The sequence below is a fragment of the Symphalangus syndactylus genome, chromosome X, assembly GCF_028878055.3.
Source record: "Symphalangus syndactylus isolate Jambi chromosome X, NHGRI_mSymSyn1-v2.1_pri, whole genome shotgun sequence".
Lineage (NCBI taxonomy): Eukaryota > Metazoa > Chordata > Mammalia > Primates > Hylobatidae > Symphalangus > Symphalangus syndactylus.
Window position 1 is genome coordinate 57,472,919 of NC_072447.2, and position 144,179 is coordinate 57,617,097.

Here is a 144,179-nt window from a genome sequence, read left to right on the forward strand (position 1 = left end):
GTCACCCAGGCTGGAGTGTGATCTTGGTTCACTGCAACCCCCGCCTCCCAGGTTCAATCAATTTCCTGCCTCAGCCTCCCCAGTAGCTGGGACTACAGGCATGCACCACCATGCCCGGCTAATTTTTGCATTTTTTATAGAGATGGGATTTCACCATGTTGCCTAGCCTGGTCTCCTGATCTCAAGCGATCTGCCTGCCTCAACCTCACAAAGTGCTGGGATTATAGGTGTGAGCCACTGTGGCCAGCCCTTGACTCTTTCTTAGCAGATGCATTAGAGTTAGCAATGAGATCAACTTTTAGGGAGACTTTTTTGGAGAAGATGCTCAAGAAGACACCCCATGCGATGTACATTTTTAGAGAGAATAAAAAAAATGGTTACAAAGAAAATCTTGGTGGATTTCCCATTTAGTCTCTGCTATGGATTGAATGTATCCCCCAAAGTTCATGTGTTGGAACTTTGATCCCCAGTGCAGTGGTGTTGGAAGGTGAGACCTAATGATGAAAGATGTTTGGGTCATGAAGGCACTGCTTTCATAAGTGGGTTAATACTATTATCATGGCAGTGGATTTGTTATCACAGGAGTGGATTCCTTATAAAAGGATGAGTTTAGCCGGCTCTTGCACTCTCTCACCCATGTGATGCCTTCTGCCACACAGCAAAAAGGCCCTCACAAGATGCCAGTTCCTTGATCTTGGACTTCCCAGCCTCCACAATCATGAGTCAATAAATTTCTGTTCACTATAAATTACTCTGTCTGTGATATTTTGTTATAACAACACAAGACAGAGTAACACAGTCCTTAAATTTTCCATAAACTCATACATATTCATGCCACTGTAAAATCAGAAACTCTATACTATTATTAATTAATCTTGGGAGATTTCTTCAATTTCACTTATGCTAAGAATAAGCTTCGTTTTTTAAACAACAGTATAAGAATGGCCATTTATGGATTTAAAAGACATCCTGATGAAAACTGACGGTGGGAGTCGAGAGGTATGAGTCCTTTGAAATGATGATGCTGTTTAAAAAATAGTCCAAATAGAATTTAATGGACTGTGAAACTGCAGTTTCAAATTAATGAGCGTACCTAGTAAAAAGCTTTGCACCAAGAAGGAATATGAAATGTCAACTGAAATATTATAATTAGCTTAATAGTTTAAGCATCTTGCTTATTAATATGTCATTTATTTTGACAGGTATTTTTTGGGGTAGTGAAGGCAAGGAACTGTATCTTTTAGTATTCTTACCATATCATTATAAATCATTTTCAACATGCTCACACATATGCCACCCATGATGGATCATGCAATCAAATGCATGCATCATCCAGGCTTCAAGGAAATTTTGACTAAATGCTTTCAAGTCACAATTATATACCTAATACTGGATCTTGATTTGATGTGTCCAAAACTTGAAAGTCGTTACCAAAAAAGAAAGGACAGCAGATATGGTCAATCGACTTTTATTTTTAATTACCCAAGTGTGTACTGTCCTTTGTATGAAGATACAATGGAGGATACAAAAGGAAGAAGAGATAAAATTTCTACCATCAAAAAAGTTAAAATCAGCTGGAGACACACCGCACAAAACAGTAAGACTTAAGGCTATATACTGAGTAGCATTTGAGAAGTGTAAGACAACTTAGCACAGAGTAAACCCACACAAAGGGACACCATCAGTGACTACGACAGGGAGTGAAGGAGGATAATTGGGGAATACATCCAAGGAGGTGGGAAAAGCATTGGATTTGTGTTCTAGTCCCCCAGGTACCAGTGGCTTATTGTGGCTCTTAGGTAATTAAGTTCCACCCCTGTGGGCTTCAGTTTGCTCAATTCTAAAACAGAAGGTGAGGACTAAATGGTCTTTAATGTCTTTCAGCTGTAACAATACAGTATTCTAAGGACGAATGCAAAGAACTTGGGAAGGTGAGGCTATTACAGGTAAGAGGAAGAACAAGCACAAAGCCACAGTGGTAGGAAAAAATTCATTGCTTGTGCATGGGCAAGGTGTGTTGTGGGGTAGCAAGAACCTTAAACAAGCCAATTTAACTATTCTAAAGATTCTGAGGGCAATAAACTTGGAAACTGGTGAAACAGAACGCTAAGCCAGGTAAGGGACACTAAACAGGGGGCACAATGGAGAAAGAGATACCATGCATTTTACAGTCAGAGTTGGATTTATCTTCACGCTCCCCGCCTCACTCCACATTATTTGTCTTCATGGAACTTTACTGCAACTCTTTCCCCAAACCCATACCCCAAATACAGTAAGAAGAGAGTGTGATTACAGACACCCTCTCTCTTTACACTCGCACAAGTAGCCCTCTTTTGTGGGCCAGGAAGCCAAGAGCCATTGCTGAAAAGATGGTGGTCAATCCAATCAGCCTGAGCAGGCCTGGCACGGAGGGCAAATGTCTCTCCAAGAAGGTCATGGTGATGGGCTGTGCAGGGACATCCTGGGTTCAGAAAACATTGGGTATTAGTACAGGGCTTGTGCACTTTATTCCTGAAAGTCTGTACTTTCTCCAGCTCTCTGAACATGACCCATTCTTGCCAACCTCTAGACCCGTAAACACGATGTTCCCTCTGCTTATACTGTTTACCCTGTCTTCCTCACTGGACCCTTCACTTCCTCAGGGAGGCTTTCTTTCCTGAGCCCCCAGCCTAGGATGACATTCTCCTTTTGCATTTTTTCTCAGCATGTCTTCTTCACCGTTCTGTACTTTTTGGTTATCATCTGCATTCTCCACCAGATGTTGAGCTCCACAAAAATGCTGCTGTGCCTTTGCCACAATGGCTGATGCAGAACACATGTGCCATAAATACTAGCTGGTAAATGAATCAATGTTCTCCACAGCCCACAATCCCATCCCTGGCAGAAGCACTAAGAGAATGACTGTGGAGTGGCAGGCCTATTCTCTTTGACTTCACACTTAAAAGGATAGAGCAATAATTCTGACCTTTGTGACTTTGTCCTCTAAAGTGTGTTTTCACTCTAACCTCTATGCATCCCTCCTTCCAGCCAGGAAAACTTCCTAGGATTTTATTACAAAAATGATCAGTATATTAAAAATAAAATTTTAATCTAAATATTCTCCATTTCATTCCATCTGTTTGACCCTGGACAGGAGATGCTAACACACTTTCCTTTCTTTTCCTACCTCTTGTGGAGAATCACCAGGCTAGATATTTATTTGACAGGCATTTATTGAGTTATTATTTTTAGAAGTCTCTGAGAAATGACTCCCTCCTCATCAAAAAATATTTTTTCCTAATAATCTGTAATGAATGTGGCAACTACAAATTTATCAAAGTTCGTCTAAATCTCTCACCTCTACCCTAACCCATGATACTTATTTAAACATTCATGTTTAAATCACTTAGGTGAATCACTTAGTTGAATCACTTAGGAAAAGGTGTGTGAATATATACAAGTGTGCTCTTCTTGCAAATAATGGGTTTAGAGAAAAGATATCTAATTTCATGAAATAAAACATAGCCTACCACAGACTCTGGTTCTGACTGCCAGATTTCATCCTCTGGAATCTTCCCCATGGCATGCAGGATCTGAAATGAAAGAACACGTTGGCAAATAGCAAAAGTGACACCATCTTTCTTCTCATCTGCTCCCTAAAGGACTAAGTAACTGTCTCTTGAGATATCCATCAAAAACACCAAGGTAAAGGCCAGAACACTCCATTCAACCTTTAAGAGGTGCCAAAAGGTATTTCTCCTGTGGTATAAGAGGTTCCAATCATTAGGCTTACCATAAATTTTAATAGTTATGAACACACCTCAAATAGGGATGACATCAGAGGAACTGTCAGAAAATCTTTCCTGTGAAATGAATTGAATTTTGAGTCCTAATAGAAGCATGTTTGGCTCTTTTTACTTTGGGTGACATGTTAGGTATTTTCATTATTACTTTGGGCTAAGGTGTTCACTTCACCTGAGACAGTAGTTAAAATAGTATTTTATGGGTCTTAAGATGGGGGTTACTGGAGAGTTGGTCTCCAGGCTCTCAGATATCCTTGACCTACATGTCAGGACCATGAGTTGCCTCCTTCCCCATAATCTATGACCCCAGACCCTACCTCTCGGGCTGCTCTCTCCCCGGCCTCTACAGCCCCCTCCATGTAGCCGCTCCAGTGTGTGGCAGTCTCGGTGCCTGCAAAGTAAATCCTGTCCACTGGCTGGCGTAGAACCCTTGGAACAAAAGCAAAGAGGCAAAAGTGGTCAGTCTCAGAGAGTCAGAGAAAAGTTTTCCCATAAAGACCAATGCTGGTCAGCTTCCTCAGATTCTAAACAATCAAGAAGGACATTGGCAATTTTGGAATAATGTTTATGTGGTTCCTCCAGCTCTCGCATGATCCTTGTCACAAACAAAATAGAATAAAAGCCAAAGTTCACTGTTGCACCAAGAGTGGCAGGTGAAGGAGCTGACATTAATGGATGTAAATTATGTATCTGCTTCATCAACATGAAGTGAGGGACTGTATAAGCCCAGTCACATGGCTCCCTTTATGGCTCACTGGCTCTGTGGCAAGGTGATACATGCCCCCAATTCCCCACTGGTTATTCCACTAGTGAACTTGGCAAATCACTTACTCTCACTGTGCTCTGGCTTCTTTGCCTCTTAAAGGGAATGGTCCACTGATTTCTAAGACCCTTTCCACCAGTAACATTTAACAAATCTGAGAGTCTGACTACAGCTCCATAACTCCTATTCCTTGAACACTTGCCTGTACTGGTGAGGTCGGTACTATTATTATCACCATTTTGCAGATGAGAATATGGAGGTAGACTGTGGCGGACATTGTGATGAACCACGCAGGCGCCATTCAAGAATGAAAGACTTATCCCCAGCTGCTGGGAGTGCTGCCAGAGGAGGGCCTACTGATGTCAGCCCTCTTTGGAGATTGCCTCTGCTAAAAAAAACCATGTCACCTACTAGGTCATGCCTCCTTCCAATAGCAGTTGCATCCAGTGACTGATCACCACGGGCTGTAAATACCTAATTCCCAAGCTCCAACTTGAGACCCCCCACTCTAAAGGGCCATTCTAGTTCTGGAACTTCCTCTGGGGTCAGCTGAGGCCTTCACTGGAACTGCACTGCAGGCCACGTTCTCCCTATGCCCACTCCTGCTTCCTTCTTCCTTCCACAGGTGCCAATCCAAAGGGCATGCCTTAATATATATCCTGTCTGCTAATCGTTGTTTCAGGGTCTGCTTCCTGGAACCTAACCAGCAACAAAGACAAAGTAATTTTCTCTCGGTCACAGCTAGTAAGTGGCAGAGTTGGTATTTGAACACAGGCAATCTGACTCTGGAACCTACAGTTTAACCACTTAGTTATACTTCCTCTCTCTACTGCATTATTTCTTCAATCTTTTAAAGAACTCTGTGGCATAGCTACTATTATCATTATCTCATTTTACAGATGAGGAGACTGAGGCTTGGAGAAATGTTCAGTGATATGCCAAGAGCCACACTCCTAGAAAATGGCAAAGCCAGGATTTGAACCATGTCTAACAGATGTCAAAGTCTCTATTTTTACCTTCTATTCTTTGCCTGGTGTATCATCACCCTATAATATTTAATAGTTAGTAGACTGCCCACATGCTATACAAGGGACTGAAATGTCTCAGCACTTGGCCTGTAAGAGAGGCAGTTCATTGTTGCTCTGACAAAAATATCATAAGGAAAGCACCGTCAACATGCCATTATTCATCCTGTCTCAGGGTTCTCTTATATCTGATAAGCGATGTCAAGAACTAACATCCATGCTCCATCTTAGTCAACACTGTACACCACTGGGCCTTTTATTAGAAAACCAAATGAGCTGGCTTGTATTGGTGGGTTTTCTTTCACCTGCTCTGATTGCAGTCATCAAAGAAAGGAGAAGAAAATACAAGGAGAGATATTATATAGAATACAGATGGTCTCCAACGTTTAACTGTTAACTTTATGATGGTGTTAAAGCAATACACATTCAGTAGAAACCATACTTCAAGTACCCATACAACCATTCTGTCTTTCACTTTCAATACCGTATTTAAAACTTGACATGAAATATTCAACCCTCTATTATAAAATACGCTTTCTGTTAGATGATTATGCCCAACCGTAGGCTAATATAAGTGTTCTGAGTACGTTTAAGGTAGCTAAGCTAAACTATGATATTCGGTACGTTAGGTGTATTAAGCGCATTTTCCACTTATAATATTTTCAATTTATGGTGGGTTTATTGGGATATAACCCCATCATATTTTGAGGAACATCTGTATTAGTATATTGATGACAACACATGAAATATATAGAGAGCCTAAGGGTACTCAGGAAGGAACCCTTCCTACAAGAGAAGGTGGATTGACTTTCCCCATGTTGATTAAACAATGCCGTTTTTCACTGCATGTTTACTTTTTTTTTCAATGGAGAAAACTAATCCCAGTTGGAGACCTCTAGGAGGCCTGGCTAGACCCCAAGAATGAAATATTAGAAGAAAGAACAAAGGCTTAGAGAACTAATCATACTATCAATCAGAATATGTGAAAGCCAAGAATTAATTTTAAACAAAGAGATAGTTTCCCTCCACTTGTCATTTGGAAATTATGTTCCTTTAGGGGAAAACAAGAGTCCAACAACCAGGTAAGAAAAATACCTGCCCCTTCTTTTGCAGGTGGGTGAATAGACACTATATATTTACAAAAGATATAGGACATCATAAAGGAGAACTCCACATATATTTCTTGTGGCTTATGAGTTTTTCTGCATAATCATGACAATCATTTTTTTCACCCTATCTAGAAGAAACATTTCTTAAGAAATGTATATTTAGTTCTTTACCAAGTTGTACTGGTAATTCTGTCTTCTCTCTTCCTTCAGAACATGTACTGTGAACTTCCAGGGCTCTGGATATAAAACTTATTGCAATATCTTAAATGCCATGGCCCTGAAGGGTCAAGGGAAGTCGTCTGGGCAGGTAGTCCCTGTTCAAGCTGGGAATTATGTTAAGCTATGCTGTGCCTTAGTTTCTACCTTACAAATTGAAGGTAGTTATAGGAAGCCTGACATATATCCCTGGGAAGGAATAAAGATAAAAGTAGGCATTACTGTATCACCATCAATGCCAGATACGATGGGATTTATCTTGCTTCTCTCACGTGCTCAGGATCAGGCCAGTTCAGGTAAGTGTCTTCTTTGTTCCCCAAACCAAAAGGTATTTTCCTGACACTCTTTATGAAATTGAGCATAACACCCACCACTCTGTGGTCAGAAATCAATCATATTACACTTCTGATTTAAAACAAAGCCAAAAACAAAAGTAATGCAGTGATAGCTGTTTTCTGTTGAAATATCAAGTTTTGTATTCCTGAATGTGTCATACAGGGCAAAGTGTTCTTCCTCTCCCTTTGGTCTGATTCTCCATTCTGTCCTTAATATCACCCATAGCCCATCTGATATAATATTTTGATATTTGTCCCTGCCCAAATCTCATGTAGAATTGTAATTCCCAATGCTTGAGGTGGGGCCTGGTGGGAGGTGTTTGGATCATGGGGGCGGATCCCTCGTGGCTTGGTGCCTTCTTCATGATAGTGAGCTCTCACAAGATCTGTTCACGTAAGAGTGTATGGCACCTCTCCCCACCACACTTGCTTGTTCCTGCTTTCGCCATGTGACTTGCCTGTTCTCACTTTGCCTTCTGCCATGATTGTGAGCTCCCTGAGGCTTCACCAGAAACTGAGCAGATGCCAGCACCATGCTTATATAGCCTGCAGAACTGTGAGCCAATTAAACCTTTTTTCTTTATAAGTTCCCCAGACTCAGGTATTTATTTTAAGCAATGCAAGAATGGCCTAATCCACCATCCATGCAAAGTTCTTCCCCAGACCTTCCAAAAAACCTGTGGGATCCTAGCGTTTTCCTCATACCATTCCGTCTGCATAGACTGCATCCCCAATAGCCTTTCTCTGCCTCCTACAACCCTCAGCTGGTATGTGCATTATGAAGCCTTCCCAGATTTCTCTAAGTAAGGCTAGCCTGTGCCTCTATATGTCCCAGTGGTATCTCTATGCCCCTGTATTAGAGCATTCACCTCAGTGGTAACATTCTGAGTGGTGATGCAGTAGTGCCCTTGTTTATCCTTATTCCCTCCCAGGGATATATGTCAGTACTTTAGAGTCAATTTTTGATGTCATGTCCTCTCCCCATCCCCACCCTAGCCCTCAACACGGTCAGCTCCTTCTCAGCAGGGAGGCTGTCCTTGGTATTGAAGTTTTCAGCACAGTGCTTGGCAAATGGTTGGCATTTAGCCAGTAAACACAGAATGAAACAAATACCATTGACATATTCTACACTGAGTGATACGGTTTGGCTCTGTGTCCCCACTCAAATCTCATATTGTAGCTCCCATAATTCTCACATGTTGCGGGAGGGACCCGGTGGGAGATGAGTGAATCATGAGCGGGGGGTCTTTCCTGTGCTGCTCTCGTGATAATGAATGGATCTCACAAGATCTGATGGTTTCAAAAATAGGAGTTTCTTTGCACAAGCTCTCTCTTTGCCTGCTGCCATCGATGTAAGATGTGACTTGCTCCTCCTTGCCTTTTGCCATGATTGTGAAGCCTCCACAGCCATGTGGAACTGTAAGTCCAATAAACCTCTTTCTTTTGTAAGTTGCCCAGTCGCAGGTATGTCTTTATCAGCAGTGTGAAAACAGACTAATACAGTCAGCATATCTAGAAATTAACTTAATGACCCTAGCTTATCAGGTGCTGCCCCTTGGCCCCAGAGTGTTCTCTTGGATAATATTTTGCCATCTCTAAGCAGGTAAAGAAAGTGCTAACCAAAGTTATTACATATCTTCTGATAAGCAGGTTTTACTCCTTATTTGACCAGTTTTCATGGACAGATTGATTAGCCATTTCCACTTACCCCCTCTATTTGCTGTATACTTTCAACAGTCTTTGACTCACTAATCTACATTTCTCATTCTGTTTAGATTAAGCTTTTGGCATTAAATTATTGCTTGGTTTAGTAATACTATAATAGTCATAAAAATCACTGCTATATTATTAGTTCATTTATTGTCATCAAATAAATTAACTAAACAACAACATACTTGGATGTATAATGCTGTGAATGCTAAAAGCCATTGAACTGTGTACCCTTTTGAATAGGTGAATTGTATGGTATGTGAATTATGTCTCAATAAGGATGTTAAAAAATAACTCATACTTCCAAGCATCTAAGGATTAGGATCAAAAAATTTAAAAAAAACTCATACTTTCTTGAACATACTGATTATTGCTCACTTTGCATCATTTCATGCTTTCCCATCCACTTGCTAAGAAAGTGAGGTTCAGAAAGGAGAAGTGACCTGTTTGGCATGACAAAGTTTGTTATTGGTAGAATCAGAGCTGGGACCCAAGTGTCTTCATGCCCAGTCTAGAACTCATTTTGTTTTTATAATTTTATCCCCGTGTTGGCAGTTGTACAGTGGCATCTGAGGAAGTTTTACTGAGTCCTAACTCAGTACAAGGACACTTCTTCTGACACTGTGGGTGAACCCTTGGACTACCTAAAATGCTACTCTTTTTTGATTTTTAATTTTTATGGGTACAGAGTAGGTGTATATATCTATGGGTACATGATGTGTTTTGATACAGGCATGCAATGCGTAATAATCACATCATGAAGAATGGGGTAAAATGCTATTTTTATGCTGAAACCTTCTATGGTTATATTGATTGGAATTGCTCTTCCAGAGAAAAGCAGCACCATTGTGTATGTTTAATTATAATGATTTCATTCATAAGATACACGATTTCATTCATAAGATACACGAATTCATTCATAAGATACAAAGGAAATTGGGGGATTTTTTTTTTTTTTTTGTATTTATAAGAAACAAGGGAGAAGAGCTACCTGAACCTATTTAGGGTTTGGATTCAGGTGCAGGGGATTTTGGTCACAGCTTAGCAGGCTTTTACTCTACCTTCCATATTGAGTCAGGATCCCAGGGGGGAAGTAAGTTGTGTAGCAGCCCCCGGAGTACTGCTCCTCACACCAGTTCTTTTCTTCGTAATGCACTGGCTGCAAGACAGAGCGACAAAAACTTGAAGGAGACTCAGAGAAAGCTATTTAGCCTAGAATAAATCGAACAGTTTAGTAGGCTTTGTATTGTCAAACCAATGTGTTTCGGAAATAGAGTTGCATTATCCTGATGTTTTTAAAGATATGTCTTTGGGCAGGTAAATGTCCTTGGTAATAAGCTTCTAAGAAATTCAGATCTTAGAATTTTTTTTCATTTGGTTTCTTTGTATCTTAAGTACTGTTCATAAATTGCGATAGTCTAATTCCATTTTTACCTTGGTTTTACCTATTAAAAAGTTTTAGTGCCTGATGGTTTCAAGAAAAGTTTTTAAAAGGATTTATGTTTACTGGAGTGACTGGATAGGAAAAAAGGCAGAAAAATATGTCTGTTGAAGAAAAAAGATTATCAGGTTCATGTTTTGGTGGAGGTGAGCTTTCTTGAGGGAAGCTGAACAGACAAACTTATGTTTTTGTGGCAGGCAAGCACTTCTGTTGATGGTGGTATTTGTAAACAACTATTGGTCTGAAAAATATGTTTTTTGCCACAAACAGGAAAAACTGGCAGAGATTTTGTAAAGCTCAAATGCTTTTTTAAAGTAACCAAACAGAAGCTTTATCATTACTTCGAAAAGATAAAATCAACGTAGCAAGTTTTAAGAAAACAATGTTTGTTTTAAAGAGAGATTTTGAAAAACGTTTTGTTTAAAAGAATTGCAATCACACAGCTGACTTTGGACAGTCATTTGTAAGGCATCCTATTTACAAAGTATGATTATAAGGTTCTGCCTGATGGGTTAAGTGGCTCCAGGTCTTCTGTGGTATCACCACACTACACGCCCCAGAACCTGACAGCTACATCCACCTCCTAAGCAAGCTTCGCTGGCTGTCTCCAGCCGATCAGAAGAAAGGTTGGACTTTTTCTTTCAACGTGTCTTGTTCCCAGGAATTTCTTCCTTCCACAAAATAGACACCAAAGCAAAAATAAAACAAGTGGCCCTCTCTATGCCAAGAGCAAACAAGGACAGGACCAACTTATTTTTATCATCAGGAATTAATCATGCACACCCTTCTTAGGAAAAGAGACTTTCTCAAATGAAAAATGATCAGTCTTTTTCAAAATATGAGGACAAATGCTTTCCTCTTCAACTGAAGTTCCCCAAACAACCATCTCACGAGTTGTTGCAGGAACTTCAATTAACAAACTGCTTTAGCCTGGGAGTGCCTCAGAATGTAACTTCACAAAGCTTGAATATCTACCAGGGTGAAACATCTTGAATGGCTTTTTTTTTTTTTAATCAACTCCACACTCTTTATTCTCCAGACCTCTAGCATTGAATGGCATTTTTTTATTATACTTTAAGTTTTAGGGTACATGTGCACAACACGCAGGTTAGTTACATATGTATACATGTGCCATGTTGGTGTGCTGCACCCAGTAACTCGTCATTTAACATTAGGTATATCTCCTAATGCTATCCCTGCCCCCTCCCCCCATCCCACAACAGTCCCCGGTGTGTGATGTTCCCCTTCCTGTGTCCATGTGTTCTCATTGTTCGATTCCCACCTATGAGTGAGAACATGCAGTGTTTGTTTTTTCGTCCTTGTGATAGTTTGCTCAGAATGATGGTTTCCAGCTTCATCCATGTCCCTACAAAGCACATGAACTCATCATTTTTTATGACTGCATAGTATTCCATGGTGTATGTGTGCCACATTTTCTTAATCCAGTCTATCATTGTTGGACATTTGGGTTGGTTCCAAGTCTTTGCTATTGTGAATAGTGCCGCAATAAACATACGTGTGCATGTGTCTTTTACACTGTTGGTGGGACTGTAAACTAGTTCAACCACTGTGGAAGTCAGTGTGGCGATTCCTCAGGGATCTAGAACTAGAAATACCATTTGACCCAGCAATCCCATTACTGGGTATATACCCAAAGGATTATAAATCATGCTGAATGGCATTTTTAAACAGAAAAACTAATAATTTTTAACAGATGTTAACTGCTGTTTTTAGTGAGTATATACTGTATTTTTTGTTTTGATACTTTACTCAATATCCTTGAGCCTGGAGGCTATGCCTATATTTAAACTTGCTAAGTGGTATATGAAAGCAAAAAAAAAAATTAAAGCATATTCCTCATTAATATTGTTTCTCTAATTGTTCTAGTTTATTTGCTGAGAAAGAATTCCAAGAAACATCAAGAGCATGTATTTCACCTGTATCAAGTACAGAAGATCTGCAATGGCGGGGTGAGGAGGGAGGGAGAGAATTTTGCTTTAAAATAGTGAACAAAAATGACAAATGTGAAAGACACAACAACTTAACCAGGAGGAAGCAAGTCACTCCAAAGCTGAGCAAAGTAAGTGTTAGAGTAATAGGACTAAGTCATGTAGCTGCTCAACTAGATTATGGTATATACTACAGAGACTTGGATTTAAGAGGCTTAACAAGTTAAACATTCTCAGCCTCCTCATTAGACTTTTCTCACGCATTAACTGCTCATTTGTACATTGGTCTCCATTGTCTTCAAATGCTTCACAGATAATTGGATTTAATAATCACTTTCAAAAGGTGACATAGTCTATGTCAAAACATTAAAAACTTAGCAGTCTGATGAATGTCATGAGAACACCAATTCATCATTTTAAATATTGATGAGGGAGGTGATTATGGGTACTTGTTATGAGTACTTTGGGCCCTCTGATTGTCACCAAATGCCCCCTACCCTGCCCCTATCCCACCTTTAACCACCTTAGAGTTCTACTTGATTCATTTGAGGATCACTGTTTTCTCAGGCTACTTCCAAAGGTGTCTAGAAAACTCAACCGGCATACAGACAGACAGCCTGTCTTCTTTACATCTCTCATGTTCAAGGGTAAAACAAGACAGAAAAGAGGCCATGCAGGAGTGGGGGCAGGTAATCTTATTTTTTAACTGCGAGACAGTGGGGGATGGGGTAGTTATAGGTTTATGTACATGAGTCAGACTCTGCCCTTTTTCCAAGATCACCAGAGAGGGGAAAAAGTCCTTTTCATCCCCATCCTGGCTGCCAGGATCTAGGATCTTCCTATGGGTAGTAGAAGCTCCCCTCTGTTACCCCCCTGACAGAACTGGAAGCAGAGTGACCCAATGCCCTCTTCCAGGAAGAAACTCTGAATTCAGGGACAATGTAGCACCACCTAAACCACAGCATATTGCAAGGTCCCTGACCTGCCACCAGCACAGCCAAGGCCCACACTCTCTGGAACCACTTGTAAATTGACCAGTCCTGTGTAGATGCCTCTGCAAATATACTGGGAAAAACATGAACTTCAGGACCCAACTTGCATCAACCTATCCCTGCTAGCCACTTGGGGACAAAGAAAGGTCTCACCCTCAGTATAGGGTTGGGAAGCAGCCTTACCTCCAGAGCTTCTGGGGAACCCAGAACCTTGGCATAGAGTTCACAAAGTTTCTTCAACCTGTGAATGAAAAGAGACAAAAGTGAAAATAAAGGAAAGAAGGGAAGGAAAGAAAAAGTGGAAAAGAGGCATTTATCCCCTCATAAAAAAGATTCCATGAGCCATTGATTCCACTCCAACATTGCATTTTAATTTTTTAAAACAAGGCATTTTGTTCCATTTCAGATGTCTTAAATCTTTGAGGTCACAAATATTAATCACACAGGATTGCTGGTAAGTCTTTAAGAAAGTAAAGTGATGCGTTGCCTGAATTATGGTATTATTTTATTATTTTAAATCCAGGAGCCCTTTTGTTTATGAACAAAATGTTTATGAAACAAATGTTTATGAAAATGCGTAAGTTCTTCTCTCTCCCTCTCTTCCTTCTCTCTATTTCTGTCTTTTTCTTTGTTTTTATACAAATGAAGTAACTTGCCACAAGCAGAGGAATGGCTAGAAAGAGCAAAGAAGAGTACAGAAGTAGAACCAAATATATAAGGAAATTTAGAATTCATAAAGGTGGACATTTTAAACCCACAGGGAAAAGACAGTTTTCAATAAAATGGCACTGGGACAAATAGCTGCTCATGAAAGAAATAAAGTTGGATGCTTACATTATTTTCTTACACCAAAATATGTTTCAGAAGAATCAAAGATTTACATATAATAGGTCAGACCATAAAATGAATGGAAGAATGGGTGATTTCTAAAAAATTATTTTGGAATGAGAAAGTCTTTTCTATGTATGACAGATATTCAGAAACCATGGTTTTAAAATGGATACAATTGATTATATAAAAAGATAAAATTTTATTATAGTATAAAATGAATAAGCCATAAACAGGATCAAAAGGCAAAGTGGGAAAAGATTTGTTCCAGACATTGGAAACCCAGCAGTGAGCCAATCAGACAAAACATCCTACCTTCATGATCTTATATTCTAGTGGGGACATTTTTAGGGAAGAGGCCCAGGCAGACCGCTACAGCCCTGGCCATGTGCAGAGGTAACATTGGTCACTGAGGAGAACCCTGATGGAATCGGAAAGCATGCATCATAATATAATTCAGGAGCTCTTTCCTGGTAAATAGGTTATTAGCAGTGGTGTGGGAATAAATAATTGGCAGTGGTGAACACTAATTGCAAAAAGAAATTGCCACCTCCAGAGGAATTAGTCCCTCTGTACCTATAATCTGTAATTGTTATGCATCATTCATGTAGTATGTGTACAGCAGACTTCCCCACAACACAGTAATTTTTCTCCCTGGTTTATCTCCTTCACAAGCAAATTTTCAGCCCCTGGGTTATATCCATTTTCATATTCTCCATAGCCCCTAGCATGGTGTCTTATGTACAATAAACTCAATAAATATTAATTTGAATACTTTGTTTCTTAAGTTATCAGCACTATGTTTTTTACAACAAGACCCTTATAATTAACATAGCAAACACGTAGCATTGGCAATACACATATAATTAGGCAGTCTGTAAGTTAAAAAGTTAAGTAAAAATGAAAGGCAGGCAAGTAGGTAGAAAAGAAGGAAAGAAGGAGAAAAGGGAGGGAGGGACAGAGTGGGGGGAAAGGAAGAAAGAAACGAAAGAAGCAGCATTTCTTTTGTTACCTTTCCTCTTTGGTAAGACGTGCCAGTTTTCTGGCTTTGTGGGCCAGGATAAATCTAAAGCATATAAACAAGAAAAAGGGGAGAAATTAATGGTTGCTTTCATCCTAGCCTCATTTTTGTAGCTACACATGTGCCCAGTTTACACAGTTAAGACAACCAAAAGAAACAAACTATACACTAGCTTTTCTTACGTTCAAAGTTTTATGATTTACCTATCAAATTTCTGACACTGAAGAGCACTTTCTAACTTCAAGGAGTCAAGCGACTAAAAGTAGATGACTGGCCATAATTTTTGCCTTGGATAACACTATGGCTGACTCACTTCCCCTCACCCAGGTGGTGGTCAATAAGAATAACCCTTGGGCCTCAAATGCCCACTTAAGGCTATGTCTGAGCCTTTCCAATTTCATCCAGTCCTTGCTCTTTGGTTTTGTCTCCACCATGGTGTCTCCCTAGCACCCAACCTTCTAGATTCCATCTCCATTTCTAGCCCCATGATTGCTTTCAACTTACAATCAGCTTTGATCTCCCTGTTCTGACTGTTGGCTCTCTCTGAGATAAACTCATACATGTCCTAAGGCCCATCTTAATTTTGGATACTCCAGGTCACCACCTCTCTGGGCCAGGACATCCTGGTCTTCCCTTTCCATGTGCTGGTCGTCCCTGGAAAGCTGAAGACTGGGCTGGTCTTGGCTCTTCTCTACTGGGACTCAGAAATCTCAGCATCTCATTTAAGTAACATGGATGCCCACACAGCCTCCACAAGAAGTCTCTTAGTAAAACACCCCAAGTCAGGAAAAGATGGGTCACCAAAATATTTCTACCCCTAACACTAAATACTAATAGAAAATTAACATAAAAATTTTAAAATGTTATTGGTATTCTGCTTCCTACCTAGATATTTATTCATTGGAAGACGTTATTTAGAAAAGAACCAGTAATAATTTTTATACTGCCGAATTTGAAAAATAGTGCCACTGGGTAAAAAAAAAATCACTTAACAAAGTTTGGGGCACATTTGTTAATAGTATGTGATTACCTTGTCAACACTGAATAGCAGCCACAACACCATAATTGTGCCTTACCCCATTATGGCAGCATAGTTGCCTTCAGGTTTGGTATCATCCAATGTGTAGGCAACTGGAGCTTCCTCTCCATCAATAATCATGGTTCCACAGTAATCTTAGAGAACAGCAAAATGGAAGAGCATATTCATCACTCTATCAAACTGTCCAGTGCAGATATAATGAAGTGCATGTTTTTAAACTTGAGAAGCCCAAAGGCCAAATATAGCATGTTATACTCCAAACATATGAAGGCAAACCAAACTGATGTCAAAGGAGGGATAAGTAGCCAACATTTTTTGAGAAAATCAAACCATAAGCCCTTCTCTGCAAAGAATAAAGCATATGATATCAGGAATTCATCCAGGTCACTGTTTAATGAAATCTGGTTCTCCTTGCAGTTAATACTTGGGCTCCCTGTTTTCTCTTTCATAAGAAATCAGAATAAATCCAAAGATGTGTAAAGGAAATACCAGTTCATTACTGTAAAAAAGAAGAGACTGAACACTGACATTTTACGAGAAGTCACTTATTCTAAGTAGTTCTTTATTATCTGGAGGCAGTGTTTAGAGGGAAATTTATAGCACTAAATGCCCACAAGAGAAAGCAGGGAAGATCTAAAATCAACACCCTAACATCACAATTAAATGAACTAGAGAAGCAAGAGCAAACAAATTCAAAAGCTAGCAGAAGACAAGAAATAACTAAGATCAGAGCAGAACTGAAGGAGATAGAGACACAAAAAGCCCTTCAAAAAATCAATGAATCCAGGAGCTGGTTTTTTGAAAAGATAAACAAAATAGACTGCTAGCCACACTAATAAAGAAGAAAAGAGAGAAGAATCAAATAGATGCAATAAAAAATGATAAAGGGGATATTACCATCAATCCCACAGAAATACAAACTACCAACAGAGAGTATCATAATATAAACACCTCTATGCAAATAAACTAGAAAATCTAGAAGAAATGGATAAATTCCTGGACACATACACCCTCCCAAGACTAAACTAGGAAGAAATCGAATCCCTGAACAGAACAATAACAAGTTCTGAAATTGAGGCAGTAATTAATAGCCTACCAACCAAAAAAAGCCCAAGATCAGATGGATTCACAGCCAAATTCTACCAGAGGTACAAAGAGGAGCTGGTACCATTCCTTCTGAAACTCTTCCAAACAATAGAAAAAGAGGGACTCCTCCCTAACTCATTTTATGAGGCCAGCATAATCCTGATACCAAAGCCTGGCAGAGACACAACAAAAAAAGGCAATTTTAGACCAATATCCCTGATGAACATCGATGCAAAAATCCTCAATAAAATACTAGCAAACTGAATCCAGCAGCACCTCAAAAAGCTTATCCACTACGATCAAGTCAGCTTCCTCCCTGGGATGGAAGGCTGGTTCAACATATGCAAATCAATAAACGGAATCCATCACGTAAACAGAACCAATGACAAAAACCACATGATTACCTCAATAGATGCAGAAAAGGCCTTCGATAAAGTTCAACAGCCCTTCGTACTAAAAACTCTCAATAAACTAGGTATTAATGGAACGTATCTCAAAATAATAAGAGCTGTTTATGACAAACCCACAGCCAATATCATACTGAATGAGCAAAACCTGGAAGCATTCCATTTGAAAATCGGCACAAGACAAGGATGCCCTCTCTCACCACTCCTATTCAACATAGTGTTGGAAGTTCTGGCCAGGGCAATCAGGCAAGAGAAAGAAATAAAGGATATTCAAATAGGAAGAGAGGAAGTCAAATTGTCTCTGTTTGCAGATGACATGATCGTATATTTATTATCTGGAGGCAGAGCAGAGAGGACATGCATAATTGAAATTCATAGAGTCCCAAACCCTCATTTCAAACATGACCTCCAAAGACTCTTTCCCCCTCAAGAACAACTTGAGAAACAATTTCAGCTCATCCTGGATAACAGTCTCTTCCTCAGTTCCCTCCTGAACAAAATACAGGCACACCTCAAGGATAATGTGGGTTTCATTTCAGATAATGGAAATAAAGTGAATATTGTAATAAAGAAAATTGTGTCACACAAATTGCTTGGTTTCCCAGTGCATATAAAAGTTATATCTACACTACACTGTAGTCTATTAAGTGTGCAATAGAATTATATCTAAAATATGTACATAATTTAAACATACTTCATTACTAAGAATCTTGTTGCTGGTGGAGGGGCTTTCTTCAACGTTGATGGCTGCTGACTGATCAGGGTGGTGGCTGCTGCAGGCTGGTGTGGCTGTGGCAATTTTAAAAAAGGAGACAACCATGAAGTTTGCCACATCAATTGACTCCTTTTTTCATGAAAAATTTCTCTGAAGCCTGCGATGCTGTTTGATAGCATTTTACCCACGGTAGAACTTCTTTCAAAATTGGAGTCAATCCTCTCCAACCCTGTCACTGCTTTATCAACTAAGTTTATGTAATATTCGAAATCCCTTCTTGTCATTTCAACAACGTTCACAGCATCTTCACCAGGAGGAGTTTCCATCTCAAGAAACCACGTTCTTTGCACATCCATAAGAAGCAACTCCCCATCTATTTAAGTTTTATCATGAGATGGCAGCAATTCACTCACATCTTCAGGTTCCACTTATGATTCTAATTCTCTTGCTATTTCCACCATATCTGCAGTTACTTCCTCCACTGAAGTCTTGAACCCCTCAAAGTCGCTCATGAGGATTGGAATCAACTTCTTCCAAACTCCTGTTAATGTCGATATATTGACTTCCTTCCATGAATCGCGAATGTTTTTCATGGCATTGACAATAGTGAACTCTTTCCAGAAGGTTTTCAATTTACTTTGCCCAGATCCATCAGACAAGCAGGAGGACTGTAAGGCAGGTATAGCCTTACAAAATGTATTTCTTAAATAATAAGACTTGAAAGTTGAAATTACTCCTTGATCTATGGGCTGCAGAATGGACATTGTGTTAGCAGGCATGAAAACAACAATAATCTCCTTGCACATCTCCATCAGAGCCCTTGGGTGACCAGGTGCATTGTCCATGAACAGTAACATTTTGAGGAATCTTTTTTCTTCTGAGCAGTAGGTCTCAAGAGTGGGCTTAAAATATTCAGTAAACCATGCTATAAATAGATAGGCTGTCATTCAGACTTTGTTGCTGTTTGATAGCATTTATAGAGTACAGGCAGAGTAGACTTAGCATAATTCCTAAGGGTCTTAGGATTTCCTGAATGGTAAATGGACATTGACTTCAACTTAAAGTCACCAGCTGCATTAACTCCTAACAATAGAGACAGCCTGTCCTTTGAAGCTTTGAAGCCAGGTGCTGACTTCCTTTCTCCAGCTATGAAAGTCCTAGATGGCATTTTCTTCCAATACAATGCTGTTTGGTCTACATTAAAAACCTGTTGTTTCTGGTTGGGTGTGGTGGCTCTTGCCTGTAATCCTAGCACTTTGGGAGGCCAAGGTGGGTGGATCACTTGAGGTCAGGAGTTAAAGACCAGCCTGGCCAACATGGTGAAACCCTGTCTCTACTAAAAATACAAATATTAGATGGGCATGGTGGCGTGCAACTGTAACCCCAGCTACATGGGAGGCTGAGGCAGGAGAATCACTTGAACCCGGGAGGCGGAGGTTGCAGTGAACCGAGATCGCGCCACCGCACTCCAGCCTCGGTGAAAGAGCGAGACTCCATCTCAAAACAAAACAAAACAAGACAATCTGTTGTTTAATGTAGCCACCTTTGTCAATGTTCTTAGGTAGAACTTCTGGATAACTTGCTGCAGCTTCTTCATCAGCCCTTGCTGCTTCACCTTGCACTTTTATGTTATGGGGAGAAGGCTTCTTTCCTTAAACTTCATGAACCAACCTCTGCTAGCTTCACACTTTTCTTCTGCAGCTTCAACTTCAGTTGAAGAGACTTGGGGGCCTTGCTCTGGATCTAGGCTTTGGCTTAAAGGAATATTGTGGCTGGTTTGATCTTCTATTCAGACCATTCAGTTCTCTGTATCAGCAATAAGGCTGTTTTACTTTCTTATCATTCATATGTTCACTGGAGTGTACTTTTAATTTCCTTCAAGAATTTTTATTTTGCATTTACAACTTGGGTATTTGGCACAAGAGGCCTAGCTTTCAGCCTGTCTCAGCTTTCAATATGCCTTCCTCACTAAGCTTAATCATTTCTAGTTTTTGATTTAAAGCAAGAGATGTGCAGCACTTTCTTTCACTTGAACACTGGAGAGACCACTGTAGGGTCATTCATTGGCCTTATTTCATTACTGTTGTGTCCCAGGGAATAGAGATACCCAAGAAGATGGGGAGATCTGGGGGAACAGTTGGTTGATTGAGCAGTCAGAATACATACAGCATTTATTGATTAAGTTTGCCATCTTATATGGGTGCTGCTTATGGAACTCCTAAACAATTACAATAGTAACATCAAGGGCCACTGATCACAGATCACCATGACAAACATAATAATAATAATGAAAGTTTGAAATATTGTGAGAATTACCAAAACGTGACACAGAGACACGAAGTGAGTCCACGCTGTTGGAAAAATGATGCCAATAAACCTGCTCAGTGCAGGGTTGCCATAAACCTTCAGTTTGTAAAAAGTGCAATTATCTGTAAAGTGCAATAAAGTGAAGTTCAATAAAAAGAGGTGTGCCTGTGTATGCAATTTCAAAAGACTGTGACAGGGCACTGGTGAAAATGTCAGGGCAGAGTCTGAAATGTTATAACAATATACTACTGCAGTGTCCAACTCCTCCTGCTCCATCATTTACTTGCAAAATTGAGGTTGTTTGAACAAAATTATTGTGGAAGACTCAGCGGCAAATGTTGTATAGAAAACCCAACAAGAATATTTCAAAATAAGGAAGAAAGAACAGAGAAAGGACCTCCCCAACATGTGTGCATACATGTGTGTAAGCAGACAAACCAGGAAGCCTTTTAATGGGAACTTGCCTCTTTCTTGTCTCCTGCACCCCTCCCCACTGTGCACCTGTTAGAATCAATGTCCCAATCTGCCACTGGCTTGAGGGGTGTTTGAATGCCCTTCGGGCGTGCTGGGGCAGGAAAAGATGTTGAGAAAGACTGAAGTATGTGAAGAAGAAATGTTTAAAGTCTAAGAGCTCAAGATTTAAAAATACAAGAGAACCATCTTAGGAATCCCCTATTATAAGAAGGCAAGAGAGAGGAGACAAATAGGACAAGATCTGATCAAAGAACATGTGCATACTGATCATGTGGGGATCGGCTGGACAGGACCAGCATAGGACACCAGGCTGGCCAAGGTGGAAGTACTGCTTTCTCAACGTAGGGGCTCCTTGGACACTTCCTTCTCAGAGTGAATCTGGCCTCTGAGTCAAGTGGGTGCACTTAGTGGAGGTGAAGGAAAAAGGGGCAGCGAGAAAAGTCATATTCATTCCAGGACAAGCTATGCAGCATGGAAGGGACTTCTATCACTTGCAGATAGAAAGCTCAAGAGCCCCACCCATGCACACAAAACATCTCATCAGCTTTGTAGGGCCTTACTCTTAGAAAAAGAGAGATGACATTCAAGGACATCCAAACACTTAAAGAAGTTCTTAAAGAATAAATGCAAAGACAAAAGAAGAAACAAATTCACAACTAACAAATGAACCAGAAAAACTATGGGGGGGTGGGTAGGGGAAGGGACCCAATAATTCAGGTAGTAGAAGAAATTTCCCCCAAAGTGCTAACTTTCTCAGAGACAAAAGAAGCCATTGTAGCTCTGGGAGGTAACAAAGAGGCATGTTCAGAATAAAATAATTCAATAGAAGCTTTTGTAATGTAGGGGTATGGAGGCAGGAGCTTTGATGGGATGATAATAACATTCATCTGGATGAATAACTGAAGAAGTTTACCAAGGACAAAATTAAAGGAAAAATAACAATAAGGGAATGTCCTACCTGATGTAGTATATAACATATTATAAACATATTATAAAGCTACAGATATTAAAACAGTACAATGCTGTCATAGGATTAGATAATATAAACTTGTGCTTTCCAAAGTGGGGGTGTACACCTAGATTGCACATCTAGATAGTGGAAGAAAATACTAGAGATTCTGGCTTTTTGATTTAAGCTTTTTAAAAAGTCTACTTTTCAAATGTTTTATAGTTACAATGATACAATTTTTCAGAGGTACTTGTGTATAATTTAGGAATACCTATAATGATAGTTTATGTCTACATTTTTTAATAAATAGAGCTGCAAAAATGTTTAGAATGCAGTGACAAAAATCAGTGGAACAGAAAGAATCAATGTGTATCTGAGAATTTAGTAGGGGGAAACCATCATACGACAAATAGTTAAAAACTGATTCACTGGGAGAAAATATTTGCAATATAAACAGAAGAAAACTTTAATGAGCAAAGGTAATTTACAAAATGATACCTTCTTAATGATAAAAATTGCAAATTATAGATAAATGAGGTAATTTCTCCTACCTGATTGACAAAAAAATTTTAAATTTTAAATATTATTGGCTGGTGTCTTAGACTGCTGGTGTTGCTATAAAGGGATACCTGAGGCTGGGTAATATATGAAGGAAAGACGATATTTATTTGGCTCATGGTTCTACAGGCTGTACAAGAAACATGGCGCCAGCATCTGCTTCTCATGAGGGCCTCAGGAAGCTTCCACTCATGGCTGAAGGTGAAGAGGAGCTGGCGTGTGCCAATCACTTGGTGAGACGGGAGGCAAGAGAGAGGGGAGGGAAGTGCCAGGCTCTTTTTAACAACCAGCTCTCATGGGAACTGACAGAGCAAAAACTCATTTATTACCTCAGGGAGGAGGATGGCACCAAGATGTTCAGGAGGGATCTGCCCACATGACCCAAACATTTGCTTTTAGGCCCCACCTCCAACACTGGGGATCAAATTTCAACATGAGATTTGGAGAAGACAAATATGGAACTTATATCAACTGGCAAGGATGTGAGAGGACAGATCCTAACAAAAATTTCACAAGTCTACCCAAATCAATTGACTTGATAATTCCATCCTACAGCATTTATCAAAAAGAAATGCTCCTATACAAACATGTAGAGCTATATGGAGGATGCTGTTTATTGCAGCATGGTGTATAATAGCAAAAACATGGAAACAAGAAAAATGACTATCAACAGCTGATGTCTTAGGTAAATTCTGATAAGGCACACAATGAGATACTGTTTATTCAGCTGTCAAAAGGGGGTAGATTTAAATGTACTGCTATGGAGAGATATCCATGGCATATTGTTAACAGGAAAAAGCAAATTTCGGTATGATATGTATGATGTATGATTTTTTGAAAAAACATGTTTTTGGAAAAATATATTAACATATTTATTTAAAATTAAAGTTATATTTGTATAAAATATTTATTATATTATTTAACATGTATTTCCAGTATATATAGTTCTCTCTACATATATATAGGGATGCTCACACACATATATTTAAAGTGCAGGTTGAGTATCCCTATCCCTTATATGAAATGTTTGAGACAAGAAGTGTTTCAAATTTTGGCTCTTTTCAGATTTTGGAATTCTTGCATATACATAATGAGATTTGAGGGTGAGACCCAAGCCCAAATACCAGATTCATTTATGTTTCAAATACATCTTATACACATAGTCTGGAGGTAATTTTATACATATTTTAATAATTTTGTACATGAAACAAAGTTTTGACTGTGACCTATTACATGAGGTCAGCTATGGAATTTTCTACTTGAGGCATCATGTCGATGCTTCAAAAGTTTCAGAATTTGGAGGACTTTGAATTTTGAGTTTTCAGATTAGGGATGTTCAACTTGTATTCCCTATGTGTACAGTAAATCTTTAAGGATAAACAATCTAAATTTTTAACAGTGGCCCTCTGGGGGAGGAACAATAGAAGAGAAACATTTTTCACACACTTTTAGTTTTTGAAAGTTTTATGGTCATTATATTTATTTCTGTAATTTAGAAAAACAGGTACAGCTTCTGCCATTGAAAACATAAATTGAGATAAATTAGATGTAAATATTCAAGGGAAAGTAGAAATGGTTCACAGATGAACAAAAGCAAGGAGACCACAAGAATTCAATGCATTGCTAACAGCCTACCCTTTCCACAGAAGTGGGCTAGAATGAAGGGCTGATGCATCCCGTGTAGGGTGGGGTGCTGAAGGTGAGGGCGGCTAGACTTAGAATGCCTCAGTGGAAGGCCAGCAAAAAATAGGAAGCCTGTCCTTGCAAATTCACAAACATGTTACACACTAAGAGACTGGGAAGCATTTCCTGGGATAATCAATCTAGAAGCAATCAGGTGCTCTTACCACACACAGGAGATGACCATGTGAGGAAATGGGTATGTTAATTTGCTTGACCACAAATCATTTCACTACGTATATGTGTATCAAAACATTATGAGGTACACCTTAAATATCTACAATTAAAAATAAAATAAAAGCAGTGTTTAGCATGATGCTGGGATTGGGTGGGGGGTGTGGAGGGGAGAAGCACTCAAGAGTTGGCTACCTCTGTCTGTATCAAAATACAAAATGTTACCTTCTCTTTAATAACCCAAGCCACACTGAACTTGTGAAACAAAACAAAGCAACATAAAACCAAAACTCTGGTGATTACTGACTGTGTGCCTGATATGTGCTAATCACTGTGCTGGATTGTTGGGGCTGCATAATTCATACCCTTCTATCTTGTTACTTCATATTGACTGAGCTTGTATGTTACTAGTAATTACAGTGTCTTTGGCAGTGATGTTGATAGTCTGGTGCAAAGCAAAGATCTTGTTATAAGAGTGAACTTCTCCAGATTTCATTACAGAAACTTTCAAATAAGTGTCATTGAATACACTTATCAATGTAACAGGAATCATATTGGATGTGAGTCTGGAGCCTTACTTGATGTTTCTATAATAGCCTAGAACTCAATACATTGTTGTGCAATTACCAGTTTGCATGACTGTCTTCCTCCTGAGTCTGGATTTTCTGGGCAAGGAAAAGTGCCTTTGAATTCTCAGTGCCTAGCACTATGTCTGGCATACAACAGGTGCCCAGTTGAAGAAATACATTAAAGTTGTAACTCAAAAGAAATCTCAAATGCTTTGGTGAGGCTATCTCATGTCAACAAACTTTTTTTTTTTTTGAGATAGAGATGGAGTCTCACTCTGTTGCCCAGGCTGAAGTTCAATTATAGCTCATTCACTGTATCTTCCACCTCCTGGGCTCAAGCAATCCTCCAGTCTCAGCCTCCCAAGAGGCTGGTACTACAGGTGTGCACCACTATGCCTTGCCCACAATCATTTTTTAAAAGACTTACGCAAGGCTCATTACCAACAAGGACCAAGTCAGATTCTGAGGGGTGGAGGTCTTGGGTTTTCTTTCTGATACTAGTGCCTAACAACTTGCCTGGCACATAGCAGGCCTAAGACAAAGATTTGCAGGCATGAATGGAAAGTTAGTTTCTCTCCATAAATAACGGCACTCATGCTCATTCAGAGAAGACTGTATTCCTGGTCCTAAACCTTATCTACTTGCCACCAGCCAGTCATTTAAAATGGGTGACCTAGGTCATAAGAGGAAGAAATTCAGCACCAGTGTGTTACAGCCATTAGATTCAAAGACTAAAATGACAGGGATCTTTGTGGTGGGTCACTGCACTGACTTTGCAAACAGTAGATTACTTGCTCAACTGATGCACCAATCCAATAGCAGTCCTAAACGTGATTATCTGCAACGTGGAGAGTGAGGAGCCTGTGATGCAGCGGAAAAAGAGTAGTTATACAGGAAGAAGCACCCTGAGGCAAAATTGTGGCACTTTCCCCATTTGCCTCCAACCTTCTTTCCGCAGTCTTGCTCCTCCTTGGAGTACATCCCGCCCTTCACCCTCAGTTCTAGATGCTGACTCTTCTTAAATGGCCTCCACTTGGAAGAAAAGTGGGTTCTATAAGAGCAAATATGACAAGATTCTAGCATTGTGCTATCTGCATGTGGCTACTTGAATTTATATTTAAAGCAATTAAAATTAAATAGACCGCTAGCAAGACTAATAAAGAAGAAAAGAGAGAAGAATCAAATAGATGCAATAAAAAATGATAAAGGGGATATCACCACCGATCCCACATAAATACAATCTACCATCAGAGAATAGTACAAACACCTCTAAGCAAATAAACTAGAAAATCAAGAAGAAATGGATAAATTCCTCGACAAATACACCCTCCAAAGACTAAACCAGGAAGAAGTTGAATCTCTGAATAGACCAATAACAGCCTCTGAAATTGTGGCAATAATCAATAGCTTACCAACCAAAAAGAGTCCAGGACCTGATGGATTCACAGCTGAATTCTACCAGAGGTACAAGGAGGAACTGGTACCATTCCTTCTGAAACTATTCCAATCAATAGAAAAAGAGGGAATCCTCCCTAACACATTTTATGAGGCCAGCATCATCCTGATACCAAAGCCCGGCAGAGACACAACAAAAAAAGAGAATTTCAGACCAATATCCTTGATGAACATCGATGCAAAAATCCTCAATAAAATACTGGCAAACTGAATCCAGCAGCACATTAAAAAGCTTATACACCATGATCAAGTGGGCTTCATTCCTGGGATGCAAGGCTGGTTCAACATACGCAAATCAATAAATGTAATCCAGCATATAAACAGAACCAAAGACAAAAACCACATGATTATCTCAATAGATGCAGAAAAGGCCTTTGACAAAATTCAACAGCCCTTCATGCTAAAAACTCTCAATAAATTAGGTATTGATGGGACATATCTCAAAATAATAAGAGCTATCTATGACAAACCCACAGCCAATATCATACTGAATGGGCAAAAACTGGAAGCATTCCCTTTGAAAACTGGCACAAGACAGGGATGCCCTCTCTCACCACTCCTATTCAACATAGTGCTGGAAGTTCTGGCCAGGAAAATCAGGCAGGAGAAGGAAATAAAGGGTATTCAATTAGGAAAAGAGGAAGTCAAATTGTCCCTGTTTGCAGATGACATGATTGTATATCTAGAAAATCCCATTGTCTCAGCCCAAAATCTCCTTAAGCTGATAAGCAACTTCAGCAAAGTCTCAGGATACAAAATCAATGTACAAAAATCACAAGCATTCTTGTACACCAATCACAGACAAACAGACAGCCAAATCATGAGTGAACTCCCATTCACAATTGCTTCAAAGAGAATAAAATACCTAGGAATCCAACTTACAAGGGATGTGAAGGACCTCTTCAAGGAGAACTACAAACCACTGCTCAATGAAATAAAAGAGGATACAAACAAATGGAAGAACATTCCATGCTCACGGGTTGGAAGAATCAATATCATGAAAATGGCCATACTGCCCAAGGTAATTTATAGATTCAATGCCATCCCCATCAAGCTACCAATGACTTTCTTCACAGAATTGGAAAAAAACTACTTTAAAGTTCATATGGAACCAAAAAAGAGCCCGCATCGCCAAGTCAATCCTAAGACAAAAGAACAAAGCTGGAGGCATCACGCTACCTGACTTCAAACTATACTACAAGGGTACAGTAACCAAAACAGCATGGTACTGGTACCACAACAGAGACATAGATGAATGGATCAGAGCAGAGCCCTCAGAAATAATGCCACATATCTACAACTATCTGATCTTTGACAAACCTGACAAAAACAAGCAATGAGAAAAGGATTCCCTATTTAATAAATGGTGCTGGGAAAACTGGCTAGCCATATGAAGAAAGCTGAAACTGGATCCCTTCCTTACACCTTCTACAAAAATTAATTCAAGATGGATTAAAGACTTATATGTTAGACCTAAAACCATAAAAACCCTAGAAGAAAACCTAGGCAATACCATTCAGGACATAGGCGTGGGCAAGGACTTCATGTCTGAAACACCAAAAGCAATGGCAACAAAAGACAAAATTGACAAATGAGATCTAATTAAACTAAAGAGCTTCTGCACAGCAAAAGAAACTACCATCAGAGTGAACAGGCAACCTACACAATGGGAGAAAATTTTTGCAACCTACTCATCTGACAAAGGGCTAATATCCAGAATCTACAATGAACTCAAACAAATTTACAAGAAAAAAACAAACAACCCCATCAAAAAGTGGGCAAAGGACATGAACAGACACTTCTCAAAAGAAGACATTTATGCAGCCAAAAAACACATGAAAAAATGCTCATCATCACTGGCCATCAGAGAAATGCAAATCAAAACCACAATGAGATACCATCTCACACCAGTTAGAATGGCCATCATTAAAAATTGGGGAAACAACAGGTGCTGGAGAGGATGTGGAGAAATAGGAACACTTTTACACTGTTGGTGGGACTGTAAACTAGTTCAACCATTGTGGAAGTCAGTGCAGCGATTCCTCAGGGATCTAGAACTAGAAATACCATTTGACCCAGCCATCCCATTACTGGGTATATAACCAAAGGACTATAAATCATGCTGCTATAAAGACACATGCACTCGTATGTTTATTGAGGCACTATTCACAATAGCAAAGACCTGGAACCAGTCCAAATGTCCATCAACGATAGACTGGATTAAGAAAATGTGGCACATATACACCATAGAATACTATGCAGCCATAAAAAATGATGAGTTCATGTCCTTTGTAGGGACATGGATGAAACTGGAATAATTAATACATCATTCTCAGTAAACTATCGCAAGGACAAAAAACCAAACACTGCATGTTCTCACTCATAGGTGGGAATTGAACAATGAGAACACATGGACACAAGAAGGGGAACACCACACTCCGGGGACTGTTGTGGGGTGGGGGGAGGGGGGAGGGACAGCATTAGGAGATATACCTAATGCTAAATGACGAGTTAATGGGTGCAACACACCAACATGGCACATGGATACATATGTAACAAACCTGCACATTGTGCACATGTACCCTAAAACTTAAAGTATAATAATAATAATAAAAATAAAAATAAAAGAAAAAAATAAATAGAATTCTTATGCCTGTAATCCCAGCACTTTGGGAGGCCGAGGCAGGTGGATCACGAGGTCAGGAGATCAAGACCATCCTGGATAACACGGTGAAACCCCATCTCTACTAAAAATGCAAAAAATTAGCCAGGCATCATGGCACGCACCTGTAATCCCAGCTACTTGGGAGGCTGAGGCAAGAGAATCGCTTGAACCCGGGAGGCAGGGGTTGCAGTGAGCCGAGATCGCACCACTGCACTCTAGCCTGGGCGACAGAGCGAGACTCCATCTCAAAAAAAAAAAAAAAATTAAATTAAATAGAATTTTAAAATCTGATTCCCAAGTCTCACTAGCTATATTTCAAGTGTTCAGTACCCACATGTGGCTAGTGACTAGTGTATTAAAGCAGCTCTAGAACATTCCCATCATTGTAGAATCCAGCACTTTAGTGAGCATCCCTGTAATGTTCTACCCAATTGAGGAGTACACTTGTTGAATATGTGCAAACGAATAAATGAATTTAATTTAATATGGTAGAATCGACACTAGTGAGAGAGAGCCAAGACATTTTCTGAATCTCAACCTTGGTGATTGGCTTTATAAATCCATACTTTAAAACACTGAATTGGAAAAGATTACTCATCTCTTTTCACAAGATTTTGGGGGAGGAGTAAATAAACTTTTTATTGATTTACAAAGAGTTGGTTATATTCTAAGGAAAGTTAATACCATGAGTTTGTGCCAATATATTTTATTTGAATGAACTGTGCTTAGAACCTGGATTAACATTTTATGTCCAGCATTCTAACAAAACAGTTACGTGCAAACACACATCTTTAAGTTTTCAAAAGCAATTGAAACAAAAACAAAAATTGCCAAGTGGGACCTAATTAAACTAAAGAGCTTCTACACAGCAAAAGGAACTATCAAGAAGGTAAACACAGCCTACAAAATGGGAGAAAATATTTGCAAACTATGCCTCTGACAAAGGTCTAATATCCACAATCTACAAGGAACTTAATTCAACAAGCAAAAACCAAATAACCCCATTAAAAAGTAGGCAAAATGCATGAACAGACACTTCTCAAAAGAAGACATACAAGCGGCCAAAAACCATATGAAAAAGAGCTCTACGTCACTAATCATCAGATAAATGCCAATCAAAACCACAATGAGATACCATCTCACACCAGTCAGAATGGCTATTATTAAAAAGTCAAAAAATAAGAGATGTTGGAGAAAAAGGAGCACTTATGCACTGTTGGTGGGAATGTAAATTAGTTCAGCCACTGTGAAAGAAATCTGGAGTTTTCTCAAAGAAGTAAAAATGGAACTATCATGTGACCCAGCAATCTCATTATTAGGTATATACCCAAAGGAATCTAAATTGTTCTACCAAAAAGGCACATGCACTCATATGTTCATCGCAGCGCCACTCACAATAGCAAACATGTGGAGTCAACATAGGTGCCCATCAAAGGTGGATTAGATAAAGAAAATGTGGTATGTATATACCATGGAATACTATGCAGCCATAAAAAAGAAAGAAATCATGTTCTTTGCAGCAATATGCTGGAGACTATTATCCTAAGTGAATCAATGCAGAAACAGAAAACCAAATACCACATGTTCCCATTTATAAGTGAGAGCTAAGCATGGGGTACATATGGATATAAAGATGAAAATAATAGACACTGAGGACTACTAAAGGGGGAGGTAAGGAGTACAGCAAGAGTTGAAAACCTACCTATTGGGTACTATGTTCACTACCTGGGTGACAGGATCATTCATACCCCAAACCTCAGCATCATGCAACATATCCATGTAACAAATCTGCACATGTGCCCCTGAATCTAAAATAAAACTTGACATTTTTAAAAAATGCATGCCTTAGCAACAAGTTTCCTGGACCTTCTTCTAAAGGTTTTTATATAAGGAAAGTACTCACCCTTTTTCCTCCAGAAAGGCTCTTTATAATAAACTATACACTTGATGACTGAACCCAAAGGCACACGAGTAATCATCTGGTTTCTCATCATTGGCAGAGGGGGATTGAAGTGAATCTTCATGCCCAGAGTAGGAGGAATAGCACTAATCACATATTTAGCCTGAAAGAAAAGCAACATGGTTAAACATTGTTGCCCTGTTGCTTTTGTTTTTTTCCCAATGATTCTCTCTCATTCTACCGTTATATTCTTTTCAGTCTCTTAAAGAAGTGACAAGGATTTTGTTGAAACCTAAAGTAGCCTTTATTGTTCCTTAGTTCAAAACCTCCAATGACTTCCCATTGCACTTAAAGCCAAATTTGTCACCATCATCGCCAAGGCCACACATGAAATGGGCCCGTTACATCACTGATCTCACCTCCTGTTACTTTTGCCCTCACTAATCTTACTTCTGCTATTTTTGTTTTCTTTTTGAGACCCAGTCTCACTCTGTTGCCAGGCTGGAGTGCAATGGTGCGATCTTGGCTCACTGCAACCTCTGCGTCCCGGGTTCAAGCGATTCTCCTGCCTCAGCCTCTGGAGTAGCTGGGACTACAGGTGCGCACCACCACACCCAGCTAATTTTTGTATTTTTAGTAAAGACAAGGTTTCACCATGTTGGCCAGGGTTGTCTCGATCTTTTGACCTTGTGATCTGCCCACCTCAGCCTCCCAAAGTGCTGGGATTACAGGCGTTAGCCACCACACCCAGCCCTGCCATTTTGATCACCTTGCTGTTCCTTGGTCACACCAGGCTTGCTCCCACCTCAGCGCCTTGGCACTGGCTGTTCCATCTTCTTCTCTCAGGGAACCACATGGCTCACTCCCTCGTCTCCTCCAATTCTCTATCAGATATCACCTTCTCAGTGAGGCCTTCCCTGATGACCTTATTTAAACTTGCATAACCAATTCTCCCATCCCACTTTCTGGTATGCCCTCTCCCCACCTTCCTGCTTGATTTTTTCCACACTAATTATCACTATCTGACATACTTTATATTTTAACTATATGTTTCATTATGGTCTTTCTCCTTCACTAGAAGGAGAATTGTATGTGGGCAGAGAATTGTATCTGTTTTGTTCATGACTCTGTTCTTAACTCGTAGAATAATGTCAGGCACATAGGAGGTGCTTGATATTTATCAAATAAATATTTTATGTGTTTTTCTAATTACATAAAAGCAAAATACAGAGGGTTGATAATACCTTTATATGTTTTTATAAATCCTCCCCCACCCCAAATATTCTGGTTCTCTTTTCCTTTTTTTCAGTTAGAGATAGCTTTTTCACTGTTGGCAAAAAGACTGTCTATAAAGTGTGTGATATTGTTGACTTCAACTTTGATTATCTATGAGACTGTGGCCTCTTCCCACTTGTTTAAGTGTCTTGGTAACTCTGAGTGGAAAAATTTCAAAGCAAAGTTGAGTTCAAAGCAAATGTTGAGTGAGAGAATGGAAAAAAGCACTTTTTTCCATTCTCTCACTCAAAAACCATCACCACAGAAGACTTCTGTGACCAAATGTGGAGTGGGTTTTCCCCACATATGAAGCAAGCAAGCAATTCTATAGCAGACATCAACCATGTGTCCTCTGAATTCAACTCAATTCTGACAGTATCTACCTGGAGATAGCTTCTGATCCTACAGGTTGAGGGCTCAGTCTCCAAGACTGTCCCCCACCTTCAGATGTCAGTCACAAGTCCAGCTTCCAGAACTTCTGACCAATCTGCTTCCAGTTGACATTCCTACAACCCCTTCAAGTTTGATTGATTTGCTACAGTGGCTCACAGAACTCAGGGAAACATGTTTACTGTTTTATTATAAAGGATATTACAAAGGGTACAGAGGAAGAGGTGCATAGGGCAAGAGATGTGAGAAGGGGCCTGAAGCTTTCATGCCCTCCCCAGGCATGCCATTCTCAAGGAACCTCCAGTTGTGCAGATATCCAGAAGCTCCCAGAACTCGGTCGTTTTGGGTTTTTATGGAGGCTTCATTATGTAGGCACAATTGATTAAATCATTGGCCTCTGGTGATCAATTCAACCTTCAGCCCCTTGCCTCATTTCCTCCCTGGAGGCTGGGGGTGGGGCTGAAAGTCCCAACCCTCTAGTCCCTCCATGGTCTTTCCTGTGACCAGCCCCATCCTGAAGCTACCTAGGGGCTGCCAGCCATCAATCATTGGCATCAAAGGACATCACTCTGGAGATTCTAAGAATTTTTAAAGTTGTATGCCAGGAAACTGGGATGAAGATCAAATATATAGTTCACAATATCACAGTTACCTCATACAACTCATGGTTTAGGGTCTCCACAAGGACATTTTCTCTTGTCTGGTCAATGTAGATCACAGGCCTCTCCAGCTTCACTCGGTCTCCAAGGAGGGCCATTATCCGCTCGCTCACTTGACCAGATCCGCCCACAAATTTCCTCTCCTGGAAAGAGAAAAGGAGGTGAAAGAGAAATGCAGGAATGGGCATAAATTGCTAAATTCCTAGTTGTCCTCACATATGTCTACTCTGAGATGTCTAGCATTTCATTTTGCTGCAGTGAATAGTGGCTTTCACCATGGTTTTCTAACTAGGAATTGCTGTCTTTGGACAAAGTTACAGGATTTCTAACTGACTTTACAAGCTATGCTCTTGTAGATTCCCAGGCTCCAACCTTAGCTGGACATCTTCAGAATGACCCCGATGTCCCACCTTTCTGGTCACCATCCCTGCTGTCTGTCCTATCTGCAGTCTTTTGCTGGGAGCTGGAACTGGTGAAGCTATACCTAAAGCTCTTCCCTAGTTTGCCTGAGCAGACCTAAACCTGCCTCCCCTTGCTTTGTGGCTCAAGCACAGAACTTCCCTGCCTCCCACCATGTCCCCTTCCCCCAGGCCAGCCTACTTCCTGTTGCAGGCTGCCCATCTTATCCTGGGTCAGATGTCTGCTGCTTCTGTAGCCACCGAACACATTTCACCTCACTGTACCCACCTGCCCTGAGCCTTGCTAAAACTTCCAAATGTTCTACCTGGCTATGCACACAGTTGACCTGACTGCCTCCTCCTCAATTTTCAGTTAAGGTCAGAGAAGGAGAAGGAGAGGGAGAAAGAGAAAAGGAGGAGGAGAAAGAGGAGGGGGAGGAGGAGAAGAGAGAGAAAGAAGAGGAGGAGGGGGAGAGAGAAGAATGAAACATGACAACCAAGCAGATTATTTAAGAACTCCAATCTGTTCCTACTGTGTCTAGCACAGTGCCTTATACAGTGCCGGGGCTCAAGAAATGGGCATTAAATGAATGAATAGATAAATGAATTCCATGCATAGTGTGTGTTTTAAATTGAAAATGCATTACTGAATTTCCTTTATAAGCTTTCCAAGAAGTGCTCAAGCTAAGCTTACTTCAGATGGTCTCCTACAAACTTACCAAATAATAATTGAGCATATGGAAAATGGCCACAGTGCATAAAGAGAGATAAGCCTAGCTTTAAAATTACATTGGACACTGGGTTCTCACAGTGGGTACCTGACAACAGACTGTGCCTTACAAGAAACACTTTGAGCTGCCATGGTAATGCTCTAAAAGCCACAAGCCTGCTTCCCACTTCAGCAGTTCATGATTGAAGGATGATGAACTTTCATTTCAGTAGCAGTGTTTTTCCATTGGGATGGTGGGAGAAGGGATGGGTACCTGTCCTCCATTCGTTGTTGAGATGATTCTGGTTGTGCCTCCACACTGCTTCACATACCACAGGAACCAGAGAGCAGAGACCTCATGGGTCTCTGCAGTGACACACAGGTTCACAAAGAGAGTGGCAAGCTGCTTTGCAGATCTGCACAGGAAGAAACGAGCAAAATTGGCCAACGCAGGAGAGCAGCTTCTTAATTCTTTAAAAATTATTTGAGTAACATATTTTCTTGGTTAAGTTTAACACAATGTGGTAAGGTCAAAAAATTGTCACTAGAATCTAATATTACAAAACATGACATCAGAGGTTTTTGAAATATCAGATTATTTTCCCTGTAAACAAAACACCTTACTCAGAATCAGCTTCTATTCCAGATTCTGTGCTTTCATGATTTCTCCTTACATTCCTGCTGCTCTTCCAGTGATCCCCATCTCAGTAAAAAGCACCACCATTTGCTCAATGGTAAAAGCCAACACTCTAGAAATCAAACATTGTTTCTCTCTTTCCATCAATCTTCCCCCATCCAATTCATTGGGAAGTCCCATTATCTCTCACCACATCATTCCACCTTCACCACAAATTTAGCATCCATCTCTTTCCAGGAGTACTGCAATTACTTCCTTCAGACTGGCCTCTCTGCCTCCATTCATCCTCACCTGGTATCTGTTCCCCACACTCAAAGCAAAGTTGAGTTCAAAGCAATCTTTGTGATTGCTCCCTCCCTACCATGATGCACTCTCTGAAATGTAAATCAAATCATGTCATTTTCTTGCTTAAAAAATCTCCAGTGGTATCCTATTAAAACCAGAATAAGATTCAGATCTTACACCATGGCTTCCAGAGCCCTATGTGATCTAGCCCATGCCTACCTTTTCTGTCTCATCTTGTACCCTCTTGTTTTTACTCTAATGTTTCCTTAGAAAGACATATTCACATTTGTCTATGAAAACGACCACGGGCTTCCATATTCCCAGCACCCTGACATTCTCTATCATTTTGCTCTGTATAGTATCTTTATAACTCTTTTCACTGTCTGAAATTGTCTTGATTATTGGTTAATTCTTTTTAATTTGCTGTCTCCCCCCACTAGAATATCAACCTATGAGAACAAGGATCTTATGTTTCTCACTCATCATAGTGTCCCCTTTAACAAAATAGTGCCTGGAACACTGTAAGCACTCAATAATTACTTGTTGCATGATTGAACGAATGAATGATTGATGAGAAATATCAGTTAAGCAATATTTTTTAAACATCCATAACGTGCAAAGGATATGCCAGGTGCTGTACCAAACACAAAATTAGTCACAGTTATCTATTCAGTTATTTTACTGCCTAACAGAAGACAAGCTCAAATAATGGATGAGGGAGCAAGCAATTAATAGAGCATAAATGGGTAAGCTTTTGCTTGACATTGGCAGGTAAATGGTGAGAGGTTATCACCTATCAGGAAGCACACCAGAAAGCAAACCATCTCATGCAATTTCAAGGACTCCATTATATCTAGCACACCATAAAATTCATCAGTAGCAATATGCACTCTGGGATATCTTTAATAAGGTCCAATCCCCCTTTTGACTTTGACATGAAGTTTGCATATTGTTAATCTTGTTATATCTGAGGCAGAATTTTCCACCTGGTAATGCTGACAATGGGTGGAATAAATGATATTGTCTTCCATTTATTGAACTCTTTCCACACTCCATTGTCTTTAAAATCATTATCTTGTTAAATTGTTGAAACAACCGTATCAAATATCTATTATTTTTCCACAGTTCACATACTAGAAAACGGAGTCTCAGACAGTTTAGGAATACATAATGACGCAACTTCAAGTCAGATCATACTTGACGCAAAACTCATGCTTTTGATACCTCAAAATGTTTTCTAATTAGTCAGCTGACAGCCTTGGAAGTGCAAATACTCACCAAGGGGCATCTCTCTACTTTACTGTATCTTGACCCTAGAAGTTTGTAGAATCATGCCTAACACACACACCAGTTATTGACATTATTTGCAGCCGTAACAACCTGACAGCCTGTCTATGACAGTCCCCATCATTACAGCCTGTGAAATGGTGTCATATATACATTAAAGTGACTTACAGTTAGTTTTGTAAGATTTCTCAGGATAATTGAAGGGATGGAAATTGCTAGCTCATGCCTTCCTTGCAGAGGCAATTTGTAATATCTAACTAAAACAAATATCCAGACTTCAATTTAAAATAAAAGTAGTATTTTATTTGCTGCTTCCTAAAATCCTATTTCTTTTGTTCCTTATTTTTTAGGTGGATTGAGGGGCATACAGTAAAGGGAGTAATAAATAACTGAAACCTAACATTGGCCCAGCTGGAGAGCCAATATTTAACAAAAATATTGCTGAAATTCTAGTTGTTATTGTTGCCAATTTGGTGGGAAATAAATAATTCTGGTTCGAAATAAAGGGAGATTTACAAGTAATTCTGAAGGGCCAGTTCATTCCTAATCCTTTATTTGAATTTACTCTAGGAGCTTCAGTAAGAAAAGAAATAAGAACAATATTTGAAGGATGGAAGGTCAAGGAAGTTAGTGCAATATTTCTGTATTTTTTGCCCTGTTGACTTTTTAAAAGATAAATGTTATAATATTTTTCTACATGAAAAATACATACGCATTATATGAAATTTGGAAAATTTATAAGATAAAAGGATGAGAGAATGAGTATCTTCCATATTTCTGCCCCTCCAGAAGATAATTACTAGTCTCGTTTTGATGCATTTTTTTCTAAGTATAGGTCTTTTAAAAAATGTTTTTACATAGCTGTGATCACACTGAAAATACAATTCATGTTTGTGAAGTGCACTTTGTAAATGATAATAACTGAAAGAATAATCAACATTAGTCTTGGAATGTATGATTGTGCTTTAGTTTGAATAACAATAGGTTGGATATTCTGGGGATTACTTCATTTAAATCCAGGAAATAATACTGTGTGTATCTTGCTTGGGAAGAGTTAGTCTTGTGTTCTTATACTCCTAGTATCTCAGAATGCTTTATTTTGTCAAATGACAACTTAGAATATTCACTAAGTGGAGGACTAAGCCAAGGGCTATGATAGAAAATGTCGGGTCCCTGTGATCCCAAAAACATAAGATTGATTTTATCACCACGAAACTTAAAAGTTCTCTAAGGAGAAAAGACCTAACTGAATTTATTAAAAGCTTTTCAGAACAGGAGTTATAAAACAAATGCAGATAATTATATACTTATTATATTTTGAAAATCTAAAGTATATAATTTAAAACTAAATACTACAATTTTATTACTATTAAATTATATTTCAAACTACATTCTCATAGAAGTGTTAGCATTAGGTAAATGTTTAAAAGAATATAATTAATGACAGGCATTGATTTCATGACATAAAAGGATTTTACCATTCCAGAATTGCTTGCTTTCAAAGGTTGAAGACATAGGAGAGGCATAAAGATGTTTATTATAGAGTATTGTATAATGATAATAACAAAAAACAGAAAGTAACCAATGTGTTCAACAGGATGATAATGGACAAGTATATTATGTATTCATTTCCCATGGAATATTCTGGTACCATGAAATATGATGTTTAAAGAATAATTTTTAATGATGTAAAGTTTTTAAACATTTTAAAAATAAATGTTTGCATGGTAATATTAAACGTTAAAAATACTTCAATGGATGTCTGTTGCTTTTGCAGTGCATATATAAATAGTTGTTTTTAGAAATGAGATCATATACCATACCACAACAGCCTGCTTTTCTATGTGTTTAATATTACTATTTTTTCCAGTCATTAAATATTCCTCTACAACACGATTTTTTAAAACCCTCAAGTATTCAATTTTTTAGATGTTTCATACTTGATTCTGCCGATCTTCTACTATTGGGCTTTCAGATCCTCCCTTTTAAAAATAATGCTTTGAATCTGCCTCTTTCACTGTTTCTCCCACTCTCCTTCTCTCCCTGTATGCCTCTCTCTTCTTTTGTCTCACTTTCTTAAAGCTAAATTATTAGAAGCTGAATTTTTATATCAAAAGTATATGAATTTTATGTCTTTTGATTATTTCCATTTTTAAGATTCAGATATTCTAAAAGCTTGTTTTTACTTTTAGTTGGCAGTGAATGAATGCCTAAAAATGAAGACATTAACCCCCGAGCCAAACATATTCTCAACTAATGCTGTTTAGCAAGACAGGGCAGTCTCCTTGAATTTGGCTTCCATTTCTCTTATTTTGTTTACCACAAATTTGCCATGTGCTTGAATTGGAACCCTCATAATCCTTTCCATTTTCTCTGCCGTCCAAGAGCAGCGTGGCCTCTCCATGTGGTCTGTCTATACAAGCCTTCACAATTTCTCTACAGTTCCCACTTCTGCCAACAAGAATTTAATGCTTAACTCATGGGTACTTGTTTTTTCACCAAAGGGGAACAGCCATTCCAGTCATACATGTTTCCCCTGTAGTTGTGACCTATCTACACAAAGGCTTTAGAGGTTCCTCTTTAAGTCCTTGAAGAGCTGCACTACTTCACACAACGTGTGGCAAATGCATATGCTAACCATCTCCACATATGACCACCAGTGAAGAATACAAAAATTGTCCTATATCAACAACTTGATAAATGAGAGCTTTAAGCTGATGGTCTTTAAGCTGTTTTAGATAAAGAAAGTGGTACCTTCTGGTCTGTTCTGAGGACTTCACAGGGTAATACCACCTTTGTGATACAAAACTACTCCAAAGAAGTAAGTTGTATGTACAGATATCTTCAGGGTAGGAGCCAATTACAATGGTTTTCAGCATTCCACTTGGCTGGTGGTGTGGTTTTAGACACAAAGCAGCTACTTGTCCCATACTTGTTGAACGGTATTGCTAAATAAAGCTGAAAAGTGGTCACAGTAAATGCCTGTGCCTAATGGCAAGACTTACTCAGTCCAGCAGAGCTTGTCCAGTAGCTCCTTCATTGTCATGTTGTCCCACTCTTCTGCAAGGGGAGCCTTCCATGGGGCATCACTCGGAATCTACATTCAGATGAGGATTCGAAGGAGAAAGACAAATGTAATTTTCTATTTTATTTTATTCATTTTTGTAATTTTCCATTTTAAATAACTATTCAAATAGTATTAAAAACTCTACCTTAAAGAGGAAAAATGTTAAGTTTTCCAAATTCGTCCAATATTGCTTTTACTGTATAATCAATGCTGTCTATGTAGCTTTCCTATTATAAATCTGTACCACTCAATCCATATTTAATTTGTGATAAAACTTCCTGCACAATAAATAGAGGCATGTTGTAACTGGGCTATTTCTAGATATGGATTCCTAAGTTACTAACTTCTAGAGAACATTCATAAATTTAACTCTTTAACAAGGATCACAAAGCTGCAGCAAATCATGTCTATGGAGTTTTCAGTTAAGCTTTATGTGTGTTCAGGAACAGAAAACCAAACACCACATGTTCTCACTCATAAGTGGGAGTTGAACAATGAGAACATATGGACACAGGGAGGGGAACATCACACACTAGGGCCTGTCGGGGGTTGGGGGCAAGGGGAGGGAGAGCATTAGGACAAATACCTAACGCATGTGGGGCTTAAAACCTAGATGACGGGTTGATAGATGCAGAAAACCACCATGGCACATGTATACCTATGTAACAAACCTGCACGTTCTGCACATGTATCCCAGAGCTTAAAGTAAAAGAAAAAAAAAACTCTTTATGTATGATTACTTATGACTTGTTTGGGCATGGTGGTGAATCAAAGACCCAGAAGTCTAATTTTGCTATGTACTGAAGATTTCCAAAATTTGAAACATCATTCCAAGAAGGCTGACACCCAATCTCCTGCCCACTCATCATTAGTATACAAATATCAATCTGTTTGACGTATTACTATTGCAGAGGCTAGAAACAAGTTCATTCATTCATTTCACAAATCTTTAGTTACCACGTGCTCACAACGTGCTAGGTGTTGGAGATATATTGTACTTTCTTTGAAGGACTAAACTTGTTACAAAAAAGAATACAAATAAAGTCAAAGAAGCTTTACCTCTCGCCCCATGTCATCCATTGTCCTCCAAAAGTTGTTTTGATCTAAGTAGGTAACCGGATTCCATACAGGTGGGAACGGCCCCCTGAAGGGGTATGATTTGCCCTGTGAGATACAAGATATTTTTAAAAGGAAATATTTACTACAATGTAAAAGTAGGTGATCTGCCAAATTGGTAAATGTCTGCAAGCAAAATTATGTGAGTTATCAATATGTGACATACACTCAACTTTTTAGCTCCTTGTGTCGTCAGAACCCCACTTAACTTTTTAGCATAGAGATTGCCAGCAAAATTCTCTGTTAATTAAGTTCACTGCCACACCAAGCACGGTAAAGAGGTTTCTCTCTGAAGCTGGAGCCCTTACCATATAAAATTTAAATAACAGTACATAAGTGGAGTTAACCTAAGGAAATCTTATTTGCCAATGGTACTTGCAAATATCTCAGAGTCAGGAGCCTGTGTGTGCCTGGAGAGTCAGAAAATTATAACTATAAGCATCATACAACTTAGAAGGGGATCAAAAATCAATCACAAGAATGCAACCTTCTGTTAGAAGAACCACAAAACAAGGCCCAGAAAGCTTTCCCAAGGACTCAGATGTGCTATGTAAACACAGGAGTTCCCAGAGATCAGCAAAGTCAAAGCAGAAAGATTAGACAACTTCAAGCTTCTCTTCTAGACATGTTATACCACCTGGTTCTTCCCACAGGGAAACCTCGACACAGAAACAAAGGGAACACATTGTTCCAAGGATTTAAAATAAATAATATCTGGGAGGATTAACCTGTTGATGGCACTTAAGAGACACTCACAAAAACCACTTTGGATCAATCTGAAAACCCGAGTCAGAAGCCAGGCTGTGCATTCTGATAGCATTTTTCAACCGAATCAAAATAACTTAAGGTTCTCAGTCAACAGAAACTTCCCCAAAACTCTGAGTCATTCAACAAAGATGCACCTTCTGTTGATGTTGTAGGCAGATAAACTAGAATTGTGGAATAAGAGATTTCATATTTGTTCTTGTATTAATTCTGTGGCCATGTTGGTCTTCTCTCTCCAACAAGGCCGTAAGATTCTCAGGGAAGGGCTTAGATACAGCTTTATGTTTCTTCTCAGCCAGGATTCCTTAGAGAAACAGAACAAACAGGAGAGAGAGAGAGAGAGAGAGAGAGAGAGATACATAGATATATAGATACATAGATACATAGATATAGATAGAAGATATTGATATAGATGGAGAGAGAGACAGAGACAGAGAGAGAAACAGAGACAGAGAGAAGGATTCAGATTTATTTTAAGGAATTAGCTCATGTTGATTGAGAGGGAGGGCAAGTCCAAAATCTGTAGGGTAGGTCACGGACCCAGGGAAGAGTTGCAGTTTGACTTCAAAGGCAGTCTGCTGGCAGAATTCCCTCTTTTCCTGGGAGACATCAATCTTTTTCTCTTAAGGACTTCAACTGATTGGATAAAGTCCATTCACATTATGGAAGTTAATCTGCTTTGCTCAAAGTCTACTGATTTAAATGTTAACCTTATCTTAAAAATAGCTTGACAGAAACATTAGAATAATCTTTGTCCAAATATCTAGACAAGTTGACATATAAAATTAACTGTCACCCTTCTTAATAAACACTATTGAGGTGTACTTTACATACAATGTACTCATTTTATTTTAGTTTCCATATTTTGTTTTTTATAGTTAAAAGTAATTTTAAAAATTTTAACCTGCCATTAAAACTGTATATATTTATAATACACAACATAATATTTTGAAATATGTATACCCTGTGGAATGGCTAAATTGAGCTAATTAACATATGCATTACCTTATATGCCTATCATTTTGGGAGGTGAGAACACACAAAATCTATTCTCTTAGCAATTTTCAAGACTGCAATACATTGTTTTTCACTATAGTTACTATGTTGTACAATAGATCCCTTGAACTTATTTCTCCTAACTAAAATTTTGTATCCTTTGACCAATATCTCCTCAAAAATGTACCCACATTAAATAATTTAACATGCAATCTGGGGAGTTATGACACATGTATACACCTATGTAACTACCACTCCAATCAAGATATAAAACATTCCCATCACTCCAGAAAGTTCCCTCTTTCCCCTTCCTAGACAATCCCTGTCCCCTTTCTGGCCCTGGGCAACCACTGTTCAGTCTTCTGTCACTTGTAGATTGTTTTTGCCTGTTTTCACATTTTTTAATGGACTCATACAAGATGTACACCTTTGTATCTGGCGTCTTTTGCTCAGCATGACATTTCTGAGGTTTGTCCAAGTTTCTGTTTGTTCCTTTTTATTGCTAAGTAGTAGTCCATTGTATGGATGCACCAGTTTGTTTCACCTATGGATAACTATTTCTAGTTTTGATCTGCTGTGAACAAAACTGCTATAAACATTCTTGTACAGGTCTTTTTGTGTACGTATGTTTTTTTCTTCTCTTGGGTCAATGCCTAGTAGTGGAATGGCTGAGTCACAAGGTGGGTGTATGTTTAACTTTTTAAGTTTAATAGCGTTCCAAAGTTGTTGCACTGCTTTACATTACCAACAGCAATGCATGGAAGTTCTGGTTGATCAGCATACTGACACTTGCTGACTTTTCTTTTATGCTTTATGCTTTAAATATAGTTTCTATTTGTTTTACACATTTTTACAAAGTAATTTGTTTTACAAATTTTTACAAAGTAACTTTGTTTTACAAAGTAATATTTGTTTTGCAAAAAAGTTGCAAAGATAGTACAGAAAGTTCCCATATACCTTTCACCTAGTTTTCTCTAATGTTAGCATCTTACATTACATGGTACATTGACAAAGACCAGGATATTAACACTGGTAGATCACTATATACTAAACTTCAGATTTTATTTGGATTTCACCCATTTATCCACTAAACATCCTTTTTCTGCTGCAGGATCCCATCCAGGATACCATATTTCATTTAGTTGTCCTGTTTTCTTAGTCTCCTATGGTCTGTGATAGTTTCTGAGTAGTCCCTCATTTTTCATAACCTTTGAAGTTTGAAGAATACTGGTCAGTTATCTGGTAGAATATCCCTTAATTTGGATCTGTCTGAAGTTACTTTTTTCATTTTGAGATTAGGACTATGAATTTTGGGGAAGAGTACCACAAAGATCCAGTGCTCTTGTCATCATGTCACCTCAGAGAGCACGTGATACCAATATGACTTATCACGGATGATGTTAACCTTGATTCCTCGCTTAAGGTGGTGTCTGACAGGTCTCTCCACTATAGAGTTGCTATTCACCCCTCTTCCATGCTCTGTTCTTTGGAAGAGAGTCATTAAGTTCAGATCATCCTCAAGAGGGGATGGTGGGAGCTAACCTCCACTTTCTGGAGACGGAGAATCCCCACAAATTTTCTGAATTCTTTTCTAAGGAAGATTTTCCTCTTTTCCCCTTTTACTTGCTTATTCAATCATTTATTTATAACAGTGGACATATATATGTGTTTTATACCTTGTGTTATAATCTAATACTATATTATTTATTTGTTGCTCAAACTATTCTACTTCTGAGCACTCCTTCAGGTCGGCTCCTGTGTCCCTTTGACATGCCCCCATCCTTTTGTCTGTTGAGCATTTATTTTCATTTTTGGCACTAGAAGATTCTCCAGACTCATCTTCTATTTTCTCTGCCCAAGCCCTGGGATCTGTCATTTGTCCAAGAAGCCTTTCCTTTTATCAAGACAGTGGTATTTAGAAGCAACTTCTGGCTGCGGGGTGCATGCTGATTTTGTTTTATAATCAGCTTTATTGAGAAATAATTCATATTCCATACAACTTGCATGCTGACCTGAAAACCTCCACTTATCCCTCCTCCATCAGAGTTCAACACATAAAACTTGCTCAGCAGAAACCTGTGGATTGATCCAGGGACCATTCTCCACGAAGAAGAATTCAATCCCCATTCTAGCTCTGCCTCTCCTAAGATGACTGACCCAGAGTAAAACAGTTGCTTAATCTTCCAGACCCCAGATATCAGTCTTTGTAATTCAACATCTATTGATTACCATAAACAGTTGGGTTAGGTGGTCTTCTCAGTGTCCCAGAGCTCTCTGTTTCTCTTTCATCTGCCACTAACTTCACTGCACCAGTTTCATGCATTTACTATTCTATCTCATTCATTGGGCCCTGTGCTGCAAGAGCATGGGCTCTGGAGCCAGTCTCCCTGGGTTGAGTCATGGTTTGCCACTCACTAGCTGTGTTAAGTTGCTTAACTTCTCTGTGCTTCAGTTAACTCAGTAGTGAAATGTGATCATAGTAACTGTCTTGGTGGCATGTTAGAAAGATGAAGTGTGTTGATACATGTAAATCACTTTGAACAGTGGCTGGCATTTTTTAAGTTCTCAATCAATATTATTACCACGGCTGTTACTATTGTAATTATAATCTTTGTATGCCTAGGACGTGCTGGCAGAGACTGCTGGCACACAGTAGGTTCACAATACATGCTTGATATAATCTCAGCTGTGTGACCTTGAACTTGTCATTTATTTGACACACAATGCCCCGATTTATAAACTGATCTTTTGTACTTTGGTTCCTTATGTTATAATTATCTATCCTACTTGTTTTAAGTCTCCCCTTGAACCCAGACCCACTATGGTCTCTGCAGATCCCTACCAGCAGAGTGGTGCCCAACCCTGCCCCCTCAACACAATGCACTTGTACAAAGGGGGTGTAGGATGGAACTTAAATAGCAAAGAACCAAATCAAGCTGCACATTGAGAGCAATGTGCATCTACGACTGGTGTACAAAGTCATCCTTCTGGACTATCAGTGTGGCATTGTGCCCACGAGTAAAGGGAATCACAAAGAGATAAAACCACAAGCAGTTGAATAGCCACACTATAAGTGGGAAGAACAGCATATTTTTGCTTGAAAATCCATTAATAAAAAGATAGGAAGAAATCAGTATTCAGCCAAGCAATCAAATTATTTAGGTTTTTTGTTTGCTTGTTTTCACAAACGCATTGGTTCAGCCAGAAATCACCACCAGATGACTTGAAGAGGAGTGTGAGCCCAGCAGATGTGGTTAATTAATGTCTGTCTGTCACTGCCAGGGCCTGCACCAGCAACCATGGCAGCTCCTGGAAACATAAAGACAATTGATTCAGAAAGTGAGAGCTCAGTCTGAAACATGGGACTTGGCTTTGGAAAAGGTGAAGGACAGCTTTTGGAACAAGGCAGAGTTAACTAACTAACCATGACCTGCATGTGGAGCCCTGCCCAACAAAAGCATCCTGCACATCCATATGTATATATATATATATACACACACACATACACAGAGAGTCTTGCTCTGTTGCCCAGGCTGGAGTGCAGTGGCACAATCTTGGCTCACTGCAACCTCTGCCTCCTTGATTCAAGCGATTCTCCTGCCTCAGCTTCCTGAGTAGCTGGGATTACAGGTGCACAATACCATGCCTGGCTAATTTTTGTATTTTTAGTAGAGACGTGGTTTCACCATGTTGGCCAGGCTGGTCTTGAACTCCTGACCTCAAGTAATCCTCCCAAAGTGCTGGAATTACACGTGTGAGTCACCGCACCCGGCCACATCCTTCTATATTAACTTCCCACCAGAACACATAAGATGGGCACCTCTCCGTCATCCTTTCTTCCTTTCCCCAGAGATAAATTATTTGTACAGTACATGTCATATGGAAGCGCTGTGATGAGGGTGGGAAGGGGCCCCTTCCAAGACTCTATTTGACAGATCCCATCTGAATAACCCAGTTGAAATGTCACCTTAGCTGAATTATACGGATTCCCATTCAATGGAGTCCCTAAAACATTGACGGTTGCCCAAATAGCAATAATCCCAGCAATGCAATGGTGTCAAAGACCAGCTGTTAAAGCCCTCCTAACTCAGGAATGCTCCTAGAAAGGAGGTTTGCTCAAAACTCTAAAACCAAAAACAGAGTAAATGTGTGAGTAAATGGAAACCAAACAATATGTAAAGGAAACTATCATGAAGCAGAATAAAACACTTTACCCTTTAACCTCCTTGGTGTCTTATGTCTAAGCAGGCAACAGCTTAGTTTAGCTAAATTCATAAACACAAATCTTCTTTTATAAGATTAGGGAAAACTTCTGATAAACACAGGAAAGAGCTATTGGTAGACTTATAAAAAACTGCAAGTCTTCAAGCTTCAGGGAGTAGGTTGGGTAAGGAGGAAATGTCTAAGTTTGTAAGATTACACAATCTGAGGCAAGAGTTTTGTGCCTCAGATTTGGCCATGATAGAAACAGTCCAGTGATTATTACTGTTTTGAACATTGTCCAGGGAGGCTTGTTCTTCTGAAGAAATCATGAGAAGACATTAGAACAAGTCCTTGTCCTAGGATGTGCCTAAGTTAAAAGGTCTAATTACATATAGCATTTTTCTTTGATCATTACAGCAGCCCTGTTAAGTAGGTCCAGCAAAAGTTATTTCTTCCTTTTACAGGTAAAGGAAATAAAGCTCAGATAAGTTTAAATGACTAGATTGGGATCTCATAGCTCATGAGTGAAAGCTATTGGAAGTTCAATTAGATGTGAACAAGTTATGCAAAATGTAAATTAATGTAACTCACTCATTTTGTTTGTTTTAGAAAACAGTTTTTTTAATAAAAATATATTATGTTTACTTATAGTAGGGTTATTGTTGTCATTTTAAGTAATTAAGTCATGTCAATAAATATTTTTAAGATTCTCAATTTCAATTTCTAAGATGGCAAGTATAGAGAGATAGAGCCACAAAAACAAAAGCTACTTGGAATTCTTAATAATTTTTAAGACTCTAAAACTTAAAGTATAATAATAATAAAAAAAGAAAAAAAAAGAATGTAAAAAAGTTAGAGGCTCTGGACTAGAATCTCATGAGAAGGATTACAAGATGATTTTTAAGAGACCAACAGAACTGACTTGAACTGGCTCTTCAAAGTAATAGCTGTATGAATACAGGCAAATTGCTCAACATTTGTAAGCTTCAGTTCTCTTATCATTAAAATCAGAATCATGATACCTATCTTGGGTGTACTGTAGGAATAATGGAGATTACACAAGGTACACAGGATGCATGCACTAAATGGATATTGCTGATGGTTTTGTGATCATTACGAGTGTACCATCATTTATACAACCACTTCTTACCCATAAATCCATGACCACACTTTTGATGAATCTCCTCTGGATGAATTCCTAGCATCAGAATTCCTGCCATGAAAATTTGTCTTTGACTTTTTAAAGCAGACTTTCTGAAAAACAGTAACCAAACTGATTCTCACACGGCCTCATTTTGGAGCCTGTGTGTTCAGTTAAAACATTTGAACTCCTCTTCCTAGAATTGTCACCCAGTGAGTGAGTGAGTGGCTCTCAGAAACAGGCTGGCTGGGTGACACGTCCATTGCTATTATCAACATCAGTGTTCTACATGTCCTTCTCCCCTCCTGACCTCTGTTCGGGAGGCGAAGACCCGACACCCCAATTTCTGTCCCATTTGGGAAGCCCTTTTGCCATCATATTCCTGATGCTGGACCCAGTCCCTGTCAGTAGAAACAGGTAGCCTGGTCCTTCTCAGATTCAGTTCCTGAGGAGTGATCTTTTTCTCTCAGAATGTCTCCTCTGATGTTCATGGGAACCTTGCCCTTCTAACCGTTGGGAGCCAAGGTAAGCCACCCTCCCCTCTATAACTGAATCATTTTTACAGTTATGAACAAGGGTTGTTCTTGGGCCATAGACTAATTTGAAGGACCAAGCTTTCCTTTTGACCTATACTTGCAGTTTGACAGAAAAGAAAATTAGTCTTTCCCATCGGGGAGGAGGGGAGAAGTCCTGCAAATTGTAGTTGGGCAAATGGTTGTCTTCTTCTGTTGTGTGCCAATTTCATGACCTTTGTTCACATTTCCAATTTTTTAAATTTTTAAAAAGTTTTCTGGGTACATAGTAGGTGTATATGCTTATGGGGTACATGAGATGTTTTGATGATACAGGCATGCAATGTGTAATAATCACATCATGGAGAATGGGGTATCCATCCTCTCAAGCATTTATCCTTTGTGTCACAAACAATCCAATTATACCCTCTTAGTTGTTTTTAAATGTACAATTAAATTATTATTGACTACAGTCACCCTGTTGTGCTATCAAACAGTAGGTCTTATTCATTCTTTAACTATTTTTTTTGTACCTATTAACCATCCTTACCTTCCTCCCACCACCATTCTACTATCCTTCCTAGTCTCTGGTAAGCATCCTCTACTCTCTATGTCCATGAGTTCAATTGTTTTGATTTTTAGATCCCACAAATAAGTGAGAACATGTGATGTTTGTCTTTCTGTGCCTGGTTTACTTCACTTAACATAATGATCTCCAGTTCCATCCATGTTATTGCAAATGACAGGATCTCATTCTTTTTATGGCTGTATAGTACTTCATTGTGTATATGTACCACATTTCCTTTATCCATTCATCTGTTGGTGGACGCTTAGGTTGCTTCCAAATGTTGGCTATTGTGAATAGAGCTGCAACAAACATGGGAGTGCAGATACCTCTTTGATATGCTGACTTCCTTTCTTTGGGGTATATACTCAGCAGGGGGATTAGTGGATCATATGGTAGCTCCATCTTTAGTTTTTTGAGGAACTTCCAAATTGTTCTCCATAGTGGTTGTACTACTTTACATTCCCACCAACAATGTGCAAATATTCCCTTTTCTCTACATCCTTGTCAGCATTTGCTACTATCTGTCTTTTGGATATAAGCCTTTTTTAACTGGGGTGAGATGCTATCTTACTGTAGTTTGGATTTGCAATGAGGTTGAGCAGCTTTTCATATGTCTATTTGCCATTTGGATGTCTTCTTTTGAGAAATGTCTATTAAAATGTTTTGTCCATTTTTTGATCAGATAATTAGATATTTTTCTTATAGAATTGCTTGCTAACATTTCTAAGCACCCAGAATTGGCACTGACACTGTCTTCTGATTGCACCATCACATGGGTGAAACTGGAGTGAGGTGCAGACAATGGCAATGCTGCATTTTTGGAATCTTCCAGCAGCACCACAGCATGTGAAAGGCCTGGGATTGTCCACATAGAAAGAAATGGGGAAGATGGGAGTTGTAGTGGCTGAGAAACCAGGCAAAGCCCTGCAGGAATAATAATACGAAGCAATAATGACAACAAGGAGTATTGAGTGCTTACTCTATTCAGGCCCTGCTCTGTGCACTTCATATGTATTGACTCAATCTTCACAGTGACCCTATGAGATAGGCATCATGTTGTCCTTTTCAGATGAAGAAACTGAGGTATACAGAGATAAATAATTACATTTTGCCTAAGATCTCACAACTAGTATGTGGCAGCAGGATTTAAATTCAGACATTCAAAGACCAATGCTCTCGATCATGAAGCTTCCCAGCCTTTCCTTTTAATTATAATGATTGAACACTATTTGTCAGACACTGGGCTAATAGGTTTCAGTTAATTCATTGAATCCTCACAACGATCCAGTGACTAAGCTGCTGACAGTTTCATCTTGCAGTTGAGTTTCATAGCACAGAGGGTTGAGTAACTTGTCCAAGGTCACACAGTTTGCATACTGCAGAAACTGAATTTAACCTCAGATTTGTGTATGTAGAGCTCACGTTCTTTCTTCTTAAACAGCTTTATTGCAGCATAAGTGACATACAATAAATTGCACATGAGTAATAGAGTTCAAGCTCTTGTCAGGTCTCTGCTCTATGAGCCGCTTCTCATTTGATCCAAAGATAGTCTCTCTGGAAGGCATTTAGATCAAGTAACCACTTGAGATTCTTACAAACTAGTTAGAAGCTAATGATGGACTCAATGACCAGCCAGATCATTTTTGTGGCTGTCCCTCCTGTTCCCATACAAGGCTTAGTCCAGTCCCTCCTCTAATGGCTGTCACATCAGTCCATTCATTCATTCATTCATTCATTCATTCAACAAATATTTCTTGAGTGCCTCCTGTGTGCCTGGCACTGTTCTGGGCACTGGAGGAACAACAGATAAAAATCTGCTCTCCTGGGAGCTTATATTCTAGTAGGTATAAACAAGAAAAAACTGACAAAACAGACACTACACAAAATAGATAAGAAAATCATGTAGTAGATTAGAAGGTGAAAAGTGCTATGAAGACAAAGTAGCAGGGAAGGCAAAGAGGAAGTGTTGGTGGTTTGAGGTTGGTTGCAATTTTAGTTAAAGTGACGTCAAGGAAGGCCTCAAGGAGAAGGTGACAGTTGAATGAAGAGATGAAAGAGGTGAGGGGGGAAATCATGTGAATATCTGGAGGGGAGAATGTTCCAGGCAGGCAGAGGCCCTAGTGTCTTCAGATGGGAGCATGAATGGACCGCACAAGAAACCAGAAGGGGGCAGCCTTGTCCTATCTCTTTTCCAACTGGACTGTCCCCTTGTTCACTGGAACAAATTCAAGCTCCTCTGCCTGGTTCTCAAGGTTGCCAAAAGAAGGTGGCTGCCAGGAAGAAGATGCCTTCCAAGAAGAAGGTGACTGCCTCTGTGCTCTGGTCAAGCAGTTTCCCCGATGTCAGCAGGCTATCCTCTCCTCACCAGTGTATCATCACTGCATCTTTCCTCAAAGGCTTTTTATTTTCTAATATCCATCAGCGCAAAGTATAAACAACTTTCTTTGCACAGCTCAAGACTGACTCCTTCAAGAAGCCTTCCAAGCTTCATCTCACCACCCATCAGTGCTCTGCACACAAAGTTCACTCCATTTGAGTCCCTACCATCTTAACTTGTACTTGCCCATGTTATCTTGATAGTACTGTATTCTCTAGGTATTCCATGTGGGTATGTCTTCCCTCTCCAGCTATATCAGGAAATGAACCAATCATCTGTATCATCCCATAATGCTTAAGAAGGTTATATATGCAATTGGTGTTTGACATGCATGGGATGGTTGGATGGATGAATGGATGCTTGGATGGACAGATGTAAGGATGGAAATGGATGGATGAATGAATGGATAGATAGATGACTGGATAAACAGTACTAAAATCAGAAGAAGAATTCTTCAGAGTCTGAGTCAGAAGTCTGACTGCTTTCTAAACACAATCAAAATTAACTTATTCTGAAAAAAGTAAAGTGTTTAAGAAGCTGAAAATTGTAATTCCTCCCTCAAAGACCTGTCTGTCCTACTTACCCTCACAATCTGGTGTAAATGCACCTGTCAGTGGAGACAGGTTTGAGTTCCACAGAAGATTCTCCAAAATTAGTCCGTGCATTGACCTCAAAGAATAAGGGTGTGTTCAGAAGGATGCAGGGTTTTGTGACCCTAATTCTTTGCTGCTTGTATCAGCCATTTCCAGCTGTATCAGCCATTTCCAACTGTATCACATTTCTAACCATCAGGACATGCCATCATGCCAAGAGGTTGTTTCCAAAGCAGAATAATACCCATGACTAAAATCAGTTTTTCTGTGCCAACTTTCTCACTCTTTCAATTTGTAAACACAGAAGTGTTTATTTGATCAAATAGCACAGGCATCTAAAGTATCTCAATAAATATCATCCCTTTATTTAGAGCATGTAATTTTTGCATATCCCCAACATATTGCTCAACATGCACACCAGCACTAGCAAAACTCCAGAGTGTTCTGGCCTTGAATAATGTGCTTTTCAAAAATAGAGACAACTACCTACCAGTGTCAGCTTTTCCAGGAGAAATCTTGGCTCAAATAAAAGGCTGTTTCACCACAATATTAGAGATTACAAGAAAGATGAAAACTGGAAGCCATGGTTTTTGCCCTTCTCTGGGACAAGGGCTCCTCTGAAAATTTGTTGCAAACCATGAAGTCTCTCCAGCAGAGTGCATACATATAGATAATATAACACCAGGAGAAGGTACCTGAAGCTTACTTAGGGGCCCTCTCACCAGAGTCCGGGAAGATGAGGTTGAGAAAGCTTGATGACAACACCAAGTGTTGGTGAAGTAAAGAAGCCACCAGAACTCTCATATCTTGCTAATGGTAGTGTAATATAGCATATTCCCCTTTGGAAAACTGGCAGTATCTACTAAAGCTGCATATACACATTACTATGACCCACTTCTAGGTATATGCCCCAGAAAATGTTCTCCAAACACATACATGAAAATGTTAAATATCCATCAATAGCAATATGGACAAAAAATGAATTATAGTTCCTTAATGGTACACCATACAGCTATCCATCAGTAGCAATATGGACAAAAAAAAAGAACTTTAGTTCCTTAATGGTATGCCATACATCAAGGGGAATAAATCATCCTACAAATACTCCTAATAGCATGATTGAATTTCACAGCAAAAATTTACAAAAGCAGCTAGACACAAAGACTACATACCATAAGATTTCATTGTTATAAAGTTTTAAAACAGAGAAAATTAATCTATGGTGATAGAAGTCAGGATACTGGCTCTCCTTGGGGATGGGTAATGCCAGTAAGGGAACATGTGGAGGCCTCTGGGGGCTGTAGCGGGATGAAAGCTGGCTTTATGAATATGTTCATTTTGAAAATTCATCAGCTGTTCATTTATGTTTTGTCCTGTTTTCTGTATGTATGTTATACATCAACAAAAATTTACATACTAAGAATAGACTAAAATTCCATTGAATTGTACACTTAAAGTGGTGAACTGCATGGTATGTGAATTAGATCTCAATGAAACTGTAAGTAAATGAATGATTGATGTAACTTCTGAGTTCAGCGTGAGGAGGGTTAGCAGCCAGCAAAGCAGCCCTGGAATGTTGTAATATACAGAAATATACAGTAGATTCATTGACTACTTGAGTAGAAAGATACTTCAACTTTCAACTTTCTACAGCCAGTATCGCTCTATTGTTATGGAGAAAAGCTTCCTAACCAACCTGATGCACTATAAAGACATCCATATCACTAGACAAGGCAACTTCCCTGGAAAGGGATGTTCAATGTCCACACTTGCTGTAGGTGACTGACTTCCTCTGAGAGATAAATAAGAGGAAAGGGTTTAAAAATCAAGTTCCTTTTTGGATTCCAGTGGCATTGGATTTGGAGTGGTCACTGTAATAGGTGACATAGGCATTGCTGATGTGCTGTGCCAGGCTGGTGGTTGCTAGGCTACCCGGAGGAAAGAGATCCACATTTCTATGTTTGATGCCTCCCAGCAAAAGACACTTTTTTCTTTAGTAGATGAGCTTCAGAAGCTTCCAATGCCATCTCCAATGACTATCAACGAGAGCCTGAGGTCTTCTAGTGTAGCATTTCTTCCTCCCAGAAGTTATTTCTTCCTCTCCTCCTCCTCCTCCTTCTTTTCTCTCTCTCTCTCTTCTTCTTTTTTCTTTTCTTCTTCTTCATCTTCGTCTTTGTCTTCTTCTTCTTCTTTTCTCTCTCTCTCTCTCTGCTATAGCTCTCTGTTTTAACTACTGACCAAAATGATTCTTTGGGGAGTCTGGTGAATTTCACTGACTCATTCTATTGTTTTCTGTATTCCTCATCCCCCATTACTTTTACTGCTAGACAATAATAATCCATTCATCTGTAAAGCAGATTGCCCGAAATCAGTTGCTTGACTTCTTTTTTTTTCTCCTATCCCATACATAATCAGCCATCAAAACAACCAGTTCTAAATTCAAAATATATCTAGAATCCAATCACTTCTCATCTCCTTGACTGTTACCTCCCTGCTCCAAGCCACTATCAGCTCTAACCTTTATTACTGCATTAACTTCGTGAATTCTCTCTCTGCTTCCACCTTTGGCCCCCAGAATCTCCTAACAGTCAGAGTGAGTTTTGTAAGATATAATTCAGAACATGTCACTCCCTTGAGAAAATCCTTCTAATGACTTTTTATCATGCTTACACAAACTCCAAAGTCCTTTTCACTGGCAACATGGCTTTTGTACTTCTCTTTCCCCATCTACCACTCTCTCCCTTTGTTCACTTGCCTTCCTGCTGTTCTTTAGACACACAAACTTATCCCTGCCTGAGGGCCTTTGCACCTGTCACTCCCTCTTTCAAGAATATTCATCTGCCAGATATTCACAAGGCACTATTTAAATGTCACTTCCTCAGAGATGCTTTTCCTGTCAACCTTTATTATTCCTCATAGCAACTGAGACTATGTGGTACATTTATTCATATACATATACACATACATATATTGAGTGCCTCTCCACGCTGGAATGTAATCCCCACAAAGGTAGAAATCTTGTCTTTTTCACTGGTGTATTCCCAGTACCTGGAAGAGTACTCATTCAGTAAATCTTTGAAGAATAAATAAATATCTGATAGTGTGTTCATTTGAAACCATGTTTAGTGGCCAGAAGAGATTCAGAGCAAATAATAACAATGCTTATATAAACAAGGTCATACAATATCTGTCCTTTTGTGTCTGATTTATTTCACTTAACATATCTTCAATGTTCATCCATGTTGTAGCATGTGTCAGAATTTCATTCCCTTTTAGGGCTGAATAATACTCCTATATATGGATATACTATATTTTGTTTATCCATTCATCTGTTGATACACAGTTGGGTTGTTTCCACTTTTTGGCTATTATGAATAAAGTTGCTTTTTAAATATTTGTGTAGTAACTCATATTACAGATGAGGAGAATGAGTCTTAGGATAAACATCTTCGCCAGGATTACACAGCTGATGAGCAGAGTTCAAATTCAGGTGTGCTTAACGTCAAGCTAGTTTCCCAGCTCCTGCTTCCTCTCATGCAGCAGGAGATCCAAGTCCTGGATGGATCCTTGCACACAGGCAACAGCAGGCACCAACATTGCCCACCTCATCACCATTCTACTCTACTTAAATATAATTGTGACTTTAAGAGTACTAGGCAGAGAGACAACGCAAAGGATAATTACCAAATTAGAACTAACACTGTATTTGGGTAACTGATGAAGACAATCAAAACTACTGACAGGCTCGGACAGACCCAGGAGAATCTAGATATCATACTTTTAAGTGCTACGAACACTTAAACAAAATGGAGTAAGCACAAGCTATGAAACAGGCACTAAGCAATACACTGAAGAAACAGAAATTAAATAAGACATAGTTCCAGGCTCCAGAAGCTCCAAAGTCCTGGAGAGGCAGGTCCATGAAAACAGAGATTTACGGCATCATAATTATAACATGGCATATGGCTGGCTTCATGGCTTCGCCTGGCTATGTGGCTGTGTACGGAACAGCCCCTTGATGGCAACCCTAGTCTTTGGATAAAGGAAGTTGTTTCATGGAAAGGGTAGTCAGCAGGATTCATGACTCTATTGATCTCACCAGACACTCTTATGCTTCTCTGTCCAGAGCCATTGGGTCATCCAGGTGGCAAGGTCTGCAAAAGCCCCAGTAAATAAAGTTTGGCCTGGAACTACTAAAGAGAAGAGTGGAGTTCCCAAGTGGTCAATGTGGCAGATGCTGTGATGAGCTTGCACAGATTGCCCTTCAGAAATTAGGAACTTATTACTTCAGTTACTCGGAGTGCTACTGGCAGGCAGCCCTTGATTTTCAGCCCCCTTCAGAGATTATTCCAGCTGCAGAAAATCCACTTTGCCTAAGGTCATGTCACCTTCTCTGGGCACCTCACTTCCAATGACTGATCTACATGAGGATAGAAAGGCCTGGCCCTCTTGCCCCACTCAGGACAGCTCCCAAGGGCCATCTCATCTTCAGAATCCCTTGTCAGGTCAGCTGAGGGTTCCACTGTGACTACATCACAGTTTGACTTATTCCTCTGGCCACCCCTGCCTTCTTGCCTTCCAACAATCAATGGCTGTTGATCCCCACAGTACCCACTAACAAACCACAAACATGCTATTCTCCATCTCCAAGTCTGTGTCTTGAGGAACCCAACTGCCACAGCCATCCATTAGGAATGGGCACAGCAGCCTGTAGCAATGTCTAAAAAATCTCAATCCCAGGGCTCTGGGGTGGCCCAGACCTCATGAGAAACTTCTGACACAGGCCTAATGGGACCTCATTTGAGAATTGAGGTGTTTTCTTTTGGGGCGGAGATTGGTGGCAAGGTCCCAATTGTTTCCATCATTCTTATCAGAGCCTTGCTAAAGGAAATGAGAAGTACAGCAATAGCTGCTACAGACATACTCAAATAGGTGAACAGACCAAACTGAGAGAAGAAAGTCTGTAGTCAAATCCAATTAAGGCCCGCAAGACAAAGCTTATTTTTATATCATAGATCATAATTTTAAAACACCATTAATGTCCTTATAAAGGTTTGTGCCATGAACAAAAGTGAATTTCCTGTTTTAAAAAGGTCTCCAACCTAAACAACAACTCCTATTATACATTTTGAGTTATTTAGGAAAGGACCTTGGAGCTAAAGTCCACTTGATCTCCAAATTCCAATAAATCTTAAGTCTAAATATTGAAATTTTGTCTTCCATGCATTTTTAACATGCTCTATCAGCTGCATTAGCTTAAGTACAATTCTTAGAGAAAAGATCACTCCACTTTTAGTCTTACTACAAGACTTTCATAAACTACCACAAATAATTTACATAGAAGGTAGTTTCCCAGCTCTAATATTCTAATTTAATTAATAAATCTAATGTGGTTTTTCATAGACAAAAATATAACAAAACTGCTTGTTTAAATAGCTGTTATTAAAGAGTTGTAAAATTTCAGGTTCATAAAGATATGTTATGGTTTGGAAAATTTCACTACAGACATAAAGTGATTTTTATGGTGATTTCATTATAGAGCAGCAAAGAAATAAAACCAAATACAATAGCGTTTACAAAAAAGGGAACACTCAGCTTCACCATAATCATTGCAAACCCTTATTTTGTAATATTCAAACACCAGAAACCACTTGAAAAAGGTGCGTTTTTGTGTACACATACATGATGTTAGATGCTAGAGGTGAGAGCACAGCCTGTGATGTTCAACATCCCAGTAGGTAACCATAAACTCAGGCATGCAACAAACTGGGCTTCTGTATATAATGTGAATGTAAATAGAATAGAACCAATGTCATGATAGTGTTACGGGTCATCAGTGATATAATGCATACACATCTCAACATAGTGACTCGCACATAGTAAATGCTTAGATATTGACTAATATCATCCTTACTATCCCTACACTGTTCTTTCCACAAAAAGTATTGCCAACTTTCATGTAGATGATGAAAGCATTGGCTCAAGAAATGACTAATTCTAATTCTATGACCTTAGGTAAGTTACATCTCTGACACTTTCATCATCTGTAAAATCTAAGTACTAATACCTACCTCCAGGGTTGTGGCAAGGATTAAATGAGATCATATATGCAAAGTTCTTAGAAGGATATTAGTTGTTGTTGTTATTATGATTTTAATAAATACCACAAAGCCCCTTTCTACAAACACCTTGAGCCTCCCATAGGGCAATTGCCTCCCTCTGGGATAATTCTACCATATGAACTAGCAGATGACTTTGTAGAAGAAAGCTCAGAGCTTCTCGCCTTTACAGCATCACTGAGCATGCTGGGATTTGCCAGCACGAAAATCCATCCCCAAATGCTTACCCCAGCACCTCCTTGTCATGGAAGGTACTCATTTAATTGCATTTTCTAGCAAGCCCTCTCTGAACCTCCAGGACTGGACCCTGAACTCCAGCCCCAGAGAGCAGATCAGCTAATCCAAAACAACTGCACCACTCTCCTATCCCGGCTGTAGCCTCGCTGGGCTCACAGGTGCCGGATGACAGGTGTGCCCCTTGTCTTTCAAAGATATTATCCGAATGCTTTTGATGCCTCTGAAATGTATAGAGTAATGAGAAGATGGAAAAGTTCTTGGTAACCTGGGTACATGCCTTAGTACAATATACAAGGACGGATGGGGATAGAGAGGGAGGGAGAAACTGACTTCTAAAATAAATGATTTTTCTCAAAGCAAGTTCTTCCTTAAATGTCAATTATTATCTTCAGATTATTAGGTTATCCTTTTGAAATATGAGGACGTGATTATCTCAGTTGAGAAAAATTGTTTCTAAAAAATAAATTGTCAAAAAATTCCTTCCTAAAGAGGTTCTCTACCACATAAGATTTTTAAAATGATGAAGGTACCTGATATTTATGAAGTCATTTCATATATTATCACATTTAATTTTCAAGGGAACACTTGGAGGTTAGAAATTAATAATCCCACTTTACAAACTAGGAATTGAAGCTTCTATGAAGCATTAAATTACATGCCCAAGGTCCATGGTAAAGTTATTGAAGCCCCAGGAGTGTAGCAGAAGTCTGTGACTCCAGAATTAGCATGCCTTTCTCTACAGAGAGAGCCTTATGAGACAGAAATTCATATCCTCGAATTTATCCAAGCACAACATGTTTTCTCTTCTCCATTGAATAACTCATCCAGTACCAAAGCCAGCCTCTGATTAATGCTGGTGCAGGTACCAACTTTTCACTCCATAAATTGTTTGGGAGAAGTGTTCACTTTCTTTAGTGATACAAGCCAAAATGATGATTCACTTAGATGAGTCAGAATACTTCTCCAAAGAAAGTCAATGCTTTGAAATAAGAACTCCACTTTAAAATAAATCAAAGGAGACTTTATGCACAAATAGAAAGGTTTTCTTGGTCCCAAAAGGAGCTCTGTTGCTATGAACATTAATCCCTAGTGTAGAAATTGTGTTGATTTAAAGGAGATTCACTTGTTGAGGGAATAAGAAGGATGCTGGGAAGATTCTGATTAGAAGAATATTTTGGAGACTAGTCGAGAGATGACACAGCAGGAGAAACCTGGAGTGAGATTCAGATGAAGGAAGAGGCAAGTTTGGCCAAAAAGCTACTTGTGAATTTTACATGGAAGACACCCTGGAGATACTTAAAGGGCATTCCAACTTTACCAACTGGACTGAGATAAAAAGAATATCAAAGAGGAATCTGTTTATTTGAAACAATTATTTTCAGGAAGAAAAAGTTTTCAAAGAAATTCACTTAATGGGTACTTTGAATTGACACCCATATGCTTTTCGAAAAGCCGTTTCAAAGGAGAAGTCATGAGCACAAAGAAAGTGGGTATGAGAAATAAGGATTGTGATAGGCAAGTATCATAATTACCATCATCACCATCACCATCATTACCACCACCACCACCAGTATCATCATGATCATTACCACCATCACCATCATCATCATTATCATGGTTAACACTTTTTTCACATTTGCTGCATACTAAAATCCTTTTAAAGACTTTATACGTTTATTTTTATTTATCTCCCTCAACAACCCTATAAGCAAGGTATTATTATTTTCATTTTTTAGATTAAGAAACAGAGGCACAGAGAGGTTAAGAAACTTGCCTCAAATCACACAGCCAGTAAATAGCGAGTTCAGAATTCAAATCCAGGTCCCTCTGGATTCTAAGCCTATGATCTCAGTATCTATATTATAACAGATGCATTTTTTTTTTTTTTTGAGACTGAGTCTCACTCTGTCACCCAGGCTGGAGTGCAGTGGCACGATCTTGGCTCACTGCAACATCCACCTCTGGGGTTCAAGCGATTCTCCTTCCTCAGCGTCCCAAGTAGTTGGGATTACAGGTGTGCGCCACCACACCCAGCTAATTTTTGTATTTTTAGTAGAAACGGGGTTTCACCATGTTGGCCAGGCTGATCTCAAACTCCTGACCTCAGGTGATCCTCCCACCTGGGCCTCCCAAAGTGCTGGGATTACAGGTGTGAGCCACCACGCCAGGCCTACAGATGCATTTATTGTTGTATCTTTCAACTTTCCCAAGAAAATACACAGTCACATATATTGTTCAAGGCTCTGAGGAGCTTTGATATGACAATGTCTACATATCTTGGGACTGCTAGAAGATATTAGCAAAAGACCGCTGAGGCAAAGTCTGTTTCTTTCATAGCTAGGAGAGAAATTCTTTAGGATACATTATATAATAATTCATGGCTTCTGTTACATTTATAAGCATCTGCCTCTTTCTTTTTCTTGACATTATGTTCAGCTATTTCACCTTTTCCATCTTCAAGCCTGTGTATTTGTGCTCAGGAAGTCGGTCACTGTGCTGGTATTTTCTCTTTCTTTGATCTGTACCATTTGGAACCACCCAAAATTAAATTTCTAAATGAGAAGATCCCTACTTCCCATACCATTCTTACGTATAGCTTCAATTTTAAAATTCTGTTCAGAGATACTGTCTCATACGATGGCTTTAAATTCCAAAGCAGGCCGCAAGGTGCTAGCTAACTTATGCTGACCTAAAGTAGGTTTCAGCAATGACCGTGATAATGAAAACTGCGGGTTGGTCTAAGTGCAGTTTCGAAGTGCTCCTCTTCAAAATTATTGAATGACTGCTGACAGCCCTCCCATTTCTCACACATATGTACATGGGTTTGAATAGGATGCTGTGAGTTTCAAAGCTAGAGAACATAGCAGGATCCTAAGAATACTTCCATTACCAATTGATGAGATGAAGTAATAGAACGGATTGTGATGATATATTAAGGCTTCACACATGGGCTGCATTTCACTTGTATGAGAAGCTCTATGGTTGAGTGAGCCATATAGTCTTAAAAATCATGATTAATATTGTCATTTTTATTTCAGTGGGTTCTGAGTTAAATGCCTAAACGAAGAAAGAGGATTGGCCCTTCATAGGAAAAGATTTGTGGCCGGGCGCAGTGGCTCACACCTATAATTCTAGCACTTTGGGAAGCCGAGGCGGGTTGATCACCTGAGGTCAGGAGTTCAAGAGCAGTCTGGCCAACATGGCAAAACCTGTCTCTACTAAAAATAGAAAAATTAGCTGGACATGGTGGCAGGCACCTGTAGTCCCAGCTACACAGGAGGCTGAGGCAGGAGAATTGCTTGAATCTGGGAGGTAGAGGTTGCAGTGAGCTGAGATCACACCATTGCACTCCAGCCTGGGCAACAGAGTGAGACTTTGTCTCAAAAAAAAAAAAAAAAGAAAGAAAGAAAGAAAAAAGAAAAGATTTGTATTCTTCTTTTGTATCTGCCCCCAAAGAAAGCAGAGTAACAGCTGGGGTGAATTGCCGTCCATGAAGAAGAAACAGACACAGACATATGTGTGGCCATGTGCACATGCACACACAGGTGCACACACACGCACACATGCACACACACATCTATTTGCTCATGAAGGAGCTTCTGCAGAATTGTACTTTACAAAGGAAAGTCACATCGTGTTACTTCTCTACTTCAAACCTTCCAGTGGCTTCCCACATCACCCAGAGTAAATGTCAATGTTCTTAGAATTACCCTCTAGGCCCTATGCCATCTAGCCCTGTTCTCTCTCTGACTTTCTCATATTGTGTTGGAGTCTGTGCGTACTGTGTCATGAGAACCATCTGTGTCCACCTCTTCCCAACTCTGCCTTCAGTGACAGTAAGTTGGTAGCTTGACATCAGACATTAAGTATTTACACCGTGCAAATTCTACAGGTGAGAGTTTTGTTGTTTGTTTGTTTGTTTGTTTGCTTTTTGAGAACCACTGTTTCCCTCCCCCAGCTTTCTTTTGTCTATGTCACTCCAGCCATAGGGGATTCCTTGCAGTGCCGTAAACGTAAGCTTGACAAAACAGCTTCAGGGCTTCTGAACCTGACATTCTTCTGGCTGGAACACTCTTACCCAGCCATTTTTTTGCTCTCTCGCCTCCTTTAGGTTTTCTGTTGAAATGTTACCTCCTCAGTGAGGCCCTCCCTGACTACCCTGCTTGAAATTGGATCCCACCCTCTCACATAACCCCACACTCCCATTCTCCATAGCACTCATCACTTTCTAATACAACACACATATATATTTTCCAATGTGTGCAGATATTGTATTATACATTGCTATTAACATAATAACATCTTATACATGCATTTGGGAGATTTAGCATATCTGATTAAAAAGTTCAAACCCTTACTAAAAATTATTAAATCTTGACAGGGGAAAAGTAATAAGATTTTGAAAGCCAAAGCTTTTTGCATAATTCAGCAAGTTATTGGTTAACTAAAATAAGCTCTAAAATATACTTGAAAATCAACTCATATCCCCATTAGAATTGAGAGTGTTAAATTTAAAGTCGCATTTTTTTAAGTTTCAAGGAACATAATATATGAATTTTTGTTACATCTGAATTAACTTCATGTAAGAAGATCCATGTTTTATAGCCTTTTTTGTTCTGCACTTAGCCATATTTCTTGATTGTGCCTATTACTGCAAGTGAAAAGCAATTATAAAATCAAACGACTAATTTTATTTTAGGCATGCCAATATTTTTCTGTATATTTTACTTGTTTGTTTATAGCCTCCCCAGATAACACATAAGCTCCACAAGAGCAGGGATTTTTGTATGTTTTGTTTGCATCTGTATCTCCAGTTTATCTGTAACTCAACTGTGGACTCCACAATTAACTAACCCACTCCTGCAATAACAGCAACAATTAATGAGAGCAGAGCCCTTATTACCTAATCACCTCTTAAAAGTCCCACAACTCAAAACTGTTGCACTGGGGATTAAGTGGCCAACACGTGAACTTTGGGGACTTTTCCTACCGAAGTATCTGCCCTCATTGAAATTGCCTTCTACCAGGAGAAAGTAGTCAAAAACAAATACATATATAATATGATATACATGATATAATTTATAAGTGCTATAAAAAATAATAGAGCAGAGAAGGCCTAAATTAAGAATAGAGAATACCAGTGGGAGTGGGAGAGGCTACTCTGGCGACTCTGAGGAGGTGATATTTCAGTTGAGGCCCAAGAACGGGCATTTCAAGTGGAGGGAATAACAAGTGTGTTTTGGTTATCAATGGCTGCATAAAAAAATAACCCCACATTTTAATGGCTTAAGGCATCACTCTATTATTTTCTCTCACAGTTGTGTGGATTGACTGAACTCAGCTGGGCAGTTTCTTGCTTGAGTTTACTTATGTGGCTGCGTCAGATGGCGGCTGGGGCTGGAGTCATTCAAAGGCTCAACTGGGTTGGATGTCTGACACAGCTTCACTTCCAAGTCTAGTACCTTTGTAAGGAGGGTTGGAAGGTTAGATTTGGCTGGTACAGGGGACCGGAGTGCCTACATGTGGCTTCTCCAGCATGGCAGTCTCAGGGTATTTGGACTTCTTACATGGTGTAACTCAAGGTTTCAAAAGTGGAACCCACCAGTTTCTTAAGGCCTAGGCTGTCAGACTGAAGTAGCATAACTTCAGTCATATTCTCCTGGTCAAAGCCGTGACAGATTCATAGAGAGGAGGCATGGACCCCAACTCTCCCTTTCCATGGGAAGACTATCAAAGAATGTGTAGCCACCCATCTTTAATCTGCTTCGAAGCGCAACAGCCCAGGGGCAGGAATAAACTTGGCACACTAGAAGCCAGAGTGGCTGGACCAGGGTGAGCTGGGCCAGGAGATTGGTGGGGCATATTATTTAGGTACTTAGAGGTCATGATGAAGATTTAATTGTATTCACTATCTTTCTAACTTATTTATTTTTACTGCTTTTTCTCCCAGGATTCTACAGTCAAGAAACCTTAGCTCCAGCCTGGATACATAGACAAGATGTCAACAGGTATCTGGGAGAAATGCCTGGAACCAATCAGGGAGAAATATGAGGTCCCTAAAATAGCAGCAGCACAACTATCCTGGCCTCATCAAGAAAAGTAGCAGCTTAAAAACAACCTGTTGTTTTTAGATGGACTCTCATCCTTTCTAATCCAAAGGATCAATGTTATTAGATATCATAATGACATCCTTTCAATTGCCAAAACATCTACTCCACATAGGTCACCCTTAAATATGTAATTTTATATTTTCCTTTCTGCCTAAGCATGAAGTTATACGGAAAGCAATGCTTCTTCTAACCCTACTATGTTTATACTTTGCAATGGAAACATGAAATAAACCCAAGAAACACGTATGGCTGTCTATTCTTACGTTTATCTTGTGTGACACAGAGTTCCAGCATTCTCACTCGAATGAGCAGCTTTAATACTTTTTTTTAAATTCCTGGATTAAGAATGAGATGAGAGGATTCAATGTCTCTCGATAGTCCTTGATTTAACCAAATAGATGATTCATGTCAGTGTCCTCCACTGGAAGATCAAGTAGGTCACAGGTGGTTAAATGGAGATAAAAAGAAAAATCAGTGATGAGGCATAAGACGAAAAAAAAATCAGCATTAGGAAGCAAGAACCTGAACGGAAAGGGGAGAAGGGTTGAAGGCCTGCCCCACAATTCAGTCCTCAGCACCCTTATCCTTTTCCTTGTCTTTTTTGAGACTTCACCTGCTCTTAAGTATAATCTCTGTGTTGGCCTGCACCTAAGCTGAGCTGCCAAATCCCTGGATGGTGGAGTGAGATGGATCAGGGTTAAAGCCCCCACTCCATCACTTACCAACTGGGGCATCTTGAGCAAGTTGTGTAAATGCCTTGTACTTACTTCAATGCTCTCCTTTGTAAAGGAGAAATAATAAAAATCATCAGGCTTTTCTGAGTATTAAGTGAGATAATGCATATGAACTGCTTAGAATAGTGCTTTGTATCTATCAAAATCTCAAAAGATGTTGGTTATTGTTATTATTAAATTGAGTTTGGAACAGAATTTCCAGGAGCCACCATGTACATATGAATTTGGTTTCCCTTGAGAGCCTAAATTATAGGTAACTATGAATTGTGATTTTTCTCACGGTTTGCACATGAGTAGAAGCTGTCTGTAGCAACTGCCCTTAACATTTGCCAACTTTAAAAAAGGGGAAATAGTAAATGTCAGCAATAAAACGCTCCAGGTCGCTCTGCAGTTCTTTTGCTCAGAATTTTGCATGAAGCATGTGTGTTAAAAGATGAAAAGAGTAAATAAACTTCCATTGAACTATAGGCTTATCTTCTCTACAACTCTTTACTTGTTGGACTTTTCTCTGACTGTATTTTAAGATAATCACCATTTATGGCACTTTGGGCCAGTTCTATTGTTTCTCCTGAATTAGTCATAGACAGGGACAAATGAGCAAATGTATTAAAATAATGACACTATATGAAAAGTCTTTATGCTCTCCATAAATTTATTCCCTTGAATTTATTGCGCAGTGTCTTTTAAGCTTTTTGGAAGTTTTCAAAGCATTCTCTTAGGGTAGTCTCTCTGACCACATCAACCTCAATTACTTCCAGCTTGCTCACTTTCTAATGCATTAAAATCACAGGACACAGCATCTCCCTGTGTACCTAGGATAGTTTTCTCAAAGTGATTCAAAGTTTCCCTGCCCTTAGGAAGTAACAGGCTCATAAGGAACTTCACTCATTGTTTACTTCTGGATTCTTTGTGATGACAGATATTTGAAGTTACCAGAATAAAGGAAGTTAATTTGCGATGTACTGTAGGGTCTCTGTTGTGAGATTTAGACATATGTTTTGTACGGGTTTTATTTTTTAACAAATTTAAGATGGATTAGCAATGTTGCAAAAATACACGGGATCTACTAACCTTTTATGCCTGTGCTATCCAATACAGTAGCCACTCACCAGGCTACTGAGCATTGTGTGCCTGGTCCCAATTGAGATATGCTGTGAGTGGAAGCCACACATCAGATTTTAAAAGCTTAGTACAAAAGAAGAACGTAAAATTTCTCATTAATAATGTTTTATATAGATTACAAGTTTAAATAATATTTTGGATATACTGGGTTAAATAAAATGTATTATTAAAATTAGTTTCATCTTTTTCACTTTTTAATATGGCTACTAGAAAAATGTAAAATTATCAATGTACATATTAAATTTTGATTGGACAGTGCTGTTGTAAGCTATTTTAATATTTTTAGATTTCATGCATATATCAAAAGAGATTTTTAAAGTAATGTATTTTACTTCTCTAAACTTAGGTTTTCTTAGAGACTGGTAAATCCTGAGATGCCTCCTGTCTCCTGACAGGAGGAGACATTCCTCACTCTACCCAGAGGAAGGGATCTCAACTGAGCCCAGTAATAGCCATTGTCCCCTATTCTAGGGTATAAAAAATCTGACTGGAACTGAAGGAAACTTAGAAGGTAATACAACCAGAAAAGATCACTTTATTTATCTATTTATGATCTATTTAGCCTGTTTGGGCATGTGAGTTTAGTTGCAGCCAAATGCTTCTCTCCTAGCCTACTAATAACATAGAAGAAAAAGAATACTGGATTTTAAGGGGGGAAAGTTCACAGTTCAGTGTATAAGAAGCCTGTGAAAATATTTTCAGGTAAGTTTATTGGCCTGGTCCTCTTTTGGAAAGAATTTGTAAAGCTTCACCCTACCTGGTGTCTCATCATTTACATTCTTACTTGCTACTAAGAATCCCCAGAACCCATTAGAAAAGTTTGTTTCCAAAAGGAAAGTAAACAAACTATCCTTCCTATTAAAATGTTCTTAGGATCTTCAATGTATCACAGCAGCCTCGTGACAATGATGTTAATCAGTGTCTTGTTAACATCTTGTTTCTTTAAACCTCAAAATACTAAGTGGGACAGGTACAAACATCCTTCTTTTCAACAGAGATATCAAAACACAAAAGCATAAATAACGTGGCCAAGGACACACAAAAGGTCAATGATGAAGTGTGTATGTGTGTGTGTGTGTGTGTGTGTGTGTGTGTCAGACACTCAGAAAATTCTGCAGCACAATAATACCAGGATAAGGGCCTTTGAGGTTCTGCATTAGAACAGCTGCTTTGGGATCTAGACTGTCTGAACTCAAAGGATCTAAGCTCAGTCACTAAGCCTGGCTGGAAGCAGTCTGGTGATTGTTAATGGATACGTAACCCAGGAGACTGCTGCCTAGGCAGGTGAGAGGCACAGAGATCTGCTAGAAACACTGGGCTTAACCTCTTCTCATAGATCATGAGCTTTCCAAAGTAAAGTCTGTGTCTAATTACATTTTTAAAAATAAAAATGAGAGGAGCTCTTTATAAAATGTTTTGGCAGTACTAAAAAGTACAAAGAAGAAAGCAACAAATTACTCCATGTTGTACCATCAAGTTAAAAAAAAAAAAGCTGTAACATTTGGTGTATGACATTCCAGACCTCTTATATAAGCATGTACAAGATAGGAAAATGAATAGATGAATGGATGGATGGTTGCTATGGATGGATAAAGGAACAAATGGATGACTGAGAGAGGGAGGAAGGAAACAAAAAACAAGAAAGGAAGAAAGGAAGGAGGGAGAAAAGAACAAAGAGAAAATAAAAAATACGAGAATTGAATCATATCTGTTATTTTAAATGATGGAAATATACTTCAATTTGATGGAAGAAACATAAACTGAAATGAACTGAAGGAAGTACTAAACTTCAAATAGATGTTTCACACACCCTAAGAGATATTAGTTCCTGAGGGAACTAATTAATTTATTAACTACTATTTATTAACTATTAATTTTGGTATAGATTGATTCATTGCTATGAAAGATTTAAGCAGCTGTTAACTCTCTTATGTGTCTTCCTTTCTCACCTTCTCTACATTCTGATTTTGTTGATTATATAATTTTTACCATATAAAAATTTTTAATAACATTTACATAAATTACTATGATTGTAATTCTTCCAATTGTTTAAATCTTTATTTAAATATATTTTATGTTCAACACCAGTTTCACTAAAGGTGGTGCATTCCTGAATTCTTGATTTATCACTTGGTGATATTCTGAACTACAATGCTGCTATGACAAAATTTCCAATTTTGTGCCTTTGTCTTATTGGACAGGCTGCATGTAGCCAGAAAACAGGTGTCACAAGACTGACAGGTAGAAAAAATAATAAAGCATTGGTAAAGCCAGTTTTACTTGTTCATCAAGTACAATAATCTGGATAATCTGGAAGGCCAACCAAGTACTTACCAACCTTAAAGCTCTAAGAGAAACTGCTAGAAAGAATGTCAGTGGTTGTTAGCATTTACCTGTAATACATTTGCTTTTCTGCACACATACACAAAACGTTGACCCCTGAACAACACAGGTTTGAATTGCATAGGTTCACTTCTAAGTGGATTTTTTTCTGCCTCTGCCACCCCTAAGACAGGAAGACCAACTCTTCCTCTTCCTCCTCTACTTCTGCCTACTCAATGTGAAGATGATGAGGATGAAGACCTTTATGATGATCCACCTCCTCTTAATGAATAGTAAAAACATTGTCTCTTCCTTATGATTTTCTTAATAACATTTTCTTTTCTCTAGTTTACTTTATTGTAAGAATACAGCATATAATACATTTAGCACAAAATATGTGTTTACCAACATAATTAACAGCAAGCTATTAGTAGTTCTGGGGGAGTCAAGTTATGTAAGAATTTCTGACTGCACAGGGGGTCAGCACTCCTAACCCTCACATTGTCCAAGAGTCAACTGTTTATGAAGTCTTGATGTACAAGTAACAGAAAACTGTTTATCCTACTTCAAAACAGACTTTCATAAAGAATAATCAGGAAGGTGAGGAGGATACAGGGCTTTGGAGGGAGCCAGTGGAATAACTGTACTCAACTGTGGAAAATCTTAAGGAAAGGAGGATCTTGAACTTGATTTTTCCAATATGTGAGAGTACAAGTTTGGCAAGAAGAAAGGCAGGCCAGGTGGGTGCTGAGGCTTAGAAGGAAATGACAAAAAGTAGTCCCCAACCAGCAGAGAGTGAGCTCTTTGCGGTGTGTTCTTGACACCCAGAAGCCTCAACTCATGCTCTGACCCCATTGCATCTTGTCATTTGCAATTAATTCTTTAACCTTTAGGTCCTCACCTGTTAAATGGGGATAATACTTCTAAATAACTTATAGTTATTTGAGATTGAAAACACTTGGTAGTTTCTAGATGTCCATATAAGAGTAATGTTACCATTGTTATTACTTCTTGGTGGTCGCAGAGGCCGAGAGAAATGCCCAGGACATGTGATACACAGCCTGGGAAACCACACCTAAGCCTTTCTGCAGGCTGCTGCTCTGCTGAGGACACGGTAAGGCAGGCTAACACATTTCAGGCCATCTTGTACTTCCTGTCAAACTCTTGGTACTGCAAGTTGCCAAAGCTCTCTTCAATCTGTTACATGGTTCCCTTATTAGTCACCATCTTTTAGTGAGCTGGGCCCCCTGTCTTTGCAGCTCCTTTGGACTACTTGGCCATAACACATGATCACATAGTATAGAAGCTGTAAAATTTTGCACAAGATTTAAGCTATATCGCTGTTTCCCTCAGTGAATTTCACTATCATAACTGAATTCCATACATTGTCTACCCTCCACTCCCAGCAAAATTTAAAACTAACTCTCTTACCCACAACCATAGTCACTGTTAAGTTTATCCAGATATGTGTGTGTATGCATAGAAAATATGTTTACTGATTGTACCATATTTTAAGTTCCAAATGGAAACCTCGGAGGCGGAAAATGAATTCATCTCATATCCTAAATGTTGCTCCAAATCCAGCAATCAAAGGCATAATTTTCAGCAAATTATTACATGCCAAAGATCTGCCTGTATTCTCTAAAGAACACAAATGAGCACTTTGGTTTCCAGAATAATAGCATAAGCTTTAGAATGATCACTAGACAAATGTGTTTCACTTACTAGAGAGAAAATTACTATTCTCCACATTTTTTCCTTGAAAAAATCTTCCATAATAAGACATATTTGTTTCAAACAAATAAGAAATGAAATGCAGTGTGGGCAGAAGTGGTAGAAAAGGTTCATTAAGCCCACTTCAGAAAGGGCAAACTCACAGAGCCAGTAAACTCAACATGGTAAGTGTGAAGTTCATGTAAAATGGGCAACTGTTCCTGAATAAAAACAAGAGTTGGTCTAACCTGTTCCTGGAGACTTCCATCCTCATGACAGAAGCAAGTGTATTCTGGACTTTGATCCAGGCTCCCCTGGATTAATAGGATCGGGGACAGGGGTGTGAAGAAGGGAATATTGAGGACCTAGAGAAGACTGGATACTTCTAGCCTGTTGATTTCCAGGAGATGCCAAGACCTTACACAACAGGATGATTTCCATTTGCTAAATGCAATTATCATTTGCATTTTTTATGTCTCAATATTTCTACTCTAATCCTGTTGCTGTTTCTTAGTGCTGAGAGGCCATTTAGACAGACAGATTAACTGAAATGACATTGCAGATAGATAGCTATGGTTTCCCCTCTCTGCCTTTGTGTGCATTTTGTGTATCACACTTTCAACTGGATTTCAGAGTTGTCAGCAAGACTGAGGGGTTGTGCCAAATGCCTCCTCCTCTGTGAGGCTGTTTGAGCAATAGCAGCTATGGCAGCAACAAGCAGACAATATATTTGAGAGATGAATCCTCATTCCCATGCGTCTTTAGCATTGAAGGCTGACCATATGCAATGCAAAAAGGACTTTGACAATAAGCTTTGTTTCTGCCTACTGGGAAGTAGGTTAAGACGAAAATGTCCTTTTGCTCAGCTTCTCCAGATAGCTGAAGTTTGGAAATGAATATCAGTATGAAGTTGGGCTCTTAATTTTAAGTCACACTACATCTTTGTATGTATATATGCAAAACTCTTAACAGTTCAACCTTCAGTCCTAGAGCAGTTTCATGGGTGCTTTTACTAGACTTCAGTTTCAAATTTCAGACTGATGAAAGCTTCTGAGACAGAAAAATTTTATTTGCCTACATTGTACCAAACCTTAGAATTTTCTCCAACTTCTTCAAAGAGCCCAAAAGAACAAAAACAACCACACATGCATGCACATGTAAACACACAGTGAAAGAGAAAGAAACATAAGTCAAGATATAGCAGGATTCCTTAAGAAGTTTTTGTTTCTTTTTCTTTTTAATTATGAAATATTCCTTAAAAGAAAACAATTTTTTCAAGTTACTTCCAAGACATCTAAACAGCTGCCTTGTAAACTATACCAGTGGAAATCAGCATGCCTATTTGTAAAACGGATCAAAAATCTCAGTAGATGTTTAACAATAATTGTAAAGTACTAACAGCTGCATCACTGACTCTAGAAGTAAGGAAAACACCTTCTAAATTATATAGATTTGGCTGAAGCGATCCCTTTCTCACTGATAATTAAATCCCAATATAGTTTGGTATCACATCTTTTATTCATGAAGTTGTCTTTGGAAAACTCTACTTTAACAACATATAACAGATCTACACAGCATTAAAAATGAATGCCACTCAGTAGATACAAACATGTCTGACAGATCAGATCAAGACAGAGGCCTGTTCATCACAGCACACTAGGTGTTTAAAGATGCCTATTATGGAGCCGGCATGAACACACTTCTTCTATCAGAAGAACATTTCTATGACAACTACCACAGAACTGGTGGTATTGGGAGTCATCCTCTCTTGAGGAAACACACTCTTTCATTTGGGTAGTTAGCCCACCATGAGCTACTGTACCCTTCCCCTTTTCTGGGTAGCTACACTTCATTCATTTCAATGTCAACCAGTATATCCAAGTTCCTTAGCTTAATGTTACTAAGGTTGCACATAAAACTCTATTTCCCATTATCAGCCACATAAAAAATTTTAAAAGCAGATTCCTTTGATAGCAGGATCTGACAATATGGCAAGTAGCATACTTGATACTCTCAGGATTCAGATTAAGAAATACATGCATGTTCGCTGATATAAAAAAAAAAAAAAAACCACGGCCCAAATATACTATCTATTTACATGAACTGTAGTTTGTACTTGGGGACAGTAGTTATTAAAATAGGTAATAGAGGGCAATGTTCAAATTCCCAAAGCACTGCTTTCCATGACACAGGAGACAAATTTCTCAACTGCATTCTCTAGTATGTGGTAGGAGAAAGAATGTCAAAGTTCTTGTTAATAATTCCAGAAATGAATGTAGCCATCCAAGATGCTTTTTACAGGTCAAAAATGAGAAAAATGATGTATACAAAGACATGGAAGTGGAGATGGTAGAGAACAAGTACTTAGTTTGAGGAGGACTTCTTAACTATAAGGTCTTCGTCATTATGTATTATCATGTAGCTCTTCACTGCATGTGACTGATCACTAGGAGGCCAAATTGGCACCTTTGTCAAGACTGCAGAAACCTTTTTTTTTTACAGCATCATTATTTTTTCAATTTGTCTCATTAGTGATAATTAATTTGAGAGTAAGTTACTATGTAAAACATATACACATATGCCTGTGCATACAATTTCTTAAAATGCACTGATATTTCCCATTTCCTCCAGCAGAGGTCAGAAAATAGCAATACAGGAATATGAAAATCTACGAACCAAGAGAGTATTTTAGAGTGATCTTCTCAAGATAGTATTATAAAGGGATTTGTTAATTGGTTTATCTATATTTTCTAATCATATTTTTACTATAAACATGCTTTACTTTTGTCATAATTAAAAAGCAGTAAGACTTATTTTAAGTATAAAGAGCATTATTGGCATATGTATTTACCCTGTATTAAGTAAGGACTACGGCTTAACTACTTGTATTTTCCTAACTGCACACAGAGTAATGGAAATAGTGAAAAAGCAGCACATTTGGCCATCACTGTGAAATATCATTTAAATGTAACATCATTCCTGTAATTGATGACTCAGCAATTTGTCTCAGACAAGGGACTTAATGTCAGGAAAAAACAAAGCATCCTGGACACAGCTCTGAGCTGACAATAATCTCTGCACACACAAAGACAGGCAAGTGAATATAATCTCTGGTCATCTCCTTTGTCTGGAGAAATTTAAAGATCCCAGTGTTCTGAGAAGTCAATCTCTGCAAGCCTTACAGGTAGAATAAGACATAAGAAATCGGTAAAGAAAACCTACATTTAAAAAAACAAAGAACCCAATATAAATCATGCTGCTATAAAGACACATGCACACGTATGTTTATCGCGGCACTATTCACAATAGCAAAGAGTTGGAACCAACCCAAATGTCCAACAACGATAGACTGGATTAAGAAAATGTGGCACATATACACCATGGAATACTATGCAGCCATAAAAAATGATGAGTTCGTGTCCTTTGTAGGGACATGGATGAAACTGGAAAACATCATTCTCAGTAAACTATCGCAAGGACAAAAAACCAAACACCGCATGTTCTCACTCATAGGTGGGAATTGAACAATGAGAACTCATGGACACAGGAAGGGGAACATCACACTCCGGGGACTGTTGTGGGGTGGGGGGAGGGGGGAAGGACAGCATTAGGAGATACACCTAATGCTAAATGACGAGTTAATGGGTGCAGGAAATCAACATGGCACATGGATACATATGTAACAAACCTGCACATTGTGCTCATGTACCCTAAAACTCTAAAGTATAAAAAATAAATAAATAAATAAATAAATAAATAAATAAATAAATAAATAAATAAACAAAGAACCCAACAAAGGGTGTTAAGAACTGTTGACTGATGTTCAACAAATCACATTATCACCATGGTAGATTTTCATTTCTAATTCATGTGTCTGTTTTTCTCCTAGACACATAGGGAAGGAAGGTGGAAAGGCTTATAAAATAAAATTTGGTATATTTAGTGGAGACAGGCTTTCGCCATGATGGCCAGGCTGGTCTGGAACTCCTGACCTCAGGTGATCCGCCCGCCTCAGCCTCCCAAAGTGCAGGGATTACAGGCGTGAGCCACTGTGCCCGGCCAATATAAAATAAAATTTGAAGGTCAACCAAAACGTTTATTTATAAATTAAGGAAAACTTTTACCCACATTATACCAAATTAAGTAGCTGCTTAGTTCCCATTTTATTAAATGTTTCATGATTTATGGTCAGTTGTCTTGATATTATCACTCACAAATAATATAAGGATGTCAAAATTGTTATATAAATAAAAATTGACTGTTGCTAGTTTCTTCTGTCTTCTAACGGGATGTTTTCTACCAGTGAGGAATAAATTCCTATGCTGCTTACTTCCACCTACAGGAGCAAGCGAAGATGAGAGAAGAAAGACTGAAATTGAAAACCTCTGCCAGTTCTTCCATGGGACTCCCGGATGGGGCCCAGATTAGGTGACTGTTTGATTGTCAGAGAACATGAGTGACTTTGTGGACCAAGATGAGGATGCTGGAAAAATAGAGGAGCAGGGAGATGTGAAGAGAGTCTGAGGACCAGAAGCATGGTGGGAGACTGGAATCTGCAGAGAAATGTGACCAGTGAGAAATCCTCAGGGGATGCTTTGATCTAAGAGATTATTAGAATGAATGTCCAACATTCAGTTCTAATCTGTTTGTATTTCTGCAAATTTAAGAGCCTCCCCCCACCCAACCCCAAGCAAACTTCAGTCACGTTTGCTTTTCACACATGCTTATGGTGGTCTGAGAAAAATCAGGACAAAGAGGTGAGTGTGAACCCAGGTTGTCATAAGCAAAGAGAAGAAAAGAGTCACAGGCCATGAGATGTGAATGAACAAAGGTATCATGGAAGCCAGAACCATGAGCCAAAAATGATCACAGGAATGAAAAACCCAGTGAATTCACAGAAATCTTGGGGAGAACAATGAAGCTTCCTTGCAAAAGACGGGATCTGGGACTTGAACCACTTTGATGTCAATCTCCAAAGAAGAATAACTTTAGCTGATATATAGGCCACAATGATAAAATGTAAGAATATTCCATTAGGCATATTGCAAATACTCTTTACAATGTGCAGTCTAGGGCAGCATTTTAAAAACTTTGCACAGGTTTTTATATAACATAAAAGACTTCCAGGTATTTAAATAGATATTTAATAAATAAAGCACAAATGTTTTTTCTCTATGGGTTTTGTTCAACATTTTACCACATGGACAATACCACTTCATCAATAACCTTCCTAAATAGGTTTAGAATTCCCACCTAATTCACCTTTGATAATAATGAATGTATCTCAGAGTGGCTGAAATGCCATTATAAAATACATTTGCATCATCCAGAGATATAGAAGATTCTCTGAGAGAATGATCTGGAATTTTTGTAAGGAAATATCATAGAGAAGTTTTCAAATCCTTCAAAGTCTGGCCTGATCTTACCTTTACATGGTGGATCAGACGCTCGACTTCATTCACTTTGTAGGTCTCCAATCCTAGCTCCTTGGCTAATCTCAAGATACGATTCTGGGTTGGTCCAACATAGGATCCTCCAAGGTCCACATATTTAACCTTTTGGTTCTGTTTTCCCATAGGAAAAAATAAAAAAAAAATTGTAAAAAATGTATAAAATAACAAAAGACGTCCTGAAATAAGCAAATCGACATTTCACAAGTTACAGATACAACTTAAGGGTATATCCATGAAAAACTAGATTTTGTTATCAACTCTACTTCATTCACATGACTTAGTTATTAAATCAATCTTTAATTTAAAGCAAAATTGATTGAACGCTGAATAGGCAAGAGCTTCTAAACCTCATCATTTACAATATACCATAACTTGGCTTGGTTTTTAGTGCTTTGAATTTGTGAGCTGTGAATTGTTGACGAATCTCTTTACTCAGTACTTCAGGTGAATGCTGAGGGGCCTAATGCTAGAGAAAAAGCAAGAAAGAAAACGATCACTTTTTATGTGATTTGTTAATCCAGACATTTGAAAATAGCACTAGGAAATATTTGATCATAATTTGGACTTTGAAATTGCTTTTATGTATAATAATATATTTACGTAGTTTTGAATTGGTTTCATTTCCAATGACTGAGGGGTGACCTCTGAACAAAAAATTAGTAGAAAAGTTTCCTATTTCTGAGTATGTCTAAGAAAAACCAGGTTCCTACTAATTAGAAACACTAGAAATGGTCCTTCTCTTCTGTTTTTGTTTATTTGCTTATTTTTTGTCTAGCTTTCCACTCACTTACCCCTCAAAAATGCAATTTTCACAAGACATCTTTGTTTTACTCACTAAAGTATTCCAAACGCCTATAGCAGTTGTCCAATAAATTTTCTCAAAGAATGATGTTTTTAAAAATTCAGCACCTAATTGTACTAAACCAGCTTCTTTACGTAAAAGGCACTCTTATATGCTGTATTTTTCAAGGAATATGAAGATTTCAAGAACTGGGGGAGATAAGATGTACACAGGAAAAACCCTATAAAGCAACATATAATAATTGTCCTTGTGTGGAACAGGTAAGTGGTATTAACACAGAAGAAAGGCAAGTAGCTTTTGATTGGAGTAGGAAGGGATGAGATCCTGGAAGTATGTGAAGATTTTGCCATACGACGAAGGTAAAAAGAGATATTTGAGGAACACATAATGGCAAAAACAATGGCCAGTAGACAAGAAGGGTTAGACCAAGTTTGAAGGCTTGTGTGAAATCACAAATAACTAGGTTAGGGGGTGTATGTTATGGTCAATAACAGATAAGACTTTCAGGCTTATCTGAGCCTCTGGCTCTCAAGACTGGTAAGGTGCCCTCTTATGCCTCCTATGGCACAACTCCAAGCTGTCACCCACCCTCATTGTAGCATTTTCCTTGATAAGCTATAATTAGGCAATTACAACAGTCAGTGTCCCTCTGGGAGACTGTAAAGTCTGTGGAGCAAGGCCATTTTGGGGGGATTACTGTGCCTGATTCATAGCAGGTACTCAGTAGATATTTATTGAGGACAAATTCAATTATAAAGGAGATGACTCAAAGTAAAGAATGAGTACAGAGGGCTGGCAAGATGGTCAAATAGGAACAGCTCCGGTCTGCAGCTCCCAGTGAGATCAACACAGAAGGCGGGTGATTTCTGCATTTCCAACTGAGGTACATGGCTCATCTCATTCGGACTGGTTAGACAGTGAGTGCAGCCCATGGAGGGTGAGCCTAAGCAGGGTGGGGTGTCTCCTCACCTGGAAAGTGCAAGGGGTTAGGGAACTCCCTCCTCTAGCCAAGGGAAGCTGTGAGGGACTGTGCCATGAGGAACAGTGCATTCTGGCCCAGATACTATGCTTTTCTCACGGTCTTCGCAACCCACAGACCAGGAGATTCCCTCGGTCCTATGCCACCAGAGCCCTGGGTTTCTAGCACAAAACTGGGCGGCCATTTGGGCAGACACTGAGCTAGCTGCAGGAGTTTTTTTTTTTTTTTTTCATATCCAAGTGGTTCCTGGAACACCAGTGGGACAGAACCATTCACTCCCCTGGAAAGCAGGCTGAAGCCAGGGAGCTAAGTGATCTAGCTCAGCAGATCCCACCCCTGCACATGTATCCCAGAACTTAAAGTATAATTTTAAAAAAAGAATGAGTACAAAATGTCAGATATATATCATTGATGAATCCTTCCAAAAGAAGAGCTGTGAGTCAGAATTTTATATGTATTATCTCTCTGGAAATGAAAATACTCTGTAGCTTCTATATCTATTATTGAGATCTTGAATGTATGGAAGTAGGGCATTTCCTTGCAGAGAAACTTGCTTTGCTTGACTCTGTGTTTAAATAGAAAATCATTAATTTTAGGCAACAGTGTCAGAATTGAAACAATTAACTAGCAATTAAAATAAGGGTATTTATAAATTGGTAAATAATTCTTTAAAAAAAATAAAAGCTGAAGAAAAAAGAAGCAAAATTAGGCAGGTAAAAGTTTAGTTTATGTGAATAAATAAAAACACATCCTTGTTCATGGATTGGGAGAATTAATAATGTAAAATGTGCATACTACCCAAAGTGATCCATAGATTCAGTGCAATCCCCATCAAAATACCCATGTTATTTTTCACAGAAACAGAAAAAACAATCTTTAAATTCATATGGAACTACAAAAGACTACAACTAGCCAAAACAATCTTGAACAAAAAGAACAAAAGTGAAGGCATTATACTACCCAACTTCAAAATACATTATGAAGCAATTTTAATCAAAACAGTATGGTACTGACATAAAAACAGACCACCAACCAATAGAACAGGATAGAAAGCTCAAAAATAACCGCACACATTTACAATCAATTGAGTTTTGATGAAGATTCCAAGAACACACAATGGGGAAAAGGACAGTCTATTCAATAAATGGGGCAGGAAAAACTGGCTATCCACATGCAGAAGAATAAAAGTAGTCCCTTATCTTATACCACATGCAAACACCATATACAAATAATCAACTCTAAATAGATTAAACACTTAAACATAAGACCAGGAACTGCAAAATTACTTGAAGAAAACAAGGGGAAAGCTCCATGACACTAGTCAGGGAAATGATTTTTTGGATATGGCCCTGAAAGATCAGGAAAAAAAGCAAAAACAGACAAATGGAATTGCATCAAACTACAAAGCTCCTGCATGGCAAAAGAACAATTAATAAAATGATAGTTTTCTTTACATATTTGCAAGCCATACATCTGATAAGAGGTTAATATCCAAATTATATAAGAAACTCAAACAACTCAATAGCAAGAGACAAATAACCAGATTTTTTAAAAAATGGGCAAAGGAACTGAACAGACACTTCTCAAAAGAAGACATGCAAATGGCCAACAGGTTCATGGAAAAAGTTCAGCACCACTAATCATTAGGGAAATCCAAATTAAAACCAAAATGAGATATCACCTCACACCTGTTAAAATAGCTTTTATCAAAAAGATGAAAAATAACCAGTGTTGTCAAGGATGAAGAGAAAAGGGAACCCTTGTACACTGTTGGTGGGAATGTAAATCAGTACAGCTATTACAGAAAACAGTATGGAGGTTCCTCAGAAAACTAAAAATGGAAAACTAAAAATAGAACTATCGCATAATTCAGCAATCCCATTTTTGAGAATATATCCAAAAGAATTGAAGTCAATATGTCAAAGAGATATCTGCACACCCATGTTCATTGCAGCATTATCTACAGTAGCCATGGTATGAAATCAACCTAAGTGTCCATCAGTGGATAAATGGATGAGGAAGACGTGGTATATACACACAATGGAATACTATTCAGCCTTTAAAAATAAAGAAATGTAGAAATGTCATTTGGGACAACATAGACGAATTTGGAGGACATTATGCTAAGTGAAATAAGCCAGGCACAGAAAGACTTATAAGTGGAATCTAAAACACACTGAATTCATGGAAGTAGAGAGCAAAATGAACATTATCAGGGGCTGGGGGGTGAGAACTGAGGGAATGAGGAGTTGCTGGTCCAAGGGTACAAAATTTTAGCTAGACAGGAAGAATAAGTTTTGAAATCCGTTGCACAGTAACTGTAGTAATAATAATGTATTGTGTATTTCAAAATAACAAACAGAGTAAATTTCAAATGTATCACCACAAAAAATGTCAAGAAAGTGAGGTGCTGAATATGTTAATTAGCTTGATTTTATCACTCCACATTGTATACATATGGTGAAAACATCACATTGTACTCCATAAATGTAATACAATTATGATTTGTTAAAATAAAATTTAAAAAATAAATTTAAAAATGGGAGAAATTCTCTCCAAAAAAGTTATAGTTTGTATGATTAGAATGATTGTGTTGGTGTAAAGGAAGCCACAAAGTTAGGAGTGGAAAGTACAAATAATTATGCTATTTTTCTTCCTGTTTCTCTCTCTGTCTCTGTCTCTCTCTCTCTCTCTCTCTCTCTCACACACACACACACACACACAGAGGCACACACATATCTGCCCATTTCCCTCTTACTCAATCCTAACTCTATGAGGCCAAATATCATGAGATGAAAAGACAAAAAGGAACAGAAAAAATGAAAAGAAGGCAAACTGGGAGAGAGGCTGTGAAGAATGTTTCAGAGTTATTTTCACCCTCTTAGAGTCAAATGAAATTGAAGACTTTTGGGGAAAAAAACAAAAATGAAACCCCAAACTCAGCTTCAGTCCCATATTTGTCCACCGGATTCTTAGTGCCTTACCCTAAGAGTGTAAGTCCTGCCTCCCACACGGTCTCGGGCTTCCAGAACAACCACATTCAGTCCAGAGTCATGCAGAAGTTTGGCTGCTGCCATACCTGGGAGAAAAGACAGTAAGACATCAGGATCAAATACAAGGATGCCAGACAAGCTCCTCATGCTAACAGCCAATGAGAAAAGTCCATGCTGGCTCACGTGCACAGCCTGTTGTTACATTCAACTTACAAGTGGATACAGTTTGTCAACAGAGGCCCAGAGTCTGATGTTTCTGGAAACAACAAAAGGGATTTCATTTTTTGGTAAAATTTTCAAATCTTAAACACATCCTCTGCCACTATATCAAAATGTCTATTTTAATGACTAAATTGCATATCTGATAACATAAATGAGAACACAAGGCCATGCTCAAGAGAAATATATGAGTCGCAGATACAGGATCAAGTCCAGTAACTGACTTCACTCTCAGGGTAAATATGAAAAACCGGTAAACTGAGGGACAGTGGGTCTTCAAAGCATGTGCCAGGAACTGGGATTTACTATTAAAGTTGGACTTTTAGAAGTTGACGTAGTTTCAAAATCAAGGACATAAAATTTGACCCCTTATGCATCTGGATTTCCTGATATGACCCATCACTGAAGAATGAAATAATTCCATTCGTGACTAATTTAACTATTAATTTAGTCAAAAATACTTAGTAAATGCCTATTACATTCTCACCACCATGAATTTAGCTCTTAAAAAAACCCACAGCTTGACTGAGGTAAATGTACATGCAATAAACTTTACCTACTGTGATGGTTAATTTTAGGTGTCAACTTGACTGGATTGTGGGATACCTAGATGGCAGGTGAAGCATTGTTTCTGGGTGTCCCTGTAAGGGTGTTTCCAGAAGAAACTGGCATGGAAGTCGGCAGACTGGGAGAGGAAAACCTGCTCTCAATGTGGGTGGGCATCATCCAATCCAATCGGCTGGGGCCCTGCAGGGACAGACAGGTGAAAGAAGAGGGGACTCTCTCTGTCTCTGCCTTCACTCTCCCTTCCGGAGCTGGATGCTTGTTCTCCTCCTGCTTTTGGACATCAGACTCCAGGTTTTGGACTCTGGGACTTGCACCAGTGACCTCCAGTGGGCTCTTGGGCTTTTGGCCTCAGACTGGGAGCTGCACCATTAGCTTCCCTGGTTCTAAGGCTTCCAGACTAAACCAGCTTCTCCGATGCTCCAGCTCGCAGTCAGCCTATCACAGGGCTCCTCTACCTGTGTGATGGTGGGAGCCAATTCCCCCAGTAAATGTATTCTTCCATGCATCCTATTGGTTCTGTCTTTCTGGAGAACCCTGACTGATACATCCATTAATGCAGAGTTCAGTACGTTTTGACAAAGGACAAAGCATAGTGTGGAGTACATGTATAAAGTTTGGGGTACTAATCCATCCTGGATATAGTTTTTGACCTCAAAGATCTTAAAATACTGTATTTTTTTAAAAGCACTCTTACAGAATTTAGGAAGTTTTCTCAGAGAACAGAAACCTGGTGCTCTTCCTGTGATGAGTGGGCTGAATGTGCTTAGTTCCAATTACCTTACTCATTTCCTTTATGAGACCAAATATTAAGGCCATGCCAAGATGCTCTCATGCCTTACAACGTAAATAAAACCGCTTCTATCTTGTCTTTCAAAAATAATACTTCTGTGACTTTTAGACCCCACTACTGCAAAATTAAAAAGATTCCTATAAAATAGCTAATACTCATATTATATTGGGTTCTAAGTGTTTTAATAAATTAATTCAATGAACTTCTACAACCCCATGAGACAAGTACTGTTGACATTCCCATTTTATGGCCGGGAAAATCGAAGCCCAGAGAGATGTCCAAGGTCGCATAAGGAGTAGGTGACAAAGCCAGTTTAACTGCAGCATCTGTATTCACAGCCATTATACAACACTGTCTTCCCCGGACCCCCATGGCCATCCTCTTCATTGACTGCATCTTCCAATTTTTGCTACAGAGAGAAATTACACTTCAAAAGATATTTCTCACTTTTTTGGATCAACTTGTTTTTAAGACACACTTATATGTTGTCGTTTATAAGATCCATATAACATAAAATATGAGCCCACATTAAAAACCATAATGAAAAGCCAAGGCTTTAGTCACCGTCTATCAGTGATCTTAAAGGAGGAATTCCCATTTTTTTTTTATTATACTTTAGGTTTTAGGGTACATGTGCACAATGTGCAGGTTTGTTACATATGTATCCATGTGCCACGTTGATTTCCTGCACCCATTAACTCGTCATTTAGGATTAGGTATATCTCCTAATGCTGTCCCTCCCCACTCCCCCAACCCCACAACAGTCCCGGAGTGTGATGTTCCCCTTCCTGTGTCCATGAGTTCTCATTGTTCAATTCCCACCTATGAGTGAGAACATGCGGTGTTTGGTTTTTTGTCCTTGTGACAGTTTACTGAGAATGATGTTTTCCAGTTTCATCCATGTCCCTACAAAGGATATGAACTCATCCTTTTTTATGGCTGCATAGTATTCCATGGTGTATATGTGCCACATTTCCTTAATCCAGTCTATCGTTGTTGGACATTTGGGTTGGTTCCAACTCTTTGCTATTGTGAATAGTGCCGCAATAAACATACGTGTGCATGTGTCTTTATAGCAGCATGATTTATAGTCCTTTGGGTATATACCCAGTAATGGGATGGCTGGGTCAAATGGTATTTCTAGTTCTAGATCCCTGAGGAATCGCCACACTGACTTCCACAAGAGAGGCAGGTTGATTTGACATTTCATTATTTGAGTTAATCCATCTTCCCATCCCTGTCACTGGGGGCAGAGCCAATGCTTCCAGTTGCTGATGGGATAACAGTTCCAAAGTCCATGAACCCCATGCAGTGCACACAAGCATTGCACAACCCTGATTTAGGAACACAGGGCACAGGATTTATAACCCCAGTTTCCTAATTTTACCTCCATAAGGAAAAAAAACACTTCTATTTAAATTCAAAATTGCAAACAATTCAGTGACATTTTTCTTATCAAGCATGAATTCAACAATTGAAATAACATGCAGCCATAGTAACAGCTGTTATCACTGAATTTAGATAAACTGCTTGAGCATGCTGAGGCTTAAACAAAAGGGTTCAGAAGGAAATACAACGTTACTTGTATACACTAGCATTTTATATTCCACAAAAGGTACTGTCTTTTAGTAAATGCATTTACCCAATAATATCTGATGTTAAATATAAACAATTATTAAAACAAACAAAGGACTTATCAAATCATTGAACAGAGTTCTCTATGCTCATGTGCCTTAAACAATTATAAAGAGAAAATTACAAAAATATCTTTAAAAAGGGCAACATAAACATATGTTGCTGGAAGTAGCTTACAATTTAGCTCACTAATGTTCATAGGGGATAGTCAAGAGGCTTGTTGGAAATCAATTGACAGAAATTGATCTGAAAAAAAATTGGTCCAAATATCAGTGGCTTAGGGAAGTCACCGCAATTTAGAAGGAGGGAATTTTAGGGTGCATAGGAAACTGAGTTGGAGTCTGGTCAAGAGGTGAGTAAGATTGCCTAGAAGAGGCAGCTCAAAAGCCTCCCTCAATGATGACTGATAAAAGGACTAATGGTTTGACTGCTCAAGGACTAAGCAAACAATGAACTCTACAGAGCATCCCTCACTTAAAGACAGTTATTTCCCAAGAGTTCTTTTCTATGTTGGTTGTTTGGAACTTTTAATACATTTTGCCATAGAAACAAAAATATGAGAGATGGTATATCCTCTGGGAAGTATGAAACTTTTCGAGTGCAATCTATTGCAAAAAAAAAAAGTCATACAGTAGCAGAAATACATTTGCCCTAAAAACGTTAGACAATGTAATCGCCACTGTTTAAACACTTATGCAATAATCGCCTGATATAATGCAATTAACAACTTGTTTGTTAAAAATGAAAATACTGGCCAGGCACGGTGGCTCACGCCTGTAATCCCAGCACTTTGGGAGGCCAAGGCGGGCAGATCACCTGAGGTCAGGAGTTCAAGACCAGCCTGGCTAACATGGGGAAACCCCGTCTCTACTAAAAATACGAAAATTACCCAGGTGTGGTGGCGGGCACCTGTAATCCCAGCTGCTCGGTAGGCTGAGGTAGGGAGAATTACTTGAATCTGGGAGGCGGAGGTTGCAGTGAGCCAAGACCATGACACTGCACTCCAGCCTGGGTGACAGAGTGAGACTCTGTCTTAAAAAAATAAAATAAAATAAAATAAATTACCCAGAGTAATAACAGCCACCATCATAACGCATGAATCACTTTGGTCTGGGTGAAGCGCTTTACACAAAAAGCTCAACTGATCCTTACCACAATGCTGAGGAATATTATTATCCTAATTTTCAAAAGAAAAAATGGCAGCTTAGAGACAGTCAGTGACTTAACTGTAGGTTACACAATTAGTAAGTGGCAGAGTCAGAGTTCAACCCAAAACCTGAACTCTTAGCTGCTACCCTTGGACAAAAAAAAAAAAAAATTAAAAACACAGTAACTCTACATATACACTGATTGATATAAAGTGTCTTAAAACATTCTACTATCTTACTAAATATAAGAATCTTAAATACCAGCTTTTCTCTTAGATATTTAACCTTTTCAAACAATTTCGGAGCAAGCTTATCATCACTTCATCTTTTTAAAAAGCTAATGACACTTGAATTTAACATGCAGTATCAATTATAATCTCACAAACAAATGGTAATTTGGCACTTTCAGAAGCAGTCCCTATGTCCCCATGACAGGCCCTTGGATGAATAATCATAGCACAGCACACACAAATAATGGTAGACTAATATTTAATGTTATGAAATTATAAAAATATTGCATCTCTCTTCTGAGAAGTTTACTTGGAAAAGGTTTTGTAAAAGTGATGACAATCTCAATTAAGAGTAGACACCCAAATTATTTTAAATACTTAGAAATCAGTGATGTACAACATGATTAGCGTTCTGCACTTTTAGTTTTTTGCCAAGAAAATGGCCCAAGTTAGATGCTGTAGGAGACTGGGAAATACACAGTGGCAGTAACACAGAAGTGCTCTCTTTACAGTGTCTTAAGGGCAGTTAGAGGAGCCAGAATACAAAGGGAAGGGTAAAATCAAAATCACCACCTGCCTCGTGCTTGGCTTTGTCAATCTGTTTCACACTCTTCATATCAAAATTTGATATTTAACAAAACTTTTTAAAAAAATTAAAATGCAAAGTTAATAGTCTTGAAAATACTACATAAGGACTCTTTCCCAGTTTAAAGTTATGAAAAGAGACAGAGGGAATCATGTTAACCAAAATTGACAATGAAATTCACTATACCCCAAAGAATCCCTATTGTAATCCTGGTAAACTATATAGGCATTCTCTTGGGACTTTTTTTTTTTAATGTTGTTGTCATTTTTGTTTGTTTTTGTTTTGTTTTGTTTTGTTGAGACGAAGTCTCACTCTGTCACCCAGGCTGGAGTGCAGTGGCGCAATCTCGGCTCACTGCAACCTCTGCCTCCTGAGTTCAAGTGATTCTCCTGCCTCAGCCTCCCCACGTAGCTGGGATTACACGCAAGCACCACCACGCCCGGCTAAGTTTTGTACTTTTTGTAGAGATGGGGTTCCATCATGTTGGCCAGCCTGGTCTCGAACACCTGACCTCAGGTGATCCGGCCTGCCTCGGCCTCCCAAAGTGCTGGGATTATAAAAACCAAGAATATGCAAACATCCCTCATCACCTCTATCACTCTGACAAAGCAATGGTTTTATGAGAAATTTCTAAAAACTACCAGGTCACCTTCTCATCAAATAACTGGAATTCTTTGATTTCTCTGAAGAGAATGCTTTCTAGTTATTTAACACAAACACACACCAAAAAGATCTGAGGTAAGGAGATAAATATCACCAGTTTGACATCAAATTCATAAAAGAAAAGTGGTTTTTGTAGGTAGAATTTAGATGTTAATTGTTGAACTTTTCAACACAGAGTAGCAAGGAGACCCTGAACAGTAAAGCCATCACTGAAAACAGCGAACATTTTGAGCATTGACTGTGTGCCAGCTGCTATTCTATGTGTTTTAAGAATTTATTTATCCTCCCAATAACTATGATGCAGGCATATGTAGAAAATGAAGCATAGAGAGGCCAAGTAATGTGCACAAGGGTCACACAGCTAGCAAGTAGCAGAGCCAGTATTCAAATTCAGGCAATCTGACTCCAGATAATAAGCACGCCAGCAGCCTTCGTCATACTTCACAGTGAAACATTGCAAATCTTCCCTTTAACATCATGGATCATACAAGCATCAGGGCCACTGCTAGCACATTCATGCATGCCTTTGTGTAAATTGCAAGAAGGCACACACTCCTGGCTAGTAAATTTCCAAAACATGCCCTTCCTTCAGGCGAATGCAGCTCCCAACGTGCATGCAAATGGCTTGGCTGGCAGAGTGGGGAACTGCATTACACCCCCCTTCTACTTCATCAGCCGAATGCCCTTGGGCAGGGCACCACCTGAACAGCTTATGCTGTGGCCTTGAAGCTCAGAAAACTTTTATTTCCTGAACAATAAGAATTTAATTGTCTATTCTTTGTCTCCTCAATGCTAGTACACAGTTGGCACTTAAATGTTTGTTGAATGAATTTATTTAATACCCTTCTACAGGGATGACATTTGATTACTGAGTCAATAAATAAATAAATGGCTGTAGTGATCAGTGTCTGTATAAGTATTTTAAATACAGTATAAGAAACTAAAATACTGAAGACATACTGAAACTGATTTCCTCTGGTCATCCAGAAATGGTAACATAAACTTTTGACTTTTTCAAAGGGAAAGAAAGACAGCCAGCCAACAATAATAACCACCTTACATTTGTACAGCATTGCACAGTTCCCAGCACTCACACGCATTCAATCCTTAACAATAATGCCGTGAATCTGGCATCGTTACTCCTATTTTTCGGATTAGTAAAAGGAGGTTCAAAGAGATTCAAGGGCTTGCTCACAGTCATACACCTAGCAATGGCAGAGGTACGTCTGAAACCTGGTTCTGTTTCTTTGTCTTAATGTGTGTTGCCTCAGCCTTATTACCTCCTATAACATACAGAGACCCATGTTGCTAAAACAAAATTCTTGAAACATGCAGAGTTTTAAAATCAGAATTTTTAAATTAACTTTCTTGGAAAAAATATGTTGATAAAAGTCACCTGGAGCCTATCAATGTCCAAAGCCTTGGGACTGTATCATTAGAGGAATATTTGCAGGCATGTGGAACAATGCAGCATTCTCCAGGGCAGCTCCACTGAACTACATATTAGGAGGTGTTTTGGCCAAACAGTTCCTCCTCCTTAAGTTAAAACTGGCTTGTCTTCCTGAGAATGCACCAGTCACAATTTTGGGGAAAATCTAAACAACACATGACATAAACCAAATATTGCAATGTGTACCATCATTTTGATCATTGAGAAGCAATGTTTAGAATGATGTTATTCACGTCTTGTCCCACAAAATGAAAAAAAAAAAATAGACTCCAAGCCTTCTCGGAAACATGGTAACCTTTGCTCTCTTTCCTCTAAGACAATCAAAATATATAACATAAAAACAAATGGCAATAGCTTGTAAAATAATGGAGACCTTTGCTGAAGCCTCAGGCCGTGGGATGATTTATGCTCTTGAAAAAGATAAAAAACATCAAGCTTTCATAAGTTGCCATAGAAACCTTTCTCCAGATGCAGCCGCTTTGAGATACTAGAATGAGATTGCCTTCCAAGGTCTTTCAGAATATGTCTAAAACCATAAAAATTGTCTCTTCATCACAGTTTATATGCAAATGATTGCATTTTCTAAAATGTCAGCAATCATATTGAGTCCTGTTTAATAAACAAGCTTTTGTCTCTACCCTTTGTTGTTTGAAAGGAGTTGACTATCTTTTATGTATTGTAATCGTGGAAGACAAAATTTGTTTTTGCTTTATCTCAACATAGCCTCCCATGAATAAAGGAATCAAACCCAGAAATTACAGCTTTGTCTTTCTCGGGTTTGTGTGCTATATTATTCATTATAAAAACTGTTAAATAAAACTAAACTTTTAATTTACCTGCCTCAAATCCTTCTGGGAATTACAGGAAGTGTGTATGAATAAATAAACATACTCTTTTTCCAGAAAATTTTTTTAAGTATAGAAGATAATTATATGATGCCATGATCATTTCCTTTTTTATTTTTAATTTTTATGGGTACATAGTAGTTGGATATATTTATGGGGCACATGAAATATTCTGACACAGGCATACAATGTGTAATAATCACATCGAGGTAAATGGGGTATCCATTTCCTTAAGCAATTGTACTCCCTCAGTTATTCTAAAATGCCATGATAATTTCTTTGATGGGGATCTGAGGATGAAATATTTCACTACTATGATAGTAGCCCTCCTACAGATTACCAACACAATTTTTAGAATCACAAACATCTTTAAGGAAGAATATAAAACTGAAGAGCTACCATTTCTGCTTTGGGTCACCCCCTCCCTAGATCCCATTGTGTGATGGGGGTTACAAATGTCATGAAGAGGGTTAAAGGTCTGCTATAGAGTACGCTGACTACCTCTCCAGGAAAACATCCCCTTTCACCACAAAGGAGAAGACAGATTAGGAAATCTAGAAAAAGAAGACAAAATGTGGGAGTTGCCAAGGAAAAGAAATCTGAGTGTTATTGGAAGAAATAAAATTACAAAGGAGTCATTCAGTGATGCCAAAGCCTGGCCCTGCTTCCATGTTCTAGGAGCCTAGTGAGTCTGCCCCAACAAGAACCTGTGAAACAAAGACCAAGGTAGTCAGCAGTGTGCAAGGACCAGAACCGAACAAAAACACCACCTGGTCAAGAAGAAGGCGGGACTTTGCCCTTCAGTAGAAAAAGCTTTATGCCTAAAAGGCCACCTCCTGGCTGCATAACCTCAGGCAAGAGTCCTCACCTTTCTGGGACTCACTTTCCCCATCTATAAAATAAGATGATTAAATTAGGCCCCTTCCAGTCTGTGATCAATCTAAATGACACAGGGTGGCAATGTCACATTAACTGAGATTTCATTACAGAGGTAGTATCTTTATGACCCCAAAGCATCTAGCCCAAAGTCTGCCCTGTGGAGCTTAAAATTTGGGTGTCATCAATAGATGTGAATAAAAGTATGTGATTTTTTTGTGTTCATATACAATAACGAAATGCTGATTTAAACAAAGCTGTTTAGGGATAGATGTGCTAAGATAATTAGGGATGAAATGTCATCATGTCTGTAACTTAGTTTGAAATGCATCAAAAATCAAGAGAGATTGATAGATGGAGAGAGGGATAAACAGTTGGATATACTGGAATAAAGCAAATATAGCAAAAACATTAATTGTGGAGTCTAGTTGGTTGGTATATGAGTGTTGACTGTACAATTCTTTGAAAAATTTCATAATAAGAAAATTCTGGAAAAAAGTTAAACTGGTTTCTATTCCACTGGACTTGTTCAGAGCCCCAAGTTAATGTATCACATAATTCCATAAAGATACTATATACCATTTATATAATTTCTTAGTCTTTAATAACTTATTGGGCAACAGGGGACCAAAGTGACTCTCTTGAGGGCAGAAAGTTCTCCTTATATTTTTTCAAAAACATACCTAAAGCAACTGGTCAATTTGGTTAATGTGGCTAAACCTGGTGGTGGGTTCCTTAGACTGATATCCAAAACATGATGTGCCTCTAGAAAATAACAAAGCCTAACAGAAGAGGCACCATGAAGGCAAGGAAGAGGGTAACTACAGGTATTTGGAAAGGGAGCTTCCTGGGGAGGTCAGAAGTGCATTTGGTACAGCCAAGTTACAGAAAAGCAGAAAATGATGGGCCAGTCGAGGCAGCTCACGCCTGTAATCCCAGCACTTTGGGAGGCCGAGGCGGGCAGATCACGATGTGAAATCCCATCTCTGCTAAAAATATAAAAAATTAGCCGGGTGTGGTGGCAAGTGCCTGTGGTCCCAGCTGCTCGGGAGGCTGAGGCAGGAGAATGGCATGAACCCGGGAGGCGGAGGTTGCAGTGAGCCAAGATCGCACCACTGCACTCCAGCCTGGGCGACAGAGCGAGACTCCGTCTCAAAAAAAAAAAAAAAAAAAAGAGGAAAAATGATGAAATGAGAAGGAAAAGGACAGGGAATGTTCCCCTTTTTTTTCCTGGCCATGCAGTCTGGCAGGATCACCCAGGCAAAGATACACCAAAGATAGGCCTGGGAGCAATGCCCTCATCTAGAGCAAGGAGGAAGGGAAAGTGTGCTTCCACCTCTGAGGAGCTGGAGGATGGACAGACGAGTAAATTTGGGTAGCATGGTGTTGTGAATTGAATTGAGTATGCCTCAAAATTCATATGTTGAAGTTCCAACCCCCTACAACCTCAGAATGTGACCTCATATAGATATAGTATTTACAGAGGTAATCAAGTTAAGATGAGGTCAGTACTGTGGGCCCTAAACCAATCTCACTGGTGTCCTTGTAAAAGGAGGAACTTTGGAAACAGAGACATGCACATAGGGAGAACTCCATGCAAAGATGAAGGCAGAGATAGAGTGATGCCTCTATAAGCCAAGGGGCACTAAAGATCGCCAGCAAACCACCAGACACTGAGGGAGAGGCATGGCACAGATTCTCCCTCACAGCCCCTAGAAGGAACCGACTCTGCAAGCACTTTGATCTTGGGCTTCCAGCCTCCAGAACCATATGACAATACATTTCTGTTGTCATAAGCCACCCAGGGTGTGGAATTTTGTCACAGCAGCCCTAGCCAACTAATATACACGGGAAATGTTATCTTCTGTGCTAACTTAACTAACTTCATTGTTAATTCAACTTATTTGGGGATAACATGGTGATGAAAACCCTGGGTAGCCACTCCAGACTGGTTTTTCTTATGTTGTCAGTAGTGCTGAGAAGTTAGGAGAGGGTAAGAGAGCAGAGAGGGAGTTCCTAGAAGAAGCACTATTTCGAGTGACCTGTTGGAACTGGGGAATGGGGCATTAGCCCAAACAGATGTTAAGTAAGCAGTTGGGTGAGCCTCATAGTGACAAAGCTTAATAATCTGAGTTCTAACCCAAATGCCCATCAATGATAGCTTGGATAAAGAACATATGGCACATATACACCATGGAATACTATGCAGCCATAAAAACAATGAGTTAATGTCCTTTGCAGGAACGTGGATGAAGCTGGAAGCCATCATTCTCAGCAAACTAACACAGGAACAGAAAAACAAACATCACATGTTCTCATTCATAAGTGGGAGTTGAACAATGAGAACACATGGACACAGGGAGGGAAACATCACACACCAGGGCCTGTAAGGGGGTGGGGGAAATGGGAGGGAGAGCTTCAGGACAAATACCTAATGCATGCGGGGCTTAAAACCTGGATGACGGGTTGATAGGTGCAGCAAGCCACCATGGCATATGTATACCTATGTAACAAACCTGCATGTTCTGCACATGCATCCCAGAACTTAGAGTAAAATAAAATAAAATCTGAGTTCCAGCTTTGGAGCTGTAAGCAACACAAGGAGAGGCCTTTCTCCATTCAACACAGAGCAGTAAATAATAATGAGGGGATGTGAATAATCTAGAACTTAAGTGAGAAATAAAGCTTGCTGAACTTTTCATCAAAAAATTAGCCATTGCCAAGATTATACAAATCCTATGCTTCATACAAATTCTGTAGCATTTTTAAAGAGTACCATGTTTAAGTCTCATTAAACTCTACTTCAAAATTCAATGATTGTCAAAGACATTTATGTAACTATTCAACTCACCGAGACATTTTCTGGCTTCAGAGCCTTATTGCCTTTCTCAGTGTCAAGGAAAAGTTTTGGCACGCCCAGGCACAAGAAGTTCCATCCTGCCAGCTCAGATGCTCCAGGTCTCTGGGCACCCAGACCAAGTAGGATGAAAGATGGTGGCAGGTCAAGACTGTGAACTTGACCAGAATAGGTTATTCAGAAATGTGTGTGTGGGAAAATCTTTTCCTTAAGACCTTAATAGCAATTTTCAAACAGAAGTCAAAAGTGGTAGAAGAATCAGTTCTGGCATTAAAAACATTGGCTTCAATAATCACAAGCCAAGCAGATTCTTCTTGTTTTCTTAAAGCCTAACCCGAAAGACTCATATTAAAACTGTATAGTCCCATCCTAACAGTGTATAGACTTTGACCCACATAGGAGGGCACAGACTCACACTCAATGTCTAGCATATAAGTGTGTGTGTGTGTATGTGTGTATGTGCACTGAAACTGTGAGCAACGTACATAACCAGGGGCATTATCCAGGGCTAAAGGTATCATTGAAACAGCAATGCACAAGCTACAACTGCTTCTTCATCTGTCACTGGGGATTGAGTGGCACCCTTCCTGCTAAAATAGAGAGATAACATAAAGGTATTACAATACATAACTGTAGTTAGAGAACAAAAACAAGGATTCTTGGAAGTCATAACACAACAACCAGAATCCTAGAGAATTTTATTTTATTGACTCAATTAGAATGGGCCTTGCATACAGAATTTGAAACAGATAAAGAAATGCAGTGAAAAAAGGCAAAGGGTATGGCTCTCTTGGCAAGCACCATTAAGGCAAGTGACCTGTGGGAAGGAGCAGGAAGGGATAGGGGAACAGGTGTGTTTTCTTAGAAGCTGCTTTCACAAGCAGATGGCCTCTGTCCCAGTGCTTTGGAGCTAATTCTCCCTGCTTTAGTCTACAGTCAGTGTCTCTGGCAGCAGCCAAAATCTGAAGAGACAAAACATGTCTTCCATCGCCATGGAGAAACAGCAGCTCCCCCCAGCATTCAGGAATTTGCCCTTGAAAAAGCAAAAATAAAAAATAAACATAAAACAAAAAAAACCCCAAAACTCTACATGATATTTTAAGCAGCGTTCAACTTTTTTTTCTTTGGAGATGGAGTCTTGCTCTGTCTCCCAGGCTGGAGTGCAGTGACACCATCTCAGCTCACTGCAATCTGCGTCTCCTGGGTTCAAGGGATTCTCCTGCCTCAGCCTCCTGAGTAGCTGGGATTACAGGGACACGCCACCATGACCGGCTAATTTTTGTATTTTCAGTAGAGACAGGGTTTCGCCACATTGGCCAGGCTGATCTTGAACTCCTGACCTCTGGCAATCTGCCTGCCTTAGCCTCCCAAAGTGCTGGGATTACAGGTGTGAGCCACCACACCTGGCCCCTCAACTATTTTAATTCTGATAAAAGACCCTGCTGAAATCCTAGTGTTTTAAAAATTCAATTATAGTAGATTTTACCTTCTGCTTATATCTATAGTTGACGCTTGAACAACACAAGGGTTAAGGACACCAACCACCTGTGCAGTCAAAAATCCATGTATAACTTTTGACTCTCCCAAAACTCAATTACTGATAGCCTACTGTTAGCCTTACTGATAACATAGATAGTCCATTAACACATACTTTGTATGACATATGTATTATATACTGCATTCTTGCAATAAAGTAAGCTAGAGAAAAGAAAATGTTACTAAGAAAATCATAGGGAAGAGAAAATATATTTACCATTCATTAAGTGGAAGTGGATCATCAAAAAGACTTCATCATTGTTGTCTTCATGTTGAGTAGATTGAGGAGGAGGAAGAGGAGGAGGAGCTGGTCTTGCTGCCCCAAGTGTGACAGAGACAGAGAAAATCCACATATAAGTGGACCAAAGCAGTTCAAGCCTGTATTGTTCAAGGGTCAACTGTACTTTCACATTATTTTCTCTTGTTCCATTTAACTACAATTTAGATTTTTTTTTCATTTAAGGTAAAAGCATTGGATCCAGGGCCTTTCTACACCGCTAGCATCCTATCACAAACACCATTGACTAGAAAGCCTCCTTCAGCCCCTCAACACAAACTACCTATTCTTTAAATATATATATATATATATATATATATATATATATATATATATATATATATACAGAGAGAGAGAGAGAGAGAGAGATGGAGTTTCGCTCTTGTTGCCCAGGCTGGAGTGCAATGGTGCAATCTCAGCTCACCGCAACCTCTACCTCCCGGGTCAAGCCATTCTCCTGTCTCAGCCTCCCGAGTAGCTGGAATTACAGGCATGCACCACCACACCCGGCTAATTTTGTATTTTTAGTAGAAACGGGGTTTCTTCATGCTGGTCAGGCTGGTCTCGAACTCCCGACCTCAGGTGATCTGCCCATCTCAACCTCCCAAAGTGCTGGGATGACAGGCATGAGCTACTGCTCCTGGCCACAAACTACCTATTCTGTGATCATCTCCACATAAAATTAAATCTTGCAGCAAGGCTAACATACCCAAAGCACTTTCCTGGAGTCCTGTGGTCCATCCTACCCTGGCCTCTGCCTACATGAGAAAGTAAAGACCCTGCCAATATGGCTGCAAAGAATTTCCTCCCCAATTTCTTGCTGCTCTGTAAACAGCTTCTACCTCCCACCTCCCGAGTGCTAGCCTCTGGAAGTTACGTTGCCTGGACTTGTCTCAGAGTCAGAGATATTGAGGTTCTGGCAAGATTTCGTCTTCATTTTTCATTCTAAGTTAGGACTTGGAAACCCAAAAGTCCCAGGGAGCTGAGTAGAGTAGTAGGTAAAGTGTGAGATGGGCAAGTGTAAAACAATAGCCAAGAGCAAGGGCTTTGGAGAGCTGAATAAAAACACTAAAATCAAATTTTAAAACACTGGCGAGCCAGCCCCAACTTGTGAGAGATTTGGTCCATGGGCTACCAATTTAGAACCTCTGATCTAAGCTACCATCTAGGCCTCATTCCATTAATAGGAATGTGGCTTCAGCGAAGGACAGACACCATTTTCCTGAGCCCTCACAGATTCAAGTCAGCTGCCTGCATGGCTCCAAAGATGGAGGCTCTTCCTATTCCCCAACAGGGCTTTCTGTCAACCCACTGAGGAAATTCCTCCTTCCTGTATGTGAAGCATATTTACACTGTAGGGCTCATTGACAAACCTGAACCAATATATGATCAAATCCTACTCATTTTCCCAGGTTTCCTTCTGCCTTATCACTTGGGCCCAGTCATTGGGCTAGGAGCTCAAACCTAAATCCTGGGCTTCATGCTTCAGTCTTTCAGGTTCCGTATTCCATCTTACCCATAATACCCTGCAATATCTAGCAAGACCTGCCCTCTGTCAATCTCTCTAGCCTCTTTTCCTTCTGCTCCATATCCTATACTCTGGCAACACTGAACTCCTTTCCCCTCATTGTGGTTCTTCTCACACTTTGCACTGTTCAGTGTTTCCACGACTTCGTTCTGCTGAGATTTCATGTAATTCCACCTCATCCCCCCAAAATCAGTTCAAGTGTCACCTCCTCTAGAGAATTTGCCCTAACCAGGCCCCAGGGTGTGTTAGGACTCCCTAGTGTGGATTTTCCACAGCAGTAAATACTTTATCCCTTACTGGATCACCCATAAGAAGGAGGATACCATGGCAGGCTAGGAGAAGGCAGACTGAGGCAGAGTTTGCATCTAAATGCACAAGAATCTTTGGGGAGCTCCAAAATTGTTAACTTTTCACTCAAATTATTTTTGGAAAGAGGCTTTTCCTGTTATTTCATACCAACAGATTGGAGATAGGTTGAAACCTTTCCATGTCTGGCCAAAACCCAGCTCGTGGTTTGATAAAACGATTTAACAAAAGCCAAAACAAGCTGGCAATGTTTGTGAAAACAAGGCCTTAAATGGAACTCAGATGAAATTACTTATACCTTTATTAGGTTCAATCCCTTTGAGATAATTTATACTTTAAAAAAGAATCATTCTAGATAGATCTCAGTGAGACGCCCTGAATGCAGTTGTCAGGGTCAAGTAAGTATCAGAAGAAGAACTGGCATACAAAAATTACCACTAGTGCAAAGATTTAGAGAAAAACAAAATATCTATTGCTGGTTGGGCAAATTATTACAGGGGTGCCTGTGGCTGAGATCTAGTTTCCCCATTCACTTTAGGACATCTGCTCAGTCGCCCCAAATCAAAAACAAATCCAGGTGTTTTTTTTCTGTCGATAACATTTTTATCATAAACCTGGAGCAACCTGAGCAGTATCTTTTGCTTAATCATCATCAGAAAGAATACTTTAACATCTCTTTTCTGAAATTAAGGCCACTGTATTTGACAGATGCCGTCCTACAATTAAATGAATCATATTTTTGAGCAATAGTTTTTAATTTTCCACTGTACCAAATGGCTGCTTCGTATCTTTTCTTCTTAAACTTCCTACATGACACCATCCCACCTCCATCCCTCTTCAGCTGATGATCATGCCTCATTTTTATGGAGAAAATAAAAGAACTTGTTCATCTTTCCATAATCAACCCACCTATACACACACCTTCACCTGTGCCTGTATGTGAAGTTTTATCTCCTATGACTTAAATGAAGTGTTATTTCTTTAAGGAAGCCAATCCTCCACACAGTTTTTAGATTCCATCCCTATCAGGGCTTTGATCTTCTAATCATATATTTTCTCTCCTGCATCATCAATTTCTTCTTCTGTCCTGGATCATTACCATGAACACATGAGCATGTTCTGGTATCTTCCATCTTCAGAAAATTTGTGGTCAAATACCTCCCTTTCCCTTTGAATCCCTTCTTGGCACTTCTTCAAATAATAATCTATACACACTACGTCTATTTCCCCATCTCTATTTCCCCAACTCACTCCAGTCAGACTTTCATCTCTACTATTTCACTGAGACTGCTCTTGTCAAAGATGTCAGTGATTTTCATATTGCCAAATCTGGTGGGCACACCTTTGTCCTTAAATGACTTGTTCTCTTAGCAGTATTTGGTCATGCCTTCCCTCTTGACTCACTGTCTTCACTTGTTTCTGAGCCACAGGCTTTCATGGGTTTCTTCTCTAACTCATTGCTCCTTCTTAAATGCCTTTGCTGGATTCTTCTGTTCCCCACCTCTAAATGTTGGAGAGTCCCAGGACTCCATTTTTGAGCCTCTTCTTTTTTCAGTTATTCACAGGTGATCTCAACCAATTCCATAGCCTTGAAACTTCAGACTTGATATGTAAACTGCCTACTTAATTGTGCCTTCCTCTATGTAATAATCATAACATGTCCCAAACAGACCTTTTAAGTTTCCTCTCCCAAATCAGTTCCTTTCTAGTCATTTCGATCTCAATAATGTTACCACAATTCACCCAGTTGTTCAGGCCAAAATCCAGGAATTGTCCTTGATTCTTTTTCTTCCTGACCACTCTGGCCTCCAATCAATACATCAGCAAGTCAACGTCACCTGAATACAACCATTTCTCAGCACTGTTACTAATACCATCTTGGTCTAAGACAATATCGCCTTTCTTTGGAATACTGCAAAAGTCTGCAACTCCTTCAATTCTTGCCTAAGATTTCAAATTACACATCTCAGGGTATCTTTCAAAACAAAATCCAACTCATGACACTTCTGTATTTCAAATCTTCTAATGAATTCCATCGCAAACAGGAGTCCTACCCTGTAACTTACCTTACAGGGCCCCATATGACCTCACTCTTGCTTAGTTGTCTTTCCTACGACCCCTTGCTCATTCTACTACAGCCACATTGTTTTTCTTTCTGTTCCTTGAAAATGCAAGGGTTGTTCCCACCTTAGGGGATTTACAGTAACTGTTCCCACATTCTGTAATGCTCACCTCCCTGATAGTTACATGTTCAGGATCGCAGATCTCAGTTTGAATGTTCTCTCTAAGGAAGAGGCATTTCCTGACTCTGCTTCATTACTGCATCCTATTTTACTTTTCATCAACTAACTTATCACTAGCAGTACTTTGTAGGTAGCTAAGTATTTATTTTGTTGGTCCATTTGGTAATTTATTATGTGACTGCCCCCCCACCAACTAGACAATAAGCTCTGTGAAAGCAGAGATCTTGCATGTGTTATTTCCTGCTTTATCCCTAGCACCCGGGAGAATATCTGGCATGTAGCCATCCTCAACAAATATTTGTTGCTGGCAGGAAAGAATTCAGACAAGTCAATTAATTCACCTCAAGAGGATAAAGAGCAACTCATTTTGCAAAGAACTAACTCTAGTGGGTCCATCAGAATGCACTCCTACTCAAAATCTGAGGTATCAAAAACGTATTTCAATGTCAAGGTGACCGTTTGATCACAGGTATCCTCTAAAATTTTTAGTCCCAAATTTTCTGTTCCAAATGTTTCTTTAACTACAAATTTAATACAAAATTTTGTCAAGAAAAAAATTTAAAGTACCAGTGCAGAAGGGTAGTTTTCCACCTGGACAAGGATTCAAAACAGACCCCCAAATATCAATAGCATAATGTCAGCTCCATAACTTACCTGCCACATGTCTAAAGTCTACAGTCTCCTTTCATCAGTAACACCATTTTGGGCACTTGTCAGAAAACTAAAATGCTTCCCCTGCTGAATGCCATGTAAGCACCTGAAATTTTAAAGAGTTATTTTAAGGGCTTTGTTAATTATTAATTCCTCTGGGGTATTTAAATTCTAGGCCTGCACTGTTAGATTATTGAAAAGAAAGATACCTATTCAATGCTGTACTAGCTACTTGCAGAAATTTCTTACATTTTAAATGTATTTTAGCATTATGCTCCAGCTGAAACATGTGTGTGTGTGTGTCTATTTTTAAGTACTTTGAACAAACTCTCTGTACTCTCAAGCTTTGGGCATAGTCCAAAATTGTCAAATGAGTCAGCAACCCAAGTTGAAAGGTAAAGCCTCCTGTAACAGGAAAGGCCAATTCCATCATGTTGAAGGGAGGTATAATCCAGACCTGAGAAATCTGTGCTCCTTTACAAATTCCTCCTGAACGAAGAAGTAAATCCTTTGCCAACTCAAAATGGCAATGTCACCCCTTACACCCACAGTTGCAAAATTACAACATTTTATATGTCTTTAGTGACAAAATTCTAAACCCAGAAAATTATGCAATGATGTTATGTTCTTCTGTGCTTCTTTGTCCCTCTGGATTTGTGTCTGATTCTATGAGTCTTTATTTCCTTTACCCTGTATTGTATTTTTGTGGGGTTCTCCATGTATATTCTTAGTGCTATGTCTTACTATGTCCATCTGTTACCTCATGCTTCCCCAATTCCTTGTCTCTCGTAACTGACCCAAATTCAAAGCCAATAAACATTTATTTTCACATTTGTTAACTCAGCTGAAAATATAGAGATTTAGGAATCATCTTAGGAAAAGTGAGTTTTGAATCCACTGAGCTTCACTAAAGGTTTGTGAAAGCAGTAGAATCACATCACAAATTTTACATACACTAATACCACACAGAAAATATGTTCAAGGAAGTCTACTTATTGGATTAGGCCACTTTAATTGCAGTATCAGGACTCACCCTGTGGCTATTGGCCATACACCTGGGTGTGAAATCTGTACACTGGAAGTAGTTGGGACACTCACTGAATACATGCACCGGAAGGGCATAAAGGCTCTCAAAGGCAGAGAACGCAACTCAACAGCTTGGCTAAAACATTTCTTTTATGAGTTACCTACCCAGTTCAGAAACAGAAACAGAAACAAATACTGGTTTATTCAGAAAGAAGAATGGATTCCACCCCATATTCTAACCACAAGTCAAAAAAATGAAATAAAAATAACCTCCCCAGAAAATATAATTGAATAAGAGACATAAGAAAAATATTTGACTTTGCCAGCAATTAAAAATGAAAAATAACCATTTTTCACCTCCCAAGTTAGAATACCACATTCACTCTCAATTTGAAAAAGATTGATAAAGCAAAGCATGCTATTAAGTGATCCCAACAGTGTGATAAAACAAAGCTGGCTGGAAGAGTAATTGGTAAAGTACTTGAGAAAAACAATTTGGCAGTATCTGTCAAAAACATTAAACTGTCCATATTTTAAAATCAGGAATTATTACCTTATGAGTCAATCCTAAGGAAAAATACCAAATATGGGAAAAAGTAATTATTTCTGAATATCTTTAGTGCACTGTCATTTATAATAACAACACACACACATAATACATAACGTCCAATAGTCTGGTATTAGTTAAGTAAGTTTTGGTATGCCTTATTTGATGTTACTTAAATTATGTTCATAAAGACTGTAATAATAAGGAAAATGCTTGTTAGAAAACCCGGTGAAAAGATACAAAATCGTGTCTATACTATGACTGCAAATATAAATGTGTGGTACACGTGTGCACACACACACATAGCCAAAATAAATGAATATATTTTTAAGAGGCTGGAAAAAATATATACCCAAAGTTAAGAGTGGTTGTCTTTAAATGGTAGGTCTTTAAAATGAACTTATAAAAATAATTATAATTCACCCAGAATTAGTCAAAAAACCCCTATTTAGTCATGAAACCACATGGGCAATTTCATTTACTGGACTATTTCCTGAATTATCTTTACAACTGATCAACTTTCTTTATAAATTTATACTTTTGAGATCCCTAAATTAAGCACTTAGTCACATAATTGCAAACTTCTCTATAAATCACAGTCCACCTTCCTTGATATTGCTACTAACCTTCTCTATTTCAGAAAAATAATGGATACAAGTAAATGGATAGAAATGTTGTCCCAAAGGTCAACTACTTGGTATTTTATGAAATTTACTTCAATGACAAGCTAATGATCAGATTGGGAGATGGAGAGAAAGATGCATATTATTTTTTCAAGGCTAGGGAGCTATTTCTTTTAATTGCTGTTTTAACACCACCAATACATCTCTATTAGATTACAGTGTAAATCTTGGAATTTAATAACACTGTTTATATTATGCTTTTTAAACTGATGAATACAACGTAATTATTGTTCATCAGTTAAGGAACTGAACTTGGCATCACTATCTGTAACTCTAGGCTAAGGAAAATACTTACTACGTGTTAAACATAATGTTGAAATATATGTATATATAAATATATTCATGTAAGTAAACACATTTCATATATACATACATTAAATATATATGTATTTTCTTCAGTTGGAGTTTTCATGTGAAGCATTTTGTTTATTTTATAAACATATAAATATATATACAATACGTACATACATTATCTGTACACGTATATATGATATTACTTACCAAATGCTTACTGTTTAGGATAATTGTTTAGGATAATCATTTTCTTAGTGATACATGTTTTAGCTTCATTGGTCTTGTGCCATTTATGAATGTGTCTTAATTTCCATTTAGTTTGCATTTCATTCCTGGAAGCTTACCTTGTTTCACATTATTTTCCGGGAACACCTACAATCCAGGAAACAATCACCTCAAACAATAGATGGATAAACTTTGATGAATGGATTTATTCCTGCCAATATTATATCTTATTTGGGCTTTGGGATTAACTTCATAGAGGAGGTTTAGGTTTGATTTCCACACTCAAGATGGCCCAGAGTCAGCTTTTGAAGGAATGGTATGGTTTGGCATGGTACATGGATGCTGTACTTAACGTTTGGAACTGGGTCAGAACTAGCCAGAACTGGGTCAGCCTCAGGACAGCATCTTACCTAAAGAAGCTGAACAGGCTAAGAGTTTTTTCCAAAGGATCTCTCCCAGCACCAACCATCTCAGAAAAGCATATGAGAGACACAGGCAACCCAGTAATCCAGGCATCTCTACCCTCTATCCAGGAGGAAGCACAAAATGATGACTTTGTAGGTGTACCTGCACTATGTGACATTCAGTAAATCACTGCAGATCGTACTTTAAAATCTGAAGAGGGTGATCCTCAAAAGGTTAAGCAAAGAGTTCCCATATGATCTAGCAGTTTCGCTCCCGGGTATATACCAAAGAGATATAAAAATATCTTCACACAAAAACTTGTACAAGAATGTTCATAGCAGCACTATTCATAATAACCAAAAAGTGGAAACAACCCAAATGTCCATCAACTAATTAAGAGATACACAAATTATAGTATATCCATATTATAGAATATTATTTGGCCTTAAAAAGGAATGAAATATTGATACATGCTACAACATGGATGAACCTTGAAGACATGATGCCAAATGAAAGAAGCCAGACACAGAAGGTCACACAGTGTGTGATTCCATTTGTATAAAATGTTCATAATTGGCAAATATCTAGAGGCGGAAAGTAGATTAATGGTTGTAAGGAGCTGAGGGACTGACGGTGGTGATGGGGAATGAGGAATGACTGCTAAGGGATGTGGAGTTTTCTTTTAGGGGGGCAAAAATGTTCAAAAATTACATTGGAGTGATGATCATAAGACCCTGTGATCCTATGAAAACCCACTGAATTGTACATTTGAAATGGGGGAATTGTATGTGAATAATATCTCAACAAAGCTATTATTTAAAAATCTTATAAAGATAAAATTTTAGAACTCAATAAGATTGATTATTGTCATTGCTTTTTCAAGTGATTCAGAGGCTTTCATGAAAAATGTTGTAGCAGGTATTGTCGATGTTGTACCCATATTCCCTCCTCATTCACTTCTACGAACAACCATTGTTCACTTGAACTACAATGACTGACTCTTTGCCCAAAAGCTTTTTTTTTTTCTTTCTGGCTGCAGGCACTAAGGTAGTTCACACAGGTCTCTCAGACAAGAGGAAGGACCCTTAAAAGTGAATTTTAAAATATATTTGGAAGAATGATCAAAAGTTGCCTAGGTCTGGGGTGGGAGGGAGGAGAACTAGGAAGACTACACGTGACAGAAGCAGGTACAAAGGCCAGAGGTTGCAGATTATTCGAGAACTTCAAAGTGGATCAGTGTAGCTACAGAGCCCTAGGAAGAGTCACGGGAAACAAGGCATCCGAAGTAGGCCGAGTTCAGGTCTGCAGTGTTTCTGGGCCATAACCATCATTTCAGACTTTATCCTGGGGGTATTGGAGGGCCATGGAAAGATCTGAAGCAGAAGAGTAAACCTTATGAGATTTACATTTTAGAAAAATTGCCCTTCCAGGAGAAACATGTGAATGGAAATACACCAGGCTGTTAACACAGGTCACCTCAGGAGGGCAGGAATGAGGTGAAGGTCGACAAATATTTAGCTTTGTCTTTGAACAACTTTGTTTGCTTCACTTCTGACAATAAATATGTTTTGTGACTAAAAAATATCCAATCTGCTTTTTTCCCATTCACAAGTTGTACTTCCTTTACTGTAAGAATGAACTAGAAGGATGAACCTTGAGGATATTATGCTAAGTGAAATAAGCTGGACACAAAAGGACACATTCTGTATGATTCCACTCATATAAGAACTGAGAGCAGTCAAATGCATACAGAAAGTAGAATGATGGTTGCCAGGGGCTGGGGAAGAAGGGAATGGGGAGTTATTGCTTAATGCGTACAGAGTTTCTGTTTGAGAAGATGCAACAGTTCTGGAGATGGATGGTGGTGATAGTTGTACAACCATCTGAATGTACTTAATGCCACTAAACTGTACACCTAAAACAGTTAATACAGTAAATTGTACGTTAGGTATATTTTACCATAATAGAAAAACAGAATGGACTGGAGAAGGGCTAGACCGAATGATGGGACACAAATGAGCAGACTCTGGGAACTACAGTGGTCCACGTGAGGAACACCAGATCCAGAAGGGGCATGGAGACAGTTAAGTGGTTACCACTGTGGGCAACTGTGGGGAAATCTGGGAGACAGTGTGGAACACACTTTAGCTATCCTAAGAGATGGGGAAGATGGGTTACTTATCCATCAAATCATGTTAGTCATAGACTCATGGCTGCTTTTCGGGGGGCATTAGCCCCACCCCCACTGCTCACCTGCCTGGGTTTGAGCCAAGAGGAGCTCCAGTGGCCAGAGAAAGCCTGCAGGCAAAAACTTGCGTCAGACAGAGGCCTTAAGTTCATGTGTATGAAAATAAGTGCCAAGGAGATTTGGTGGGATCCCTGGAATGTCTGCTACAAATGTCAAGACTCTTGGCTGGAAACCTGGCCAGAATATGGTTCCACTTCCTGAAACCGGAAACATTAGTGGCCAAAGAAGAAGGAGCAGGCAAAGGAAGGGAGCTGGCAAAGGAGACTGGTGGAGCACTAGTGATTTAGGAGGGAAGCAGGAAATTGTGCTATCATGGGAATGATGAGAAGTGACGTTTTAGAATGCCCAGTTAATACATAGCACAAGAAACTAGAAATTCTTTTCTTAGATCATGGAAAGTATTTTAGAAAACAGTATTAGTTAAATAACAGTTTATAGGCTCTAAACACCCCATGCTGCACTGTACTACAAAACTCAAATGCCAAAGATGGAAAAAACAATATTCAACTAGACAACAGTATGAGATAAGTGTTTCCACTCCTCATCTCTTTCTTTCCTTTCACTTAATGTATGAATTATACAAACCAATATACAGTATAGACCACCTTATAGGAAGGCTGTATTTGTTGAGGAAAAAATTAACATTCCTTTTCTTATCATGCGTACAAGAATTATATGTAACCAAAGTCCTTTAGAAATACCAGGCAGATATTGCTGTTATTATATTTTGCACATGTATTTTGTTTGTTCTTCACACACAGCTATAATTACAAAATTGAATAAGCTCCCATTTAAAAAATCACTTGCAGATATCATTTTTCACCTGTCATTGAGGTCTTCGTTGCATTTTAAAAATATTGAAAAATGATGCTAAAACTTATATATAGGACGTATCATTTAAAAGCTGGTTTAAATACTAAGTGCTAATATTTCTTTTTTAAAATCCTTTTTTTCCTAAGAAAAAGTATTCAAACATCTTTACACATAAACATATATTCAATGGAATTTTAAAATTCACTAATGCCTTTAATTTTAAAGATTAATTTTAAATGTATTCTGAAGCAACCTTTAAACTTTTCAAAGGAATTTATCTATGGGGAAGGAAGCCAGATTTTATAAAATATCTGTTTGGCGAAATATATTTTTAAAAGAACACAATAGGAGAAAAGAAATGCTTTCCTATTTTCATCAGCTTCTTCTAGTTTTCCGATCACAAACTAAAACCCAGAAATAAAGCAAGTGCACACCCCAAATGATTTTTCTTCTACATGCAAAATGCTTTTACCTTTCCTACTTACTGTCATCTCAACCTCTTTGTATTTTTCCCCATTTCTCAGACCTGTCCACTGGAAGCTCAATACTGTGGACTGGCCGACTGATTTATCTACAGAAAACTCATTTCCCCCTTGGACACATTCTCTATGAAATCAGAGAGAAAGGAACAAGGGGAGAGAAGCAGGACGCGGGTGGTATATTTTGGATGTTCTGCCTTTTATCAACTAGGACCATGTGATTTCCTTTCAGACACTGGCCGTTCCTGTGTGCAGCCCAATTTCTGATAACATAAAAGGCACGTATGATATTCTACTTATACCCCTTATAAGGCCAGGAATATCATACCACCTATGAATAAAACTAAAAAAGCTAGCAGAGGACGGAAACTTGGAAAGCAAAGCCAAAGTGATCTTAGCATCCATTCTAACTTTGTCCAAAGGTAAAGCTCTTTCACGGCACCGAGAGGCTTCTTTCATTTAAAAAGTACATTTTTGTGCATGCACCAAAAATAAATAAGCACAGAAAATGTAATTTCACATCAATTCTTGTGTGTGTGTGTGTGTGAATGTGTTGAACTGGAACCTGATTATTCATTCCTAGCACTTAGCACACACGAGGCACTCAGTTAATGTTTTCTAAATGATAGCTTCATAGCAGACAGACGGGGATAGAACGGCATGTTGCCAGCAAAGATTTCGGGTAGATAGTAAATATATGGGGCTGAATCACAGGGTTGAAAACTAGCCCGCAATTTCCTTTTACAGACCCTTCCATAAACAATGTGCTTTTTCTTTTTCAATCAGAGAACAGAATTCTCAAAGTGCTAATGGTATCATAACACTAATGGTCTAGCTGCATAAAGTGTAGTTTGATGGGGTATGGGAAGGACAAGATCTCTCTCTCTCTCTCTCTCTCTCTCTATTATAATTTGCTTTGGAATAGAACAAAGTGCTGTTCCCACTGGACTTTAAATAACGCTAAATTTTGTGCACCCTCTGACTTTTTTCTATGCTTTTCTAATCATCTTCAAGAAAATGAGCTGGGAGATAAAGCCTGCCTATGTCTCCCAAATGCTTTGCATTGCTGTAATTTGAGCACCTTGCTTTGGTTCCCCTCCCCAGCCTGCTATACATCACTCACATAGCAAATCAGCAGTTGAGGGGTCAGCTTCCCTAGTGACTTGCATGCAATTTTAACAGAGACCTGCTTAGAATCTTTAGGACCCCAAAGTGTATGATTCCTGCCTTTCTCAATAAAACAGAGGGACTTTTCTGTCAATCTCTAAACTTAGATTAAATGGATAGTCGTCTCTTCTGCCCTGTTGTAAAACCAATAGCAGATTAGTAAATATAAAATAAAATGAAAGAAAATCATTTTTCTGATTCTTACATCATTTTTTGAATCACATAGAAAATTAAATCTCTGGACATGCCGATTCAAAATGTGGCAACTCATTTAAACAATGGTTATTTCCAAGTAGCACATATCAAACGGTTGATCGTCAAAACCCTACAGAACACCCCCTCACAATCATGATTTCCTATCTTTCTAGTTCACCTGCTCAAATTGCTCTAATATAAATGTTCTTTAATGACACAAAGACCTCCAAGCTATTAACATCTCCATTTGAATCTATGAACCAGCTTGCTCCCTCACAACTTCCCTTTCTCCCTTATCCGTCAAGAACTCCATTGTCCATTTTTTTAATAATCACTTTCAGCATTTTCAACACCCTGTGAGAAATCCTACAGGAAGCTGCATAAAATGGTCACAGGATAAGGGAAAGAATAGAGGCATGTGCCAACAGCACTATTTTTCCAAGAACCCAGAATCTGAGCTGGATCCAAAATGGTGGCTTGGAATAGATGGACAGCGTCCAAGCTTCTGTATCCAGTCTTCACAGATTAGGGCTGTTTCATAATTTCTCTCTTGGCTGTACTGCCACGGATTCCTCCAGTAAAAGAAGGAATCCATATTTCGAGCACTTCCAGATCGGAGGCTCTAAATTTCAGCTCTGAATCAGCACACAGAGTGGTAAGAGAATGGGATTCCCCAGAGAGTGTTTGGGCCAGCATAGTGATCAACCTCTACCTTTCACCCTTACTTTGGGGGCTCTCAGGGCACCAGAGAGTGATGAGGCTAAGCACCGTCCCCAGGCCCTACCGGCCTCTTGCATCCTTGGTAGAGGCCATTAAAGAACATGGGCAGTGGCTCACGCCTGTAATCCCAGCACTTTGGGAAGCTGAGGCGGGCGGATCACCAGGTCAGGAGATCAACACCATCCTGGCTAACATGGTGAAACCCCGTCTCTACTAAAAATACAAAAAATTAGCCAGGCATGGTGGCGGGTCCCTGTAGTCCCAGCTACTCAGAGAGGCTGAAGCAGGAGAATGGCATGAACCCGGGAGGCGGAGTTTGCAGTGAGCCAAGATCTCGCCATTGCACTCCAGCCTGGGCGACAGAGCGAGACTCTATCTCAAAAAAACAAAAAAAGAGAGACAAAGAAAAAGAAAAGAAAGGAACATGGGAAAGGTCATGCCCTTTAATTGCTTCTCCCTCCAACTGACTAAAGCTTCATGATTAGAACATCTTGTGACATGCTGAGCAAAAATGCTGTTCAGTCATCCTCTGTCTAGCTTAGGGTCCCCTGGTAAGCAGCCTCTGAGATGCGTTTGCATATAGAAGCTTTATCAGGGTTCAACACATATGAAGAAAGGAAGCAGGATAGGGCAAAGGAAGGAGTTGAACTGAGAGATGCAATCACAACAGAGAAATCATTCAGTCCTACAGTGAGCTCTCAGGCTAATGTGGCCCTTCAGAGTTGTCCTGGATGGAAGAAAGAGGGTACGAAGGCCTGGGTGAGTCAGCTCCCTTCAGTCAAGGGTGACTTTCAGAGAGGGACTTGGCTGTGAACCAGCAGCAGCCAACACTCTCAGAGGGTCCTGAAGGTAGTGGGACAGCCTACTGTAACATCCACTATACAAAGAGTGAAAGTGAAATTTCAACACTCTATGTACATTAGAATATAGATTTAAGTTCCAACTACTTAAAGCTATATTTCAAGGAAGAACATTTGAATTTGCTGGTTATCTCTCCAGTAAATTCCATTGCCAAATCCTCCTTCAAGGCCTCTAAGGCCCTTGAGGTGAAGCTGCTATCCTCCTCTTCTCTGTCTCATCTGATTCAGATAAGCATGTCTTTCTCAGCACCCACCACCCCTCAGAACATTCACCTGTACATGTCTGCCTCCTTCGGCTTTGTGTACCCCTGAAAGATGGGCACATGTATTACCCATCTGTGTATTCCCACACCTAGCCCAATGTTTGGTAAATAGGGCACTCGATAGGGGTTTATTGAATGACTGAATGAATCAACGAATGAACAAATTTATTTTTCTCCCCTGCAGAAACAATGACATAGGGAAATACACTTGATGAAACGAGGACAACTCTTTTAGTACACGCCTTTATGTGTATTTATCATCAGTGCTTAACAAGGGCTGTTTGATTTCGACTAACTGGCACAGCATAAAAGGGCTATTATGAAATAGTCAACTATATCTTATGGGTCTCCTAAATAAACTAAACTCTATCACAGGATTTGAATGCAAAATACAGAGGAAATTAAAATGTAAAACATGAAACAGCTGTTTGATCAGCTGTTACAATAGGCTGTGAACAAAGGCTATACTCATGTTTTATCTAGATGGGTAAAAATAATTAATCATAGAAAATGGTTTGTTACAGGGCTATTTTCTTTTATTTTCTTTTCTGCACGGCAACACAACAGTTATCTAATTAATGATGGCAAACTTCTGGAAGCACAGGCTAGATGTTACCCAATAAATTTAAAAGTACTATAAAAGTATATGTTCCCAGTAGATACTGGTAGGCATAAAGTAGTAATTGCAAAAAACAGCTTTCCTGCATGTTACAGAGAGCAAAATTTACTTGCCACCACTAAAATGTTACAAAACTGAAGATATTTTTAATTTCTAGTGCCTACAACTTCATTAGATTACAACTACAAACTGGTGAAGAATCTTGATTATCTCTGTACTGTCTGGGGAATGGTTGGGTGGGGAGGAAATGTTGGTTTCCTATTGAAATGGCTAAGAAGTCCATTATTACAATTCCATCATAAGGTAAATTGGTAAAACTTTCTTGGGGCGACAATTTTGTTATAATTATTAAATGCCATAAAAGGATTTCTAACATTTATCTCTGGAAATTTCCTAAAGAAACAATCAGAATTATGTACAACAATTTAGGTTCATAACAGCTTTATTGAAAATAGCAGAGAGTTTGAAAAAAACACAAATCCTCAGCAATAGGAGATTGATTCAACAAGTTGTGATACAATCATATGAACTAATGTTATAAAATCATGAAAAAACATTTAAGACATAGGTAAACATTCATAATATGTTAGTATTTATTTTTAAAGGGGATACAAATAAGTACAGTAAATACAACATAAAGTTTGCATAAAGAAAATATAGGTGGCAATAGTAACAGTGGTAAATATTTTATGGAGTTCAATTATGGATGATTTTCATTTTCTTTTTGCCATTTTCTATAATTTACAGATTTTCACAATAAATATTATTTCTGCATTCATGTTATTAAAAAAGATACTCACACCTCTCTAAAAAATGTCCTCAAACTGTAGATCATCAAGATGGAATGTGATTGCATCTTTCATTTCTATCAGTGGCCTTTCTTCTTACCAAATGTTTGAAGTAATTTTGGTTATTAACTAATTTGGTTATTAATTCTTAACTTTATCCTCTGAAAAAAGATGCTTTGCTGGGTAACAAAAGCTCTTCCAATGAGCTTGTTTCTTTAATGTAGAAAACTGGAAAATAACCCAAAGAAGTGAAATATAACTAAAGACATAATTATCAATACACAATTTAATACACACACACAACAGGGATCACAGGAATAAAAAGTAGCCCAACTTCAAAATATGAAGTAAGGATTCCAAATTCAATTAAAAGAATCATTAAAAATGTTGGAGAGGTTAAGCAAAAGAGACAATTATTTAGGCTAGAAGGAGAGCAAATAAAACTAAGGATCTAGTAGGACATCTTCATCATTGTGTAATTCTGATAAATTTTGTTGAAGAGGAGAATAGAATTAAAAATGGCCTAGCTAAGAGATGCCTAACATAAGATCAAGAGCTCAAATTTCAGATATGAAGTGGAAATTAGATAGTATATGACATTTAAGATGCCATTACATGGAGACTCTGGTAAGATGACTAACATTTGAAAGGTCAGACCTACCTGAAGATGTTTTCTGATGGTGCCCCTCTCTCACAAAACAAAAGGTTTAAATGACATTTTTGTTTGTTTGTTTTTGTTTGTTTGTTTGTTTTTGAGAAGGAGTCTCTCTCTGTCACCAGGCTGGAATGCAGTGGTGCCATCTCGGTTCACTGTAACCTCCGCCTCCCGGATGCAAGCGATTCTCCTGCGCCCACCACCACGCCCAGCTAATTTTTGTATTTTTAGTAGAGACGGGGTTTCTTCACGTTGGCCAGGATGGTCTCGATCTCCTGACCTCGCGATCCGCCAGCCTAGGCCTCCCAAAGTGCTGGGATTACAGGTGTAAGCCACCTCATCCGGCCGACAGTTTTTATATAACAAATAAGATGAACTATTCACTTTGTGTTTGAGATTGCCAGAGATACACGTTTTATCATTTAGTAAACTGGGTCACAGCCCTTGGGAAGAAAATCTCTGTTTTTAGTTTTTTAAAGAAGAAAAAAATGTAAAAACAGTCAAGTCCTTCAATCCCAATGATAAAACTTTGGAGGGAAGTTTGCAAAAATAAAATATAGGTGACAATAGTAACAGTGGTAAATGTTTTATGGAGTGCCTAAAACTTCATTAAATTACAACTAATTATTGTTTGTGATACTTCTTTTCTGGATAGGCTGCCTGCAAGACAGTGAAGAAAGCAAAGTGCATCTTTGGAGACCTCCTTCTACTCATCCTCCCCTTCTTTCTATCCCCTTCTCTTGAAACCTCCCTTGGGCATTCAGAATAACCCAGTACATTATAATCAGCTGATCACCTCTCAATCTTTTCCTGAATTTCTATCCATGTTTTGGCTTCCCTGGTTATCAGGCACACGACCACCCACCCTATCTTTATAGTATAAACTGTCAATGGCTCCCTATTTCTTACCGCAGGAAAACCTAACTTTTCACTTTGTTTTTCAATCGCTCAGCTTTGGATCCTGCCCCCCTCCTACTAACTTTCCTTCCCATGTCTCCCCATCCTTTTATTCTAGACAAGCTGGACTTTCTACTGTCCTGTAAATATAAAGATCACCTGCTAACTGAAGTCTCTGGCCCTATGATTTAAATGATTCTTCCCATCTTTAAAGCCTCTCTCTTCTCTACCCTCCCAAACCTGGACTGTTCTTCAGAACCTGTTAAATTCTACTCCCTTAATGAGACCTTCTCCAACTCCTGGGGTCTTTAATGATTCTTCTAACTTAGTCCTTGGGTCCCACAGTTCAGAATTCAATTACACATTATTTTAATTGTTCCTTATTGCATGTATGTGCTAGTCTTGGGTCTCCATCTGCATTTTAAGTTTCCTGAGGCTGGGAACTTAGTCTTACTCTTTTTCTATACCTTCCTTCAGTAAATAAATGTATGCTGACTTAGGAAACATTGCTAACAGGGACTTGGCTTTCTGTATCTTTATTTACTGAGTTAATGGAGGAGGCCGAAGATGGATCCATTTTGTGAGAATGAAAACAGAAAGTAGAAATAGTGCATTCAAAGTCCTAGTGATTCTAATCTCTCACCCAGCACCATTTGATCAGGATGTCCTTCTGTTTGCATTTTCTCCTAAGACTGAGGGCTCCTCTTCCAGGACAGTAATTTTATTCAAAAGAAGGGGCTGTGAGGTCTGGAGCCAGCCCTTTGCACTCTCTAAATGTGCTTTTTCTTGGATGTAAAACCAGGCAATCTTAACTAGTAGGTAAAACTCTAAAGATGCTTCCATCTTCAGTCACCAATGATTCTATTAAAGCAAAGTATTTTTAGCTTGGTCTTCTAAGTTTGTTCCTTGAATATTCAAAATCAGGAGGGAATTTTATACCATTATGGCCTCCTCTTAGGGGAAATAACAACTTTTATGCAGACTCATTACTAATAAGTTAAGCCCAGCAAATGAGATTCTTGCAAAAGCATAATGGTACACATTTAACCTGAGCAAATTTCCAAAGCATTCTCTTGTGGGGCTGAAAACACTAGTTCTTCACACACATATTACACCTGAACGTGGCCCCTCAATTTGGCTCACTTTTGCACCCTACAAGGGTATTCGATCTTGCATGACTCCAGGGTGCCCTCAACTAAGTACTGCCCAGTGACTTGTACAAATAACAAAGTTAACATTTATTGAGAATTCTAGGAGTTAGCCCAGGAACACTCCCCCACTTTTGAAGTACCAAGAAAAATTGAAGAAACTTGGCTGAAGAAGTACCAAGACAAACTGAAGAGACAAGCTCTTTGAAAGAGCTTTTGATATCTAGCAGGGCATCTTTTGCAGAAGGATAAATTGAAGAATTAATAACCACATTTATTTATTATTTATTTATTTATTTTTTGAGACAGAGTCTTACTCTGTCACCCAGGCTGGAGTGCAGTGGCACAATCTCAGCTCACTGTAACTTCCACCTCCCGGGTTCAAGTGATTCTCCTGCCTCAGCCTCCCAAGTAGCTTGAGACTGGAGGCGTGCGCCACCACACCCAGCTAATTTTTGTATTTTTAGTAGAGACGGTGTTTCACCATGTTGTTCAGGCTGGTCTTAAACTCCTGACCTCAAGCGATCCACCCAGCTTGGCCTCCCAAAGTGCTGGGATTACAGGTGTGACCCACCACACCTGGCCAATAACCACATTTATTAATAACAAAAATTCCCACAAATATTTTTAAGAAGAAAAGCCACTGATATAAATGAAAGATGCAGTCACATTCCATCATGGTGATTTATACTTTGAGGAATTTTTTTAGAGAGGGAAGAGTATGGTGTTTCTGGAAACATGAGTTGCAGAAATAATACATATTTGTTGTGAAAATCTATAAATTACAGAAAATGGAAAAAAATGAAAATCATCCATAATTAAACTCCACAAAAAAGCTAACCCCTGTTACTATTGCCACCCCTATTGCCCAAGCTCCACATTTAGGGGAACAGATGGGATTTGAATCCAAGTCCCAGGCCTCCAATGCCCTTGTGTTTAACAGCTGTGTTATCTTCCTTCCTCTTCGTATAGGAATGTTTTGCATTTATAGTTTCTGACATATTTATCTCTTAAAATGCATATTAAAATAATTAGAGTTAAAGCCTTTTGTTTAAATTAAGCTGCTGACTTTCTCACATCATCTGTGTTAGTAAATCATATACAAGCCAAGAAAACAGGGCTTGGAAGCAGAATCCCTGTCACAGGCTAATGTTCCCTGAGTGTGCATGCACACGTGTGTGTGTGTGTCAGTGCGTTCACATGCACAGCCACAAACCACTTCCTCAACCCAAAGTTTGACAGTGAGGAAGCTGGCACACTGGCACTTCAGACCACTAGTTGCTAGCAGACATTTTGTCAGCCTGATGAACAATAATCATCAATATCTATTGTGTGCCTGCCAAATGCCAAGCCACATTCCAAGCACTCTACATGTATTTTCTCCTTTAATCCTCTCAGCCACTTTATGAAATAGATACCATTATTATCCCCATTTCCAAATGAGAAAAGTAAGGCGTGGGAAGGTTAACTAACTATTTTGCCCAAGGTGACACAGCTAGTTAGTGGTGGAACCAGGGTAGACACCATGCTCTTAACCCCTATGCTCCACCACTGCCCTTGTATGTATGGCAGGGAGCCTAGACCTCAATACCCAGTCAGAGGAGAAGGAAATTGTGACCATTGTCAGTGGCCAAGCCAAGCCTTAAGCCTGCCCTGGTGACTTCTGAGGACACATGGGGGCCTAGAAATTGTGACTCTAGTGGCAACTGGCTCTACTCACAAAGCCCACCAACCTGCCCCATCACTGTGTCCCATGGGTGTTAGAATCAAGCAGAAAGAACAAGGCTTTGTCATTCTTAACCTTCACAGAGCTTTTGTCATTCTAATCAAGCTCCTACCACCTTGCACAGCATGTAGACAATGCTTGATATGCTACCTTATCATTTATTATTAAATAAATAATATCATTTGTTATTAATGCATTTAACTTCTATTGTAGTTAAGACAGGAACCAAGTGGCTGAAATGAAGACCAGATCAGAATTGGAATAATAGCCAGGTTGAGGTGAGGCTGAAGTACAGATCTAAGACTTCTGGAATTTCTCCTGATGCCGAACCCAGTGGGTCTCAGAGCCCAAAGTAAGCCTGAGTTCCTCAGGTCCCTTGCGGGGGTATAAAGGAATGGGCTGAGCCAGGATGAGGCTGAAGCCAGGCAAGTCTCTCCTGATGCCCACATGTATACGTGGCGTCCTGTTGCCACCTTATCTATGCTGCACATCCAGAAAAATTATTGGTTGGTGAAAAGAAGTGATTACATAGAAACGCCTGTTTTTGCTCCCTTAGATTGAAAAACTCTACAAGACAAACAAGGATATATTTCCAAAAAGGTAGAGTAAGGCACCTATAAGCCAAAGCTGAAGTGATCACTGTTTATGGTCCTACACATGCATTCTTTCCAATCTTTGAAACAAGCCAGCCAGGAAGGCATTATGAGTCTCATTTTAAAGATGAGGCAGCTGAAATACAGGGAGGTTATGTACCTTTTAAGGTTCCACATAGGTAAGCATAGGAAATGAGATTCATAACTAGTGTGTTTGACACTAAGCCTATTCTCCCCCTCCCAGTCTTTTTTTATAGGCAGTCTTTGGGGCCCACGCTGGAGTATAATGGCATGATCATAGTTCACTGCAGCCTCGAACTCCTGGACTCAAGCGATCCTCCCACTTCAGCCTCCAGAGTAGCTGGGACAACAGATGCACTCCTCTATACCCAGCCTTGTGTGTGTGTGTGTGTGTGTGTGTGTGTGTGTGTGTGTGTGTGTGTGTGTAGAGACCGTGCCTCATTATGTTGCCAGGGCTGGTCTCGAACTCCTGGGCTCAAGCAATCCTCCCGTCTCAACCTTACAAGTTAAATCCTATGTTCTTTTAATATTGCTGTATTACCTCTGTGTATTCTTTCCTTGACTAAGATACACAAATTTTCAGGCATATCTACATAATTATTATTTTTTAGGACATTCAAGTGGGTTACAGGAGCCCAGGGAAGTTCTCCATTTTTCTTCACCAAAGGTGAGAAAGAGGCTTTGCCATTAACACATGGGCCACATCTGCCCACCACACACCTCAACTCATGACCCCTTGTGAGCTATCTCTGAGATTCCCCGCCAAAGCCAGTACCACTAGCCTGCAGCCAGGCTTGCTCTCCCTGCCACACAGATCACCTGCCAGGTGTTGGTTACAATTTGGAAGTCTGGTTCCAACACTTCCAGGGATCTCAAACAAGTGCCTGCCACCCTCAAATGACCAAATCTCCTCTCCTAAGCCTGGCCAAAACTTTCTTGTTTCTGCTTCAAGTTGCCTTTTTTAGTTTTTATTTTGGGGATTGAACAAGAGCTATTCCAGAATTGCAAAAGATAGTTTCCATGGTTCCACCCACCCAAACACTAAAACTGAGAGACGCGGGACAGATGCAACGTATTGCTGTCCAGTTCCATGTGGGAGATGTCATTGCTCTGCCAAGTCTCTGGAGATGATCTGCCCCTTGGGTAAAAGAGATTTCAGTGAATACTCATTTATACACCATACACATTTCTAAAAAGTTAGTCTACAACTACCTTGGAACTTTTAAAACATCAAAAAAGAAAGTTATGTATTAGCCAGCTATCCTCCCAGTACGCCTCTGTTTATCCCAAAGGGAATGATTAAAATTTGCTGACAGCTTTAAAAATTATCAGGGAATTGCCAGAATGTCCCATGTTTAATAATTAACAAAGTTTAGAATGCAGAGTCAAATCCAGAGACTTTTAAACATAAATCGTTGCATAGGTCACCTACTAATTCGAAAATTCTACACACTATACTCTTGATTTTGGCCGTTTCATCTACTAAAACCTCTATCGTACACATTTGTAACCCCAATTTCGTTCCAACTGCTAGATTTCTCTCCCTGGGTGTCCCCCCAGAACCTCCAACTCTAGATGTCCTATCTTTTCCCAAAACCTTCTCTCCTTCTTCTTCATATCCCTCTTTTTGCTAATATCACCACCAGATGTGACACACGCCATTTGATGCATGGCACTCTGAATAAAAAATCATCGGCGCTATTCACTGATCACAGAAAGAGCTAAAAGTTTCTGATATACAAGGCTCCCCATAATTCATCCCAACTGACTTTTCTAGCTTTCTCTCCCACCAGACCCCTCTGGCAACTCTCCACAATGAAGTTCTTAAGTTATCTTACACGTTACCATGTTCTTTCACATATTTGTGGTTTTATACAAGCTGCTCTTTAGTTTAAAAATGCTTTCTTCATCTAGTCCCCTGGTGAATTCGTATTCATCGCTTAAGACATAGTTCAGATGTCATCAACTCTGTGAGTTCTTCTCAGATTTTCTCAGACAGAGTTTGATGTTCTCTCCAATCACCTTCCCTAGAACTTTTTATATGCACTATTAAAGCACCTATCATAGGCCACAGAGTAGTAATTATTCTTGACTGTCTTCCACATCAGTTTGTGAGGGTCCCGGGAACAATGGCCCTGTATAAATCATCTTTTATTCCTTTGGGGACAAAATGTGGAACAGGAAGTAAATGTTCATTGAATGAATGAATAATGAATCAATGAATGGACCCCTCCCATGGCACGCACCACATTCTATCTTGTATTGTCTGAGTATCCCATCTCCCTTCTTGAATTGACAAGGCTTCCGGGGCAAGAACAACATGATCCATTTTTGAATCCCCTACACAGCCTCCCTCAATTCCTATTGTCTGAATAAATGGGTAAAACTCTTGAGGGGCTTGTGCCATATTTCAGACTCTGCAAAGCTATTTTACTCACATTGTTTCACTTGCCCTGTAATCCAGCAGTGACTAACTGGTGTTATCCCCATGTAGCAGATGAAGCAATTGAGTAAGACTGGGCCTTGGAAGGCTGCTTTCTTGGTTCTTAGAACAATGGCTATTCCGTGGAATGTTCTTGAGAAAAGTCAGATCTACTCATCAGTACCTTGTTTTGATCAGAGTTTGGGAGGATGAATGCAGAGGTTTCACCAAACTGCTTGCAAAAATAGTTAAACCCTTATCTACCTTTTCCAGATGAGTCTAACATGAGTAATGGGATTGAACCTGAAGGTTTGGAGTATGAATCAGAAAGGGACAAATCATGAAAGGAAAACAGAAAAATCTGAACCCATTGGGCATACTTTAGTAAGAAAATGACTTTGGGGGCCTGAAAAGAGAAACTTCAGCTTCCGTAAGACAGGGTGCTATGCAAGGCAGCATCAAGAGGCACTTAGTAATATTTTCTAAAACACCTAAGCAGGTATGCTTTTAAGTCCAAGTTCCTCTAGGAGAGAAGATGTCAAAAATACTGAAAGAAAACTGAATTTATACACAGCTTTGGCCAACCTCAGCATGTTGTGATTACGCATCTATGTACCTGCAACACCAGGCACAGGCCCTGGCATGGGCGAGCTCACCAGAGCCTGCTAGACAGATATGGTAGCCTGAGATCCCACCCAAAGGGGAGGAAGGCTGGAGCAGAGGCAGGAGGACGGGACCATGGTCAGCACCAAACATCCAATGCCTTGGTTTTTTTCTCCAGCCACAGGAGAGTCAGAACAACTCTGCCCTGCCCTCCTGGCAGGGAGCAAGGCCAACCCCTACTTCCCAAAGGCCACTTGAGAACTCCTTAAGGCAAGTCTTAGACAACGCATCCACGGGTCTGGAGGTGTCCTAATTACCGCTCAAGTACTAGGCAGCGTTAGGAGGTGGGCCAAAGCACGCCCAGGAGGCCATCAAACAGGCTGTGCTGAGAGCATCGTTGATTCCCATTGACCCTATCCCATAGGATCTGCCTGATCCTCCACAGAGGGTAAGTTCCCCCCACTACCCCCATCCCTTCTTCTGGCTTCTATTTTTCGGTGCCCTTTGTATGTACACAGCCCCCTGTGGCTGAGGGGGCAGTGTCTGTCCCCATCCTTGCCAAATATGGGCTAGGCCAGAGAGCAAAGCTGCAGCTTGGCCACCCTGCGCTAGGAGTGGGGTGGGGTGGAGTGGGGGTGGGAGAGGGATAGGAGGAAAACAGGCATTTGCCAAAAAGACACTGCAGCCTCAGGTTAGATCCATGACAATCACAGAACCTCAAAGAATCAGGAGGGCCTGGAAAGTCTTTGGCAATCGATTGGCCAGGCTCCAACCTCTTCTGGTGAAGGTCGTTTTCCTGATGCCAGGACAACAATACTATGTGGTGCATGCTTGCTCCAAGCGAGGGTGTGGAGTGTCCAGGTCAAGTTGGAGCAAATGACTGACCTTTGTGCCACCTCCCCACCCCTTTTCCCTGGCTTCGAAAATTCCAGCAAGCGAAGGCCTAGCACCCTTCTGGGGGAGAAGTTCAAAGTCTGGCCCCAGAGCTGCAACAGGCTTCCAGCCTCTGGCCTCTGCGTCTGGGAACGCAACCAAAATTGTCCCCAAAGGAGGGTTCAGTGCACGGCGCTCCGGACCCACTAGAGCCCTGCCCGTGCATGGACCGTCTGGGGGCTCCAGAGTCAGCCCCTGCCCCACGGCCGCCCCCCGCGTCTCCCCCAGGCAGCCACCTGTCCGAGCGCGTAAAGAGGAAGGAGTGCGCACAGCCGCGACTAACCTGAGATGCCGCCCCCCACCACGACCACGTCGCATTTGTTGCTCATGGCGCTCGCCCCGTTCCAGGCCTCCCTGGTGCCTGCTGCTCCGGTTTCTGGGCCTCGATCCCAGTCCTGCCTGCCAGCCAGCCCGCCCGCCTGCCCGCCGGCCTGCTGCGCGCTGCCCCCGAGCACCAGCGCCTCGGCGAGCCGCTATATTACCCGCCCCGGGAGCCCGGACGCGCAGCCCCGCCCGCCCGCCTACGCGCAGGCCGGGTGCAGCTCGGGGCCACCGCCCCCTCCTGCAGCTCTGCAGCCCAGGCCCGGGAAGGGCGGGTGCCTGGGCGGAGAGGTCACCTAGGACCTCAAAGAGTCCCGCCCCAGAATCCCCACTCCTCAGCCTTCTGCACGGTATTTTCCCATCAGCCTCCCTAATGCACTATCAAGCTTGGAGGCTGGGAGGATGGCAAATTGGGGTGTCTTCCTTCAGGGCCCCAATTACTCCTTGGGTGTAGGGCGAATAATAAGAAACTTCCGTTGAGTGATTTCAAGGTACCAGGCACTGTGCTCAGCACTTTATGCATGATTCCTGTTCAAGCTTACAACAATCCATTTTGCAGATGAGGAAAACAAAACATGGTGAGTGACAACATAAGATAAAAAGTCAGAAAGAAAAAAAGAAAAGAAAAGCTAGGAAGATTCCAAGACCCACTTCGATTCACCACACAGTACTACCATTTCTTGGCATTCCCAGCCCACCTCACCCTCCTTCCAAATACCCACTTCTTTCCCCACTCCCCCTGTGTGATTAAGTCAGGAAGGCTCCTCCCTAGCACCGCAAATGCCGCACCTTAAATACACTCTTAAGCAATGCAGTGTGTCCTTGGTGGAAGCTGTTGAGGCTAGACCCCAGGAGACTAGTGGCAGCAGGGAAGAGGTCGTGGATGGGCATTGTGGGATTCAGAACCCCCAGAAGCAGCAAGCCAAGTTACCTGTGTGACCCTGGAACGTGGGTCTGAGGAGCCTGGTTTAGCCAAACATAGGGATGATTCAACAAGATTATAGGGGTTTAAGCTAAGGTGACTCCAGGGAAAACAGAAGTTTATGTCTTCTGGACAGTAGGAAAGCCACCTCTGAGAACTAAAAGTGGGAAGAAGCAGCATAGGGTGGCTTTTCAAGAAATAAACAGGTGAAGTGCTTCTGTTCAGGCCTGAGAGGGGCTGGCTTCAGATCTGGGAATTTGATGAGAACCTGAAGCAAACCTCTGCCTCATCCCACACCATTCCCTGTATCTACCTGCTACCAAGGTATCCTGAGCTTCTGCTGTCCTCAGACCAGAAGACAATCTGGGCACTTCTGTGACCGAGTCACAGGTGACAGGAAAAGTCTTTGTCCACCTCTGACTTCTATCTGTCCTGCTTTTGTATAAAACAGTCAGACCCTGTGCCTGAACCCCGATCCCTACCTCATGTCCCCACTGCAGAGAATGAAGCTACCTCACCCTGCAGACATTTTGTGCTGACCTCCTCCTTGCCATCCCCTATCTGGTCCACCTCCGTCCACAGGTCCCCGAAGCTGTGAGCTTCTTGGCTGTGGATACTCTTGTCTCCCCACCTAGCCTGCAAGTGAATTACGTGCCAGGTGAGGTAGGATGAATGGAGAGAATCTGCTACGGTTTGAATGTGTCCCCCAAAGTTCACGTGTTGGAAACTCAATCCTCAATGCAACAGTGTTGGGACATGTTTAGGTTCCAAGGGTTCCATCCTCATGAATGGATTAATGCCACTATAAAAAGGGCCTGAGACAGCGAATTTGACCTCTTGCTCCTTCTAACCCTCATTGCCCTTCTGCCATGGGATGACACATTGGGAAGGCCTTTGCCAGATGCCAACCTCTCAATCTTGGAATTTGCAGACTCTAGAACCATGATACAGTAAGTTTCTCTTCAATGTAAATTACCCCCCTTAGGTATTCTGTACTAGCAGCACAAAATGGACTAACACAAGATCCTTGTAGGCTTTTCTTGGAATCTCTTTTGCTTAGTTCCAACAGTGCAAGTCAGCCAGGAGCCTGGGGATCTAAGACTTTGAATAAAAGGCACACTGATAATCCCTTCTCTATGTCAAACTGGCAATGAGGCCAGGAGAGGAACCACACAGTTCCATGGTATCTGGAGAAAATTCATTAGCAAACAGCATTTTCCCCAAACAAAGGTAATCAGTTACCTTGTGCTCCATGAGGTATATTTTTAAAAGGGATGGGGGGCGGGGATTGAATTAGAACCCAGGACTTGGTCATAGGAAAAACAGCAGCCACCTGTTGTCCCCACATACAGACAATTATCCAGATCCATTCAGGGCCCTCAGTCTCAGGTGGAATGATTCCTGAGGTCTATCTTCTCCATCCGCATTGTGTGGCCAGATGAAAAGCAGGACTTTTCAAACTTGAACGTGCATACAGATCACCCAGATTTTGGGTGGGGTCTGAGAAGACACATTTCTAACAAGCTCCAGGTGATGTCAGTGCTGCTGGTCCATGGACCACACACTTTGATCACATTGTCTATTCCAGGCCTCTGCCTCCCCATCATTTTGAGAACCAGCTCCATGCTCTAGAGCCCCTTACCTATTTCAAGGTGCTCTTTGTAAGAAAGTGTCCATTCATTATACCAGCATTTATTAAACACCTGCTATGCTGAGCCCTGGGGAAGAGATGAAAAGGATGGAGTCTGTCTCTGCCTTCCTGGGGCTCATGCTCTGTCAGGGAAGACATACAGGAAGAGTGATCACAAGCATAATTCTGAATATTGCCCTGGAACCTAAAGCAGGGCTAGATAACCCAGCCCAGGCAACCACAGAGGACCTCCAGGAGGAAATGACATTTCTACTGGGGCTTGGAGGATGAATAGGAGTTAATTAGCTACTGAGGAATATGAGCACTCCAGGCAGGCCGATCAGCAAGTGCTAAATTGAGAGGCAAGCCTGAGGCTGGAATAGTGGAAGAAACATACACAGGCTAAGGTAGAAAGAACATCTTTGGCTACCTTTATGACTTTCACAAATACCACAAAATTAATAGTGAAGAATACAATGATAACACTGGATGATTAACAATAAATACAATGATAGGAATCATCACTTATTTTTGTGTATGTTTCTGTCTTCCCCTCCCAACTAGATAATTAATTCCTGCAGGAAGGGATAATGCATTATCTTTTATTCATCCATTCAAGAATAATTTATTGAGCAACAACTCTGTGTCAGACATTGTGCTCATCATTAGGCATATGCCATTATAAACAAGAAGCAATGTGAATTCTGGGAAAATTAAATATGGAAATAGACCATTACAATAAACCTAATTCACGTTCCAATGGAGCAGTACTCAACAGCTTTAACCAAAAAGCACAGAGGAGTGCAGTTTGCCCCTAGCAGTGTTTGTTTGCCTTTTCAACTTGATGAAATCGATGTCTCTTTCATCAATTAAAGCGAACTTACTTTCCTTTCATTTTTTTATTAGAAGATTCCCAAAGAGATAAAATGTTCTTATTACTTCTTTCTTACTGTCCAGCTTTTCATTAACGGATATTTCAGCGAATGTCTCATGATGCCACAGGCGGTTTCAATAAAGTAGGCTGTGCAGAACAGAGTTAACCAGATATTATCTAAGTTGTACATTTTGCTTTTTTTTTAAGCAGGAAGCTTGACAGGGGATAGAAAATTTGTTTTAAAATTAGATTCTTCAGAGCTTTCCATTTTTTCCCCAATGACTCTGCTAATCTTTTTAAAAACACATATAGAGGGATAAAGTGATGAAAGAGTCAGCCGTTACAGCCAGGATAGCTTTTTAATAATGTTAAATTGGAAGTGTTATAGGGCTCCTGGTTCTGCCCAGTGCAGTATTCATCATCAGCTTGGATCCTAATCTGAAAGCATCCAAATCTTTCCCTTGAAGTCAATGAGAAGGTGGTAGGGGACCCTTCAATGGGGCAGGACCTTGCTTTTGTACCCAAGGACTTGTTTAGGGGGGATCACACATCCTGAGGCAACACAAAAGTTGGAGGAGCCCAGCTTCAATCCAAGTCAAGGCCTTTCACAGGAAAATGGGCTACAGAATCTAGGCCCATCTCAAAAGTTCACAGGATGGTTTAAGATGCCAAAGGAAAGACCTACCCCAGAGCCAGGGACTGGTCAGGTATTTGATCAAAGTAAAGTTGGCAGGGAACAAGTCAAATGACAAGTGGGCATTCACAACTCACCTCAGTAGACTGACAGCCATGTGGAGGTGCTGACCTGGCTTATAGAGACAAGATTGAGACAGACAGAAAAATAACTTTTACTTCCCAAAGAACCAGAATATGGCCCTTTTCCTTATGGTTCCATTGTCATAGTATGAGCAGGACAGGGAACATGGGGGCACATTACAGAGAGGTTGGCCCCAGAACACACAAAGTCAGGCAGAGACACCAAGCCACAAGTCTTCAGAAAGATAGAGGTCATCCCCAAACATGCTATAGAGCATGTTGAAGAAAAACAAGGCCTTATTTGCATTATAAGTGCTAAGCAATCTGCACCCAAAGTGAATTTTTTTTTACAATGAGTGATGTCAAGACTAAGAATATTTCTACAACTTGGCAGGGTATGGTGGCTCATGCCTGTAATCCTAGCACTTTGGGAGGCTGAGGTGGGCAGATTGCTTGAGCTCAGGAGTTTGAGACCAGCCTGGGCAATATAGTGACACCTCATCTCTAAAAGAAAATAATAACTCAAAAAAATAAAAAATAATACTTCTACAACTCATACATGGGGCCCTAAACAAGGAATGATGTATCAGAACAGATGACATGAAAAGAACTGTATGGCACACAGAGGAAGGTCAAATAGCAAAAATTCTGATCAAGAAGAAGTGAAAATCAGAACGAACATTTCTTAAGAACATTGGGTCAAGGATTTTCACCAATTCTTTTAGTAAAAAGAAAATTAGAAATAAATATTAGGGGCCAAATACTAATTATTGGTTGTTGAACAGTTATTTTGAATGAATTTTTGTGTTTTATATAATTCTAACTTCATAGTGTAAGCTCACTGATGCAGAATCAATTATTTGGTTACATTTATGTAGCCTTGAGTTAAATAATCTCTCCATGTTTTATTATAAAATAGATATTTATGTCATGTAAACTCCTGATGATGATTGCAATCAAGAGTCTGGTAACTATGGGTAATTAGATAAGAAAAGTAGCTCTTCTTATAGATGGCTACTGTAGTAAGACATATTCCTGGCTGGGAGAGTTATTCATTACAAAATGATGCTCATAGCTTGGACTTGCATTAACTTGAACTCTTCTAAGTAATAGAAAGCCAATTTTTATGAATGGTTGAAACAAAGTGTTTGTATGGGAGAGGGCAAATTAGAGACACTACAGGAAGTTAAAGCCTATGGCTGAGGGTAACGTGTCTACTCCCACAGAACTGAGGATTCTATGCTCACAAATCAACCAAAATCCAAGAGACTGTGTCACAGCCTGGAATACCTGGGAAGCGAACAGGAGGTATTCTTATATCTGAAAGTTTGTATCCTTTGACCAACATCTCATTTTCCCATCCCTGAGCTTCTGGCAGATGCCATTCTACTCTCTGTTTCTATGAGTGTGACTTTTTTTAGATTCCACATATAAGTGAGATTATGCAGTATTTGTCTTTTTCTGTATGTCTTACTTCATTTAGCATAATGTACTACAGTTTCTCATCCATGTTGTCACAAATGGCAGGATTTTATTCCTTGTTATGGCTGAATAGTATTCTACTGTGTATATATACCACATTTTCTTTATCCATTCATCTATTGATGGACACTTAGGTTGATTCCATGTGTTGGCTATTGTAAATAATGCTGCAATGAACATGAGACTACAGATCTCTCTTCGATATACTGATTTCATTTCCTTTGTATATATACCTGGAATATATACAAAGGGTTATATGGTTATATGGGTTATATATCAGTTCTATTTTTAGTTTTTTTGGGAAACCATCATATCAGCTGTGGTGGAAATGTCCACCAACCCACCAACAGTGTACAAGGGTTCCATTTTCTCCACATCCTCACCAACACTTATCTCTCTTTCTCTCTCTTTTTATAATAGTGCATAAGGTGATATCTCATTATAGTTTTGACTCACATTTCACTGATGATTAGTGATGTTGAGCACCCTTTCAGGTGTCTGTTGGCTTTTTGTATGTCTTATGTGGAGAAATGTCTATTCAGGTTCTTTGCTCATTTTTTAATTGAGTTATTTGATTTTTTTTTTTTTTTTTTGCTGTTGAGTTGTATGAGTTCCCTTTATATTTTGGATACCAGCTTTTTATCAGATATATGATTTGCTAATATTTTATCTCATTCCATAGTTACCTTTTCATAGTGTTGACTGTTTCCTTTGCTGTGCAGAAACTTCTTCGTTTGATGTAGGCCTCTTGTTTATTTTGTATTTTGTTGCCTGTGCTTTTGGTATCATATCCAAAAAACAACAACAACAACAACGAAACACTGCCAAGACCAATGTCAAGGAGTTTTTATTTCCTGTTTTCTTCTAGGTGTTTTATGGTTTCAGGTCTTATATTTAATTAAGTCTATATTCCTTTTTTAGTTAATTTTTGTATACAGTGCATGATAAGGGTGCAATTTCATTATTTTGCATGTGAATACCCAATTTTCTCAACACCATTTATGGAAGAGACTGCCCTTTCTTGATTGTGTTTTTCTTAGCACCTTTGTCAAAGAGTAATTGACTGTATATGCATGGGTTTATTTCTGGGCTCTCTTCTATGTTTCATTGGTGTATGTGTCTGTTTTTATGCTAGTAACATACTGTTTTGATTACTATAGCTTTGTAACATAGTTTGAAACCAGGAAGCGTCATGCCTCCAGCTTTGTTCTTCTCTCTCAAGATTGTTTTGGCAATTTGGGTCTTTTGTGGTTCCATATGAATTTTAGGATCATTTATTCTATTTTTTTGAAAAATGTCTTTGGGATTCCTTGAATCTGTAGATCACTTTGGGTAGTAAGAACATTTTGACAATATTAATTATTCAATCCATAAGCAAGGGATACCTATAAAACATATTTTAAAGCTTCTGTGACTAAAGCAGAGTGGCATCAGTTCATGAATAGACAAAATATTCAACAGATTGGAAATTAAAGAAATTGATTCAATAGCATATAGAAATTTATCATGTAATTAAAAGGAGCATCACAAATCCGTGAGGAAAAAATGGAGATTGTCATTTCTCCATAAATTTTATTTAAGCAGTCTCAAACTTACAGAAAATTTGCAAGTACAGTACAAAGAACCTTTTATTCCCCTGAAGCATTTGAGAATAAGTTGTTGACATTATGTTCTATCACTACCCCCAGTACTTTAGTGTGTATTTTCTATGAACAAAGTCATTCTCCTACATAACTATAATATGGCCCTCAAAGTCAGAAAATTAACAATGAATTATAACTACCAACTAATCCTCCTATCCCATTCAATTTTTGCCAATTGTGTCAATAATACCCTTTCTAGCAAAAGAACCCGGTCCTGGATCACATGTTGCCTTTAGTTGTGCAGTCCCTGTAGACTTCTTTAATTTAGAATAGTTCTCAATCTTGCCTTGACTTTTCATGACCTTGACACTTTAGACGAATTTTGTATAATTACAAGACATTTTGTAGAATGTCCTTTAATTTGGGTTTTTCTGATGTTTCCTTGTTATTAGATTCCTATTGTGTATCTTTGGCAGAAATATTATAGAGGTACATTTGTGTTCTCCTAATTGCCTCCTATTCTGTGGTGCACAATTTTAATTTGTCCCATTACTGGTGATGTTAATTTTGATTTCTTGGTTATAGTGGTATCTGCCAGGCTTCTACTATAAAGTTACGCTTTTTACTTTTGTAGTAACTATTTTGTGGAAAAGTACTTTGATACTATGTAAATATCTTGGTCTTCATCAAACCTTCAATGTATTCACTTATTTATATCAGTATTAACTCACAGATTCTTATTTTATTCAATGAGTTGTAATCCATTGCTAACTTTATTTATTTTCATACTCAAATTATCTGCGAGTTAGCCAGTGGGTATCCCTTCAAGATGACTTCTTTGTGTCTAAAATTTCCCTCAAAATGTAGTATTTAATAAATGGTATCAAAATAACTGTATAGCCTTAAATAAAAAGATAAAATTGGATCCATTCTTCACATTGTATACCAGAATACATTCCAAATAGATCTGGAATTTAAATGTAAAACAATGAAACGTGATGAGTGAAATGCTACATAAACTGAGAGTGGGAAAAACTTCCCTAACATTGACTCAAATGCAGAAGTATCAAAAGAAAAGTTGAACAAATGTGATCAGCCTTGCCCTTGTGGTGTTCACATGACGTCCAGGACCCTTTACCTGGCTTCAAGGCATCCTGTGAGCTGACTTTAGTCTCCCCTGCTTTCAGCAGCACTCCCAATAATTCCACAACATAGATCTTCTTGGGCAAGCCTCCTCAAGTTCACCAGGCCCATTCCAGCCTCTGCATATTTTCCAGGAACAAAGAGAGACCCCTTCCCAGAACCCAAGCAGCTGGCACCCTCATCTCTGACTTCCCAGCCTCCAGAACCGTGAGAAACAGACTTCCATTGTTTAAGCCGCTCAGACTGTGGCATTTTGTTATGGCAGCCTGAGCAGACCAAACACAGAATGGCAGGCTCTTTTTCTCTTCTACTCTTAGCCCTCCTCAGGCTACTTTTTAAAAAATTTTTTAAATTTTATTTACTTTTTCTGCTCATGTACCCTTTCTGAGTCACTTTGCTAAAGACTCCTGTGCCATCTCTGTTACTTCTGCATGATTTCTTCCTTCTCGGTTCCCTGGTCACATGGTTTCCCAATTTCCCAAGCCTAGCTACTAAGCTACTTTGGTGAAGCCTTTCATGTTACTGGGAATGTTGCCTTTTCTCTCTCAGTAAATCAAATGACCCATTAGCCAGTCCTTGAAATACCTTATGCCCATAAAAAATCTACAGTGGAAATGTCTTCAAATTTTACTGTGATTTCTCTAATAGATAGTCTTGAGTTTAGGTAGTTGGGTGGGGGGGGCAGATATTTTAAAATTGGAAAATTTTAGCTAAAGGATTTTTAAAAGGAAGCTGGCAGAGTTCAACTAAGTCCTTTACACACTTTTTGAAAGAAGCGATGTGACAAAGCCTGTGGTCTCACTTTGGTTTCTTGTGTATTACTTGGAAAATTGCTAAAACAATGGATTTTTAACATTCTTACCATACACAAAAAACGATAAGTTGGGGAGGTGATGGATGTGTTAATAGGCTTAATAGAATCTTTCTACAATGTATACATAGATCAAAACACCACATTGTACTCCATAAATATATACAATTATTATTTGTCAATTAAAAATAAGTGAATAAATATTATTGGTTTTAAAAAATGTTCTGTATGCTATAACAACTTTTTCACAGCTATCTGGCCATGTAGAGTAAAACTATGATTATGCTAAGGATTCCAAGATTCTCTGAACTCCTAGGGTGCTTTCTAAATTGTCTAACAGAAAAAAGATAAAATTATGCTCACTATAGAGACCCAACCAAATGCAGTGTGTAGACTTATTTGGATCCTGATTAGAGGAAACCAACTGTATTTTGGGAACAGCTGAGGAAACTTGAATATGGGCTAGATGACATTAAGAAATTATTGTTCAAATTGATATATGTCATAACAGCATGGTGGTTATATTAGAAATGTCCTTGTCAAATAGATGCATACTTAAGTATTAGAGGATGAAATGACACAGTGTTTGAGTTTTGGTGTAAAGCACTCTAGGAAAAAAAATAGTGGTGGCTTGTAGATAAAACAAAACTGGCAAAACAGTGACAGGTGTTGAAGCTGAGTGAGAGGTGCATGGGGGATTTATTATATTATTCTTTCTACTTGTATGAATTTATGAAAATTTTCAGAATAAAATGTTTTAATAGTATATTGACTATAATTTTATTAAACATATTTTACTATGCTGAAATGATTTGAAAGTTGGTAACCAGTTGGTAACTCTGTGCAACTAGATTGAGTAATAGAGAATTTACTATAGTCTAAAGAAAATAAAGTTTTTCCATTTTTCTTACTCTGGTGAATCATTCAGTCTATTTTTTCTCCACCTGGAAATTCCCTGGAAAAAATACAAATAAACCTTTCTACCTCCTCAAGACACATGAAAATTTAATACCTTTTAATCTTTAGAGGACTAGTGATGTGAGTCACATAGCTGGTAAAGATTGTACAACCCCTCTGTTACCTCCCTCCAGCAGCCTACCTAAAGACTTGGTGGCAAAGAACAAGGTCAGCAGCAGGCAGGCTCAAACAGTGAGGGAATAGAACACCCAGAGGTCTCGAAATAGGAACAGGAAGTAATGTCATCTCTAAAATTTCCTTCTGTTAACAACAGCACCCGTTTGTACAGCCAAGATGAGAACTCAGAACTCCTGGCTATGTAAAGCAAGTATAAAAAAGCTCAAATATTGTGAAGTCACACTTTATGTGATGTAGCTCCTGTTTGTATAGTACTCTGCTATATGTGGGACATTTACTGGTAAATTCCAGGTAGCAGAACATTTTCAAGTTCCAAAAAGCACTACTGAGAGTTGGTGTTGCAAATAGAAATTGACCTGCTGAAATCAGGTTGGGTGCTATTTTGCAAAAACTGTGCTTTCTTGGCATTCAAGTGAAGTCATTGCATCAAGTGCTGAGATTTTAGGGAAATCCCAGTAATTTTCAGTCATAATATGCACTGTAGAACTAGAAAAATCGTCATTTATTGCAAAGTGCTAAAATGAAAAAAATATTATTTGAGGTATAATTTCCATGGTTAATTATCTAAATAATTGAGGTTAGAACAAGTTGTTTCTCTACATTACCAACATACCAATGCCTTATGTAAAACTCAGGTTTGGAATGTAAGGAACTAAAAGGCAACTCATCTGCCCTATCCTTCCGCAAAACAAAACAAAAACAAAAACAACTGTAGGACTGGCCTCCTCTCCTAATGTAATATTTAGGAGTCATATCCTAAACTCCACCATTTCCTGGAAGTCTGTTCTTTACTTTAGATCACAGTTGATTTAACTATGATGTGAATATGAACTAGTATTAGGTTGGTGCAAACATAATTGTGTTTTTTGCCATTAAAAGTAATGGTAAAAAAACCATTGGCCAGGTGCCGTTACTCACGCCTGTAATCCTAGCACTTTGGGAGGCAGAAGCGGGCCGATCACCTGAGGTCAGGAGTTCAGGACCAGCCTGGCCAACATGGCAAAATCCTGTCTCTACTAAAAATACAAAAATTAGCCAGGAGTGGTGGTGGGCTCCTGTAATCCCAGCTACTCGGGAGGCTGAGGCAGGAGAATCGCTTGAACCTGGGAGGCGGATGTTGCAGTGAGCCAAGATTAAGCCATTGCACTCCAGCCTGGGTGACAAGAGCAAAACTTCGTCTCAAAAAAGAAAAGAAAAAAGAAACCACAATTACATACCTTTGCACCAGCTAATATAAATAGTCACTGTCCCTATCTTTGGAGGAAGAATAACTTTCTACCTACATTAAAGGAATAAGACAACTAATTGCTTATTTGGGTACTGACTGTACATCCAGTTCTGTGTCACATGTCCTTGGAGATTTAGGGAAAATATTAGGGAGCCTTTGCCCTAAAGAGGGTTGCCATATTGAGCACATAAAAATATAGATGCCCAGTTAAATTTGAATTTCAGATAATCAATGAATAAAATTTTAAGATAAATTTTCTCATGCAACATTTGCCACATACTCATACTAAAAAAATCATTTAATGTCTCTCTGAAATTCAAATTTAGGTAGATGTCCTGTATTTTATCTGGCAACCCAGTCTTCCAAAAATATTTACTTCTGGTTCAGGAAGAGAAATCAACACATGGAAATCAATTTGAGAGTAATACATAGTAGAATATAATCAAATGTTATATTATGGGGCACAAAAAAGGCGAAGTGTGTTAAAAAAAAGTGGAACTCCTCCAATAGGCAATATGCTACTCAAGGAACTATGTCTTTTGGGATTTTTCCTAAGTCCGCAGCCCTTAGCACAGTGGCAGTGGTGTTTAATAGATCCTTAATGTGTTTACTAAATGAGCAAATAAATAATACATCAGTCAGTGTGAGAGGATTTGAGGTGGGTCTTGAAGGAAGATGAAGATATGTATATTTAAAGAATAGCAGAGAAAAGGAAAGGACATAGCTGTGTTGGCAGGAGACTGGGCAGAAGCAGCTGTCGCAAAGGAAAGTTTCTATAGCAGTGGTTCTCAAAATTTTTTCTAACTGAGAATGACTTAAGCAGAGCAAAAGATTCCACAGCTGCTCATTCTACTTGTTGCACTTTCCAGTAGAAAAAAATAACTAATGAAACAAAATTAACTAAAAGTCTACAGAATTGCATGTGATGCTCTTAGAAAGACTGATGTGAAGATTACATTTTTAGGTCAGTTTGTACCTCTTTAGGGGAGTTCTTGTTACCCACTAGTGGCTTAGGAACTGTATTTTTAGAAATATTAAACTAGAATGTAGGTGTTAAGTTTCTTGAGATAGAAAATGAAAAGTAAGAAGGCAAATACTAAGTCCTCAACATTTTTTTCTTTTTTGAGACAGAGTCTAGCTCTGTCACCCAGACTGGAGTGCAGTGGCAGGATCTCAGCTCACTGCAGCCTCTGGTTCAAGTGGTTCTCCTGCCTCAGCCTCCCGAGTAGTTGGGACTACAGGCTGCAGCACCACACCCAGCTAATTTTTGTATTTTTAGTAGAGATGGGGTTTCACCATGTTGCCCAGGGTGATCTTGAACTTCTGGCCTTCAAGTGATCCCCCTACCTCGGCATCCCAAAGTCTTGAGATTACAGGCATGAGCCACCACATGTGGTTGACATTTTGATATGCAAGTATTAATATGAAGTGCATACACTCTGGCCTGGCAGAGTTTAAAGGATTTTTTTTTTTAAGTCATTTAAAGCCACCTGGGATGAGGAAGGAACAAGACCTAAATTCTAGAATTGCTTCAGGGTAGATCAGGTTGAGACCTCAGTATAATTTACACTTGGACAGGATAATTCTTTGTTGTGGGGGGCCACCCTGTGCATTATAGGATGATTAGCAGCATCACAGCCTTTTATCCAGTTTCTACGGTTTGAGCATTTGGATCCTTCCAAAATTTATGTTGAAACTTAGTCTACGGTTGAATAATATTAAGAGATAGGAACTTTAGGAAGCGACTAAGTCATGAGGACTCCTCTCTTGTGAATGAGATTGAAGGCTTTATGAAAGAGGTTTCATACAGCGTTCATCCCCCTCTTTGTCCTTCCACCTTCCACAAAGTGAGCACATAATGTCTGCCTCTTCTACCATATGAGAATATAGCAAGAAGGCCTTCACCAGACACTGAACCTGCTGGTGCTTTGACTTTCCAGCCTCCAGAACTGTGAGAAACAAATTTCTGTTCTTGATTAATTACCTAGTCTCTGGTTTTTTGTTATAGCAGCACAAACAGACTACGACACCATTAGGCGCCAGTAGTACTCCCTCCCCCATTTGTTTGTGACAAACAAAAATGTTTGCAGGCATTGCCAAATGTCCCTGGGGAGCAAAATCACCCCCTATTGAGAACCACTGCGCTAGATGAAAGCACCCTGTACCAGTTGAATTACATGACTAAGAAGTCTCTACTGTAATTATTTTTCTATCCAATTGAGGCAAATAAGGGACAATTTGGGCAAATAGAGCCTGTGAATTTGAGAAATTTGTCTCAAAGATGAAAAAAAGTCCTGCCAAACATGAATACTGGATGATGAAAAGGCGAATTATGACCCATATGCATTCAGATCACAGACATTTACTTCAAAGGTCCAGACTTCAGTGGTCCTGGGTCAAGCTCAGTTAGATTTCCTCATTGAAATAAGTGCACTTGAGAATGAAAGGCAAATAATTACCAGCTAATTACAGGGATGACTACCTTTAATGTATGCTTCTGCATCTACAATGTTGGGTAGAAGAAATATTACCCAAAATAAAGAAAAAGGAGAAAAACCTTTGGAAATCTGGGATCTTTCCTGAGAAGCAATTCCCCTCAAAAAATAAATGTTATGCTCTAACAGTTCAAAACCCCTCTGGAAATTTGCACATCCGATATCATTCTACCAAAACATGTAGGTTTCATATTGCTTGCCTTTTGCTATATTATACTAGAGACATCATTTCATCATTTTCAGAAACAATTACTGCTTCCAACTAATATTAGGGAGCTCATAAATCTCTCCCTATGGGAGAGATAAGATATATTTTTCCATATGATAATGATTCTATTTTTCCTATTATGAACTTAGTGACTGACTTTAAATAAATTATTATTTTTCCTGATAATTTTTAAAGTGAAATGTAGTATGGGATTTAAAAATATGGATAAGGCTGAGTGCAGTGGCTCATGCCTGTAATCCCAGCACTTTGGGAGGCTGAGGCAGGTGGATCCCCTGAGGTCAGGAGCTCAAGACCAGGCTGGCCAACATGGTGAGACCACATCTCTACTAAAAATACAAAAACTTAGCTGGGCGTGGAGGCACATACCTGTAATCCCAGCCACTCAGGATGCTGAGGCAGGAGAATAGCTTGAACCTGGGAGGCGGAGCTTGCAGTGAGCCGAGATCTCGCCACTGCACTCCAGCCTGGGCAACAGAGCGAGACTCCATCTCAAAATAATCAAATGAATAAATATAATAAATTTTAAAAATGGATAAAAAGAATCCATATTTTGAAGGCCCACTGTTATAGGGGAATTATTGACAAAATATTAATGAAAACTGTCTTATTCTTGTGTTAAAAAATAATAATAAAGCACTGAATAAAATTTTTGGAACTCCAAGTGATAAGTATCAGTCAAAAGGAATTTTCAATAAGTCCCTTAATTTCCTACTCGGTCACATATTGTATGATCCCTTTTATATAAAATATTCAAAATAGGTAAATCCATAAAGACAGAAAGCTGAGTAGTAGTTGTCAGGGGCTGAGGGAGGGGTAAATGGAAGATTAACTGCTCAATGGGCATGGAGTTTCTTTCTCGTTGGGGCGATGAAACATTTTGGAAACAGATTGATGTGGTGGTTGCACAACATTGTGATACACCAAATGCCACCAAATGTATGCTTCAAAGTGGTTAATTTTTATGCTATGTGAATGTCACCTCTATATAGAAAATAAAAATTAACAATACTTTCTAAAAGGTGTTTGTTTTATATATATATACAGATTTCCATAAATTATATATATAAACAAAAATTTATATGTAAACATATTTTTAATTGTATAACCAAGTTAACAAGAAAGTGATAGAAATCATAAGGACCTCAATATAAGAAGCAGATGGAAATACAAGTGGCTATATGAAACTAGAGTTATCCTGGAGCCTTTGATGATTTCCCTAACCAAGGGAATTAGACTTTAAGGGCAGAACCAGGACCGGGGGAAACATTTGGGCCCACATGACATGAAATGTTCTGAGACTAAAAATGAAATTCAAACACTAAAAGGAATAAGTTGACGAAAGTGTTCACTGGACACAAGCCACCTGTCCAGATGGGAGGAAAAAAAGCAACATATTTTGGCCTGGGATCTGGATTTGAAAAAAAAAAAAAAAAGTTTCTTCCCTGTAACAGCAAATTACAATGAATGATAGAAATGGGTAGGAAAAGTGACATTTAAAGACTTAAAAGACTTCTAATGAAAAAGGATAAATACTTATATTAAACTATTAAATAAAATTAAACAAAATTATCAAAACTTAAGGTGTTGAAATAGTAAAGTTTAGTATGTGGGAAGTAAAAAGGAAAAGAACTAAAATATATAAAAGTGATTTGCAAAGCAAAAGGTCATATAAAATGAAAAGATAAAAGGAAGGGTTTTTAGAAAGCATAGCCCTTAGTCAAAAAATAGAAAAAGAAAATAGGATACTAATTCATAGAAAAATAATTTATAACAAGTTAAACAAACTAATAGTGTACATAACCAACACGGAAATGCCAAGTTACTATTAGCTTTCAAATAAAATAAATTTATACACAACCATAGTAAGGAAAAATAACAGCTACACAACTAACAGCAGAGTTGGTGACAGTTCCTAGAAAATGGTAGGCTGTGGCCATGCCCCATGTAAGGGCCTGGGCAGAGGCCCTCAACAGAGGCCAGGGTGGCAGGATCCCAATTCCAGAGGTCAAAGCCCTGCCGTTTGGCTATTTATAAGATTACTTGAAACCCAAGACACTCCCTCAGTACAAACACATATGTAGAGACACTATGATACTAGGGATAGAGGTTTCTCTGAGATCAGACAACTGACAAATGAGAGAGCTGTCACTTCACCTCTGGTCTTCTGAGTCAAGAAGATAGATTTCTATCACTTCCCCGAATTCTCAACTTTAAGACGACGAACAGTGACGCGATTAAACACACAATACCACGTGTTGGCTTTTATGATTTGGTTTTCCACTTATTTCCTTGGCTTTGGAATCTCAAAAATGTTATGTCTAGTTAGAAGAATGAATTGCGTAAGGCAAATAAAAATCCTTCTGCTCATACTAAAGAAAACAGAGCTGGGTGACGTTACTCAGAGGGAGGGGGAGAGGAACCCAGGTGCCCAGGGGCCAAAGAATACAAGTGGAAAACAATAGAGTCTACCTGGGACCCCAGCAGGAGCAGGTAATGCCTGTGCTCCACCAAGGACTATTAACCCTCCTCAAAATAGGAAAACTAAGAATTTCACACTGCAGTGAAATTTTCAGAAAGCTAAGATTATGCTAGTTGGGGACCATCACCTAGTCTGAGATTATAACCTCATGCTTTTTTTGGTGTTAGCATGTTTTTCTGTTATAAAATGATAACAAAAGTTGTCTCTCACATCTGTTTATTTGGGAAAATTAAAATTTGGCAACCTTAAACCAGTCAATCAATTGATTATTACTATTATTTTTAGGAAAATCGTATCAGTCCGAGAAATGGGAAAGTCTGAGTATTCTGCATTTGCAGACAAAAATGGCAAACCTTAATAAGAGGGTACGAGCAGCCACGATGTGTATGTGTGAGTTTGCATGAAAGAAAAAGCTAGACACACACACACACACACACACACACAAACATACATACACACACAAGAGAGAGAGAAACACGGGATGCCACTGCAGAAGGCGGGAGTTTTGGAGAGGCATTCCGGGAACGAGGAAGGAAGAGACTGAGATGGACGAGGGTCAGTGCCTTGTCTCAGTTCTGCATAAATATGGTGTTTTCCTTAGCCTGGGTTGTCCTGAAAATCAGAGCCTGGGACAAGGGTACTCATGCAGGTAGTTGATTTGGGGAAGTGATTCCAGGGAACAGCAATGGGGGCTGGGAAAGGGGAAACAGGGAGGCGCAACACACATGGGGGCACCTGCCGTTTAAACTCACTGGGACCTTTTGGGGAGCGATAGATAACGCACCTCACAATTGTCTGCCAGTGGCACAGAAGCGGGGAGCATTTATCACATTCCCCATATCTCAAGGGTTGCCCCGTGGACTGCTAACTCCCCCACACTTCCAACTTACGCCTATATGAGTACCAAGAGAGCTTCTGCATGTCTCTCAGATAATGATGTCAGAGGAACCTGGGAGCAGAAAGTGAGAAGTACAAGATGCAGTTGAGATGAGGTGCTGCAAAGTTATATAATATCTGTGCAGAACTGGTTGCCACTTCTATGGCTAGGGTAATAGGTGGGCTGAGGGATGTCACATGCACCTGAGTGTCTTAGCCAGCCTTTTTTTTTTTTTTTTTTTTTTTGTCAAGTAGTAGGATCCAGAGGCAGTTGTTTCATCATAAGAAACAAAAGCTTTCAGATGAAATATCAGTGTTGTTTTTCTCATTAGCCCATAGCAACTGTGGCCTCATCTTAGTGACAGCTTTGGCAGACAGACATTCTTCTAATATGCCGTGCACCTAAGCATAGCTAAGACTATAGTTGATGTCTCAAAATATCTCACTTCCCAAAGTCCCTAATGTCCTCTCACATTTACTCAGCAGTTATAGCGACCTGTTCTTTGCATAATTACTTAATAATTCTGTCTCAAGTGTTACTGCAATGGGACTCCTTAAATTCTCCATAATCCAGACTGGCTCAGTCCCAGCCTAGGACAGGCTTGAATTACCACATTTGAACAGCCCTGCTAAAGTTACAGAACATTTTCACATGATATTTCTCCTTTGGCCTACACATCAGTGCTGCAGGGATAGGCTCAAATGGTAAAAGTGACGTCTACATCCCAGAGTTAGCATAACAAGCAAGCCATAGACTAGCCATAGAATGCTAGGATCTCTGACAATGTTCTTTCGTCATTAACATTCTGTTTCTTGTCTGTAATAATTCGAAAACAGTTTTTAGGAGAAACTGGCCTGCCTTCCACAAATTAAAGCTAGGACAGTGCAGTGTGACCAGCTTCTGTCATGGTTGTTAATGTATCTCCCAGTGGGCCACTTGATATTCTTGATATTCAACTGAAATCAATTCTGCCTATCTTAAAAAAAGAAAGATCTTGTTGAAAAGTTATGGATTGTTATCTCACAGAATCAGCAGGAAGGCTAAAGAACTAGATTAATGAATAAACAGGAACCAAAGTTACAGGATTAACTAGATTCTCTCTCTTTTTTTTTTTTTTTTACCATAACATCACATAAGTTTATTTCAAATGTAACAGCAATGTTAAAATTGATGAGTTTAATTCTTAACTGCACCAAGTAAACTTAGCCATTTAAGTATTTTTTTAAGTTATTCCCTCCAAAACACTGAGGGAGCTTTTCTTTTCCACCACCACACACACACCATGGTTTCCCAATAGTTCTGTTTTTGGAGGACTTTTCAATTGATGAGTAAACTGCTTTAGAGATATTTCAGAACTTCATTCCCCATATGAAAACTAATCTGGACAAACTATATACTGCATAGATTTCTCTGCGGACTTTTTGCTTTAAAACCTAAATATAATTACCATACAGTGTAATTTTAACTTATTTGCCACACAGTAAAAACTATCTGTCCTGAAAAATAAGATGGATATCTCCTGTGATTTTCCAATTAACAGAATCATTCTACCTCAAAGATAATTATTATCATATATCAAAATAACCAGCTCAACATGGGACATTACTTCAGTCTTTACTGACTCATAGGCATATGAACTTGTGCCCAGCTTTTTACCTCTTCCACATTCTCCTCCTCCTCTGTAAGTGGATGGAATTATTTAATATAAGTTTGATGTAGGACAATTAATCTTTTACAAACATTTACAATTTAGGTTAAGTCACTGACTAGCGTGGAAAAAGGAACTCTATATGTAATGATAGGGAGCCTACACACTCCATTCAAAATTTAATATTTTTCTCCCTTAAATTACATGTACTTGTCATGAGGCAGCTATTGTTTTCAATAACCACATTTAGGGATATATTCATAGGACTGATGAGATAGTCCAGGTGAAATGGTTATAGAAATAGAGGCAGTGTCATCTCAGAAAACCATTTATATATCGAAGTCTATTTTGATATCTGGAAAGTTTACAAAAAGGCTGCTGTATTCTTCAAACTAATTACGCCTTCTGTAACTCAAGCACTCTTCTCTTGGCAAGAGCAAGCTGAAGCTTATCCATGAAGATAAAGGTGCTTAATGCTAAACTTTTCTTCTAAGCTTAGATTTGGATTGTTTAAGAAAAGAATGCCCCCCAAAACCAGCAAGGTCTTTCTACATTTTTACCATTTTGAGATTAGAACCCTATAAACTCATTCATCAACTGTCTTCTTTTTCTGTATTATTCTTGGCACTCAAAACTGTCGAAAACTACTGCACTTTGTACTTTCACATTCTCAAATAAAAACTTAAGGTTATAAAGTGTGCATAAACATTTTACAAAATAATTTTGTCATTTAACATATTTGGAGATGAGACTTTTATGCCATAATTTTACATAAGAGGATAAATATTATGAATGAAACTTTCTTTTAAAGTCAAATGACAGAAAGCTCAAGCCCTGTGCATTATTTTAAAATCTAACTGAGAACACTTCTAAATATTGGAGATGGGACTACAAGAGGAAAACATGAATATTTTAGATGTCTCCCATCTTACAAAGTTATCAACCTGTCAAAGCTTCTCTCTATATGCTGGAAAATGATCTGGCATAAACCAGTCCTCTCAGTGGAGGAGGTCACAGCGACATTTGTATTATCACACTTTACACTTCTACTTTTTCAAGAATAGAAGCAATATGTTGAACAATTACCCCTGCCCCAAATCCTTAAACTCAATATCATAGGCACAGAATGTAAGCAAATCTGGGATGTTCTCTAACAGATATGCAATAGCACAGCTATGTTAGTCTCAAAAATACTGTCTAGATATTTTTTCCTATAAAATCAAATGCTTAGTAGCCACTTTCAACAGCTGGCATTAGATGACATTAATTGCATTTATTGTGTCACAGTCCGTCTAAGCTTCCTGTTAGGTATTTTTAAATATGTCCAAGAGAAAACACCTGCTTCAGTTTTATTCAGGGGTAGTGACCTATAAGGACATCAATTCCATTTTTAAGGTTAGACTATTGTCGAGTTTACTGAGGAAAAGGAACAGGGGAAAATTAAATCACAACAAACCTCTTTAGGTCAGTTAAGGGCCATATCTCTAGCTGGGATATAAAAAAATTAATCTCAGCAGCCCATATTCTAAAAGTTAATGCCGCTAGTAACAATCAACAGCAGGAAAAACAAACCTGCTAACAACCAGCCCACTCATTAGCAAAAAAGCAGTTTAACTCAAATACTTAGACCAAAGTATAACACTACCTAAACCAAACTGCCCCACCTACCAGCAAGAAGAGAAGAAATAATTGCTTAAGTATCAAAACAAGCTTAGTATTTCCTACAAGGATAACGATAGTATCCCACAAATTCTTTAAAAACCCAAAGTACCATAAACAAACTCAACTTGTCTATGAATTAGAGAATAAGATATTGCTGCTACTTCTTTTTGTCTTTTGAAATATACAATACTTTGTAGGCTCTTCAATGTGAAAGAAGGACATTCAATTTGAAATTATTTGACAACTAAATTTTTAGGACCATCTAACTTTAACTGCAAAATTAAACAGATCTACCTTCTCCTTCCTTCAAACCATCTCACAAAAATAAGATAAAACAATCCAAACATGATTTTTTAAAAGGACTTGAAAGTATTAAAACTCTTAAAGGAAATGAAAGGAAGAAGGAAAAACAAGAACAAGGAGGGAGAAAAGCTTTAAAAGAAAAGGTGGGTTGGGGGAATTAATGGGCCTTTTATTTGGTCATACGGCTCCACTCATCCACAAGGCAGCGAGGTAGTGAAATTGTACCACATACCCAGAAGAAAGAAAACACTGGAAACAGTCGATAAGCAGCACTTAGGAGTGCCACAGCTGTGCAAAAGGAAAATTCCCTGGTTAGGGCTCCACCACTGGGCACTGATGGTCACCACTAGTGCCACCAGAATGAAGCCTAAACTGCCTTCATCACCGATTCTGAATTCAAAGACCATAATTTGACTGGGCTAGGGTCAAATGACCCACGGCCTAGCTGCCAGTAGCTGTCTCCTACCATGTCATTGTATGAATTCCGTGGCAGAATTCCAAATGTAAAAAGAGGCTTAGATCCTGTCCTAGACAGTCAATAGGAAGGATCATGTCCACTACATGATACATGTCTAATACATTCAAAGTGCAAGAGAAAATAGAAGAGCATATACTTAAATGGTCCTGTTCCAAGTGTCATTTCTACCTGTCCTCTGATTAAAGTGGAAATGAGTGCTACATGGCCTATTCACTCATATCTCCATTCACATTTTCATTTAGGTACCAAATGTTCATTGAGATCTCACCTGCTTCCAGGCACTCTGAAGATACCAAGATGAATACGACATGGTCCTCCAGAGTGTTGTATTCCAATAGAGAAAACAGACATTAAATAAATAATTTTAATGCAGTGTAGTAAGTCTTTATACACAGATTAATGCTAAGGGCTGGCCGCAGTGACAAATGCCTGTAATCCCAGCACTTTGGTGGGGTGGATTGCTTGAGTTTAGGAGTTCAGGACTAGCCTGGGCAACATGGCAAAACTTCATCTCTACAAAAAAATACAAAAATTAGCCAGGTGTGGTGGCACGCACTTGTCATCCCTGCTACCCAGGAGGCTGAGGCAGGAGGATCACTTGAGTCTAGGAGGTGGAAGTTACAGTGAGCCGTGATCATGCCACTACACTCCAGCCTGGGCAACAGAGGGAGACCCTGTCACACACACACACACACACACACACACACACACACACACACACAAACTAAAAAAAAAAAAGAGAGAGATTAGTGCTAAGGGGTGGTGTTGGCATGAAGTAGAGAGTAATTAACTTAAACCGAGGTGGGGTGCATTAGCCAGGGATGGCCATTCTGGGAATAAGCTATAGTAGTGGCAGATGGGGGTAAGCTGCAAGGTACCTGCATTAGGTAGAGATGAGTAACATAGTGTATCAGGGGCACAGAAAAGCAGATAGAGCTGAGGGTGAATATGAAGGCCAGATCGAAGAAAGCCTTCCTGGTCATGCTGGGCATGAGCTTTGTCCTGCAGAGAGTAGCAGTGTTGACATTGGGAGTGGGATGGTTAGTCCAAACTAAAGGAGGGGTGGGCTGGTGCATAGAGGCTGGTATTTTCCTTGAGATAGGGCAGAGATTTCCAAAGGACAACCACATAGGAAGGACAGAGAACCCATATGACATGTCCAGAGCCACTGAGGCCCAGCAAGGTGAGGAAGGGTCATTTCAGCTAGACTAGGATGTCTTGCTACACGTTCTAGTTCCAGGGATAGGGTCTCAGCCATTGGGCTGGAGTAAGAGCAGTGCCCACAGCTGGAAGGTGTGAAGCCGCCAAGTTCCACCAGTTGGTAGCAGGTGGAAGGGAAGCACAGGACTAGAGCCTACAGCCTGCAGCCTGGGGCTTAGAGCAGTGACTTGAGGGAGCCAGTACTTGACACCTGGAAGCTCAACTGAGGAAACCTCTGGAGTAGACAAAGCAGGAGACCAGAAAGCTAGTGAGCTGAGTCTGCACAGATTGTAGGCGGCCTCTTAAATGGGAAAACTTGCTGGCCCACAGTTCTTCTCTTAAAGTGATAGGTACAACAGAGTCTATAAAACATGGGTGAACAGGGCCGGGTGCAGCGGCTCACATCTGTAATCCCAGCACTTTGGGAGGCTGAGGCAGACAGATCACGAGGTCAAGAGATGGAGACAATCCTGGCCAACATGGTGAAACCCCATCTCTACTAAAAATACAAAAATTAGCTGGGCATGGTGGTGCATGCCTGTAATCCCAGCTACTCAGCAGGCTGAGGCAGGAGAATTGCTTCAACCAGGGAGTTGGAAGTTGCAGTGAGCCAAGATGGCGCCACTGCACTCCAGCCTGGTGACAGAGCAAGACTCCGTCTCAAAAACAAACAAACAAACAAACAAAACATGGGTGAACAGGCTAGATGGCCCAGGCCCAGCGTTGGAGGAAGCAACAGAGGTATTGGGCACATGTACCACTCTGAGCTAGGATAACTAGCTTACAAGGTAAAACTGATTACAGAATGATGGAAAAAAAAAAAAAAAAGGCAGAAACAAAAACAGAAACAACACAGAGAGCCGGACACAAGGCACATCTTGCAGAAGGTTGATTGAATTCTCAGCAACATCTGTTATTGAAACATAGCTCCTTAAATTCTCCACAGCCCAGGCTGGACTGGGCCTGACCATGGCAGTGCTATGGCCTTGCTGCAGGAAGAAGAAAGAAGGAGTGTGGGGACAAGGAGCTATGCATGACTTGGCAGACATGATTAGAAATGATGGAGATGGGAGAGTTGAGAAAATATATAGCCTTGCTGCAGACATCCACGCATTCTGAGTCTGAAGAGTAAATCATCTCCTCTAGCCTTCTGTGTTTTCTAGGAAATGGAAACAAGAATTAAGTATAAGCTTCTTAGCATGGCACACCTATCCCCTAACCTGGTCTCTACCCCTCTCTAGCCTCAGCTGCCACTCTTCTGTCTCATATTTGGCCCTCTTATAATGCCACACTCCTGGCTAGTCTCGCCTCTGTGCCTTTGTTAAAGTAATTCCCTTTCTCCAAAAGTAGGGCTGCCAGATTTATCAAATAAAATACAGGATGTCCAGTTATTAAATTTGAATTTCAGACGAACAATGAGTTTATTGTGTGTAAGTATGCCTCATGCAACATCTGGGACATATTTATATAAAAATTTATTCATTTATGTGAAATTTAAACTTATCTGTGTGTCTT

The 144,179-nt window shown here is 39.3% G+C and overlaps 1 protein-coding gene across 2 annotated transcripts; it reads right to left on the reverse strand.

Annotated features, from left to right (window-relative positions):
• Nucleotides 1-1,452: 1,452 nt before the first annotated feature.
• MAOB (monoamine oxidase B) lies at nucleotides 1,453-119,928 on the reverse strand. 2 transcript variants are annotated; one of them, XM_055268636.1, is made up of 17 exons: nucleotides 119,732-119,796; nucleotides 81,487-81,677; nucleotides 80,925-80,967; nucleotides 80,703-80,797; nucleotides 75,911-76,048; nucleotides 40,916-41,020; nucleotides 39,795-39,886; nucleotides 34,855-34,996; nucleotides 33,467-33,616; nucleotides 31,153-31,312; nucleotides 16,248-16,344; nucleotides 15,163-15,216; nucleotides 13,506-13,563; nucleotides 10,002-10,099; nucleotides 4,100-4,211; nucleotides 3,510-3,572; nucleotides 1,453-2,461 (listed from the first exon to the last, which is right to left on the reverse strand). In XM_055268636.1, exons 4-17 carry the CDS (start codon nucleotides 80,793-80,795, stop codon nucleotides 2,309-2,311), a joined length of 1,515 nt encoding a protein of 504 aa, XP_055124611.1. In that variant the 5' UTR covers nucleotides 80,796-80,797; nucleotides 80,925-80,967; nucleotides 81,487-81,677; nucleotides 119,732-119,796; the 3' UTR covers nucleotides 1,453-2,308. The 2 variants fall into 2 exon arrangements, with proteins under 2 accessions (XP_055124611.1, XP_055124610.1); XM_055268635.1 differs by lacking the exons at nucleotides 80,925-80,967; nucleotides 81,487-81,677 and having other exon boundaries at nucleotides 119,732-119,928.
• Nucleotides 119,929-144,179: the final 24,251 nt, after the last annotated feature.

What these genes read in the sequence shown, in the direction of transcription:
- MAOB (XM_055268635.1), bottom strand. Translation starts at nt 119,777, where the DNA reads ATGAGCAACAAATGCGACGTGGTCGTGGTGGGGGGCGGCATCTCAG. An exon ending in CAACAACGAATGGAGGACAG is followed by an intron (nt 33,617 to 34,854) that starts GTACCCATCCCT and finishes TTCTCTTTCCAG; the next exon opens with GAGAGGAAATTTGTGGGCGG. An exon ending in GTTCCCCAGAAGCTCTGGAG is followed by an intron (nt 10,100 to 13,505) that starts GTAAGGCTGCTT and finishes TCTGTCTTGCAG; the next exon opens with CCAGTGCATTACGAAGAAAA.